We start from the raw sequence: 121,684 nt of genomic DNA, 5'->3' as shown, positions 1-121,684 counted from the left end.
TTGGGACTCACCTCCGGGAAGCAGAAGCAGTGGGAGCAGCGGGCTCCTTGCAAGGAAATACTCACACCAAAGGATGTTTTAGCCTCTTAACTTGTTGCTGTAACTTGTTGTTAGAGTTCTTTTTTATAATTCTTTTATTTTTTCCTCATGTGCAAAAGCTTGACGCGGTGCCTTGCAAGCGCCGAAAGTGCTGACTAGTTTGTATTGGGTGGTCTGGGGCTGTGCATCGATGGGCTGTATGAAACGCAGCGTCGTAATAACCTCTCGCCACATCTTCCTCGCAGATGGAGTGCATTTAAGAAAACAAGAGAATTAAATTAGATGTTGTCTCTTAGCGCTGGCATGTGGAAGGATCTCTCCTCCCACTGACGTGCTGGAAGGGCAAGCAATATTATACAACAAATACTTCTGGGGGAGTTAACGCTGTAGTAAGGGGGAAGGTGAGGAAGAGGACAGGCTTAAAAAACAAAAACACAACCACCCCTCTTTTTTAATTTCAGAGGGAAATTTAGGGATATTACTGTTGGAATCCCACCAGGACACCTGGCCTAGCACCCACCCCCTCTGGCTGCAAAAATAAACCGTGGGATTTCTACGGCCAAATGATCCGCCCCATCCTGTTAAGTTCGGTCTGGGATTTTGAGCTCGGAGAAATCGGAGTGGTAATTTGCCTGCCGATGACCGGCAATCTGAAGCGGTTTTTTTTGTGGCGGCAGCAGTGTAAGAGCCTGCACTAGGGTGCTGTGCTGCAAAAAAAGCCTTGGCTCTGCTGAATACCCTGGTCCCGAATCTCATCATATATCCTGGTCGCCTGCTTCACGGGGCAAGCCGTTAGATAATTTGGCAATGTGGGAAGGGTTGTGCTCTTCAGAATCCTCAGGGCCGTCCCTGAAGCGGTGGCTGGGGGAACTGCAATACGCCTTCCCAACCAGGGGGTTGCCTAAGTAAAGGAAAATCGGGCCATTTCATCTGCTCTTGCAATTACTGGCCCTGAAATACAAACTGGCAAAAGATAATTGCTAATGGCCAAGAGCACGGGAAAGTTTTGCACGTTTTTTTCCCCCAAAAGTTGTGTGTGTGTCTGTTCTTTGTGGGGGGAGAGATGGCTGCAAGGGCAAAACATGTTGAGAAAACATTTTTAGCATACTCTAGTGCTTTTTTTTTTTTTTTTGGGGGGGGGGGCATAGCTTGGGATTCTCCCCTGTCAATAGTAAATGCTGGAAGGGATTTCCATTTTAGCTCGTTCCACTTGGTGACTGCGTTTTTTCCCCCAGTGCAGACGAGTAAAGGTTATTAAATACTCACAGCAAGGACTGCGGAGTACTGATATGGATACTGGAAATTCAGACATGTGCCCACTCTTCAGAGCCCGGCAGCAAACCTTGGGCAACAGTGGGCCTGATGGTTCAGAAAAAAGTAAGTAAAAACTTAAGGGGAAAAAAAAAAACCAAAACAAAACAAAAAAAAACCCCAAACCAACCGCTCTAAACCCACAAAGCACCCTAAGCAGAAGTGAGATAAACGTGCCCACGCTGAGGACACCAGTTCCCGGGTGACGCAGAGCCCAAGGGCAGGACCGTGGGCTGAGCATCCCTGCTCCCTCCACAGAGGTTCCTTCACTAGCCCCGGTTTTGGTCTGTGTTTTCCTCTCTAGGCAGCTGCTTTAGCCTGTCCGGCTCCTCTCGCGCGGAGCGGGAGCACAGCGTAAATGCCTGTAACGCCGCTGCTCCTGCTCCCCGCATCACACCGCGGAACAAAGTCGGGGCATTTGGTGGCGGTGACGCTTCAACGGCGTTATGTTGCGTTTCAAAACACGCGGCAAAGCATCGCTTTGCTTAGAAAACACTGGGGGCTCCTGCGCTTGCTTTGGTCCCCCAAGTGCCTCAGGGCTGGGCGTGGGGAGAAATGGTTTCACTAATGTGGTTTTTTTCTGAAGTTTCTGCTTCTCTTCCCACCCCACCCCCCCAAACGCTCCCCTTGAAATTGTAAAACTTCAGCAGAACTGAAGGCTGCAGGCTCAGAGCTTGAGGTTTTCCTCAGTAAACAGATGCTGCTTTCAAAGCTGTTATTCTCCAGTATATTGAGGAAAATATTGCACAAGGGCAATATTGTACGAGTATGGGAGGGGAAGAGACAAGCGGGGATGTGCCCGAGCTGTTGACCGTACTGAGGTCTAAAAAAAGAGCTTACTGTGCGCCCGTAGCTTCCCTGCACCTCCTGTTCCCGCCTGCAAAAACCGGTACCTTAATTCATTGCGGCCTCAGAAGTGCTGTAAAGATGAATAATACGCATTGACGGGGAGCTACAGCAGTGACGCTGGCTGTGCTCCTGCAGAGTGTGGCATCATGGACGTGGGGCAGCATCTTCTCGAATAACGCTGCCTAAAACCCCAGGGGATCAGGTGCTACCCTCATCAGTTCTCGTTATTGCTGGACTATAATGGCATATTTCATTGCAAATGGCTTTTTCCAGCACAGATTTGACACCTCTCCTGGGCTGGTGGATGTCCAGCGCCGACCATCCAGAGCCAGGCTCGCCGATGGCTGCAGGGAGCCCACGGAGACAAGCCGAGCGGGAGGGTGGACATGGGCAGGTGAGCAAGTCGCTGCCTGTCTCAATATTGAATCACTGCGAAAAGAAAGTATTGCACCGTTTCTCTCGGGTGATGTGTGAGGACTTGTTTCCCTCTATGGTTCGTAAGCTTTCTTTCCCATGGAAAAAAGGTTGTCCTTATTATCATGGGAACAGCAAGCCGTGGGAAACGTCTTTGACCTGACGCCAGGTTTAGGTGGAGATGACATTAGCTTCAGCTTTTAGTTTTGCTCATGGAATAGGAACGGAAATAAATTGGTCTCTGTTAGGGCTGTGAATGAGACGCGAGACAAGCAAAGGGGAGCGTGTTATAGGGCTGGCTGTCCTCGCCTTCCAGGGCCGCGCAGAGCCGCAGCTGAGCGAGGACTGTTGCACGCTGCCAGCTCGATGCCCCGTTTTTGCTAAAACCGGGACTAGGGGGGTCCAAGATGATGGCCCATACTCTGTGTTCTCCCCCTTTGGTGCCAGAGGGGGGAATCCCAAAGGAAGCACCATCATCCCTTGCACTCGCAGATCCGGCCTCCACTACGCATGATCCCACCAGTGGGGACAGTCAGGTCCGGAAAGGGCAGTGGCATCCAGGGTGGAGGTTTTGGGGGCTCATGGTGACTTCTGTAGGCTCGCGTTGACTCTAGGGCAGTCACGTATGTGCATAAATGAAGGTGTCTTCAAATGTCTGTGGCTTCCTTTCTGGAGCAGAGCCACAGGAGTGGTGGGCTTTTTTTATTAAATATTAATTTCCTCCCTTTATAGACTGTTTACTCGTAAAGCACAATTTCCTGTCTGCTTTCCCTCGCCCTCCTGTTAGACTTGCTGTGTTTGTGGCTTTTCCCCCGAACTTCCTGGCTGAGGTTTGCCACCCGGTAGCCCCAAGTGCGAAACGTGTGGACGGGAAAGAATTCAGGTGGCACAAACTGGCTTGAGTGGGGCATCGGCTCGCTCTGGCTTTGCACCCGAAACACCAACACCTTGCCACTGAGCTAAGCGTGTCATTCCCACTTGTAATTCCCACACCCTCTGGGCCTGGGAGGGACCGGTGTGACTCAGCAGGGTGGGCGCTGGCGGCACCATCCCTCCACCTCCATCTCCAGCACACCCAGCTGGGTTGTTTCTTTTTTGTTGTTGTTCCTTTTTTTTTTCTTTTTTCTTTTTTCTTTTTTCTTTTTTTTTCTTTTTTTTTCTTTTTTTCTTTTTTTTTCTTTTTTCTTTTTTCTTTTTTTCTTTTTTCTTTTTTCTTTTTTCTTTTTTCTTTTTTCTTTTTTCTTTTTTCTTTTTTTCCTTTTTCCTTTTTCTTTCTCCCTTTTTTCCCCCTTTTTCCCCCTTTTTCCCCCTTTTTTCCCTTTTTTTTTTTTGCTGTCCCAGCCCAGCGGCATTGAATTACTTTTCCTCTCCCTTGCTACCTCCTGCTGATGCACTCGCTCAAGTGAAGGAGATGGGTTTGGAGGCAGCCGAAACCTGCCCGAGGGAAAAGTGAAGGAAAAGGCAGGGTTGTAAACAACCTGAGGGATCAGGGAGGGATGGGTGTTACCCTGCCTGGGCAGCAATAGCTGGAAGGAAAGGGAGGGTGGAAATCCTCTGAGGAGACAAGTGGCTCCCCTGGACGCTCCCGGAGTCGCAGGAGCATCAGCCGAGGCTCAGTCAGGTGGCATGGGATGCGTTTGCTTCTTCCTCCCTCCTCTGTCGCCTGGAGAGCGGGTTTAAAAAATTAATATGGCCCAAATGACCAGGCATTGATCAAGGTGAGACAAGGTCATGAAATTCAACCTGCGGTGGTAGAAGAGGGATAATTAATTCCTTGCTTTCAAAAACAGTGTTATTGTTCTCCTAATAATACTTCTGCAAGCAAATTGGTCTTCTATCCCCAGAAAGGTAACGTTTGTAAGACGTAGGCTGGATGCACTGCCCCTTCGGGGGACTCACGGTGGTCACCCAGCGTAGGGGAACGGAGATCCTATAGTAAAAACAGGGGTTACAAAATATTGTCGTTAACTGGGGAGTTTGGAGCCGCTGATCCGCTACCAGCGGTGCGAGGACGCTGACAGCCTCCTGCTGTGGGACGTGGTTGCCCCAGCCGCTCTCCCCATCTGCCGCCAAGGAGAGAGCCCATCAGGGGGTGCCTAAAGAAGGAAGATGAGCCTACAGCTCGGATGAGATTGTCGGTTTGTTGTTTTTTTAGAAGCTTGGCAGAAAAATATCTTGTAGCGCATGAAAATGTTGAGGTCATTCCCCCCCGGGGACCCCATGCAGGAGGAGATGATCTGAGCCTGGACTGCTCTTGCTTAGAGCTTTGCAATTCGTGCCTTCCAGAACCAGGCTCTCTTTAAAGCTATTTCTTTAGTTATACCCAGCAAACCTTTGTCTTCGAAAGAGGATGAGGATGGACAGACTGCCTGGGAGGCTCAGGTGCCTTCAGTTAGCCCTGGGAGTGAGGGTGCAGCAAACACAGCACTTGCCCTTCCCGTGACATGAGAGCAACCCCAAGAAAAATCTGTTTTCTTTTATGCTGATGAATTTTGTCACTCAGAGGCAAAAGAAATTGGATATTTATAGCTGGCACGCCGCGTGAGGAGCTGAAAGAAAGATTAGCCCAACTCGCTTTACGCTTCCCCGCTGTGAGCGTGGAGGCAGACTCCGGGCATCTCTTCCACGGTACCTCTAACTGGGAATAGCGTGGGCTTTTTATTCCTATTTCTTTCTTTTTTTCCTCTTTTTTTTTTTTTTTTTTTTTTAAAATACTTCTTTGCAAATTCAGAATTAGATTCTGGGAAGAGAGCATTGCTTTTGGGAGCCGCAGCCCCTGCCTTTCCGGGGCCGCGTGCTTTCGCGGAGCGGGCCCCTGGGTTTCGACTGAGCTTCGCGCGTCCCATCTCTTTGTGAGAAGCTGCTCTGGCTTCTCGCAGGGAGCTCAGCAGAAGTTACGGATGTGTCAGGAGCCAGCTGGTAAGCATTGCTAGAGCTTTATTTCTAGTGTCATCAAAGCAGGCTGAATCCAGTATAAACAAGTGGGTTATCTTTAGCTAACATTATTCAATATAAGCCTCATAATATAACCATGTATAAACAGAAAATCAAGGGGAAGCCAAAGATAAGCCCTGTTCACGTGAGCTGGCCCCCATTTCTCGATGGTTATGTTTTGCTAAGGCCCAGGGTTCAGCTGGAAGTCATGCCTAAGGTAGCAAGAAGTGGCCGGTGCTTCGTTCCTGAGAGCCTGGATGCTGGGAGGGCTCTGGGTTTAAACTCTGAAGGTTTGGATCCCAAGTTCAGCAAATGCACTGGAATAACCGCTCCCTTTGCTCCTCCCCCTCTTTCTAGCTCGCATCCCCTGGGATTTAGGCCTTGGAGGCTGCGGAAGCTGCTGCCGGGTCTGTTTTCTCACCCGGGACGTGCGATGCTGTAGCTCACAGCGTGAGGAAGTCCTGGTCATTCCCTGCCCTGCGGTATGCGGAGCCAGGTCCCCGCTCTGCCCCACTTCTCAAATGCATAGAAATCCCTCAACTAGACATTTACCAGCTGATGCATTCGCTCAAGTGGGTAATATTGTGCTTAACCACAACAAAGCAACAAACTGCAAAGACCTTTGCAAAGTGGGAAGTAAATATCTGTCCGCCCCCGCCCCCCCCCCCCCCCCAACCCAAGGTCAAAATAACTAAATGAAGGTGTAAATATTTCCTTCGCATCTCAGTCCCTGGAATTGCGTGATGCTTCAGCTTTCACTTTTTTTTTTTTTTTTTTTTTTTAAATGAAGTTTCTAGCCCCCTTGGTTGCGGAAAAATGCTCAGAAACCTACCTCATCTTTGCACTTAAAACCCAAAGAGCGAATAAAATAGAGCTTTAAAAACAAAAAAACCAAAGTGCTAAAAAAAGATTACAAAATGCCATCAGCATGATTCTCAGTCATAGCTTTGAGCAGAAGCTGGGCTGTGACTCATGTGGCTCCCGAACAAGAGGGTGAATCTAGCCCCAACCTGCCCTGGGCAGGGGCTGGCCCCGTCCCTTCTGGCTCCGGGGGAGCATCTCCTGCCACCGCCGCCTCTTTAGGAATAACAGCCAGGCTGGAAACTTTGCACTTGAGTGGTTTTAACCAAAACCCGCGCATGTCTGTACCCCTTACAGGCTCTTGGCATAAATCTGGAGCGCGTTGGGCTCTCTGTTCTGCAGCCGAGGCAGACGTGCCCTCTTCTGGCTGAGCTTCACAGAGGCCAGCAAGCCCGGGATGGCTAAGGAGAGAGGGACTTAGCAGGGATTGCACGGTCGCTTTTGCAGGATCGGAGCACTAAGCGTGCATCCCGCGTCATTTTGAGAGCTGACATAATCACAGAAGTCCTGGAGAGTTTCCTTCCTGGGGGAAAAAGATTTGCCTTTCACCCACATTTTTTTATTATTATTTTTTTTAAGCCAGTGCAATGACCTTGTGCAGGCTCTCCTTGAGCTCCTGGGAGGTATGTTTTGACAGCGGTTTTCATAGCTTGCAGTAGAGCAGATGGATTTTTAAAAAAAAAAAAAAAAAAGAAAAAAAGTAAAACAGGAGGGAAGCGAAAGCCTTGCCTTGTTACAAGCTGTTTACCTTAGCAATGGTGACATGGGTTGAGGGGGGGAGGAGGGAGACAAAAAATACCTTTTTGCATGGAAAATGAAGGCTTTGAGTAGCACCCCTGCGTGCAGCTTGGGAGAGCCGCTGTGACCTGGTGGAATACATAGCGCAATTCCAACATGGCTTTGATTTTCCATGTGCTCGAGTTGGTCCAAGTTTTCTTTCCTTTGGTGTTTTTTCATTTAACTCTTTTTACCACTTACATCTTGTATTTACCCACGGAAACGGGGCTGCTCCGCATTTCAATGGCAGGAAGGCAGGTGCTGCCAAGCCCCGTGTGGCATCGCTGTCTGTCGAAAGGTCAGACCTCCGCATCCGTCTTATTATTGTGCTGCTCGTGATGCTGGCGGTGGGATCCTGAGGTGCTTCCTTACATTTAAATAGGATGGAGGAGTAGTCGCTGCTGGGCTGCCTCCCCATCACCACCACCGCCACCCTCAGCCGCCAAACTGACGGAGGGCTCAGAAAAAGGGCATCCCTCGAGCTGAAGCACATCATGCCAAGCTTCTGCTCTGGGGCAAACCGACAGCTAGGAAATCTGTATGTTTGGGGGAGGAGGAAAAAAAAACAACCTCTAAAATCATCAGGGAAAAGCGAGGTTTTATTTTCTTGCTTTGACTCCGGGCAGAAGCAAAATCCCACCCTGTTTGAAGCACTGCTGGGATCTCGGGTCGTCCTGGGCAGATGCTGGTACAAGATGGCCTTTGCTCAGCGTTGGTGTTGATTTGTGCGTGAATAAAGCCCAGGTCCTGACCCCGGGGTGCTTTGAGCTGCCGAAACAGGCTGGGCCGGCACTAAGTGATGAGCTGGAGAGCTAGCGAGCGGGTGTGCTTAAATCTGCTCCCAAGCCAGGGCGATCAGGCTCGGAGGGACAGCACCACGGCTCTGGCAGAAGGAAGACCTCTTAGATGCAGGGGGTGGCACAAAAAAATGTCACTAAAATCTTCCTGTAGCAGCCGACGAAACAGAATGGATCCCATCCAGGGGTCACCGTGGCCGGGGCAGAAACTTCTGCTCTCTTTGGATCAGGTCCATAATTAACTCTCTCTACAAGTGCATTTCCATATGAGACTAATATCCAGGGACCTGTGGTGCAGGGAGCACCTTCCCTGTCCCCAGCTCCTTGCCCCACAGGAGGCGATGGGAGGAGAGACGTGGAGCCAGGACAGATCCGAACGCCAGCAGCCGTCTCCATCTGATGGCGGCTTGCAGGTGGGTGATGACCCCATCTACAGTATTAATTAGCCTGGTAAAGCAATTAGGAATTAGCTGTGGTCCTCACTGTCACAGCGCACGTGGGCTAAACGAGAAGGGCGCTGCTTTTAGCAAGACGCAGGCAAATGAATGAAAATCCTGCGTGCCTCGGATTGAAGCACAGGTTGCCAGTGTTTGGGGATCAGGTACCTGGCCTTAAGCCTGACTTAATTTACTGGAGCTGACAAGCTCTGCTTTAAGCCACCTCCGAGGGTTTCCTCGGTAGCGCTGCGTTGGCAAGCAAGGGTCGCGCTGCCTTTTTTTTTTTTTCTTCCCCCCTTGCGCGGACAGGGTGAAATCTCTTTTCCCCTCTGGTGCGGTGCTGGCGGTGCAGCGTCAGCGGTGGAGGGCAGAGGCGGGGGCTGGCCCCCGCCGGGGTTTTGCAGGAAAGTGAGGCACTCGGCAGTACAATGCATTATTTCCTGCAGGGAGGGACCCCGCAATACAGGAAAACATCAGCAGTTTTCTGCAGTCATCGCTTGGGCGCCGGGCTGGCCTCGAGCCGTCCCCACTCCCTGGTCACCTCGTCCCCCCAACACACGGTTGGGGCCGGGACCCCGTGGGGCTCCCCCCCACGGGCACCCAGGCACCCTCAGGGCAGGGCCATTGCTGTAACAATGCATACTGCAACTCTTTTTTTTTTTTTAAATAATAATAATTAAAACACAGTTAAGCAAGAGAAGATTTCTTTTTTTGCTTGAATTGAACAGCTCTTCATACTCGTAGCACAGCATCTTACATCCCTGCTGAGCTCAGACGTGGCTGCGCCCGACCCGAGCGTGCAAGTACACGGTGCGCCCAAGGCTGGCCTCGCCACACGTCGATGCTTGAAGGCGGCCTTGTTTATAATTATTAACCTCCGGGATAAGAACTTCATAAATAAGAGATGGGGACATGACGATTGTTCATAACGTGGGCTATAAAGATAAGAGCTGAAAAGGTTGTGCAAAGCCCGCCCAGACCATTCTCCGGACGGCCGGAGGACGTGTACCCTTTGTCCGGTGTCTGCGTTCCTCCCTCCTTATCGCCATGTGGCAGGAGCTGGGCGCTGGTGCCAGGGAATGTGCTGGCTGCCCGGGTTTAGGTGCCCGAGCTGAAACATGGCCTATTTGGCAACACCACCCCCACCCCCCAAATTACATAAAGTAAATAAAAAGTGAATAGCCCCTTGTCTGGTGCTGCTCTGCACCGGGGAGGGAGAAGCGCCGGGTGCGTCTCAGCTAGAGGAAAACCTCCCCTTGACTCTGGACCCGGCTCCGGTTGTGGTGGTTGTTGTTGTTGTTTGTTTTTTTACCCCCTGTGCTGAACTGCCAAAAGCAGGGAAGAAAGCGCTTACTCAGGATTTTAAAACAAAGGCACTTTATCTCTTTTATAGCACTATTTATTTGCGTCCCCATAGGCAGGCTCCTCCCCTGCGCTATGATAAACATGTGTCTTATAGGCATCCGCTGCTTGATTCGCTTACCGCGGGGACGGCTGATTAACGGAGCCGGGGGCTGAGGTCACTGGTATTTTGGGGCTTTGATGCAGCTATATCCTGAGACCGCTGGCACCAGGCGAAAAATGTAAACAGCGACAAGTAAGATGTATTGGGCTCCAGCCTCCATCTCCAGAGACGCCACGATGCCGTTATTGTATCCAAATCACTTGCTGATCTTCTCAGAAAGACTCAGATATTCACAGGACAGAGAGATATGTCCCATCTCGGTTTTGGGAAGGGGAAACCTATTGGCTGCTGCCAGCAGATCTGCAGGGATCGGGGCCGTAACCGGACCTTCTGGGGGCCGCATCCTGCTGACGGCGCCACGTGGAGGCGGGATGCTCCCCCTTTCTGAAGCTTAACGTTTTCCCATATTTCAATGATTCCTCAACAGGTCAAAGCTGCGTGCGCTGCAGCTGGTATGGGATTTCATCGCCCTCTGGTTCAATAATGGCCAACCTCACCTAATTCTCCTGTTTCTAATTTCATTGAAATGAATAAGAAAGCTTGTACCGGTTTCAGGCATGCCCTCTCCTGCAGTATTTCCCACGCTCTTTATCTTTCCCAGGAGCTAGGGTATCTGTAGGGGCTATCTGTGGATGCTTTCTGAGCATCCACATGGATTCCTGTGAAGGACGGCGGGTGGCGGTGGGAAGAGCCCCGCAGATAAGCATCTGGATCCTGCAATTGTTATCCAAAAAGGAGCAGCGAGAGGAGAAAGGTGGGGAGGAACAAGGGATAATCTGGGGGGCAGAGAGGAGCTGAGCGCAGGCTCAGGGAGGACGGGACGTGGCTGGGCTGGTGTGGGGGTGTTTGCAAACTGCTACAAGCCCTTGGGGGGTGCAAAAGGAAAAATCCCAGCCGTGCCTCATCCCTCCCGGACACCTGCAGGCCCTGGCCTGATCCAAACCCAGCTGGAGGCAAGTGTAGCCTTTCCACTGACCTCACTGGGGAAATATGCCCTCCCCCCCTGTTTTTGCAGGAAGGAAAGGATTGGGGAATGAGGGACTGCACACGCAGAAGGATTTAAGGAAAAATGCGTGCCCTCGGCTGCAGCAAAATTCAGTGAACCTGAGCCTAAAATCTTAGCCCATCCCCAAAGCCCTCTTGGAATTTCCCGACGAGCTGGGACTCCTTTTTCTTGCTGCTGAGATCCTACTGAAATCAGGGCTGCCTCCTGTAACCTTCGGCTACAGGAGTTCTAGGGGTCACCCCCACCCTTATACCCCCTTCCTGAATTAAAAAGCTTCAAATTCTTTTTTTCCCCTCTCCTAAGGCTGCCCTTTGGGACCAAGCAAAAGTGCTGTGCCGAGGCTGGGCTTCCCGTTAACTCCTCCCAGTGCAGCTGATTCATTGCTCTGTTAAACAGCTCATTCTGGGTGGTTTGGTGTGGTTTTCCGAAAATTATCGTGAAATGCTGGAAAAGCCTCGTCAGGCAGCTCTGCCTATCAATACTGCAACACACTGATAGGACAGCCAGAGCCGGGGGTTCCTTACAGCAAGCAGAAATAGTAACTCTTCTTTAGAAGAGTTATTCTTAGGTATTATTCTTAGGGAGGTGTGTTTGTGGTGGGGAAGCAGGTTACACCGCACGTGCGCTGTAAATCAGCCAATTCAGGAAAAAAAGGAGAATGTGACTCCCATCTTGCAAAGAAACAGAGGGCAAAGTTACTTTCCCAAATAGATGCTACGAGAGTTACGATATTACCGGCGTTACCGCAGCACTCGTGGGCGCGAGTCGGTGCTCCCCTTTCCCGTTGGTGCAGCGGAGCCCGCACCCGACGTGGGGCTGGGGCAGCTCACCCTCTCTGCCCCTCTGAACCGCTGTGGCTGTAGTGGGTGAGTCGCTATCGGCCGCGGAACACTTTTCTTTTAGTGGCGTTTTTGTATTGGCAGAACGTAAACCCAGCAACATCTACCCGACTCTTTAAAGGGCAGGGGTGGAACGGCAGCATCCTGTGGTTCAGCTCGTGGTCGTAGGAATTTGCAGCGCTGGCGCCATCCTCCTCCTCTTCCCTTGGAGCTCTTCCCTGCCCTATTTCTCAAGCTTGCTTTCTTTATTTATAATTTTTACTATTAACGGATGGCACCAGGAACAGCAAAGCCATGGTGTGATGGTGTAACAGTGCTCCTGGTGACATCCCACTTTACTCAAGTAGCAAAGTCAGTACCAGAGTCCCATCCAAACCACAAATTCCCTTCTAGGTGATGATAGATTTTTGCCTGCTGGAATTATGATACGATCTGCGTGTCTTCTGAGAAAGAGAGGGTTTTTAATGTAAGACAGTACTCCTTTATTTATCCTCAGCAAATTCCCATCTTGGCTCAACAGAGTAGATTCCTGCAGCTATCCCCCCTGGTTCATGTACAAAAGCCACAAATCACTCAATGCATCTTAGCACTGCAGAGCAGATTTCGGATATGATCTTGCTTGTTACGTGTGTCTTGAAGTTCGTAGCATTCAGGACTGACCTCCCTGTGTAACTTGGGCTATAAATTTCACTCAGCACTTTTGGCACTGAGCGAGAATAGTGTGTGTTTGAACTCTCACCTAGCTTTAAAAAGGCATTTGGTCTTGATTAAAACACTGTAAAGGTGGAGAATCCACCCCATCCCTGGACGATCTGTCTTGGGGTGAAACAGCCACGGCTCCAGTAAAGGGGGAGAAGAGGAATGAGTGTTTTATTCATGTGTGACCAATCTGCGCACATCGGTCCCATTGGTGTTCCAGCTGCAGCCGCTTACTGAACACATATTTGGGGGTAGCCAGCGCGACACAACAGCCTGAATTCTGCCCAAGCCTTTTGTTGCTGGCACGAAGCAAACTCCTGTTTTGCTGCACGGGCATACGGCTTCTTTCTTTGTGTAAATCATCCCATTTATCACAGCCGCAAACTTGGAAGGCAGGAACGCTGAAGCTTTGCTATTTGCAAATTTAAATCGCAAGTCATTCATGGCAATCTCTCTCATGCACGAGGTGTGTGCAGCTTCGGTTGTGTGGCCAGCCTGCAAGCTTGGGGTTTCAGAGAGCAGAAAGCTGTGCTGCTGCTGTGCCATCCCTGCGCCATTGCTTCTCCATCCTCCTAGCTCCGCTGCTTCATCTAGGGCTCTGCTGGGTCCTAACCCCATGAGCATCTTCCATGGAGACTAGGTGGAAAGCATCCTCAAAAGGTGGGGGTTTTTTCCCCTCTGTTTATGCCCTTGCGCTGGGTTGAGTTATCCCTCCCTTCCTTGCAGACTGGCTGTGACAGTCGTCGCTTATCTAGGACACTCAGGGCTTGTGCAACCCTCTCTGTGCCCTGTGGCTGAACTGGCTGTGCATGAAGCACAGGAACAACCTCCGTGGCTCTCGGTGCCAAAGGGGAGAGAGCAAACCCCCGCAGCCCCGTGAGAACAGGCTCTCTGGTATGAATCGGGAGCTGCTGAGATCACACCAGAAAAATACATGTTGTGGTCCTCGCTCTGTTGCCATGGCAATGAGCTCTTGGTTTACATCAGCAGAGCCGGATGGGGTCATCCGTGGTTTGCCTGCCTGCCCAAGGAACTCCCACCTCCTCCAGCCGAGCTGCCTCCGGCCCCAAACCCGATCAGGGCAGATCTGGTTTTGTTAATGAGATGACAAATAGAGCCGCACCACGTTAGGCTCTGATAAAAGCTGCTCTGCACAAAGAAGCTCCGAGACAAAGGCAGGCGGAGGCCCAAATTATGAGCTGGGAGGAAGGGACACTCTGTCGGGACCCTTCCAAGGCTGTCCTGGGGGAGCCCCACCGTCCAGGTGGGAAACCCATCAGGATGAGTTAATGGGAGCAGCTCTGCGGGCACCTCTGTGACCAGAGGGTTACTGGTGTGGGGTGCCTTGTGGCATGCAGGGGACGAGCATTTGGAGGACTTATGTGTTTACAGCCAAACGTGTGTTTGTCAAGTGGAAAGCATGCCTTTCGCACAAACCAGGAACAACCTGGACCACCCTGAGGGCTGGCAGCAAGGATGAGGGGCACCCCTTCTCTTCTTGCTGCATGTCTTACGGGAAGACTCCTCTTCTGCACCTTGTCGCAGGCTGGACTCTTCTGCACCTCCTCATGCTCTTTTCCCCCACCTCCACCTCTCTGTCGGCATCTGCTTCTTCTCTTGGCTTGCTGGCTGAAGACACCACCACAGAGCAGGCTGCAGGGTGTGCATTGCACTGGGAATTTGCAGATCAATCCTTGCAAGGGGGCCAGAGGCAAATGCACCCCTTCCTGGTGCGCACCCTTGCCTTTAGAGAGGTGAAAAGCTCCCCCAAAATTGTGCTCAGGATATTGATACCTTGGTGGGGAATTGGGAGCATCTTGATGTCTGCATGAAGATCTTCTAGCCTTAATAAAGACATTTTATTTATTATGAAATTTAATTTATTTAATTAAATATTAATCTTTATTAAAAAGCCAACCGTATTTTTTTTTTCTCCTTGTTGCTTACCCTCGTTAGCTCCAATCTAAGGAAAAGAGGGATTACGCTGCCCGCAGCAGCTCCCCAGAAACACAGGGAGGCTTACAGGCAGCAAGCGACGGGAGGCATCTGCTCCATTTTGGGCTGCTCTCATGGGCTCTTGCTATCCCTTTCACTGACACAAGATCCCAAGGTCACGCTGGAAAAATGAAATTATTTTTGGATATCTGTGAAAACAGCTTTAAACTGGCAAAGGGGATGGAAAAATCTTGAAATGAGGATGTGCTCCAGTATTCCTTTCAAGTATCCCAATCACCTCTGGGAGGAATGTCAGAGGAGCTGCACCGGCTTCTGATCTGTCGGTCCACCCCCTTTCTGCTCGCCCTGCTAGGTGGGTTTGCTGTGATGGCAGGGCAGGCTCGGAGCGGCCAGTGATGCTTTTCAGGAAAAGCTTTCCCGTCTTCAAGTAGCATGGAGGGGATTAGAGGGAGCAGCCTCTTTCCTTCGGGGAAACGGTGTGAACGTACAAACTCCAACTCTTGCGAAGGTTTCAAATCTGGGACAGCTTGGAAGGATTACAGAAAATCAGTGAACATGGGTCACCCCATGAGGGTGTCTGAGGCGGCGTGACTGCCTTGCTCTGTCACAGTGTGCGTGCTGCCTTCGTCATCCCAACCTGGCTGACTTTCAGCTTACTAAGGGATTAAACACGGCACTCGTAGTGCATGAGTCCATGTGTGTCACGGCTGGGAACCCCCTGGACAGTACCTCTTCTCTAGCGGAGCTGCTCCGGCAGGGGGGTGGATGTCTCAGCACGGACAAATACATCGGTTATGGCCGAGCACTGCCCACCAGCTCACGACAATCCAGCTGAGAGAATACTTCTGGGTGGGGAGCCTGTTTGGAGGGAGAGCAGATTTTGTGCTGATATCATGTTAGTCCCCAGGCACTTGTGTCTTGGCACCTCAACTGGGGCAAGTGGCGTGGTTCCCCTAAAAATGTGGCCCCGGCAACGCCTGGGGATGGGATGTGCCTGCAGCGCATGTAGGGTTGCAGCGAGGGCCCAACTGCTTTACCAGCGTCCGTGGAAACTCCACCCCAGCTAGCACAGTCCTGCCAAAATAAATAGGCAGGCTGCACACTGCTGCCCCGAGGCACAGAGGAAAAGGGATTTCCCAGGCCCGTCTTTGGAAGCGGCACGTTTGTGCTGCTGCTTGAGGGAAGAAGGGTCTTTGGGGAGGGATCTTGCTTGCATGACCCACCCCCGCAGCAGCCGGGGCTGAAACAGCAGCTCTGGCTGAGCGTGATGCTTTGGGTGGGATGCACCAGCTGAGGAAAGCACAGCCCCGGTGCACACCAGGAGTGTTTCAGGGGCGAGCAGTCGCTTGGCTCCTTCCAAGGGAGCTGCAGGTGCGAGGCCACAAGGGAGGCTTGCAGCAAGACGTGGAGATCTTCCAGCCTCTTGGTTTTATCTTTCTGGTTTGCATTTCCCAGCAAAATAACCTAAGAGACTTTTTCAGCCCCATTTTGTAAGCTCAGGGGAGGGGAGCAGAGCGTGCCAAGCCATCTTTCTGTGCTCCATCCCCGCCGGCGAGTTAGACACCCAGCTGCTTGACATTGTGGTGCAGGTGCTGCACCTTGTCCTTTAAATAAAGGGGTGAGGTTACTGCTTTGTTCCGTGCAGAAGCAAAGATGGGATGTTCCTTCCCATGCACTAACATTTTCCAGAGGAACAAAATTCCCACCCTCATCCTCACGGCTCAGCCCGCAGTGACGGGTATGGCGTGACTTCGTGCACCTTGTCCTGCTGCCGACGGGTCTCTCACGGGCTGGTGAGTACCGGAAAAAGGCAGGAAACATTTGCGCAGCCTGATGGTTGGCATTTACTGACGTGAGATTTCTGGGCTTATAAATGGCTGTTTGCTCAAATCTTGGTTCTAGGTGTGTGTCTTGAACTCCCAACCTCTTGCTCTGGAGAGGAAAGTGCTATTTGTGGAGCCACACTCACACAGAACCACTCATAAACTTTTCCATAACCTCTGCTGATGAGTGAGTGCACGGTTCCCTTGGGAAGTTTTAAATGTCACATTGTGCATCCGCCGCGTCTCCTGGCAGCACAAGGCGAGGAAAGGTCTGCTGTGTTCGGAGGCAGCCGGTCTGTTCCTCTGCCCTGGGCTGAGGAGTCCATCCAGGCAAGACAGACTTAAAACTTAAAGGCTGATGTTGAGGGAACTTTAAATGATTTGCCCAAGACCATAAAGTCTTTAACAGAGTAGGAAAAGCATCTGATGTGCTCCAAGTCCAGCACCTCTGCTCCCAGAGCACCTCCACCCTGTGTGCGTTTGGGTGATGTGTGCCACCATGTTGACAATTTCCAGCGAGGAACCAGGTGATGCAGGCAGAATATTTTGTTCCATAAGGAAGCTGATGTATAATCATTGATGGCAGTAAGCAGGTAAAGTCTAAATACAGTCAGTCCTCCGGGGCTGTGAGCACAGAAAGAATCCGGGGGAACAGTCATTTCTGGTGGCTTTCCATGGCCTCTGGTTTTGCTCTACTTTACTCTGCCACAAGCACATGCTGAGGAAGAACTCGTCTTCTCAGCCTTTCCACATGCTGTGGCAAGCTGTGCCCTTGGAGGTCTCTGGCTGAGCTGCAATAACGCATGAGATTTGCTTAAAAAGCAGTCTTGGATCTTTTTCACTTCCTTTTGGCCTTCCTTCTGGCTTTTCACTTCCTTCTGAGCCTTGCTAAGGCATTTAGGTCTCTGTCAGATTTTTCTCTGACACTTTAAGGACATAGCCTGTTTTCTTTTCTTCTTTTTTTTTTTTTTTTTTTTTTAAAAGGATGGCTTTCTCATGTCTTCATGCATCTGAGAGGTAGGGCTTAAAAATACAGACCTATCTTGTTTTGGGACACTCACCCAAAGCAAGGTGGGTCTGGCTGGTGAGCCCAGCCTGGCTTTGGCTCGGGTGACCCCGAGCAGTCCCACCTCAAGTAGCACAGCTCTCTGGCATCCCGACTGCAGCCAAACCAGCACCATCCCCATGCTCACAAACGCTGCATGGGGACGGCTGAGCTGTGGCAGCGGAGATTTTGGCTAGTCATGAGCGCCAAGGAGACACATTCATTTACCACTGACGTGCTCGGAAAAGCAGGGAGTGGGGTCAGTGCAACAAGTCGTGCTTCCACTTGCGGCATAAGCCTGGGGGTGGGGGGCAGGTTGCATAGGTCTCCCGAGGAGAGAGAGGAAACACGGGACGTTCAGGACAGCCTTTGATGAGGAAAGCATCCTGTGCGGGAGTGGGGACGTAGCCGGACCTGCCCGGGGTGGTGCAGGAAAGCTGGCACACATGGCCAGCACACCCTGCCCTTCCTCCCACCCCGGCTGTCTCACACAACGCCCTCGCCCTGCTGCTTCCTCGCTGGCATCCCCCAAAACTGGAGGCAGACCGCTGACCTTGGAGCTGAGCCCCTGGTAAAACAGCAGTGAGCATTGGAAAGGGAAAGCAGAATCGCTGGCTCCTCTGTAACAAAGCGCTGTTAATTGTTTCCTCTGCTTTCCACCAGTAGCGATCTTGAGAGGTCCACTGCAGGCTGTCCGGGAATGGTAAAATACCAGAAAAGAGGCTCTGACCACATAGAGCAGTGGAGCTGTGGCTTGCAGTGCTTCCCTGCGCCATCAGGAGAGGCTGCGGTGGGGATTGCTTGCTCCCGCTGGGCTTCCACCTGCAGGAACCCACATCTTCTCCTGGGAAGCCCACAGCAGCCTAGTGAGACCACACCAAGGCTCGAGCCAAGGCGCTCTCCTTCATCAGAGCTGAAAATTGCCCCATAGCAACAGCGAGTTTGGAAACCTTGCGTTCACTGGCTTATCTTCAAGTGAAACATCTTTGGGGTCACCAGCATTAGTCAGCCACACAGTGGGTGGAGAGGAGACAGCCTCACAACTGAGCAGCAGTCCAGCGGGACTCCTGTCACCTCCCTTATCTTCTGGTAGCACACAAGTCATCTGGGATCCATCTTTGAAATGATACGACTCTGTGTAATGTGTTACTGCAAGTGGCGACAGCTTGTAATTGCTCCAGAGATGCAGAAAGCCCTTGTCATGCTGCAGCGCTTTTGCAGCTCAGCTGCTGGCGGGGGAAGATGACTGAAGTTGCTTCCTCTCCTTCCTCGCCCTCGTGGTTCAGAAAGGCTCGTCCCCCTTGGCTGTGCAGTGCTGGTGCTCACCGTGGCTTGGGATGGGGGGTGCATGCCCAGGGGCAGCTCTCCTTGGCTGAACTCTCCATGGGCTGAAAGAGCGATTTTGGGATGCCCTGCTGGCATAAACAGTGCTTCGTAAATCCGTCGTCAGGCTCTCCATGTAAGAGCAGTTGGGATGCTCTGGCACATCCATAATAAATATAATTACACTAGAAGTAGGCACCTGGCTCTGATGAGTGCTTCACAAGCATGACCTAATTAATCTTCATTATATTTCAGTGTGATAGGTGAAAGTTTTCTTCCTCTACATGAACACATGCTGCTTAACGCACTTGCAGAGCCTCCTGGAATAAGCGCAGCACAGCTCCAGGAGAGATTCATCATTCATGGAGGCCATGGTAGTCTCTGGCATGTCTCCATTTCCATCTCGACCTGCCACTGAGATGGCAGGTACACGGGGCCGGGTCTCCAGCCGCTGGAAATCCTCCTGACCCCATGCCTTTGTCTGAAGCTGAGTGCTATGACAATTTCTGAGCTGCAAAAATAGACACACAGAATGTCACCTGCCTTTTTTTGTCACCTTTCAGACACCGGTGGGGACCCAGTCTCTCTGCCAGTGTGATCCCTTTCCAAACAAAGAAAGTTTTGCTGTAAAGAGATGTCCTTGGTTAGGCCTGCGTTGTTCTACAAGCCAGTATAAAACATCTTTTCCCCCTCCAGCGGTTTCATTGTGTTATCCAGCTTCTACAGGAGCTGGTAATTCAAACTGATTTATACAGATTCTTCATGTAATTTTTACAGCTTTCAAGCAGTGAGATAACAGTACTCTCTAGGACCGTGCAGCAATTAAAAACGCATTTTTATAAAGTGACACAACTGCTTGCAGAGCCTACCATTAATGTCAGAACACTCTATTGCTGATGTGGCTAAAGCATGTGGATGGAAAGGAGCATTAGAAAGATGACACATGCCTAGTTGTATTTAATCAAAAGCTCCTGCGCTTGCCCCATTTCTGAGGGCACTTGGAAATAAATCAAATCATATCAAGCTGAGGTTGTGCATGCGTTTGGTGGGGCTGGTTTGGGTGGCGTGGTATGGCATGGGGGGCTGCAGCTCCTTATAATCCTGGAGCATGTTCTGTTTGCTGCAGAGTTCATATAAACCGTGTGTTTGGCTGAGCAACGGGGGTGACCGAAGAAGGGGGACGGATTGGCCTGGCCCAGGATGATGAATGCGAGCTCTGGCCTTTGCTTCATTTCAGAGCTTCTGGCAGGGAGTTTTAGTTTTATTATTTTGAGAGCAATAATAGAGAAAATGAAGCAAACCACAGCTCTGAGGTGCAATGCACTTTCTCAAAATAAAACCAGAACAGAAACCTCAGCGCGATACAAGCCAGTATTGCTCACTGCTGTGATTTAACTGCGTTTTTTTCAGCTAGTGAAAAGGCAGGAGTTTCCAAGCCGTGACTGCAGGAGGGCTGGGGTGTGTTTAAGCCAGCGTGATGACTTCGAAGCGTTGCTGTTCTGTGTGGCCGCGTGTTTTCAGCGCAAAGTGAATTCCCCTCCCTGCAGGTGGGAGGTGAAGGGGGTCAGACATAACAATACCCCAGACCACTCCAGCCACGCGGGGTGTAATGGTTCATTTTCCAATTAAGCGAAGCAGACGAGTAAAGCAATAGATGTTAGGTACAGGACAGGGAGCTGCCTAGTCGTGGCCACGATTTCTGCAATCGCTCAGTGGTCCTTCCTTCCCAGCCTGCCTGGGCTCAGCCCCTCTTCTCACTGGGTTTCCCTTACAAATCACATCAGGAGCATCCAGCCAACTGCGCCTAAAGGTCCTCGTCGTGGAGGCATTCAAGTAAAACTGTTGCAGTATGCATTTCAACATTTTCCCTGCGAAACACTGTGCCTGCAGTGCCGCCTCCTGCGCGTTGCAGCGTTGCTCGCACCCTTGTCTGACATTGTCTCCCCTCGGTTTGTTTACAGTCTCCAGCCAGCGCAATCTAAGGACTGACTGAATTTACATCTTTTTGTATTGATATGTGCGATTAAGAAAGCAAGCCACGCCAGCAGTGCCGCTGCCAGTTGCTCAGCAAGTCTACGCACACAAAACAAGGTTGCTTTGCTTATATTCGTGCTCAGAGAAATTGCTTTTTCGCTACAAGTGCACTTTATCTGGGGTGAGGGAGGTGGAATGATGGTGCTCAGTGCAGGAGAGGTCACGTCCGTACCTTTAGGCACTAGAGTTTGTTTTGCCTGTGCCTATCCCGGTAAACTCGGCCTCCCTCAAAGCCTCCTCCGGCGCCGTGCCCAGCTGCCTGGGCTGGTGTGCATCCCCACTGCCAGGCTCTCCCTTGCAAAGCACAGCGCGTGCGAGCTGCCTGAAGTTCCTGCTCAACCTAAGGCTTTCCCAACTGCTTCGGTAAGGCACATCTTTGGACAAATCCTGACCTCGGTCAGATGGGCTCAGCCGCACTTGAAACCAGAGAAAGCCAAGCTGTGACACACATACACGGCACAATTTCTCCTTCAGGTACAAAAGGTTTAGGCTTGCATTAAAGTTCCTGCAAGAACACTTTTGGAGCAACATTGTTTTCTTATTTCTCTGCAATACTAAAGAGTAATGACATAAGAATGCAAAAGCCCATCAGTGCCCAATATTCTGGGAGTTTAATTAAGGTGAAGTAAAACTTTGCAAACTCAAACTCTGCCTGAAGGAATATTTTTACTTTCTCCACTCTGGCATTTCTACAGCTCTTGAATTTGTGCATTGCTGGCGCTCTGCAACCATTAAATATCCTGAAGTAAGAGCAGATGCTTTTAACAAAGAGCTCATGGCCTGAACAAAAGTCACCATCGCTATACCAAAGGGTGTATGGCCTCTTACTAGCCCTATTGCTATTTAGGAATATTAATTATTTTTTTTTTAATGGTAGTTGGGAAAACATTCTTTTAAAAAGCAGATATTTGTCTGCAAACACTTCTGTATATTTATTTTGTGTATTTGAGAGCAAGGTGGCCATCGTTCTGCAGTGGAGAGCAGCAGGTCAAAGCCGAGCTTACGCTTGGTCCTGCTTACAGCAATGAAAACTGACCCTGCAATTTAGTACCATGTCATTATTTGAAATAAGCACAAAGCTAGTAAATTATTGTGACTTTGGTGAAAAACTCTGCAACCCTTCTCCTCTCCCTTCAGCTGGAGTTAATAAAGCCCCTCGCCTTAGACACGGATTAATTTTGACTTCGGCGATTTACAAAGCAAGCCATACCTTGACCAAAACAGATGTAAAAAACAGTTTTCCGTTCAAGCTCTCATTCTGCCTGTTTGTCCATTAACTCCGGCACAGAGCACACTGTATTTCGCTGACCCATTGTCACTTTCCTTAGACAGATCAGTCCTCCTTTTTATTAATTATTCATGTGCTCAGGCGGTGTGGCCCCATGGATGGGATGGCGAGCAGGGGTAACGCGGAGCAAGCCCTTGGTGCGAGGCAAGTGCAGTTTGCTGACCTGGAAGATAAGCAGTTCTATAGCCAAGGATACGAACTGTAAAAACAACAGGAAAAGAGGTAAAGGGAAAGCAGTGCTCCGAGCCAAACAGCCAGAGGCCCCCTCGCCAACCCGCTCGTTTAACCCCGCCGCTGGCATAACCCTGAGCTACAAATGGGGTACTGTGCCCGCAAAAGGCTGATGGAAATGCCCGTTGCCATCTTCCCGCTTGCAGCGTCAGAGCCTGAAGATTCCCAGGCCGTGCCTGTACTAAGCAATTTAATCATCATCAAGACCTGTTCTGGAACCAAGGTAGGAGCAGCCTGTATCCATGTCACTAAACTCTCCATCTCTCACTTTCGGCACGCCCAAGCCTCCTCCCCTAGTTGTTTGTGGGGTTTTTTTTTAAGCTTTTCTTGCAATTCAGGAAAGATGGTAATCTCTGTATTGCTCCAGTTTTTATCATAATTATCTGCAAAAGCAAATGGTACGATCTACATTGAGAGCTCCCCCAGAAGTGAGATGTCCCTGCAGCTCCACCATGGCTGCAGCGAGGGACCGAATCTGCCTATTCCTACCCTCCCAGGAGAGCTAGACCCACATTCTCATCAAGCAGAACAACGTTCTCATTTATTTCCTTTACTCCTTTTTGCTGTTATTCTCTGAGTGAAATAATTAATTATTTCCCATCCAAACATGGAGCCTTGGGGACTGGAGAGGGCAAGGAGGGCTTAGGGGAAAAGCAAAACTCTCTGGGAGGAGTCCAAAAACAACCAATTTGTTAGCTTCCAGCACGAAACTTCCCTCCTCCTTTTCTGTGTTTAATGACTGTGCTGGGAACAAATATTGATGGTTAAAAGGGGATTAATTGTGTTTTTAATGAGCTTGAACATCCCACTCTCACAGAAACTGAGAGACTGTGCAAAGATCACGATGTTCCATCAGCATTTTCTGTTAGTGGTGACAAGGATAGATCTCAGCATGGCCCTGCTCCAGGCAGGACAGTTGAAAGGAGCATACAAAGATGGAATAAAAGATGAAGGCAGACGAGAAAACTGAATTGGGCTGATTCCGCATCCAGGAAACCTGAGTCAGGTTTTCACACTAGTGAAATATTGCAGGTAGCCTAAATGCGTCATACGCATTAATATAAAGCCAATATTATTTAAGTTGTCTAAATAAGTTTTCATGTCTCTCTTCTGTTTGATATCTGGCAGATAATTATGGCCAGTGCTGTAGCGAGAGCTCTTGGTGTAGTATCAGAGGAGATACTGCAAATTACAAAACTTCTGGAGTTCAGCTCGACAAGTAATTTGATAAATTGTTGAAAACAAAAACAGAGGCTAGAAAGGTATCACTGTTCATTATCTACGTGAATCACATATTTAAAAGGCAGGCTTCATTCCCAATCCAGCGCTGGTAAACATGATGCGCTTCACGAGCAGCCACTGCGTGAAACAGCAATTTGTTGCCAAGAGTTCCCGTTGCCGCCTTTGCAGTGCCGCTGTAATTTGCCGCAAAATTGTCTCTCTGAAGCAAGAAGCAATGTGAGAACCCATTTATCTGCAGGTTTACGAGCAGGAAGAGCATTCTCCAAGTCTGACAGCAAATGCTTCTCATCTCCAGTTGCAGCTGTGAGATGACAGATCTGATTCAAAGATATGTCACGTCAATAAAAATTGGAGCTTTCAGGCTACATCTTACCGGCGTGTGGCTGGGTGCAGTTTTCCCGAGGCAGTGAATGCAGAGGTGATAATGGTATATAAACACAGAGTGTATTCCCTGAACCAAGTCCAGCCCCTACTCAAGCAGGGTCACCCAGAGCTGGTTTCCAGGACCATGTCTGGATGGTTTTTGAATATCTCTAAGGATGGAGACTGCACTGCTTCTCTGGGCAGGCTGCTCCAGCATTTGACTATCCTCACAATAAAAAAAGGAGTTTTTTCTCAGACCACCTCCATTACAAAGTGGCTGGAGATCAGTAGCCAGCAGCAGGGCTCCCAGAGCCAGAGGAAGATGTGGATCACTCCTGAAGTTTTTAACAGGGCAGCTTTCCTTCCAGTGTATTGGCTGGAACAGCTTGCCCTCAGTTTCTCCCTCTCTTTCTCTGCTATAGCATCTCCTTCTCCTGGTGTGTCTCCTCTGTGTTCACTTCTTTCCGTATCTGCGGTGTGCTTGTTTGTTTATTTGTTTTTCAAAGTAATACCTATCAGGTTTCTTGGATAAAATCTCAGAGCTCCACAGATGGCTACTTGCGTTAACTTTAACCCAGATTTCCGGCTAAAGGAAGAATGTGGTGCTGCAAGACCTGGTGCTTATGTCCAGGGATTGTCCACCGCATGGTAATGAATGCTTCCCATCCAGCATTTTGGATGCCCACCACAGAAGGGCCGCCACCTGCTTTGGAGGGAGCTGCTCGAAACCCAGAGCAACCCTCAGATGACATTTCAGGTGCATTCGGCAGCTAAAGCTCATACCTGCCATGCCTTGGCAAGTCCTCGAGCACATGCTTTGTTTTCAGACTGCGAGATGCCCTGCAGATGTACTTGCCTATTTTCAGGTAGCTGTTCCTTCGAGTCCATCCTCACCTTCTCACAGGGATTCAACAGTTGGGCAGTTCACACGCCTGTAAATTCATGCAAATGTGCTCTGACCAATGGAGTCAGTCCATCAGCTTTAATTGAGATGTTTCTTGTTCTTTGTTCCCCAAAGCTGCTACCAACAGCATCCATGCTGGAAACCCAAGGCTACGTTAATGTATAAAACCCATTGACTACAGATGCAGCCTCCAGGAACGCTCCTTGTGACCCAAGTTGCGCAGCTGGCGTATGACCTTCACGAACACACAGACAATGACTAATTGCAAAGTTTCCAAAAATATTTTCCCAGGTGTTTATTTCTGCAGGCTGCCGCCTTTTGCATGTTTACTCATGGCCGGCAAGGACTCCACACCCAATCTGGTGATAAAAAGGGGATTTTCTCATCACAGTCAGGGAAGAAGCAATAGTTGCTGGAGGTACGAATACGCCCGTGGCAAAAAGTTCAGAGCCAGATCATAGCTCCCTGAAGACGCTTGGGTCCAGGACATCGGTTCCACCCCTCCAGAGAGAGCAACCAGATGCAAATCTGAAGTCTCTTTTCTTTTTTTTTTCCCCCAAATAATTTGGATTCTCAGATCATGATGAGGTCCCATCACTAAGGAAAATAATCACTACAGAAAAAAAAATTATTACCGCGAAGACAGGAGATGTTTACATAAAAACAAAAAGGCATAGGCTAATCCAGGTGTCTAAAAGCCAAGGGGCTTCTCTAAGATATGGAGGGAGCAGATCCTTCCTGGGGTTGAGTCTGTTCTTTTGGACATGTTCCCATCTACCAAACGTGAAGCATCGTGGGCTTGCTCACACCAGGGCTCAGATGGGTATGAGAACGTGAGTTCTTGGCTAAATTAATGGCCACGCTACCGTTACAATGCCGAATTAAGGTCAGACACAAGGAAAGAGGCACGGTTGGGTTTTTACCTTATAGTAGAAAAAGCTTGGTTGAGGAAGAACCGCAGGAAGGTACTTATAAGTCTTGGCTTGCCCCGCAATTGCCTGGCCCCAGGCAGTAGCCAAGCTTTCAGTGACATAGGCTGGAGCACAGCAGGGAGATGTAGCCCACCAGCACCAGTGATGCTTTGCTGCTTGACTGGGCTTCACAGGGAGAGTTTTTGCACTGATTTTAGCAAGTTCAGCATCTTGCAAGGCAATGCTGCTTTCAGGGAATCAGGGGAAAATACAGTTAGTCGTTGCAAGTCTAGCGATACTCCAATGTATTTGGACTGACTTCTTTTCTTTAAAATTCTTGTCAGTTGACAGCTGGGATCAGGTGGAGTTTGTCTGGCATCATCTTCATCAAATCAGCAGCTATTTGAATAGACATCTTGGTCAAAATAAAGGATGATAACTTTAGCAAAGGCTGGGACCATAAATCTGGCAAGAAATTGCTATTTTCTTGCCATTAAGAATAACTTTGGGTTTTTTGCGTTATTTCTTTTGGCTGGGAGCAAGGTGCTAATATTAATTTATTCACTGTGATCCCCTGCAATCCATTTGGCCTTATGTAGGAGAGGAGAAAAAATATGTGTTTTTTTCCCTCTGCTGATTGCCTATCTTTTTTTATATTTAAGTGCCTGTAACTAAACAGGAGGCAGTTTATTTCCAAGAGGAGAAAGCACTAGCATCCTGCAGATATCAGCAGCGTCTGCTTGCCAGAGACTAAACATCATCCACCTGCTTTCTAGATTCTTGACAGAGAAACAAGATCTTTATAAACTTTCATAAACCCACAGACTTAGTAAACTATGTGAATATGGGCTTGACTGGAAATGTGAAGAGTTACAGAGTTATAAAAAAGTTTGCGTACAGAGGGAAAGCTTGTCAGAGCTCTCCAGAGTTGCACCAGACCTTCAGTATTTCCTGGGACATGATAGAAAATCATACGCTTCCAAAGGCAATTGCTGGTTCTGATGCCTATAGTTTACCGCAGGTTAAAATATTTTTCTTCTCTGGAAGGACAGGGAGAAACAGAAGTTTACAATGTCCCAACAGTTTAAATATGTGTAATAAACAAGGGCACATACCAAATGAGCTGTGCAGGGGATTTATTTGGTAACAAAGGGAAACCATCCGCTGATGCATCTCTTACGTTTGGTTTTCCATCAACCTAACAGGCCACTTGTCAAGATGATGGTGTCAGGATCGTAGTGAATTAACTCAAAAGCAGTTGCCCCCGAAACTGTGGGAATATATCCTATCACAAATGCCTAAAAGCTGGAATGAGCTACAAAGAAAAATTAGATGGGAAAAGTGCTGCTCTGGATAAGGAATTCACAGGCGAGAGCCAAAATCACAAATGCCCTAATGCCAACCAGGTGATGCTGACCTGGCTCCAAGTTCATTTCTGAGAGATATTCGCAAATAAGGGTCTTGCCCAGAGCCCTTGGCCTTGGTGAGAGCCCTTCCAGTGACTTTTATAGGCTTTGGATGTGTCCCTACATCGGTAACATGAAGTTAATATCAAAACTGTTGGCTCAGTAGCACAAGGGAACAAGAAGTGGTGAAAAGAGCTTTTTCCAACGCTCCAGCACACCAGACCTCTCGTCACAACCCCTGCACAAAACAGGGATCATTTGGCAGGCTTTTTTTCTTCCTATGCAGCAGCACCCCAAATTATTTATTGCATTGGTTAAAGTAAGCCCCATAGCATGAACATACACTTGACTACCTATATCAGAAAAGTGACAAACACTACTGTGTTTTCCAAGTGATGACTTAGCGAATAATTATTTATCATCTTGGTACCAGACAAAGGCAGACATTAAGGCTTTGTGAAGTCCCACGTTCTCATGGCGGAGCCAAGCCTCAGGCAGGAATGTATCATGATTTTAATGACCCAGCTGAACCAACTTACCTAGCAAAGGCTTGGAGAACATCATAGATATTGCACAAGCTACATAATTTATACATTCATAGATTTTTAAAGACAGGAGGGGGCTGTTAGTCCATCTAGTCTGATTAACCACCAACCATACAATGTCATGCAGTTACTGAATACAGTTGTGGCTATCTAAGGCTTTCCCTCTGGAAGGGCACTTGAAATAATCTGGAGATGACGAAGCCACCATTTCCTTTTGATTTGCTCCACTACCCAATTTCTCTCCAGGGAAACAAACTGCACCTTTGCAGAGAATTAATTTTTGCTTCTCTTTAGTATCGTAGTATCTCCTTTTTAAGAAAACAAAATAATGCATAAGAACTTTTATAAATTCGTATTTTTTTCAAGTGACACCAAGATCTCAGAATTTTTTGCCAGAATATATATAACTCCTGCTTCTTGAGACTTAATATATAAGCAGCACAAGGGGGAGTATATATGGTATGTTTGATTTGTAGCAACATGATATGCCAAAATGTATCATGCAGAATAGCATTAGAGGCTAACCAGTGCACACCACCGACTGACATATAGACCAAGAGCCTGCTGTTTGTTTTTCATTAGGATTTTGTCTGGAATTTGCATTTTTAGACTATGCTGAAAGCTCTGTCTCTGTTTGGGGGACAACACTAAGGTTTGCTGAGTGGTGGCCTGGCTCCTGTTCAGGAGAGCTTCAGCTTCATCAGCTCCAAACTTGGGAAAAACACATTTTGAAGCCCTCTCCTCCTCAAAGGCTCTGCAGACATGTGGTCAGATTCCTCCTGATGTAACGGTCAGTTGAACAGCATGGGGGATGAATTTGTCCACCAAGGGAAACTATGTAAATTGGCCTTTTTCTGTTCTTCCCAGAATATTTTCGCTCCAGGCTCCTCAACTATTTAACCCATCTTTTTCCTTCCCCCTGGCAAAGGGGCAGCCCAGCACAGACTGCGCTCCTGCCGCAAGGCTGTCCCACAAGGACACTTTTCACAGATCTGCTCCATCCCCTCTCCCTAGATGAGGGGTCTGGCAGGCACTCCCTGCCTGCCTGCCTGCAAAGCTGGAATGCTACCAGTGCGCTGGAATGCTGCTGTGCTGCTGGTGGGACCAAGCCCACAAGCTGGTGGGGAATGGCCAGCAGTACCTGGTGGTGATCCCGAGCAAAGCTGCAGGGTTATTTTCTCTGATTTTGCAGGCGCATTAAAGTCGTTTCATCTTGCACGCAAGAAGGACCAGGTTATGTCAGCGAGCGACTGGCTGTAGATCTCTGGATCCTGGAAAGGATGATCAGGGCTGCAGTCTGGGCTGCTCTTTCCAAAGTCTGCAGCATCCTCTGGCGGAGCCACAAGGAAAGGATGGCCGTCCAGGGGAGAGGAGGGATGAGGTTTCGTCTTGCATTGCCAGGGCAGGGTTTAGGGCCTCTAAAAATGTACACCAACCTCATTCATCTGCAACGTGACCAGGAAGAGACAAAATCGCAAATGTCCTAATGTTGACCAGGTGATGCTGGTATGGGGAGCTACACCCAGTGCTCCAGAGAGGAAGAGCCAGGCCAGCAATCAGCCTGGGATTTGGGGACTACACTTCCATTCTTTGCTTTGCTGCAAATATCCCGGCTGACCTTAGGGAATTGTCTGCAAATTTCTGACAGTTCAGTGACGCAGGAGCAGAACTTGTATTTGCAATAGAGTGACCTGGCTGGCAGAAATGCTCTCCAGCTTCTCCCCTTCTCCTGGTCTTACTCACCATGATCAAAGCCCAATGCCTTCACTCCCAGGCAAAGGAAGTTCTCAGATAAAATCTGGGTTCCCAGGCTGCAGTTCTTTCCTGGACTTTGCTGGTTTTTGGCTTAAAGGGCAAAACGGGTTGTTGCATCCTGTTTTATTACAACAGCCATGCGCCTGGAGCACTTGCCCCACGCACAGGGCACCCAGGTTCAGCGTCTTCCTCAGCCCGAGGGGATTCAGACACCTCTCTGCCGTGTCCCAACCGTTTCATCCCTCCTGTTGCAACTGTGCAGAAAAGAATTAATGATTCAGAGAGAGTGAATAAGACACCATTTCCTCCCTCTCCCCAGCAATCAGGACACTCATCAGGGATGAGGGAGACAGGGTTCATTCAATCTTCTGCTCTAGGAAGCCACAGGGTAGCATTCACCCCTGAAGTGCATCTAAGCACCCAGGACGTTTGGAGAATCGAGTTCATCTCCGATGGCCTGAGAAATGAGGCTGGCGGCAGAGGGTAGTGTGAAATCCAGTCGCTGGCATGCGGGAGGAGCACTGGGAGAATCCCTCCTGGGCAGCCCCGCAAAGATTGACACGCCGATTCAACCCAGTGCAACAGCGCTGCCAACTTCTGCAGCAATTCACTCAATCCTTATGAAAGCAAGACTAAATTGGACAGGAGCCTGCACTTCATCTTCTCTCCCAACTCCTCTGGGTGAGAACTGTTGAGCAGACCAGGTTTCCGATAAAGTAAAAGCAAACACCATTCCCTTGTGCTAAGATACAGGAATATTATCCTGACATTTTAGCGTGGATCACTCATATTGCTGCTCATACTCTCCACTCCTAGAGCTGTGTCTTGACAATAGAAACATTCCCCGAATACAAACAAAATAATCAGGGTTGAAAACCAAATTCATGGTGGAAGCACGCACTCCTCAGCGGGAGCTATCTGTCAGGATAGATTTGCCTCTCAGCCTGTATGAGTCTAAGCAAGTTGAATTTGCACTAGTTATTTTTATTCTAAATATTTTCTTTCTGTCCTTCCTACAGTAGTCTTGTTTCCACAAAACTGTAGGAACATTTTCTAATATCTGGTAGCCAGCAGCCTGATAATTATAGGATCCAGTTTCAAATCTGTGTGACAGAAGTACAGAAAAGAAAGGTAAATGGCGTAATAACTTTCAGTGATGTCTGCCTCTTCCTGTTTATTTTAATGGAGGGATTTATTTTACATACCTCAAGGAATTACAACCATCATCCAACATTTTTACAAGCCGTTAAAATTTGAAGATTAAAACCTGCACTTAAGTAAAAAACGCTTCCAAGGAGGAATTTATCTGTCATTTGTCTTGGAAACAAGATTTGTGTGCTTAAGTACTTGGCAGCCTACAGAGTGATTCTCCCATCTGTCGGCTGTTTAAAATCATTTGATGTGATAAATGACAGCAATACGGGGTCACTGGTGAGAAACAGCAGCTTGTCCTCCAGGAACAGCGGTTCTGGGAGATGTGAGACCCCGTCTGTGCTTCTCCTAAGCCCAGATTTACGCCACCAAAGTGCCAACTTTTAAGTTTGTTCCTGTAACCTTTCTCTTAACACTGGAAATAATCCATCAGTATCCATGCTGGGAGATGGTGGGGAGCTGATCTAGCTGGCAGAGCAAACTGGGCTGTAAGATAAAAGACATCTAATGTGCCCGAGGAACAAACCCATCGTAGACAGCCAGTGGCAACAGGAGCAATTTAACCTGATTAAAACACCGAAACACCACGCTCTGCACATGGGAAAACAAGTTGTTTTGACTTGATTGGATTTTATTTTTTTTTTTCAGTTTTGTGGAAACAGCTAAGCACAAGCTACGAAAATTCATGGATTTATTTCAATCAGCTCTTCCTAATGAAGATGGGGATGGATCATTGGAAAAACAAAGTCTCCACAGAAATTGTTAATTATGCTGTAGTCTGGCCTGGAGACATACACAGATAGTACTGTACTACACCTGAGCTAACCTAGCCCTGGCAGCCAGCGTGAATCAGTTTTCAGGTCTGGGGCCTTGAAACCTCATCTGCTCTGAGTCTGGAGCCAGGCTGGCTCACCTTCCCACAGAAACAAAAAAAAAAAAAAAAAAAAAACTTGTACAGACATCCGTGATTTTCTTCCGCCTATGGCGGGTACCCTCCTCAAAATAAATCTACGGGCTGGTCTATGTATATAGGCAAAAGCAAGGCCTGGCACCACCCTGTGATATTCCTGACCAACGGGGGAGTTGCTGTAGTCTCTTGAGAGAAAATAATTAAAAGTGAACCCTCGAGTTACGGGGTAAAACCAGCCCCCCCCCCCCCCGCCTGCAATTTTGAGGGATTTTGAGGGCTTCGCCAGGAGGCCGCGCCCAGCAGCGTCTCCCCTCAGAGAGCGCGGGAACCCGTTGCCCGCGCCCAAGATGGCTGCCCGCTCCCGCCCCGCCGCCTCCCTCACTCAAGATGGCTGCAAAACGACAAGAAGCCGATGTAGCGAAGCCTAGGCGGCCATGTTGCTTTCGGGCAGCAGGGCGCTGCCGGCAGGGCCTTCCCCGCGCCGTACCATTCCGCTAAGGCGGGGGAAGAGGGGGTAGCGGTGGTTTCGCCCGGGCGGGAGGAGCGCGGCGGGCGCGGCTGAGGCGGGAGCGAGGCAGGGTAAGGCCGGGCGGCGGCCCTGAGGGGGCGGCGGGGCAGTACCCCCGGGGCCGCCGGGAAGCACCGTCTCCGCTGCCGGCAGCACCGCCCTGCCCGGCGGGAGGGCGACCACCGCCGCCCTCGGGGCGCAGGCCGGGCCTCGACGCCTCAGGAGCAGGCATGGCGGCGGCGAGGCCTCACCCGGGAGCACAGGGAGAAATGTTTTTGGTTTCTGATTTCTTGGTAGGGCTTAGGCGGGACCTGTGCGCGCTGCAGGCCATTAAGCATGCAGAAATCTGTTGGCTGCACGAAGTAAATGGTAAAAACCAGGAAACGGTTGCAGCTTTGTTTTTTCAGTGGTGTGAGGAATGACATCTATTAGATAGGGCTGCGAGTGTCAGTGCTGGAAAGTGGGGTTAGCCTTGGTTTTCTCATGTGAAGATTGTTTCCAGTTGTGTCTCGAGGTAACGCGCTTTGTTTTTTAGCAAGGCAGAAACCAAAGTTCTGTATGTTTAAAAATAAAGAACCAAACAACTTTAGATGACTCTTGGAGGATTTGTCCAGCAGTGTGCTGGAGGATAAACTGGGATGCTCTGGATGAGAATTCCTCAACTTTATGTATCAGTGCACAAACAGACCACAAACTGTGGCGGGAGAGGTGCAGTTGTTACTATTCGCTCGGTGTCCTGACGTATCTAACTTTATGTACCTGCATCATGTGGAAACTTAAGTGAATTGAGCTTAATTTTCTGGATGATTAATACAGTTGAGTAACTCCAGCTGTTATTTATGCCCTTGCAATGCACACTTTCATCAATGTTAACTTATTGTCTTACTATCATTTATGTATTTTATCATCACAAGATGGGCAAATGTTACAGGAAAAAAAAATGAAAAAATCTGAAGCGTCAGGTGTGGCTTATTTGAGGACTGAAGCTAGGTCTTGTGCATCTCTGGCAGTAAGTCTTACTGCCCTCTCCTTGGCGCAGTTTGTGTGCTCTTACATATTCAGCCTCTTGTACTGCAGCTCTGGTTGTTTAACCTGATCTCTTGAGCAGTTCATTTAATCAGTCAGGAGCTGGGGTGTTGCACTGCTGTTAAGATCTACCCATGTTGGGCTTATTTTGCCAAATGGTAGCCCAGGCATCAAGAGGAGCAATTAATTACATTTAATTACATGCTCTTAGGCCATACCAGTGCTTCAGAGAGATACTTAGGCAGTTTTTGCAGAGATTGAAAATGATCAAGGAAGAACATACCAGGTCTCCTTCCACCCCCCCCAAAGTCATTGATATTTCAAGGGCTCTTGCTTTGGTCATTGTCAGGACCCTGTGTTGCACACATACATCCAGCTGTTGAGAGTTTAAGGGAACCCTTCCTGGGAAAATAAGTTAAGGAATAGTTTCCTCCTCAGTTTCTCCGAAGGGAAATTTAAGATCTAATTGAAAAGATTTGGGGCAAATCAAGCAACCAAAGATTTTTCTATACTTTGTGAAAAGCAGGGCACGTTTATGTGAAATAACAGAGTTTTTGAGAGGTACACAATTCAATTTCTTTGACCTATTGGGTTTTTCTACCCTAGATAGTTGGGTGTATAAATCGGTGTACTTTCCCTGTCTTCGCTTCAAAAGACCTCACCAGTTAACGCTCTGGCCCACAGAAATTGCAAAGTAGATGTGAACAGTGAAAGCCTAAGAACAAACGATGTTTTAGAAATATTTACTGTCCTTCCTACAAATGTCTTCATTTACTGTGCTAATCATCCTGAATTAGGTAGCTGCCATTGACTAGGTTGTCACGTTATAAAGAAGAGCGCTATAGCAAATATAAATCCTTTCCTAGAGATCGGAAGCCACTGTTAGGCTTTATTTTTGAAAACAGCTGTACTTATTCCAGTGGCCTTATTAGGAACTGTAATTGAATTGAAATATGTTTTGGCTTTTGCAGTGGTTCTGTTAGATTAATTGCATTTTCTGTAAATCTTGTATACATACAAATTCTTTAAAGTATTTATTCCCTTATTACCAGGCAAAAAGCTGAAAGAAGTTACAAACCAACCTGAAAAATGTTTTCATGGAAATCTTCCCACTGCAGTCAGCGTGTTGGAAGCTAGCAGCTTGTTGCTTTCAGAAGTAGCTTCAGGGTACAGCAATTATGTTTATTAGGGCTGTTAACCAGCTCCCTTTTGCGTGCTGGTTTTGTAGGTGGTAATGGGTTCATGATGACCCACAGTGATCAGTGGTATCTTTCTCGCAGTGGGGTGCGAACCTGGCCACCTCAGAGAGGGTTTCCGAGGGTGTGAGAAAATAGCAGAGGGGTTGTGGAGCAGCAGAGCACGTTTGTTCCTCCTGCTCCATTGCACTTTTTCAGCCTTCATGACCATCCCGCGTCCCACCCAGGAACTTGTTCTGCCGGGTTAGGGTGGTGCGTTTGCAGTAGAGCAGAAGTACTGATCCTTTTGGGCTTTGGGCTGACTAGAGTGAAAGAGATGGGGTGCAGCTCTAGGAATGCTTGATTTATGGATGCAGTTGAGAGTGAAAGTTAGAATTACGAAGACCAGGTCGCCTTCTGTTCATAAATGGAGGGATAGAATTAAACATGTTAATGATGTTACCATTATTTTTCCTATTTGATTACTGGTGGTTATTTCAAGCCAACATGAACCTGCAATTAGAACAAAATATTTCATTCTCTTTGATTCAATAACTGGATGATTTACTGCAACATTTGTCATCTGCATTGCCATTGCTCTGGATGGTAATTCCTCAAGAATCTTCTCTTGTCGTTAAGTGTTAATGAAGTGCAAAAAGTAAGGAGAAAATAACTTTACCGACCTATTAGGTATAAGAAGCTACTTCCTTCCCCCCAAAATGAAAGCAAAATACTTGGAAATCTATCACCTTAACTTTTTTTTTGGCAAAAAAAATAATAATCTTACATACTGTTTTATACCCCTGAAACATTGTGTTCTACTCCTAACTTCATGAAACTCTACAACATGAAAACACTCTGTGTTCAACACCACTTTAGAGAACTAAAGATCTGTTTCCTCTCTAAATGGTAACAAAAAGTACAGTCTCATTTTTTTTTCTGAAAAAAGGTAGCTGTGAGAATTGATTAATTTGTGGTGTTTTTCATTGTAAAGACATTTCAGTAAACCATTTCTGGGCTGATTTAATCTAGAACCAGCTGAACTACAGAGATGATGTTGGAACGTACCTCTCCATTTGGCGTAGTATCAGATATTAGTATTAGTAGAGCTCACATGGGAACACGTATTGAGAATTTATCGCAGATGGGGATCTTAAAAAGGAGCAGGAGGAAATTAGGACAAGCTCTGCTCATTGATTTCTTTAAGCGCCACTGATCGGTGAGCTTTGTAACCCTGTGGTCAGTTCTGCACAGAAATGAAGCAGGATATCCTGTTGGAAAACGTTAAGAAGGGCGAGCCAGGGAACAGATTAAGTGGAAGCTTTTGTGAATTTGTGGGCTGAATTTGGTATTAACCTCTGGATCCAAGTTTAATTCAGCCTTCACGTGCACTGTAGGAGCTGTTAGGGTTGTGTCTCCATGTAGCTGGTAATCACTGGTACGGAATAATTGGCAGATGTTGAGTTGGGAGTGTTTTAAAGATGCCTGGTGTCCAGAATTCATAAGACAGAGACTGATAATTATTGAACGTTTGCAGGAGTCTGGGTGTGAGCAGTCCTTTTCCGATAGAATTTGGACAATGCTATTTTGCACATCCCCTCCAAGATTTCTAGCTTCTATGGGGTGTTTCAACATGTGTTAGGTCTTTTTCTTCTAGTTACCTTTCCGAAGTATTTTTCCTGTAGGAATATTTTTGTTTTATTTCCTCTGAGTAAACATCTTTGAACTTGCTAGCAGCGAGGAGGTTCTGCACCGGCTAGGTGAGAAGGCTGAGATCCCAAGCAGTCTCATTGATTGGAGTGGGACTTCTTGCAGGAACTCATCAAGTACTCAGCATCAAACCCACAATTAAGTACCAATGTTTGAGGTTCTCCATAACTCAAATTTACAGATATTTTATATCTAGTGGAAATCTTCTCCATTTCCTACAAATATAGCTGTAAACGTTCCAGTGGCACTTAATGGGGTCATTAGAAAAATCAGTTTAAATCTTTAAATGCAGTTTTTAAAACATTATTTGGGATGTCACAAGTATTGGATGACTTGTGCCTTGCAGACTGGAAGATGATTATCCTCTGCAGTGCTTGCTGCGGTAGCTTGTAATAGGAAGAGTGTTCTCAAAGCTATCTCTTGAGCTTGCTATTCAAACCTATTCACTCTAGGCTATGTATTGTATTTGACTTCCGAGTACTTTATGTTGAAGACACGTTTGTCTTAATCAGACAGTTTATATCTGCCAGGAATGTATTTAATATAATGTCAAACATAATTTAGATGAGAAGTGAAAGTACAGTTTGGTGTCATTTTCTGCCAACCATTATTACTGTGAGAGGAAAGCATAGCAAGCCAAGTTTAAACGCAGCCTTTAAGCAATAACAAGCTGGTTTGTCTGTTTGTTTTGGCCTAATGTTCTTCCCTTGGTTACAAAGCTGTTGTAAGCATGTGCTAAATAACAGACACTTTAAAACTATACTAGATTGGGAATATCATTTTAGAGGATCAGATCAGAGCATCTAAAGGCCTCAGTAAAGTTGGCAGCATTGTTGTAGTACTTTATCGGCAAGGGTAGATGTTCCTGTTCCAGCAGTATAGGTGTCATATGCAGGTTGAGACAGGAAAGCCACAGAGTTCTCAGGCATGGGATTTACTGTAATAATAGCTACTGTCTGTCTCTAGAGCTGGTGGGGAAATACAAATTCTTCTTTCTGAAAATGTCAAAATGCAAAAAAAATCTGACCCTCTGTTGATTCAGAAGGAGCGTTTTTGAAATATTTTTCAAATAAAACACTATTACCTCCTCAAAGAATTTGTAGCTATTTCTAGATATGTAGTTTGTTCCTGTATGTTATTTAAGTGGCCAAATACATCAGAACCTTACTAACTATCATTATTAACCCCTAGGTCTGATTGTTTATGTGGAGGGAGAAGAGGAAAAAAAAAAAAAGAAAAAAAAAAAAAACAGAAACAAAATTGAACAAGATCCAAAGATTTATTCCCCTGCTTTGGCACAAGGAGCTGCCTGGCGCAGTGTGTGGAGCTTGGTGTGACTCTGAAGACATAGGCTCTGTTTCAACACCAGCCTGGAAGCGATCGGAAGTGACTTGCTATGCTTCAGTTCCCCCTTTGTACAAGAGTGGGGAAAGATGCTTGTCTCTACTATAAATTGTTGTGACCTTTACTGTTGAAAAGTGCTTCTATGAAGAATGTTTTATTATTAAGCTGGGCTAAGCACGTTAATCGTATTTCATTACTGTTACCATCTGTGCTAAAGAATATTCACTCTGAAGGGTTATCCTGGAGTGTAAATCTAAATCTGTGACTGCAGTAAACCAAGTGTGTTTGCATTGACAGAAGTAACCTTGAGATTTTTGCAACGTCTTGTAAATTAGGAATTAGGACATGGATCTCCACTGAGCTTTTTGTGTGATTGATGTTGTGTATGAATGAAAAGATATCTCACAGAAGAGGGAGTGCAAGCACTCAAATGTTTGTCTGTTTTTCTGGCAGGATGGAGAAAAAGAAAATTCTAATGAAATCCAAGGTTGCTGCTCCTAACCTCCTGAGGGCACTGCATTCTCTGTACCAGTTTGGTCACCTCTGTGATGTGACAGTTCACACAGAACATCTCGGAATTCAGGAGGAGTTTCTGGTTCACAAAGCTGTCTTGGCAGCTTCTAGCAATTATTTCAAGGGGCTCTTCCTGCATGATGAGATGCTGGACACCAAGAATTGCACAGTGACTCTGCAAGACATTTACACCGAAGAGTTCAACTCCTTCCTGGAGTTTGTTTACACTGCAGAAGTGGAGATTGAAGCGGAAAAACTGCAACGGATGAAAGAAATAGCCGAAAGACTTGAATGCAAGGATTTGCTTGACATTTGTGAAGAAGTGAAAGCAGAGGGCAGGAAGGGTTTAGATTTGAGCCTCCATCTGAAAGGTCAGCTGTGTGAAAATGGTGGGCCACAGTGGACTTGCATGCAGCAAGAAGAGAACCACAAAGTGAGTAACTCTTCCCAAGTTGTGGCAATACCCGTGCAGAGGAAACTTTGGGATAGGCAAAAACATAAAAAGTTACTGGCTGGCTATGAACTCATTGAAGGCCAACCAGCAAGCCTGCAGCAAGCGGATTCTGCTTTTCCAGAACCAAAATCAAGGACAGCAAAGCTACCAAAATATAACAAGACAGATACCAGCAGCAGACTCAGCATGGATGTCGTCAGTCTGGAAAACGAGAATAGTCATTCTCTTCTAAGTCAGGCTGAGTCAAAGGAAGCCTCTGTAGTAATTAGGAACACTCTGCCTGAGCAGTGGGAAGGTGAAAACAGTTTAATTTCCAAATTTGACAGTAAAACGGAACATAGGAAATCACCGCGGCATGTGGCAAAAGCCTTGACACAGATTGTATGCGAGAAGTGCAATGAATCATTCTGTTTTACTGAGCAGTACCAGTCGCACATGGAGCTCAAGCATGACATTACTCTGGCTGTCAAGTACAGCTGTAATACGTGTGAGCAGCTCTTCTCCACTCACCAGAACCTCCGGCAGCATCGCCTTGCCGTTCATAGTGATGAGCAGGGCTTCTCCTGCATGTTTTGCGACAAGAAGTTTAAGCGCCAGAAGGACAGAAATTACCATATCCGCAGGGTGCATGAGAAGAAGCGGTATCACCAGGCGTGCCCGTACTGTGACAAGGTCATCAGTTCCAAGTGCGGCCTGACAGTCCACATACGAACGCACACGGGGGAGAAACCTTATAAATGCGAACACTGCCCCGCCAGCTTTGCTCAGAGGTCTGCTTACAATACCCATGTAAGGTATAGCATTCTCTGTGTGTGTCCATGCATGCACGGGAAAACGTGTTTTCTCTCTGGGCACCAGGTTAAAGGTGTTCGTGAAGTCCTCACTGCTTTAATTCCAGAATTCCTTGGATCTGATCAGGAGTGCATTGAAATCAGCACAGATTTTTTCCGTTGACCTCATCAAGCTCTCAGTCTGGATTACTGGATTGAGGTCTCCCAGACCGGGAATTTAGGCGAACGTTTCCCATTGAATCAAAGAGGACTTGTGCAACTGGATCTGTTAGGTGATTTTGGAAGCCTCAGATCTGGGGTTTTTAATAGGAGCCTGAAAGGAGTTGGCATCTGTTTAAAATGCCCAGGAAAATGCCCATTTCATAAACATCAGGGCATTGTGGTGCTCTTTAGTATGGTTTTTATGGGCCAAATATCCTGCGTGCTATTTTTCTGGGTAGCGTGAGCTTCATAGGCTTATTAGGCACTGCCTGACTGAAAACAAGGTGTTTAAATTGCACAGTAGTTTGCAGAACTACAAAAGCCACTGTACCTGTCAAACATGTCCATATCCTGCCTGTGCAGTACAGCAGATAGGTGGTTTTCTACTGCATCCCTGCTTACCTTGTAAAAAATGTCAAAATTTGTTTATAGTTTAGTCCAGTAGCAGAAAAAACATTCCACATGTGTCACGAGTGTAGTGACATAGCTTGTTCCACGCACTGAGTAGTGATGAGTTAATTGCTGCAACTGATGGCTTACAAGGGAATCTGTTTTGCTTTTCCATATAGGCATTTAATCTATATTTCCCTTGGTTTAACTCCATAATTTTTTACCTTGTCCACCATGGCCTTGGAGGAAAATTTACAGCCCATCCTGTTACTAGTTAGATGATGAATATGTATACCTGAGAGGCACCATCCTTGATGAACTGAGACCTTTTAATTTTCTTCAATTAACTGGTCCGACTACATAAAATTTCCCTGTTCCCAGCTCTCCAAACATGCTGTTAATTTGTGTGAAGAAAAATTAGAAGGAAATGACTCTTCCTCCGAGGCAAACATGTCTGAATTGAAACAATTAAGTCTATTGAAGTTGTGCTTTGTTGTTTGTTTGTTTTAACAGAAAAATCCATGAGTCTGGCCAAGAGAGGAAACTTATGCCTGTCTATTGGATGGTAGTTCCACCTGCACATAGACCAAACACAACAAGCTGTGACAAACATCCTGACAGAGAGATGTGGGATGGGACATCGGAGGCTGAACAACGGAAGTGTGCGAGGCATGAAGAGACCACAAATTGTGAGGAAGAACTCGGGGGTTCTTCTGCTACAGCAGCAGACTGTAGCAATGAGGAAGAAGAACAGAAGCAGAAGTACAAGGAAGCTGAAGCAAGAAGTGAAAAAATGAGTGAAGAAGGGAATGAAGATGAAGGTGAAACGAGTGTGAAGGGCGAGGAGGAGGTAGATTATGAAGCAGGGTATTCAGAAGTTGAAGACAGCAGAGAGAATGAGGAGGTCTGTACTGAGGAGGATGATGAGGATGATGAATACTCTAATGAGAAGGACGTGGAAGAACGTGAATCAGATGAAGAGTTTAAAATAAAGAAGGTAAATAAAAGTGGGGTGAATAAGAAATCTGCCTATGTAATAACGTGCGACAAGTGTAATGAGCAGTTTGTCTCCCGGAAAAAGTATGTGGATCACTGCAGAGATATCCATCAGTGCCTGCCCGGTAAAGTCTATCAGTGTGACATCTGCAGCAAGACGTTTGCTAGTTACAACAGCTGGAAAGAGCACCGAGCGTGTGTCCACACTGAAGAAAGGCAGTTTGCCTGCACCCTTTGCAATGCTACTTTTAAAAGAAAGAGAGATGTGAGGACACATTATATGCGGAAGCACGAAGGCAGAGTCAAACGCCCTCTCTGCTCTGTCTGTGGGAAGATCCTCAGCTCCCGAACAGCATTAGTGTTTCATATGCGGACACATACAGGAGAAAAACCTTACGAATGTGGCATTTGTCATTCAAAATTTGCTCAGCCATCACAACTTAAGATCCATACCAGGTCAGCCTACAGTACTGCTTCTCCCATTACCACTCCCTGCATGCACAGCGTACTTCAGCACTTCTTTTTCTTCTTCTGCCTTCCCCGTTCTGAGTCATTCTCCTTGCACGTCCTTATAACAGGAACACTGGGATATAATTTGTTCTGTAGTATCTGTGATTAATTCTTTTACGTAAAGGCTTTGTCTGCATCTGCTTGTTGCATCAGTTTTGGTCGGGATTTTGAAACATGCTTTATCTGAACTTGTGAGCAAAAGCCAGTCATTTGAGACAGTGTTCAAAATAAGATGATGGCCTTCACTGATGAAAAGTAGCACAAGCTGAAGAATTAGTCAAGGACCTCAGAGACCCAGATGTTGAGCCCTGCTCGCTCTTTATCACTCTGAGCAAGTCATTTAGCGTGGGATTTCATTTCTTGTATGCAATACAAAAGCTGTACTTTTCATCTGGGCTCCCTCTAGTCATTGGAGCTAGACTGGATGAATTGCTCTCTGGTGGTGTCTGTGTTAAGTGTGTCCTCTCCCAAGAGAGGGTGAATCATCCTATCGAATTTCCCGTCTTTCTCCTAAAAGGGAACCTAGCAGATAGCATATAAGGGGAGTTTAACTGTTGGCGAGCTAAATGAGGTGAGAGAAATCCTATTACTAGAGATTCTGGACCCATAAAATGGGGACAGTAGCTTTCTTCTGTCTCCTAAATGTTCTTACAGTGATTTAAAATACGGTGAGGTATACTGATTCAGGACGAGCAAAACATCTGAAATGTCAAGATAATCTGTGTCAGTTGAAATGCAGCAGAGCTGTGCTGCATGTAAAAGGTGCAGTATGACTGCAACAAAACATTGACTCATGGGGTTTGTGTTGGGTAACTGGCTGTCTCATATGCATAGCATTTTGCCTGGCAACTCAAAAGTTATCCATGTTTTTGCACATCATACTACTTGGGTTGGAATAAGGGAAGTCATCACAGTGTTAAGACCAAACGTTAGGCTCAGACTTTCTCTGATTTGAGCTAATTCAAAATCATGTTCAGAAACACTGCTTGCCTGACTTTCCTTAGCGACTTTTGTCTTAAAAATGGGAATATCCTGCAGTTAAAGTTTGCAGGCCAGAGGACATGAGACGGAGGGGTTATGGAAGTCGAGAATGTGTCCTGCATTTCCCAAGAGATCTGCTGCTGGGGTTGTGCTGGGGACAGTCTGGATGCACTTTCAGTCTCTAGCACAGCAGCAGCTTGTCCTCGTTCCTGCTTTCTTACTTCCAGTGCTGGTACCATAACCTATAACTTGTGAAAGAAAGGTGGATTTTGTGGGGCCTGAGAGAGAGGAAAAGGTAAACCTTAAATGGGAATTTTAGTGCTTTAGCATAGCACCTATACTGGCAAACGCTCTATTTCCTGACTGAGCAGAACGTACTTTTTTCCACTTAATTTAAAAAATGAAGTATGCTGCCTGTAGTGTGCAGAATGTAATTTCAAGTACAGTATTTTTAAGAATGCGCTACAGGAGTTAATTTATTAATACTTATTTCTGGTTTGCTCCATTTAGATCCCATACGGGGGAAAAGCCATATATTTGTGAGGACTGTGGGGCTTGCTTTGCTGATAAAGGCAAACTCACTGGCCACAAAAGGACCCACACAGGTAGGCATTAAATACTTCCGTTCCTTCCATCTGGTTCTTCCCTTTATACTGCTGGAAATTGCTAATTGGGATTTGAAGAAGATGCACACTTGTTTTTGTAACTTGCAGAAGAGACTTCAAGTACCAGAAAGGAACTAATAGGGATAGAAAGACATCTGAAAACCAACTTTGAAGTACAAAATTCTGCTGAAAGAATTCAGAATGTCTTTTTCTCTTTACTCAGGAGAGCGCCTTTTTAAATGTGATGTGTGTGGAAAACATTTTGCCACCAATGAATACTTAAAATGCCATAAACGATGCCACATGGGTGCTAAGCCCTACAAGTGCGAGGTTTGTGGGAAGACATTTGGACTGAGAGCCTCGCTAGCCCAGCACAGTAACGTCCATGCAGGTAACAAAACAAACTCATTTGGGCTGGGAAGATAAGCAACAGTGGAAGCTTGGATCTGAACTACTTTGCAGTTCAGACGGTGACGTTTTATTCCAGACCACTTTTATAAGCTCCTTGAATTAGGTGATGAGGAGAAACGGGACTTATACTGATCCTGGCTTGTTAAACACAGCATGATATTGTCTTTTGTCGTTTCTGATGACGCTTGCCCACAAGACTGAGGACTTTTGTGCTGAAGGATGTCGGAGCAGAGAGTGGCTGTGGTTGCTGCTGTTGCCCTTGCGAGATCAGAGAGCTTTTCTTAGGCTTTCCTTTGCAGCCAAGAAACATTTACCGCATAAGCTTAAAAACCAGGGCCTTGAGCATATACTTCCTACATACACCACTTTATCAATATGGATCTTCTAAAAATTCTTTATGCTTTCTGTCTGATGAAATTAAAGCCAAAAGAACCTGCCTTCTAACTCTCTGCTTCCTGTGTTCTTTTTTGTGTGTTAGAGACCCGACCGTACTTCTGTGAGCAGTGTGGGAAAACGTTCACTCAACAGGGCGCTCTGCGGCGCCACCAGCGCATTCACACCGGGGAAAAGCCGTACAAGTGCAGAGCTTGCGAGAGAACCTTCACGGACATGTCCACCTTGCGCAGACACGTGTTGGTACGCTGCCCCTCAGGTGTCGTTGTGGCAGGCAGACTGGGGGTGACGTTTAACTACTGAGAGAAGTTTCTTCCCTCAATGAGGGTGCTCATTGGTCATGAATATTAGGGCTGGGGGATCGATCTGCCGTCTGTACGCACCTTTTAAAAATACGTTCCTGAAGTGTGCACAATTTTCCTCCAGCAGCACAGCAGCTCCCACTACTGGCTCTCCAGCCGGTCATCTCCCAAGTACTCGTGTTCCCTTCAAAATGAAAATCTAATCTTATAAAAGTGTACGAGGAAGGACTAGTTGTTTAAAATGCTTATTACTGATGGAATCCTTTTTTTGAAAAAAAAGGGGTGGTACCACATTTTAGATTACCACAGTCTCTGCAGTCTTTTAAGCCCTTTACACAGAGGCCATAACGTGATGGCTTATAACGTCTTCATGTAGCAGATGAATATGACTTTACATGTTTCCAGCGTTGTGATATGCTGAAAAATGTATTGCTCAGTTCAGCTGTTTTCAGAGACCTTTGGGTCCTTGAAGCAATTTTTTCTAATTGCAAGTTAAGTTAATGTTTGCCCGCATATTAAAACTCTAGCTTCTTTTGAAAGTGTTCCCTGACAGTGGAGCCGGAAAATCAGTGCAGAATTGGCAAAACAGGCTTGTTCTTGTGTTTCAGAGTTCAGCTTTTGCATTTGAGCCCAGTATCACAGAGTTAACCCCAATACCATTTAATTCTTGCGCTGGATTAAATCTCCAGTTAATAAAATTATTAGAAAAAATTCAGATCTAATTATTTTCCCCCTTTTTTTCTAGATTCATGACCGGAATGCTCACTGGAGAAGTTTCTTAATAGATCTTACAACCAAAAAAGACCACAATTGGTCCAAAATAGAAACATTCTCGGAAGCTTGTATGGGTGAAGACCCTGCGCCGGAAATTTGGTCGGTTGACCAAGGTAAACTTTATAAACCAGAAAGCGTTAGTCTGAAAAAAGTGGAAGATGCGCCATCTAGCGTTAGCAACGCGGAAGACACCGATCGCTCACTTTTATACTTATAACGTCAGTTATCGCCACGAAACGGTGTTGTCGTAGGCACAGTTGTCTCCCGTGGTGAAAGCATTGTGAGGTCACGCCGGCCTGGTGCGGACGCAGACGCGGGGCGCCCCGCTGTCGCTGTCAATTTTTTTTTAATTATTTTTTTTTTTATTTTTTTTTTGTAATAAAGATGCGCTGATCCACGTAAGCGGCCACGCATTCCGTAACTGATTTATTTGCGTAGATCTGACCGCAGATAAGTTGTTAACTGGGTAAGAATAAGAACGTGGATGGTTCCCCGCCGCGGCCGGAGGATCGTTCCCCGCCGCGTTGCGTAGCAACACCGGTCGCTTCGTCGGGCGTCACTTCCTGCGCGCTGCGGCCGCGCCTGCGCCGTTCTATGCCACCAGCCGTTGTCAGGGCGGGGGGGCGGGGCTAGGCTCGACAGCGCTTCCGGCCGCCGCCCGGAGGCCGTGGGGTGAGGAGCGGCGCGGCAGGGCCCGGCCCGGCCCGCTCCGCCGGCGGGGCTGCGCGGTGAGTGCGGGGGCGACCCTTTCTCCTAGGCGGAACCGCCGTGGTGCCTCTGTCCCCCGGCGGCCTCGGCCAGGGGGAGGTGTGCGTGTGGGCTGCAGCCCGTCCCCAGGCCCCTCGTCTTCGGGCCGCTGTGGCGAGCAGGGGAGGCCGAGGAAGAAGCCTGTCGAGGACTGAGGAGGAGGAGGGTGACTGGCCTTGCTCGTGTGGCAGTGTCCCATCCTCCTTCCTCGCAGGAGTGTCCGGGCCTGGGCCGGGGTCAGCGCTCATCTCTGGGTGCCCCTGTGCTCTCAACAGGCGCCGCCGGGTCTTGCTGGGGTGCTCTTGCCTGTCATCTCAAACTCGGGCTGGCTGTGGGCTGCGGCGTGCTGTCTTTTGGTTCACAGGTTTAACTTCCGCCTCAGCCCTGCGGACTGTGCCGGTTGTTGCGGTGCTATTATTGTAGCTTTAGTCCTAAATGAAGCAGGTTGGTGCTAGCAGTAACGTCTCTTATTAGGCCATGTGTAATTGTTGGTGCAGAAGAACAGACAAGCTGGTGGGTTCACAATCTGTTAAATTTAGCTGGCGCTTTTTATCTCTTTCAGCTAGTTCTGCCTCTGGAAGGGGATGCGTTCATGGTGTACAATGGCTGACGGTATGCAAGAGTTGGTTTTATTTGAATCTCAGTTTTACAGGCTAGTCCTAGTGGGCAGGTTCAGTTTGCAGATTTTTCAGGCCTTGTCTTTATTAAGATGAATATATCATACTTGTGTTGAAGATGTTGTGCAACCCAGCACTCAGCAGCTCAGTGTACTTGCCTTCACAATGAAAAGCCTTCACAACACACCACGTTTTACCATACATGTAGGATTATTGCTCTTCCTCTGAACAAATTCCAAATCAGTAGAAGGCTAGTGATGAGAGTGAGCGATGCGTTTTCACAGTGGCTTTTGATTCTGCAAACACTGTGGTGGGAAGAACAGGACGTTTACATTTTGCAGCCTTAAGAAAAAAGGAATTGGCACAATGTGTCTGTTAACACACGCATCTGTGGTCAGCTCCTGAAATGAGCAGCTGAGTACGGTTATGAGCTCATTCACCCCGCTGGGAGAAGTTTGTGGTTTGGGTTCTTGTTTCATGCCGGGGATTGCTGTTGTCTACATGTGACCACAGCTTTTGCTGTGTTCTCAAATGGAAAATAGGTGGATAGTTGTGAAATAACGTACGTAGTTAAAAAAATAATGACATTGGGAGAAAAAAGTCGCATTTTTATATCACTGATTACTTCAGATAAAGCATTCAGCGAGTCTTTGCTTAATTCGTCCTCAAATACTTGGAGTGCCAGTGTGTCATGAAGAAAAGTCAGAGAGTGACTGTGGAGAAAAGGAAGCTATGTTTAAACATCATCTTTTGTGCTTATTTATGAGTTGGCCTTTCAGTCAGGGGTCGAATCATGTTATTCTCATTCATATAAAATTTCTATCAAAACTAAAGTGTAGCATTGGGGCTTGCTTATAAGAGTGGACAGTGTTTTGAGGTGCTTGTTGAGCGCTGAGCTGGCACAGGCGATTCTTTGTCCCCTTACTGGGCCTTTCATTTTAGATGCGGTAAGCGTAACTTGGTAACAGTGTTTTTTCAGGTATTTAGTAGAATAACGTTAATGGAACTATTTAAATCTTAATATTAAAAGTTTGCTGAGCTGAAGATGCACGGATTAGGAAATAGGAAATGTTTGGAGCTGAGGATAATCTTTTTCTGTAGCATCTAAGGTAGATGCTTGGGTGCCCATGGTTGATCGTGTTCCCTGTTGTCCCACTTGCTTATTGCGTGAGGTTGGGGAAACAATTCTGCTTCCCTCTGGTCTCATCTGCCTTATTTGTAAACTCCTTAGGGTAGGGGCTCCCTGTGGCTTTTTACCTGGTATAGCATCAAGTCCATGAAGGATTCATTTTTACACGGCTACTAATAGCCTCCATGAAACTGTGTTTTGTAGTTTTCCATTTTACAGTTTCTTAGAAATATTTTACCAAAACTGTTTTAACAGAAAATTGTATTGGGATGTGAGTCTTAACTTTTGGTTTGTTGAAATGAGTGTGGACTAAAATTGGAGTTTATATCTCTATGTGAGGAGAAAGAGTATCTTGTTTTGATGCTATGAATATTATTCTCGTGTCTCTCATGCTTAATATGGCTTCCTTACTGTTAAGTTAATAAAAATTCTATTCCATTCATATGCTGTATTTTTGATTTATCTTTCTGAGCAACATTTCTAATGTGCTGTGTAAAAAAGGCTGCAAGTCTACTGTACCTGAGCAAGTACAGAGAAAAACAAACCTTAGCTAGCTTTTATTGTGGAAATAAATTCTTCAGATTCAAAATACATACATACATAGTTGCTTGGAAGACAGTAAAACTCAATAGATTGCAAGGGAGGGTGTTGCTCAGAGCATCCTCAAAGTTCATAGAAACGGTGTTTGTTCTGGGATGAAACTTTTTTTTTTTTTTAAATCAGTTCTTTTGAGAACCTTGGAGCAGCTTAAAACATTGCTGGGAAACACAGCATAACCTAATCGGTCGTGGAAATAGTGAAGCCATTTGTAAGGCTGCAAATGGGCATTCCAAATTTAGAGGCTGTAAGTCCATTTTGAGTGATGAATTTTTTGCAAAAGAAGACACTTTGAGGAAGTCTTATGATTTCTTAGGTTTACAGTTTAAGAATATGATTATGCAGTCTCCTGTACATTGGTCAATTAAGCATTTGGAATGTTATCCGAGTCTTGTTTAAAAGTCTTATCTCGAAAGCCTGTTTAAGGAAGTGTTTATTTAGGATTGCAGTTAACTTTTACTTAATCTTACCTTTCTCATATTGCCTGATTAGGAGGGAGAATAATTTCTTAATTCCACATGCCTTAATGAGAACATTTCTTTTGATCTTTCTCTGTTTGCTTTGTCCCTATTACAGTTTCTAATAATCTCTAGTGTTTCAGGTAAGATTACAGTTGAGACTTAAACTCAAATTAATTTAAGAGAAATCTCTGTGTATGACTGGCGGCATGGTTTTAGATATGGCCCCTTAGGGTGACACTTTTGGAAATCTGCACTTCTAGCCAGACTTTTCACAGTGCTCCTTTGAAAGTCTGATCACTTAAGCTCAAGCATCTTAATGCTTAAATCTGAAGTGAAGCACTCTAGACATTCTGGATTTGACTTTTGGCCGCTGAAATCTTTGAGTTCTGTTAGCTTCCGTGCAAATAGTTAACGTGCTGTGTTGTTAACAGCTTTTTGCAGTGAGAAGAAAGATGGAAAGTAATGCAGTTTTACTGGAATCCAAGTCCTCTCCTATCAACCTTCTGAATGAAATGCATCAGCTGCGTCTCCTGGGCCACCTCTGCGACGTGACTGTCAGTGTGGAGTATCAAGGTGTTAGGGCAGAGTTTGTTGCTCACAAGGCTGTATTGGCAGCAACAAGCAAATTTTTCAAGGAGGTTTTCCTTAATGAGAAGGGCATGGATGGCCCAAGGACCAACGTGTTCTTGAATGAGGTCCAGGTTGCTGATTTTGCGTCATTTCTTGAGTTTGTCTACACTGCTAAGGTAGAAGTGGAAGAAGACAGAGTGCAGCGCATGCTAGAAATAGCCGAAAAGCTGAAGTGCTTGGACCTCTCGGAAACCTGCTTTCAGTTAAAGAAGCAGATGCTTGAATCAGTGCTGTTGGAGTTGCAAAACTTCTCTGAATCCCAGAACTCCGAGGAAGAGAGCTCTACCCAGCCAAGCATTTTGCTTGAGTCCAATGCAGCTGCTGTGGCAGAGGCTGACCAGGCAGACTGTCCTCTGGATCCTCCAGATTCCCCAGCAGACAGGCCCAGCAATAGGGTGTCTCCTGAGATGCCGGCTACCAAACCAAAAGAGAAAACGGACAAAAAGAAGGAAATGATGAAGCCTCCTTATACCAAAATCAGAAGGGCAAGTGGGAGACTGGCTGGAAGGAAAGTATTTGTGGAAATCCCAAAGAAGAAATACACGAGGCGGCTGAGAGAGCAGCAGAAGAATGAAGAGGTTGCTGTTGAAGAAAACAGATATCCTCAAGACCAGGATACGTGTGATATGGAGAGGGAGGAGGAGCAAGCAGAGAATGACATCAAACCGGAAAGCGAAGAATGCGATGGCAACTTTGAATCAGAAGAAAACCTGAAAAAATCCGAAGAGGATAAAAAGAAACGAGGCAGTAACTTCAAGTGCAGCACATGCGAGAAGGAATTCCTGTATGAGAAAAGTTTTCTCAAGCACATAAAGCACAGCCATGGCATTGCAGCCGAAATCGTTTATCGGTGTGAAACCTGCAGTCAGACCTTTGCCAACCGGTGCAACCTAAAAAGCCATCAGCGCCATGTCCACAGCAGCGAGCGCCACTTCCCTTGTGAGCTCTGCGGTAAGAAGTTCAAGAGGAAGAAGGACGTCAAGAGGCACATTCTCCAGGTTCATGAGGGTGGTGGGGAGCGTCATCAGTGCCAACAGTGTGGAAAGGGGTTGAGCTCCAAAACTGCCTTGAGGCTCCATGAAAGGACGCATACAGGCGACAAGCCTTATGGGTGCACAGAGTGTGAGGCTAAATTTTCTCAGCCTTCTGCACTTAAAACACACATGAGGTATGAACAGACTTAAGTGGCCTTGTTAGATTCTGGGGGGAGATGCAGAATCGCCTGGAACACACCTTGAGCCTTCAAGTGAAGTGGGGATGTAAAACATGGCTGACTGGAAAGGGTCCATATTTCCTTTTTTCATAGCTTTTTGGGGTTTTCCTGCTTTTCAGGTTAAGGGAGTTGCTATAATTTTCTTTAAGCCAAAGTACAGGTGCATGGGACAAAACCTGCTGCTGCTGAAGGGCTCAGTTAACTTTTCTCATGGGAGTAGACCCAGTAAGAGTCAATGGGACATTTCGCATGAGAAAAGCAACTCCCATGCTGAATTATTTCTAGGATTGGGGCTAATTTGATGCCTCTTTGTAGTCAATAGAATAATGTTATGCAATAAGTATGAAAATATTCTAAAAAGATTAGAATAATTATTAGAATAATTTCAATTTAATACATTGGCCATGTATTAAATAGAAGAACACCAGATTTGGGTGCTAAGCGTAGAAAACAACTGGTATGTGACTAGAAGCAGGCTGACACATCACTGGAGGTGAGTGAAGCACGGAAGGCACCCACGCAGAGCTGATGAAATCAGTTGTAGCACTTATATTGTGGTGAGACTCAAAGGTGGAGGTGCAGACGCGTGATCTTGAAAGTTCACACAAGAGTCGTTTTTTATCAAGGTAAAAATACTAGCTAGTAAGGGCTTTAGCCTGCTTTTATCAGTCTAAAAAGCAGTCATCTGCAACCAAAGTTCAGATTATAGCCAGCAAGTAAGCGTGGAGAGGGAGGTATAAAAGAAATATCCTGAAGAACTAATACTTGGATCCAAAAAGAGAATGCAGGTAGTGTCAGTGTATGCTTAGGTGGCATTTCCTGCAAGGCAGAAGGGTTCGTTAACCACTGCTTTCTTTTACTGCCACGTTTGAAGTCAGTGGGTTTATTCCCAGTGGTAAAAAACGCATTGGGAAGCAAACTTCTTCAGGAGTGCTGCTATGATGTTACTGCTGATGCATCTGTACGGCATCTCTCTTTCATCATGTGTCCTTTCCTAACCGCAAGTACTACTTGCTTTGTGCTGTTTAAAAATTATTTTTTGGCATAAGTGGAGTTTCTTCTCCATTTTGTATCTCTATGACTATTCAGTAAGCTTGTTGAGTGCTGGAAACTCAATGCTGTCCTAACTTGTGTATTGTTGACAGTCTGTGGTGAGAATTTCTCATCTCTTTTATATATATTTTTACAGCTGTGCTTCTCCTGTTGGTGTATTGCCATGAAAACTGGCCTGTGTTGGCTGTGTTCCTGTAGCACTATTTAAAAGAGCCCTGATGTATGCATGGGCTGAAAATTTAAGCTAGAGGAAACTGGAATACTGGTACAGGCGACAATTCTGTATATTGCCCTTCATGTACACACAGCCTTCCCCAGGAGGTCACACTGAAGGCTTGAGGTGACATCAAGAAAACTGACTGTATAAAAGTGGCGTCTTTTCATTCTGTTTCATGGGTGCCACTCGTTACAGAGTAGTCAGTGACTCTGCTTGATGGCCCTGCAAGAGCAGCGTGCCAGGGAACGTGTCACTCATAGTCTGTGTGGAGTATTTTATTGGTAGCGTCAGCAATATAAAGTATACCTGCTTTGCTTCAGATCCCAAGATGGTTACATTTTTCTTTCAGTCTGTCTATCTGGATACAAGTTTTCTAAACTTTACTCGGTTTTTAACTTTAAAATTTTTGTTTTACCCTAAAGAAGTTTCTGGATCTGGGCCTTTATCATGCAGCACAGGCATGATCAATAAAAGCAGCACTGCAGAAACCATAATGCAGAATTTGGCCCAGCTGAAGGTGTTTTTAAAAGACACTAAGTCTTGTGCAGGCGTACAGTCAGAGAGCAGCCGCAAAGTGAAGGTGACTTGCATTGTGCTGTAAAGGAAAAGAGGCATACCTCGGTGCTTTAATGTTTCTTTCTCATTTCAGAATCCATACTGGTGAAAAACCTTTTGTCTGTGATGAATGTGGTGCCAGGTTCACTCAGAATCACATGCTTATATATCACAAACGATGTCACACAGGTAAGGCTTTCTTTTGCAACATACTACGTATAGGAGGAGGCCTGCTGTGAAACCAGGAGATGTTACTTTTATTCAGAAAGTGCTTTTTTGTTGTTGCTTTTTATATAAAATCAGATATTCTCATCTCTAGGTACAGTTTTACTGGGAAAGGTTCCTGTAGATGGATAGGCAGACAGTGGAGAGAGTAAAAGGAGCTGATGAAAGAGAAAAAAAAGAGTTCCCATCTGGCTGGGATCCAAGACTTTGGATAGTCTTCAATATTCTAAGATCTGTCATCAGTAAAATGTGTAGTTAAATTCTTAAGAGAAGAATGATTTCTCCGTAAGTCTGGAACAGTTAGCCCAAGGAATATAAAACAGCTGTCTTGGCTTATCCTGATCTGCAAAGAAATCTTTTTAAAAGCACATGCCTTTCTCCCAGGTATCTTTTGGGGTATAAATTGGTGTTTTGAATTGGCCCTTTGTACCACCTGTGAGTTGTGTGTGGTACTTTTGCATCTCTTAATTGACCTGTCTTAAAACGCTCTGCCTCCTGCTGGTAGCCTGTAACTAAATGTGGATAGCAGAAAACATTAAATTACAATGAAATATAATTCCAAGAATGTTTTTCAAGACGCATATAACCAAAATTGGCTGCTTACGGGTGGAAGCCTTTCATCAGAGGCATGCGGCATTGTGTTTGTGATGGGAATAAACCAGAACACTCCAAAGATGCTGAGAAGAATGCTAGCTGCACGTCTCCCTGGGCTTTTCATGTGCTACGTAAAGCTATCAGTGTACTGTTGGATAGGCGTGGTTGCCCTTGCGCTTGGAGGATTTTGTGCAGATTTCTCGCAGGAAAGCTCTGTGCCTTGTGCAGAGATCACTGCTGTCGCTTGGCCTGTTCAGATCCTTTTGTGAGGCTGGCACGTGTTTCATTTGTATCTAATAGCATTCCGTTTTTGCGTGTGACGTTTAATAGCATTCTCAAACACAATGTTGGTTTAATTCTCCTTTTCACTCTTGCCGTAGGGGAAAGGCCTTTTATGTGTGAAACGTGCGGGAAGAGCTTTGCCTCTAAGGAGTACTTGAAACACCATAACAGAATCCATACTGGATCCAAACCGTTCAAATGCGAAGTTTGCTTCAGAACGTTTGCACAGAGGAACTCGCTCTACCAGCATATAAAAGTTCACACAGGTAGGAAGGAGGTGCTCTTTTTGTGTGAAACAAACCGCCACAATTTTTCTGAAGGTTCCTTCCGAGCCTTACCATTCTATGATTCTGTGATTTAAAGATGTAGGCCTCACAGTTGCATATTCAGACAAGGAATTTTTCAACTAGGATTTCCCGTTACTGTAATTCCTGCCCTGCGAGCGCATTTGAATTCTTGAGGCAGTGTTCTCTTTCATCCTCTTCCCTTCTCCTAGTACTCCCTGTGCTTCTCACTGAGTTACGTCAATTCTCTGAAATACTTCCAAGAGCTATGCAGATATTGTTAATAATGCTGCTGCGTTAGTAGTAAGACGATTATTAGTGACCAAAGAACTATGTCCATTTTAACTCTGAGGAATGCACTGCACAGAGCTGATGTCGTTCTTGTCCGGTTGCCCAGCTTTCACGAAGTCCACATTATTCAGCAAAAGCAGTAGGTTGCAAATACTCACGTTACTTTCGTCATGTAATAAATGGCTTGCTTACCCAGGGCCACCCCGTAGGAAGTGTCCTTGCCAATGTTCTCGGTGTTAATGAAATTCTTGTTGCCATGCCTTCCTCTTTCTTTACTTCCTATATCTGTATGTCTAGTGTGTAGCAGGGGGAGCAGGGCACATCAGCATGGCAGTGCTGATGTTAATAGGTTTTTTTCCTGTTCTGGAATGTCATCTCTTTTTGTGACTCCACTTGCGTCTGTTAAAAAGTTTTTTGGTATCCCTTTTTCTGCCTTAGCACAGGAGTAAACATGTGGCTGTTTCAAAAAGTGCTTAATAGAGTGACTGTAGCAAGACAGTTTGTGATGTATTTGGAGGTAGCCTAGTGGGTACGAGCAGCTCTGGTATTCATGCTCACAGAAAGTACCGTGTAAATAAGAGAGCTTGTATTCTGGGACAGGACTTTAGTTGCTAATGGAAAATACATGTCAAAAATGGGGAGGCTTCAGAAGTCGCAGATTTATGCAGGCTGTGGGTCTAGCTCTTATTGTGTAAGTATCTGCTTACTTCAGATATGTCAAAATTTACCCAACTGTGAGAATTCTGAAAACATCTTGGTTTGGTTTGTTTGGGTTTTTTTCTGAAGATGCTTGTGCATGCCTTGTTGTTTCATGAAGTACAGGGGTTACTTGAGTTCCCCAGTGAGTAACGCACGTAATGCAACTACATCACCCCTTTAATGCTGTGCTCTGCTTTGAGGTGAACGACCCTATTGCTGTGACCAGTGTGGTAAGCAGTTCACGCAGCTGAACGCGCTGCAGCGGCACCATCGAATACACACCGGGGAGAAGCCGTTCATGTGCAACGCCTGTGGGCGAACTTTCACCGACAAGTCCACCCTCCGACGGCACACTTCGGTAAGAACCTGTCATCCCACTACCTTGTAGCCCTCGAGCCTTATTCCGTGGCCACGTACTGAGCTGTCAACTTCGTCAGGCCTGGAGGGGACTTCTGCCCAGTTTTTGTTGGGTTTAGCACATCGCCCGCCCTCTGACATGGCATTACAATACTCAAATGGTTTGCGTTTAGTCTTGAGTCTGCAGTGAAGCCATTCTTAATCCATTGTGGCATAGCCCATACAGGTCGTGTCTGAGGCCTGTTCAGTCACAGATTTGTTCTGTGACCTCTGAGCGTGTTCCCCGTGCAACTCACAGGTGACAGAATTCACTTTCTGGGCCAGGCTCTCTGCTGGACTGGTTAGATGCTTTATGAAAACAGGAAGCTCACCAGGGGCACAGATTAGTGCATGGCTGTATACTTGACCTAGTTTTGGAATAGCTATGTGAGATGAAAAGAGAGACCTTTTCTACCAGCAGCAGGTACGGAGCTGGATCCAAGCTTTTGCCTCCCGGACAGTCATCATGTGTTCAACCTTCTGGTTTTGGGTGGGTTTTTTTTCAGATACATGATAAAAACACACCCTGGAAGTCCTTCCTTGTCATTGTTGAAGGAGCATCTAAGAACGACGAAGGTCACAAAACAGAGCTCCCTGATGAAGAATATGATGTCTCACCTAAAATACCAGAGAAGCTGCTGTCTTTCTCTGAAAATGGCCACTATCAAAACTTGACTGCTGTCCCGGGGAGTGTGACTGCACTGCATGACAACGGTTCTGCCACGGGAACAGACTGTAAGTCAGATGGGACTCCGGGACCCCAGGAAGCCCTTATAGCTACCACTTTAAGTGAGCTGACAGTGCTGCACACACAGACAGACTCTATTCAGCCACAGCTTCACGCTTTGGTGAATATGGAATAATTGGGTATTTACAAGTCCGGTTTAAGCTGCACCCTTTGTATAGTTATTTGACTTTGCCAATAACCTGCTGAGGGAATTAGGAGAAGCTATAACAAGGAAGCAGGGCTAGATATTAAAGACGTGCACTGGATTTCCAGAATTTCCTCGAAAAATTTGTATCCACCTCCAATGTGTACAGCTCCATCTCCTGATGGTAGGGCAGAGTAACACCACAACAGGGTGGTAGAGGAGGCAGAAGTCCTAGTAAGTTTATTCCCTGCGAATAAAAGGGTGTAGTTCAGCCTGTTTGCTCTGGCTGGCCTGCAGTGAAAGTAAGTACCTACATTCAGATAGGTTATAAAGAAGGTGCGAGTTTGATTTGCAGTTGATTTGGTGACACACTGTACAATCAAGAGAAATGATGTTGTGTTTCTCGGCCTAGTAGCTTAGTGAAACTAATTGCGTTTTCCCTAGTGGAAATTCATACACTAAAAAAATATTACTAACTTGCTTTTCAGGAAATGTTGGTTTCTCTCTGCTTTTGCCAAAGATCCAAGCAGTGAGCCACCTCACTCCTTGGGAATATAAGTGGGAGCAAGCTTTGGAAAGATCAGGAGTTTCATTCCAGGAGTTTTCACGGAATTTTTCAGAGTTGGAAGGGACCTCTAGAGATCATCTAGTCCAACTCCCCTGCTAAAGCAGGATTGCCCAGAGCACATTACTCGGGACTGCATCCAGGCGGGTCTTGAAAGTCTCCAGAGAAGGGGACTCCACAACCTCCCTGGGCAGCCTGTTCCAGTGCTCCGTCACCCTCACTGTAAAGAAGTTTTTTCTCATATTTGATCGGAACTTCCTGTGTTCCAGCTTGTGCCCATTACGCCTCGTCCTGTTACTGGGAACCACTGAAAAGAGTCTGGCTCCATCCTCCTTTAGATACTTGTAAACATTAATAAGGTCCCCCCTCAGCCTTCTCTTCTCCAGACTAAAGAGTCCCAGCTCTCTCAGCCTTTCCTCATGAGGGAGATGCTCCAGTCCCTCAATCATCTTTGTGTCCCTGCGCTGGACTCTCTCCAGTAGTCCCCTGTCTCTCTCGAACTGGGGAGCCCAGAACTGGACGCAGTATTCCAGTTGTGGCCTCACCAGTGCAGAGCAGAGGGGGAGGATGACCTCCCTCGACCTGCTGGCCACACTCTTCTTGATGCAGCCCAGGATGCCATTGGCCTTCTTGGCAACAAGGGCACACTGCTGGCTCATGGATAATTTACTATCTACCGAGACCCCCAGATCCTTTTCTTCAGAGCTGCTTTCCAGCAGGTCCGCCCCTAACCTCTACTGGTGCCTGACATTCTTCCTCCCCAGGTGCAGGACCCTACACTTGTCCTTGCTGAACCTCATTAGGTTCTTCTCTGCCCAGCTCTCCAGCCTGTCCAGGTCATGCTGGATGGCAGCACGGCCCTCTGGGGTGTCAGCCACCCCCCCCAGTTTGGTATCATCAGCGAACTTGCTGAGGATACACTCTGTCCCCTCGTCCAGGTCACCGATGAATACGTTAAACAATACTGGTCCAAGTATTGACCCCTGGGGGACACCACTGGTTACAGGCCTCCAACTCGACCCTGCTCCATTAATCACAACCCTCTGAGTCCTGTTGCGAAAGGGGCAAGATTCTGTAGTTGCAGAAGGGGCAAGTAGGAGCCAAGAGCTCTGTCCGTACAGGTAGTGGTGTTATTTTTTACATTTCAGCAAAACCTGGTGGAGTTTGACACTCGTATTCAGTCTTCATCTTCTAGCTGCTCCAGCTTAACGTAGAGCTTGGCAATTAAGAGACCAAAACCTCTCTTGGACAAATGTCTATGAAAAGTAGTACTTCAGCTATGCTGGAAAAGCTAGCGTAGAAAGACAGCTTATTGCCATTTTCCTGTTAACTTCTATCTATCTAAGCTGTTTTCTGCTGGTCCATGTAGGTCAGCGATGCTCTTTTCTCCACCGTAACTCAAACACCGCTGTTGCTCCGAACTGCGCGCTTACTTTTAAATTAAATAATACTCTGGTGGGAAAAGTTAATTACTGCTTTGCTGTCAAGTTGCTCCAGCTAATTCCACCAGTAGCGCGAGAGTCTCTGCAGGTAAATTCAGTTACAAACAGGAGGCAGTCAGTCATTATGGCTAATGGCATAAAAAGATGCGAATAAGTGAAAAATGTACTGGACTATTCAAGGGATTTAGGCCTTTAGGTGAATATTTTGTAAGACTGTGTTGGAATCTGCATGGCAGTTTTAGGCTGGTGTCTGTTTAACTTTCCTCAGTGAGGTGTTAAGTGGCAGGCCTTAAGAACACAAGTGATGAATAAACTTACAGTTCAAAGGTTTTTTTCCGATTAGCATCTGCTGCTAAATTTTGGGGGAATAACCCTGGCAATGCGCTTTTTTTTTGTTTGCTTTAAATAAGGAAATGTGACAAAGTGAGCAGAGGGACTAAGGGGCCCAAGTATGACTTGCTGTTCAGCCCACGCTCCAAAACTGCAACTTCGCACATCCCAGCACCACCAGTCGCTATGAGAATCACGCCTCTGGTTGGGCTTTTCTTACCAAGACGGACAGAGCTTTCCTTCATCTCTCCTGCCCTTCCCCAGGGAGTACATCCCCTCCTCATTCTCCCCCCTCACATCTAGTTGCTGGGAAAGCTGTTGCACAGGGACGCCTGCGTTTCTGTCCGGGGGAAGCATTTTCTGTGTTTCCTGAAGCTCTGGCACCTTTGCTAACAGGGAAGCTGAGCTGGAAGGAGAAAGTTACTTTGGTTGCCTCCAGATTAACCTCACTGGAGCACTTGGGAGGGTTTAGCCTATTTTCCCTGCGCAGGGAAGGAACCTTTGAAATAGCTGGCACTGAGGAAGAAACACCTGACGGGGTGACTTGTGGTTTTGGGGGCAGCTGTGAATCAACAGCAACTTGCTGGTAATGGTTAACTCTTCAAACTCAGGACCAGATTCACAGTGCCACTCCGTAAAAACCTGGAGCTCTTCTGATGAATTCTTCTGGTTTGCTTTTCTGTTTCTCTTTATTTTACTATTAATGTAGTATTTCAACAGAAACTTTCTCAGCTGAAGCTGTGAGAAAAACTTTCTGAAAGATTGCATTAGCGTAAAGGTAAGCACAATCAAGCCTTGTTAAGGCCCGTTCTAAGGCTTAGTGGTTGGCAAAGCAATAAAGATACCCAAACTGTGGCACAGAGCTATTTTTGAACCTTAAAGCGATGTCCGACGTGTTACCGTGGAATCATAACTTAATCTATAGAAAGGGAATTTTTTTTTTTAAAAGAGAACATTTCCAAGACATTATATTTGAAATATTTATTCACGCACGACGTTCCTGTTGAAGCTCAGTATTCCCAATGACCAATGTAAAGAGTTTGTAGATATATTTAAAGTCTAAGCATTAGTACCTGTAGCCAGGGAAAACTTTTGTACTCCATGAATGTACGGAAGTGAGTTACTCGTATGAACTGTTCTTATTAAAATATTGAAGTCTTAAGACTGACCCTTCCAGTGACTTGGTTATCGTAATCAGATGTTGTTTCTGTACCCTCCGCGTACTGCTGTGAATGCACGAAGACTGGGTTAAGTCCTAACTCATCTGTGCCGCAGGCCTGGAGCTTCTTCCTCAGGCCCTGCGAGAGATGCCCTGCTGCCCCAGAGTGACAATCCAGCACTCCGACAGCCTGGGCTACGCCTCATCTTTCCACGAGTTGGGAACGGTTTCTTTAGCTAGGCACGAAGAAACGCTCCTCAAAAACTAGGGAGTGTGACACTTCAGCACATTCCCATGTCCTACAGGTGATCCAGCGTACAACAAGCAGTGAAGCGGCGTGGCAGTCACTGTGAAATGCTCAGCTGGTGCTTTCCTGTGTGAGTATTCACCTCAACAGGTCACCGGAGCGACTGAAAGGCAGCACTGTGCATGCCGCCTTTTATCATCACACCCTGCGGCTTTACATCAGGCACTAGCTTTTTGCCTGCCTTTTTGCCTTTCCCGGGAAAGAACACTTATCACGACTTAACATTCATGATTTTCACTTTATTAATGTACGGATTCACACAAAACATTATATTCTTGCTAAGGCCATTTCATTAATAAGTTTTCATAGTACAGAGTTGTGTACTGGAGGGGGGGGGAAATACAGCGGAGTGGCAGATTGTCATTTCAAAACGGTCACAATTTACCACTGATACACGGGAGGACATGCTGTAGCCTACTTAGAAAGAATTAATATTTGTATTTTAATGATATTAATCCAGAGCGTAGTAACAGACCACACAACCCCATGGGTACGGTCTTCTGGTCCACCAGCTCCATATGCATCTTATCACAACTGTGCATAATACCGACGACTGGAAAAGTGAACAAAAAAAAGGCATAAAATACTCGCCTCGGTTCTGTGTGACGCTAGGAAAAGTAAACCTCACAGGCCTGTGCTTCCCCTGCCCGAGGCTCAAAGGCGTTGGCTATAAATCAAGACAAAAACTCGCAATACGATGGGTCTTTGCTCACTAACGAAACAGGTGAGTTAAAATCTGTTCCAACCCCATCCTTTTAGCACAGGTAAGTTCGGCAGCAGTTACATCTTTGGGCCCTCTCATCCAAACGGAGAGCACGCCCGCAGCTAATCCAGCTTTGGCAATAAGATTACCTACCTGCCGCGCTAGCTGCTTCCCAGACCCGGTATTTTCTCTGCCTAGTGGAGGTGGCACAAGCACGTGAAGGACGCTGGTACGGGAACAGGACACCCTCAGAAAGCGTCAGTTGGTCCTTGTGCCTGATGAGCTGAGGTGTGCACCCATCCCTCAGAGCCTCTCGGGTGGACCCAGGCCAGGACCACAACCTAAATGGAATTTAAAGCATCTCTTTGCTAGGTTTGTGGAAAGATGTATGCGATACGTGGTGGTCTAAGGTAAAGCGATGGGTTTGTTGCGGACAGAGGTTGATCATGAGCAGTAGCTTTAAAAACACATCCGAGAAGTGAAGACACTGAAGTCGCCTGGAAGAACAAGCAACATCCATCCAGGCTTTTTTAATGCGCTCGCCTTGCCAGTTCTGCACAGCTTTTCTTTCAAGTTACAAGGCAGAGACTAGTCGATGGAAAATAAGTGACCAGTCCGAGCAGTTAGAGGAGAAAAAAAAAAAAAAAGTTGGCATGGAGCAGGAGCCTATTTTGCTTTTCTTTTTCATAAGCCAGTGGTAGAGCTAAAGTACCACTTTAACGGAACTAAACCCCTTACACCAATAAGCCAAGCCGTGTTTGCCATTTGCCTCAACTATCTCGATTTAAAGCAAACTGAAGAGAAGCGCAAAAGCCGGCGTTTTGGTTGCCAGAGACAGTCGTTTCACCACGAGAAACAAGGGCCCGAGCCCACGCTTGGCAGCAGTGCCCACCCAAGCTGCCTGCCGGGGGCTACTGCGCTATTCCTGCGCTGGCTATGGAAAAAAGGACCCGCTTAAACAGCGGTCGTGCCAAATAAAGCAATTACTTAATTAATTTTCCGTTCTTTACGTGTCAGTAGCGCAGCTGAAAATCGCTTCGTTAACAGAGAAATACTGACAACTGGCAAATTGCATAGGATTCCCCAGTCCTTCTTAATGTATAGACGTGGACTAGCAGGTAGGTGGCTTAATCGCCTCCGGTTAAACAGAGCATTGCACGGAAGAGCCCTGGGGACAGACGTTTTAAAACACATTTCTAAAATTACCGCAGGAGGTTTTTAAACGTGTCTACGCCTTTTCAAAGCAAGCGCCATTCATCTGTCACCCAGACGACTAAAACAAGTTTTCTGTACAACATCAAGGCTCGGGCGACGCCTTCGTACGTCACAAGAACGAGACGGCGTTGCCAACAGTGGAGAGGGCAGAAACTAAGGGGTACCGCCCGGCACGCACAGAAGACCTCCAGAAGAGACGGCAGCAGGAATTCGCGTAAATGAAAAGTTAGAAAAATAGATTATTACTCGGGTCACGTCATCTTGAGGGGTAGGAGGGATGGGATGCACCACAAAATAAAGTTAAGTGGAAAAATAGATCCAAGAAAATATAGAAGAACCTTACATTTTATATTTAAGATCTGAAATACAAAATACACCATTAACTGTGTCTACTAGCGACGACTTTGGGGGGCTGACACCAATCCAAGCGGTCCTATCCCCTAACGCGTGATGCTTTCAGCACTAGGTCGTGAAGTATTCTGTATCTACACGTGCGCACGTGTAGCTGCGTAGGATGTATGCACACACATGCGCGCTGTCTATGAGAGTCACAAAGCCTTTCACTAGCACCATTGGAAAAGCTCAACCCTTTTTTCAAAAAAAAAAAAAAAAAAAAAAAAAACAACAAAAACCAACAAACCAAGAAGGTCCAAGCGCATCTGACAGAGGTCCATTTAGAAACAGAAAATGGTAACAACACAGCAACAGCTCAGAAGCAATTATTTGTCCTGCACTGGTGCGGACAAAATATTCACATGCTGGAATCAATGGTACTGAGCCTTAAGACACAACAGCGGGGAAAAAATAGTGGCGGCCAGTGCGGACTTTAGGTTCACAGCTAACAAAACCAAGAAAGGGCTTCTGCCAGAAGGGCTTCTTTCGCCTCCGAAAGATCTGCCAGTGATACCCAGAGCATCGCCTCTCATCTACCCACGTTGTCACGACAAAGAGCAGGATACTAAAGAAACAACACAAGTCATTGGATTTGTAAGCAACAGAATCAAGCTAGGTATTTTATCACGTATCCCACAGTGGTCCTTGGCTGTTAACACAAGAACAGATTGCTTAGGCTGCATGCCACAAATACCACGAATGATTCACTTCAGGTCCCCGTCTCCTTCTCCTTGGATCGACTTTTTGATGCGAAGCAACATGGTTGTAAGCCACTGATCCAACCGCGATATTGAATCGAATTCTTTAACCTATTAGGAAAAAAAAAAAAACGGTTCGAGATATTAGGAAGCAAATGAGACTGCTGCAAAAGAAGCGTTCTGCAGCACTTGAAGTACCGTCTTTTAAAATTTCCGGTCTTCCCAGAAGAAAAAGACGTAAAGTAAAATAAAATAAAAATGTTATCTATCCAAAAATCACACAGAGCGCTTTAAGCGCACTGTTAAAACACAGAAGGGAGCTGGAGCAAAACCAGGCAGGACCTTTACTTGACTCTCAATGATAAACTAATCATTTTAAAGTATTGAGTTTGGGACTTGCTAGAGCACGGGCTGGAAGCAACTCTGCTAAACGCCCCTCTCTCCTGCGGGTCGTTTCACGGCAGGACGGTTCAGCCGTGAAGCACCCGGTGTTTCACCCCAGCAGACTCAGCGGCAGCATGTGGAGCTCGGGCAACCAGTTACCCAGCATTTAACAGCACGCGCACCCCAAAAAGATTAAAAAAAAAAAAAAAAAAAGGAACAACCAGCCATCCGTGAGCACGCCTTAGCGAATTTGTGACTACTTACTGCCTCAGTGTACGCCTCGCAGTTTTGCTCCTCATGGGCTTCCAGCAGTTTCTAGGAAAACACCACGAAAAATTTGAAAAGAACCTGTTATCGCATGTTCCTGACGCGCGGGCATCTCATCCCTCCCCAGGAGAGAGGGGACCTCTGCAGCCACACAGCGGGGCACCCACGTGTCCAGCAGCGGCACCTTTGACAACCTAGTCAAACCACCCGCCATGAACACAGAAATAGGTTTGGGTTTTTTTTTAAGTTAGCCAGAATAATCATCGTTCTGCCGCTGCTACTTCCATAGGTGCGGTACAAACCCACCGCAAAGTGAAGCCTGATGCCTCTAAAACATTTGACTAAATGACCGCATCTACAGCGAGGGGAAAAAGCACAAAGGAAGGGGCAGTACGCGTTTTCAAGCATGACTATTGTTTTAATACTGGCGTTACTCACTTTCAATAGCTTGCACTCCCGGGAATCTGTGAACGCTGGGAACATTTCTTCGTATTTCTCAAGTGCAAGCTGAAAGAGAGAAGGTAACCCTTACATTTCGTTTCACGCCAAACCGCTTGGCTTTTTATTTCAGTTTTTGCCTTCGAGTCCTAAAACCGCACAGAGAGCTTGGGAAAGTATTCACAGTGAATCCAATTCGACGCTCTGGCACCTCTAGCTTCAGTCCGTGCAGACGCCGGACAAATCCCTGCGCACGCAAGAACGGGTCTCAGATGGCAAAAGGCTGACGAAGAGGGATGCAGAAAGTTTGGGATAACCGCCCTGAGCCCACTGACCTTTGCGTTCAGCTCATCCACGATGAAGTGGCACAGAGCGGCTTTGAAGAAATACTCTTTGGCGCTATACTTCAGCAAAGGATTATCCATCGTGTTTGTTCCGACCTAGGCATAAAAAGCTATCGTTAGAGTCAGGCAAGAAAACCACATCATTAAGAACCGAATTAAAAACAGGACAGCTGATTAAAATGACACACAGCGCCACAATGCAAATAAAGACCACGCGGAAAAAAAAAAAAAAAGCCGGCATCCGTACAAAAAGCTTTTGGGAAGCCAGGCAGATTTTAAAGGAATCCCAGGTGAGGTCAGAAACCTGCAGGCAGCTGCGAGAGCGCATCCACCCAGCCCGTCCTCCCAGGGCGCCACCGCACCAGCCCGGGGTACCACGCTGGTCCCTCACTGCGTTCTGTCTGACGCAGGAAAGGGAAAGCGAGTCGACTCGGTGAAAACCCGCTCCAATATTCACCCTCCGGAAGCAGAAAAGCGGAACTGCAAGTATTCCCAGGTAAACACCTGGTACAAAAGGCAGAGCGATCGAGTTCAAAAAACTGGGAGGAAACTTCCCGCCAAACAGATTTGTGAATATGATCAAAAGCGTAATTATAGATTTCCTTCCCCCTGCTTTCCCCAGCCTTTCTCTAGAAACCAGAGAATTCAGGGGGAAAATCGCCTTTAGTAAGTTAAAGCAACTCTTGAAAGCGAAGGAGGAAACCATGCCTCGTCATCAGCCCCAAAATAAACAAGAGTAGGAGCTTCTCGGCCATGGCAATTTTGGGAGACCGACACACTGACCCACTTTCAAGAAATTTTCGCCCCATCAGACGAAGCACGCGTCCTCACCTGCTCGTAGATTTCTATCGCCTTCTGGTACTGCTCCAGCTGCGCGGCGTAAGCAGCCACCTTCAGCAGACACTTGTTGGCTGAGCTACAATCAATTACCAACGTTAAAATAAGTAATTGCGTCCCGGGGAAACACAAACCCATGCCCTGGTACCTCCAAGCGCTACCTGTACTGCTTAGCGTATATAAAAGTGGGACCCAGAAGCTGCAAATTAAGGGAATTTGCTTTCCAACAGCCAAAATGAAAACACGCGGAAAGGCACGAAGCCCTTCAACTCGGCACAGAGTGTTCAATTGCTCCGTGCTTTGTCTGCACCCCGAACGGGCATCCCCAACCAGACCAGCCTGCACGCAGGACGAGAACCTTAAACAGAAACCTATCGAAGTAGGACTTGGGCATCCCACCAAAGGACATTTTAGAAGAAGCCGGCAGGTGAAATGTGGGACACCTAGAACAAATCCCCGTCTCCGGACCTTCCCTGTTGGGGACTCTTTTACAAAGACCACTTGCCTGTTAGACTCCTCTCCTTTGTAATAGTCTGCGGCCTGCTCGTAGTGTGCGATCGCCTAGGGACAGAAACATCGCGCTTTCAGTGCCACTTCTGAAGTACAATTTTTGGTCAGAGCAGCGTACAGCGACCGCCTTCACAGCGGCTTTTCCATTCCACCCACACAGGGAGCAGGGCCGCAGCGCGCTGCGGGGTTTCCGGCGGAGCGAGGAGCTGCCCTTGGAAATTTTGACCGTGAACTTGTTAAGTGGCCCAAACTCCAGTGCAGCTTTAACACAGGTGACGCTAATTTTGAGGTAATGACGACGAATGCTTATAATCGCGGTGCGACAAGGCTTCTGCCAGGTTACCCACAATGGAATAACGGCATAACGGAACAGCCCTGGCATAGCAGCGCTTGATTTACGTGGGGCTGCAAGCGGAGAGGCAACACTGAAGTCGTTAACAGAGATAGATGGGATCCGATGAAGTGGAGCTGAGGAAGTAAATGATTGTCTAGAAAAACAATATCTAGAAACCATACGGTTTTGTTCTGCAAACTTCAAGCAGAAGAGTTGCAGCCAGTTGAGCTGCTGCACGATTCCTGCTCGGGGCCCTTGGTTATGGGAACGAGAGAGGGCCAGCGCTCAAGCGTGAACTAAAAGTAACAGCGGCTTCCTTTGGGCGCCTCAGAAAATAGCTATAAAACTGCCCCATAACTTCCCAAAGTGCTTTTCAGATGGGAAAAACCACCACTTCAGTCGAGAACGTTTCTCACCTGGGCGTTTTGCCAGCCCCGCCATGCTGCTGCTCAGCAGAGTGGCACACCAAAGAGTCGGGGCTGCCCCGTGAGACACCCGCGCTGGGAAAAATCATCGGTCACCCTGTTAACGCTAACTTCAAGTTACGGGTGACTTGCACCTACGTAAAGAACTGGAGTGCTGTGTCCAGCGCTGGAGCCCTCAGCACAAGAAGGACATGGACCTGTTGGAGCGGGTCCAGAGGAGGGCCACGAAGATGATGCGAGGGCTGGAGCACCTCTGCTACGAGGACAGGCTGAGAGAGTTGGGGTTGTTCAGCCTGGAGAAGAGAAGGCTCCGGGGAGACCTTGTAGTGGTCTTCAAGTACCTGAGGGGGGCTACAAGAAAGCTGGGGAGGGGCTGTTTGCAAGGGCATGTAGCGATAGGACGAGGGGCAATGGCTTTAAACTAGAGCAGGGCAGGTTTAGATTAGACATTTGGAAGAAGTTCTTTACAGTGAGGGTGGTGAGGCACTGGAACAGGTTGCCCAGAGAGGTGGTGGAGGCCCCATCCCTGGAGACATTCAAGGCCAGACTTGATGAGGCTCTGAGCAACCTGATCTAGTTGAAGTGAAGATGTCCCTGCTTACTGCCGGGGGGTTGGACTAGATGACCTTCAAAGGTCCCTTCCAACCCAACACGTTCTGTGAGTCTAGAGAAGCCTGGTGCTGGATGGGAGATGGGTTTGATCGGCCGCGCTGAGCTCAGCGCTGCTCTGGCCAGGGAAGGGAATGCAGTCACCGCTGCAGCACCTGCAAAGCAGTACCAGCAGCGCCCGGCATCCTCACCTTTTCAATGTCTACCAGCTCGGCCTCGTAGATCTCCGCAATGGTGATGTGGTGCTTGGCAGCAATAGTGAATCGTCCCTAGAGAAGGCAGAGGTTGCAGGTGAGATGGGGGCTCCCCCTCCGCCCAGCACACACAGCATTTACCGAGCTGCATCTCTTACAAGCACATCGGTCCACGAGCTGCCAGTGCAGCTTCTTACCATGTCGGTGTAGATATCGATAGCTGCATTTAAGCAGTTGATGGCCTCTGCAGCATGAGTGTTCAGGAAAAACAACAAAGTCAGCCAGCACGTCAGACTTCCCAGCCCAAGATCTTCCCCTCCCCCTCCAAAAATCAGATCCTGGTAACATTTCTCTTCATCAGATCGCAAACCAGCTTCTTCAATAAACACCCGCCCGCACGTGTATGTGTGTACGTACCTCTGGAACAACCCAATGTGGCATTTTCAACCCCTAAGACCTACAGATGTCGCATCCCCCGCATTTTTTGCACCTGCACGTCTAATTCTGATTCGCCCACCCCAAACAACCCGCACCCCACCGCCAGCCCTGCCGATTCACCCGGGCAAGAACTCTGGCGCTGAAAGGTAACAGTCAAAAATTAGGACGGGCAAAATATAAATGACTCATACCCCAAGTTTGTCGGGCTGCATCCTCAGAGCAAAATTCAAAATACCGATCTCATAAACACGCAGAGACTGACATTTTTCTAGGAAATCTGAGGGTCTGACAATTATAAAACTGTTACCTGCCCTGAGATAGTGCCCTCAGCCCCCCAGCACCGGAAAGCACGGTCAAGACTGGCGGGTTGGTTGGCGTGCTTCCAAACGCCCAGCTAGGGTAATGGGAATCAGAGGCCTTCCACACAACCGCAACCCTGCTCTTTACGACCAGGTTTAAAGAATCCAGACCCTTTATCCTCATCCCATCGAAAGTCAGCCTGTTTTCTTCCCTGGGAGGATGCTGGAGCTGAGGGCAGGGATCCCACTGCGATCCAGATCTGAGACCTGCCTTCAGTACTCCTTCAGAAGTGAGTACGTCTCCAAAAGTCAAGCTAAAGCAGGACGGAAGCTGCCTAGGGGCAGCGCTGCACAACCAATGCGCTGCAGCCTACCAAAGCTCAGCGAAGGCTTTGGTACAGCCAAAGCACCGGAGACCGCCTCGAGATAACACCCCTGCGCGTGCCAGTCCACGCGGCAGACCAAGATGATGCTGACTATCTTGCATCATCTGAAGGACTGTTTTGGCGCAGCAGAAGTGCAGGAGGTATCATGGCTTTCGAAGAACGTGCACAGAGGATCCACAGCCCCGCGGAGCTGGCGACTACCGAAAGCCTCAGCACGCCACCTCCTCCGCTGCTAGGCAGCTTTGCAAGAAACGATCCCAGCTTTCGCTCCCCTTACCTTGCGGGTCCGCTTTTTTGTAGGCATTCCCAGCGTCCACGAAGCTGGTGGCCGAGTCGTGTTTGCTCTGCAGCTGCATGTGCAGCTTGGCCGCCTGACAAAACGCGTTTCCTGCAGCTGGAAGAGAAGTGCACGCTGACCCCACGTACCCCTCCGACCTAGCAATGAGCGGGATCGATGCAAAACAGCAAAGCTGTCGTTCCCAGGACCCAGAGAGGTCGAGAGATGCAACAACCCCAAACTGCGTCCAGGAGCTGCTCATCTGCCAGCGGTTGAGCCCGTCCCCACAGGGCGCAGTGGACCTGCAGGCTCACACGCTGCCAAGGATGTTCATCCTCACTGGGTGCGCCCTGCATCTACTGCATCAGCAAGGGGGATCCCTTGGATCTCAAAATCCATCCGATTTGATGTCCCACCCCGAGGTATTTCCTTGCTGATGAGCAAACCCAGGCCAGCACCCCTTCAGCAGGCTTCCCTGCAGAATTACAAGCTTTCGTTTTAAAACGGTCGACTGCACCCAGGCTAATTTAACATCAGGAACACGCAGGGCACCCTCCTTTGCCCACTCTCCCAATACTTAAATCATCGCAGGGCCAGGCAAAGCAGAGGAATTGCATCACCACAGGGACCATCCCCATGGAAACAGCCTGGGATGGAAAACTCCGCTGTGATAATTCGCAGAGGAAGATGCTCGGGCGCTCGTGGGTCACCCCGGCATCAGCCACCCTCCGCCCAGCCCCTTCAACAGCGGGGGCTGTACTCACCGCTCCAGTTTTTGGCGATCTTGAACATGTTGGCAGCCCTGGTGTACATTTCGCAGGCTTCCTCCACCCTGGTGTTGCCCCTGAAATGCAGTGAGAGAGCCCCTGACACCGCGCTGGTACAAAACGCTGCCCCTGAAATGGGGGCTGAAAGCTGAACTAGAGCTTGGGGTGTTGCACGGCCCCTCTGGGCTTGATGAGGCCGATCACCCTCATTTTAAAATGCAGGGTGAGCATCACGCTGCCTGGGGAGGGGACATCTGGATTTGGGGGACCGGCACCCCCCCCCCCCAACTCTCACCAGAGCCTCTCCGGAGGGGTACCAGCTCATTACCAACACACTGTGGAGGTGGGGAAAAATTTGGTTAGTGCCTAACAGAATCCGCCCCCCCAAGCCCCCCCGGCAAACAGGGAGCAGGTGGAGGAGGCAGGCGTCGAATAACTGAGGCCTGGCTAGAAGGGGGAGGCAGAGTTTTTCATTGCGTAATGCAGGGAGAGGAAAGCAAGCAAAACCCACTCCTGAAACGGCAGCTTCGGGTTTTGCCAAGTTCCTGAAGAGTTTGGAGAGCCTGAGGCAAGCCCCCATCCGCTCTTTGACTTGAGTCCCTCCTTTTTGGGTAGGAGCAGACGGCTCCTAAAAGTCTCACGAGACGCTCAGCAAAAATACCCGCAAAAAACCAAACTCCAGTAGGCGACAAACTACTGCATCATTTAGTGAACATAAAGCGAAAACAAAGAGACGCCAGGCAACTTGCTGCTTGTGTAACACGCACACAGGCGCACACTCGTCAGGTCCCAACAAATAAACCTCAGAGACCAAGCCCCAACTCACCGGTGGGTTTTCACCTCTACATCTCCTGGTACGGAAGACAAAGCAAGAGAACAGCTCAACCCAAGCCTTAACTGATGGGGTTTAGTAGCATAACTCGGCTCCCCAAACCGGATGATTAACGATTAACTTATTTTGAGAGAGGAGTTAAATATTTTAGCTAATTAAACGCAGATTTCTTCAGGGACTTATTGCTACAAGCTCATTACTGCCCTCCGTAGCACACAGTCCTGCTGGCCCCGGAAAGGGCTGGAGCACAGGAGGTCACAACGTTTATTATCGCCTTTTTTTTTTTCTTCCCCCCCCCGCCCTTCCTTCTTCTGGCAGCTGACCACATTTCATTTCTAAGCACAGGCGGGTTTTTTTTTTTTTGGACCGCTCGTTCTTGCTCTTGAAAGCTGCCTTTTGCGTGAACTAAAGCCAAAGGAGGCAGCGCGAGGTAACGCTACGCCTTGCCAGGCGTCCAAAACCAGGTGGTTTTCAGCCTTTTTAATCTCGATTAAAAAATAGAGAAAGAAAAAAAAAAAAAAGCACTTGTGTGCAAGCTAATGGAGCTCTTCAGGAAAAAGCCCGGCTGTCGATAACGCTTTTGGCTGGGCACTCAGCGGCCTGGGCACCCCCTTTCACCAGGAGGATGCCGAGAGCAAAGTCACCCACCATTCCATTTTAAAAGCGATTTTTCTTGCATCTATTTTTAGCCCAAGAAAATGAGAAATTTGCCTCTCGAAATCTCTGCCGGTTCACTCCAAGGATTTTCAGCAATTTTGCCGGCCGGATTACGCCCCTGGAGCACGCCCTTCCCGATTAATCTGCCGGAGGCTGGGCAGGAATTTATTTTTAAAACTTCTGCTTTTAGGGCCGCAGTCACTAGATTTTTCCAGGCTGTTGTTTAGAAACATCAAGGCCTCCATGGGAGCATCACTCCATAAATGCTCTTTCCTTAAAAATAAAAATAAGAAAAAAAAAAAAAGCCGAGATTTAAGTGACTGAAACTGCTAGTTTTCCAAAACCCTTCTGGGGATGGCTCTCGTACCCCCAGGAATATCTACTTTTAAAAAAAGAAAAAAAAAAAAGACCTAGTATAAAGGAAGCTTTACCGTTTTCTAGGGGTATTGCCCCTTCGAGCAAGCCCATCCCCTCCGGAGGGTCTCTGTGCAGAGAGCCAAAGGCTCGGTCCCATGAGGGGACCGTGTCTCTGCTGGGCAGAAAATCATCTGTAAGACCCCGAGCTTGGCCCAACCGCCCCCCCGGAGCTGCAAAAAAAGCCTCAAGGGGGGGGGGGGGGGGGGGGGGCTTCAAGCCTTGCCCTGGCACCGCTCGCAGCAGCCCGAGCAGAGCCCGTGGGAGAGGATGCTCCCCGGGATAAAGGGAGAGGCCAGCCCTTGCCAGGGCGAACCCCGGTGATGCCGCGGCCCCGAGAGGATTACCAGCGGTGAGTCCCCACCGGGATAAATCCGGGATGAGCGCAGCTGCCATGAAGCCGGACCTGGGGATGCCCCCCCCACACACACACACACAGAGCAGGTTGAACGCAGGGAGGGGGGCACAGGCAGGCGCCCCGAGCTGCAGAGGCCGAGCGGGCTCATCACACCGCTGTGCCCGTGCGAGCTGCAGGGGAGGCAGCACCCAGGGGGGGCTGCTGGAGCGCCACCGGCCGCGCTCACCCCTGCTACCCTCCGGGGGGGGGGGGGGGGGGGCTGTGTTTCCCTCCACCCCACCCGCCCCCCTCAATGCCCTGACACAGCCCACCCGCTGCGGAGGCCAAGGGAGACCCTCACCTACGCCGGGGGCGGAGCCAGGCGGCGGGGACGGGAGCTGCGGGTTCTCACGCACAGGGCTCGGCTCCCTCCCGCACCCCCGCGGCCGCCCCCCCCCCCCCGGCCCCTTCCGCGCCCCACGGCGAGCCCCGCATTTTGCGCGCCGTGCTCCCCACACGCCCCCGCTTTTGCAACCCCTCCCTCCGCGCGCACCCCGCTTTGTAATCCGGGCGTCCCCCGCGGCGGCTCCCTCCCGCCCCGCTCACCCGAAGAGCCCCCGCAGGAAGGAGTGAGAGCCCTTCACCCGCTTCTCGGCCTCCGCCATCAGCTGCACGGCCTCCCGCTCCTTGCCCGTGTTGTCCATCGCGGCGGGGCCTCCTCCTTCTTCTTCCTCCTCCCTCCCTCCTTCCTCCTCCGCTGCACCGGCGGCCGCGGGCACGGGGAGGGCGGCGGCGGCGGCGGGCGCGTGCACGGGGGCGGGGCGTGTGGCATCACGCGGGGCGCGGGAGGCACGTGGCAGCCCGCGCGTGGCGCATCGCGCCCTGCGGGCCGCGAGATCGCGGGTTGGCGGTTGCGCGATGCGTAACGCGTGCGCGGCGCGTGCCGCGGGGCGCGTGCCGCCCGTCACGCGGCGCGCGCTGCACGACGCCGCGGGGCGCCAGGCGGGATGGCGGCGGGAGGCGGGGAGCGCATCCGCCGCCGCAGCGCGGGGATTAAGGGGCTGGAAGCGCCAGGACTAAGCCCTGTAGACAGCTGGGCCTTAGATTAGGCAGATTACTGTCCCAGGGCGGCCTCCGCCCGCCCTCAGCCGCGGCCTCAGGCTGGAACGGCCCGGGACCGGGCCGTTCCAGCCTGAGGCCGCGGCTGAGGGCGGGCGGAGGCCGCGGGCTCGCGCTCCCTCACGGCCCGCCGGACTACAACTCCCGGCGTGCCTCGCGGCCCGGCGCCCCGCACTGTCGTCACCAGCCTGCGACCGGCCGCCCTCCACCGTCTCCATGGCGACGCCTCTCTCCCCCCCCCCCCCCCCCCCCCCAGCTCAGGGCCCTGCAGGCCTCCAGCCACCCCCGCCGGGGGAGCACCCCCGGGGCTGAGGCGGTCCCCGGGCCCCCGGTAACGTCCCTGGCCGCGGAACAGCAGGAGAGAGGCCCGCGGGGTCCCAGCCGGCAGCCCCACGCTGCTCCCCCCCCCCCCGGACCCCACACAGGCCGGCAGCGGGCGCTTTGCCTTCCACCCTGTCCCCAACAGGAACCGAGTTATGGTAATGAAGGTGTAATTAATCACACACACCCCCCCTCCCGCCTAGCCGTGGGTTTGCATCCCTGCCCAGGAGCTGTTTGCATGGGCGCAGGCACCCCCTCTCCCCCCCGCCAACAGCCGGGTGCTACGAGGTAACATCACCGTCACCATCACAGCCCGCGACCCCGTCCACAGCGCTTGTCCGCAGGACCGGGTAAGGAAATACCTGGGCTCGTTTAAGGATGGGAGATGCCTGGATGTAAACTCGGGACACTGTGGGATGGGACTGGGGTATCCCTGAGACACGGCCGGGCCTTGGAGCCCCGCAAAGCCAGGCTGCGCAGCCCAGGGCTCAACCCCAGGAAAGCCGGGACAAAAGCCCACTGCTGGGGCAGAAGCCAGGTTGCTGACCTGGTTGCAGGGCTGGGAGGAACTAAACCCGGCAGCATTTCCAAATGCTACTGCCATCCAAAAGCTGCCATCCAAATCCAAGCCCGCTGTTAAAACTGGTAGCAGTTACACATTGCACAGGATCCCAAATAATACCAGGTTGTTTTCCTTTTCCAGGCAGGACGCAATGGAGCCTTTGTATCTCCATGACATTGGGCTCCTAACAGAAAACAAAGCCATTCAAAGGATCCTCTGCCCCATGGCTGCGCAGCTCTGCCATCTAATCCTCGCCCTGGAATGGGAAGATGGGATCTGTCAGGCCTTTCCCAATTTAGGGGAGAATGCAGAAATATTAGCCAAAGCCACAGAAGAACTCGCTTCTGTTGCAACAAGGTGAGTTTGCTGGGTGGCTGCTCCCAGGCACATTTAGGGGCTGGGAAGGAGGAGGAAGGGATGGCAAAGAAACTGGTGGGGAGCCTGCCCCTCCTGGCTGGTGCTCCCTGCCTGCACCCCGCTGGAGATGTAGGAACATGAAGAGGAAGGGATGGGGAACATCAGAGGGGGAACAGGATTAGGAAGGGAAAAGGAGAGATGAGAGAAAGCAGGGATATGTGCTTGGAAGGGATATGGCGAAGTAAGCAAAACCTCAACAAGCAATGTTTAAGCTAAACACATCCTAAAATAATAGTTGGACGATTGACCGAATGCTCCAGTGAATTTATTGAATGCTTCTGTAAACTGGAGCCCAAACCCACAAATTAGTCACTGGCCACCGGCTTATTTTTCTGTTACAGCTAGGGCCTGGTAAATAGCAGACACCCTGTCTTAAAGTGACTTGCAGCCATTGTGAAAGGTTCTTAAATAGTTTGCAAATACGGCTAAAATCAATTCAAGGCCAGTTAAGGTCTGGTGTGGCTAATCATTGTGATAAAGCCCAAGACTGGCACTTGCTACCCACTGAGGCTGGTACTCACGGGACGGTGAAGAACTTAGCCCAGCGGCTTCTGTTCCAGGTTGGCTGAGGAATCCAGCGATGAGGTGTTCAAGGAGGAGACACACCCTGCAGTTGAGTCCCTTGTCCAGGCAGGGAGGTGCATTCTGCTAGCAGCCCGCAAGCTCCAGGTACAGCCGGACAAACCTGGCCACAGAGAGGAGCTGGCTGCATCGGCAAAGAGAGTCTTCACAGAGACAGCAAAGGTAATGGCGGAGGGGGACAGTGCTGCCATGAGCAGGGAAAGAGGTCAAGCTGGGATGCAGCGGTGGGTTAAGAGTGCAGCTGTAGAAGGGACAAGAGCTACCCCCCAGCAGGACATGAGATGGGGCTTGGGGGAAGCTCTAGATGGAGCAATGGTTGTTTCTTCACCGGGCACTCAACTAGGGCAGGTCTGCTGGGCAAAACACACCTCTGCTCTTCCCTACAAGGGCTGGGGTGTCAGCTTGGCTGCTCAACGGAAGAAACAGCGAACAGGGATTCTTCAGCCTTAGCCACTCTGACCTATTTTTCTGTTTGTTTTTTTTTTTTTCCTGGTTAGATCCTTCAGATTGAAGATGCTGCTGGGGCAAGGAGGATAATTCAGGCTGCCAGCTGGCTTTTGGAGTGCCTGGCTGTGCTGCGGGATGCAGGGGACATGCCAGGACTGCTGTCTGCTTTCCAGGCCTTTTCGGAGGCCTTGCTTCTGCTGAGCCATCTGACAGCAAAGCGCCTCAAGGAACTTGGAGATTGTTTTCAACAGAAGAGCTCGGCCCAAACTTTGCAGCTCCTTCAGAAGTGCATTCCCTTGCTCCATGCAGCCAAGCACAGCGATCTTAAACGCTCCCGGGACCAGCAAGTCAACCTCTCCAAAGACTATGCTTTCCAGCTGACAGAGAGGACCATCAAAGAGCTCATTGACAATACAGGCAGCAAGAAGCCGTGGGACAGAAATGGGACCTTCTCCCAGCATGTGAGCAGGCTGCTGGCTCTCCTCTCTTGCACAGACTCAGTGCAACTCCCCAACAGTGAGTTCAGTGCTCACGTGGAAGCAGTTGTTTTCTACTGCATGCTTCTAGCAGACTCGTCCAGGTCAGATCTGAAGCTGGACCTGGTAAAACATTGCTGGGTTCTGCTACAGCTGAGGAAGAGCATCTGCAGCCATGTAAGGCAGCAGGAGGGAGGGCCAGGGCAAAGCTGGGGAGAAAGCAGCCTGGAGAAGGAATGTCACACCATGAGAGAGGAGGTAGAGACTCTCAACCAGGCAGTGCTCAGGGCTACTCTGTGCCAAATCCTTGATACCTTCTTTGAGGGTAAGGAACCCCTGAGGCAGTTAGTTGAAGATGCCCTTAGCCTTGCCGGTACAGGGTGTTTTCCAGCAGGACAAGGAGAATTTTTCAAGAAACTTCAGCCCCTCACTGCCACCTTCTTCACACACGCCCAGCAGATGCTTAGAGCGGCAGACTTTGTTCTGGCCGGGTGCACCAAAACCCAAACTGCTAGAGAAATTGGAGAGTGGGTAGAATACTTGAAGAGACTCCTTGCCAGTCTCCCTCCACTGCTGACAGAAATGAGCAGAAACACAGCCCAGATGAGAGCTGCTGAGCAACTGCAGTCTTTCCAGCACATGTGGGCTGGAACAACAGAAAGCCTCTTGCGGTGTTTTGAGGAGACAGTCAGCATGCATGAATTCCTTAAGCTGTCGATCCAGGAAATGGCCAAACACAGGGAATGGTGTGAAAAAGCCCTGGAAAGTCAGGACCCCAAGAGGCTCTCTTGGCATGCAACTCGCCTCATCAGTTGGGCTCGGTGGGTGGTTGAAGCTACCACCAGGTACGTGGACAGAGCCACAGACCCCATTTTCAGGAACGGCTTGCTGGTTTGGGTTGAGCAACTGGCCAACTCCATCCTTGAGCTGAAAGCGTTCACAGCACTTTGTCCAGAGAGACTCTCCTGCCTCCAAACTAGAGATGTCTTTTCAAAGGCAGCAAGCTTCCTGATGGCTACTGCTCACCATGTCCGAGACGGGCTGGACGGGTCCAACCACCCGCATATCCTCAGCTCTCTCCGACAACAAGTGCGAAGCACTGATGTTGCAAAGGCGTTTGAACTCAGCCCATCATGTGCTGGGCTAAAAACCATTACGGATGAGGCTGCATCGCAAGAAGACATCTTAAGTCATCCATCTCCACGAGCAGGAAACTTACACCCAGGTGTCGCTCCAAGGAAAGGAGATCTACACCCTGTCATTATGGCTCTGCTTGCAGCAACAAGAGCCCACGATATGGCAGCCATCAACGCTGCTTGCTCCGCCTTGCTTGAACTCTCTAACGGCTGTATCGATGCAGCAAAGGAAGCGCTGCCCGTTGCTGAGTCTCCCCAGATGGAGACGCTGGGGCAGTACCAGAAGATTGTGTTACTGACATCATGTGTTATTAGCCTGGCCAGGGAAACAGCCTCGAGGCAGCTTCGTTGTCCAGGCAGGCTTCTCCAAATGGCACTCACACTCTCCGAAAGGATCTGTGAGACGAAAGAGTGCCTGGCAGCTGTGGCAGGCTCTTGGTATAGTCTGTCTCAGCAAGTATTTAGCTTTGTCTTGTCTGATGACTTCCTGAGCGGCAAACAGGCTTTGGACGAGACCGTGATGAGTTTAACAGGAACGGTTCAGTTAGCAGGAGACATTGCAAGCATGGCCTGTAGTAAGGGAAATCCCATTTCCCTCAGTGTCTGGGAGAGCTTTCTGCAGGTCCAAGCGAAGTTTTCATGTGCTCAGATGAACACCAAAGTGTTACTTGAGAAAGCAGCATCTTTGGAAGGCTCCTGCAGGGTGGGAAAGGCCATCCTGGAGCTGCGCTGTGTCCAGTGGGCCATCAGCATGCACATCCTGCTGGGTGCTGTGGATCAGTTCATAGGCAGGGACGTCCTGTTCCTGAGGGAGCTGAGGAGCGCCGTGAAGAACAAGCTTTGCTCACAGAGCCTCTTGGCTGCTGTGTCTGAGAACTCCCTGAGGCTGCAGGAGGCTGCCCGGCTTTCTTATTTGTCCTGCCCTGAAGACTGTGGTCGCAGTGAAATCCTAGCACTCAGGGAGGAGATAAAGGTGCTAGTGGAAGCACTGCTGGATGCCTCCAATACCCTCTTGGTCTCCCCACTGTCTACTACCAGCTTGTACATTCGCTTTGAGCTTCTACAGAGAGACTTGGCCCTCAGGGCCAAGGCATTATTGCTCCACCTGGAGAAGGTCAATACCGAACACCTGCAGGTCATCCGTGATGTTGTTGGACCAGCCCTGTCCCCCCTCTCTCAAGAGGACAGGGAGAGGAGAAAAGAGGCCTTTGAAGAGAAGGCAAGTCAGCTAATGGCCAGTGTTCAGGGGGTCAAAACCACGCTCCAAGACGTTCTAGAGGCCAGTGCCCAACTGCATTCGCAGGCAAACCTGCTCTCCATCGCAGACCACCTCCTGGTTCTCACGTCTGATGCAGTGGGCAGTGCCAGACAGCTCTTGGAGAGCCACCACGTCAAAGGAAATCTCCACCTAGACAGTATTGTCTGGTACTGGTCAGCAAAGGCGCACTACCTCGTCACGCAGCTGCAGGCTGTCCAAGGCATCAATGAACACAACCTGCAGCTCATGAGACGACACCTGCAGAACGCGCGGGACCAGTGCTCTCCAAGACAACACAAAAGCACAGCCAAGCTCTTCCCAGCCCAAGAGCTTGATGGTCTGAGCCACGCCAAGTCAGCAGAAACTTGCCCGAGCAGGAGCAGGCGAGGAAGTGGAGCTGCCAGGGAGGCACATGAAATGGTACAGTAGCTTTTTTCTCCATCAACTCTTACTGCAGGGTGATGGTCAGGGCTGTCAGTCAGTCCTGTTACTCACACCATGGAGTATTACAATAAGCGATGTTGGCAGGGACCTCTGGAGGTCAATAGTCCAACCCCCTGGCCACCTTCGAAGTTAGATCAGGTTGCTGGCTGCCTTGTTCAGCTGAGTTCTGGATATCTGATCTGACGGGCACTCTTGCAACAAACCCATCTCCGAAACGCTGTTTCTGAGAAGCAGAGGGCTGTACTACTTTCCCTCCCCTGAAACATCATCCGTCTCTGCTCAGCTCCTCACCTCCTCATGAGCACCCTTTGGGAGTACCAGCAGCTCCACTCCCACAACTGCTGCTGGTTGTCAGGAGCTGGCAAAGGCTTCAGTACATGATCCAGACCACTCAGCAGAGTCATTTACAGCACTTAATTGTACTTCTCAAGGGCGGGCACTGTCAGCTCACATGACAGCTACCACTCATTTGGAGATAGCTCCAGGAGATGACCTCACAGGGAATTAGGATTTGATAGTCCCACTGTGCAGGGGACAGAGTAGAGAAGGGCTGGTTGGGAAGGGAGAGCAGACCCCGCGAGGTGGCAGGCAGCTCTCCCATCTCCTTTACTCACCAAGAACTGCTTCAGAAACACACAGGCGGAGACGTCTCAGCATCAGTGCGTCTGCACACCCCAGGCATAAAATCTGTTCAGTTATTGTCTCCACAGCACCAGAACAGTCCTCCCAGAATCGCCCTTGCCAGCAGCCCTGCAAAGCATGAGACAGAAAACAGTGACACAGGGCAGGGTGACCCCAGCAAGATGTCCCAGGTCACCAAGGACATGGCAACAAGGATGCTTCACATGACTCAGTTCCTGAGGAAGAAGGGCCCCATCACGGTATGGAGTGTTTCATCCCCTCCACCTCAGCACTTTAATAAGCGTAAGTGACAGGGTTGCCCAGCACCTGCTGAAACCCCTGCATTTACTCTGCTCTCGTAAGAGGGCACCAGCTGCATTTATGCAAAGCAATAGAAATCACTTCCTCCTTATTAGATGTGAACCTGGTGCCCAGTCCTTTCCTTGTTTCGGAATATATCTGGGCTTCCTGGATGCTCCTGACCTGCAGGAAAAGTGGTCTTTTGAATCCTTCCCTTCCCAAACACATAGAATCATAGAATCGCTGAGGTTGGAAGGGACCTTTAAGATCATCAAGTCCAACCTTTAACCTACCCTGACAAAAGCCACTTCTAAACCATGTCCCTAAGTGCCCCATCTACCCTTTTTTTAAACACCTCCAGGGATGGTGAATCCACCACCTCCCTGGGCAGCCTATTCCAATGTTTAATAACCCTTTCAGTGAAAAAATGTTTCCTAATATCCAATCTAAACCTCCCCTGACGTAACTTGAACCCGTTTCCTCTCATCCTATCACTTGTCACCAGGGAGAAGAGGTAAGCCCCCATCTCTCTACAACCTCCTTTCAGGGAGTTGTAGAGGGTGATAAGGTCTCCCCTCAGCCTCCTCTTGTCCAGGCTAAACAACCCCAGCTCCCTCAGTCGTTCTTCATAAGGTTTGTCCTCCAGACCCCTCACCAGCCTGGTAGCTCTCCTCTGGACACGCTCCAACACCTCAATGTCCCTCTTGTAGCGAGGGGCCCAAAACTGAACACAGTACTCGAGGTGGAGCCTCACCAGTGCCGAGTACAGGGGGATGATCACTTCCCTAGACCGGCTCACCACACTATTCCTGATACAGGCTAGGATGCTGTTGGCCTTCTTGGCCACCTGGGCACACTGCTGGCTCATATTCAGCCGGCTGTCCACCAACACCCCCAGGTCCTTTTCTGTCAAGCTGCTTTCGAGCCACTCTGCCCCCATCCTGTAGCGCTGCATGGGGTTGTTGTGTCCCAAGTGCAGGACCCGGCACTTGGCCTTGTTGAACCTCATACCATTGGTCTCAGCCCATCGGTCCAGCCTGTCCAGATCCCTCTGCAGAGCCAACCTACCCTCAAGCAGATCAACACGCCCGCCCAGTTTAGTGTCATCTGCGAACTTACTGAGGGTGCATTCGATCCCTTCATCCAGATCATTGATAAAGATATTAAAGAGAACCAGCCCCAGCACCGAGCCCTGGGGGACACCACTTGTGACATGTATTTCTATTTTGTTTTAGAGCAAGGACCAGCTTGTCGCCTGTGCAAGGCAAATGGCTTCCGATGGGCAGGTGTTTGTTAAATTTGGACGCATCGTTGCGAAGCACTGCCTCGATAAGAGATGCTCCACAGAGCTGCTGTGTGCTGCAGAGCAGACCCACACCATCAGCAGCCAGCTCAGCATTGTGGCCAGGTGAGTTGACGGGGTCAAGGACAATCTCTCCCAAGGCTGGTGGCACCCTTTCAAAGAGCTGTCCACAGTGGTCTCCAGATGTCCTTGCTGGATCAGCTTGTAGCCCCATTCAGTTACAATTCAGGGGTCTCCTTCTCTTCCTGTTGCTGTAAACAGCCCTCTCCTCCCCTGGTTTGCCTGCATCTGTGGAAAACTGCTCTGGTAGTGCAGGGGACAATCTTCTGGGTCTGGAGTAACTGACAGAGTTCTGGTCACACAGGGGAGGCACACTCTCTGATGCTCTTCCAGTAAAATCCTTCAAAATGTCTTTTAAGGGTAAAAGCAGTCACTGCAGAAAGCAAGTCCTCTTCTGAGCTGCTTGTGAGCAACGCGCAGAACCTAATCCAAGCAGTTTGGCATGTTCTGAAGGCAGCTGAGGCAGCATGTATCAAAGTAAGTTAATGCTGATGGCATCAAATAGATTTTGCAAGGTGAGTCCACGCTGTGGGGAGCTCCTACAGCCAAGCCTGGTTATGGGAGGTGACCGCCAGCTGCCGTGGGACCTCTGACTCCAGCTGAAGGTAAAGATTCTTACTGCGATGTTTTTATTTTATGCCTTTCCGTCTTGTTTCCGAAGCCCACTATGCATCTTCCAGGCACTGAGTCTTCTCTGTCAGTGCAACCAACTCTGAAGTCATCTTTAGTTGGTCCGTTTCCCATTTCATTTTTGGATAGGAGAGCAGCAGCATCTCCTTGGAGGCCTTTATTTGGAAATAGTCCATGTCAGTCTTAGTCTTTATGTTGTCTCGAGATGAGCTTTGATCAAAACTCCCAAGAGCTTCCCTTGCAGCTGCCAACTGATGATTGATCCAACTGTAAATAGTTTGTGAAAGCAGACTTCATGCGAAAGCACTCAGAAAACTGGTGCAAATACAACCAGATTCTCCGCTGATGCAGTTTTTCATTGTGTGCCTTAGCTTCCTATATAATCCTACAACTGTTGCTGAGCTCCAGCACATCTTTTTGAAAGAGACACGGCTTTGATTAGAATCCTATTTGATGAACGATCAGCCACAAGGGCGGAAAAGCTCCTCCTGTGGTTAATTGCCCGTACTGTTAAAAACATACTATATACGTCCATTTTTCACTTTGCTGATGTCAACCTGAAGTAATCAGCCATTCTTTTATCTTCATTGTCTAGATTACAAAACGTCCTTTATGACCTGGCTTACTCCCTTTGGAAATTTCCCTGCTTATCAAAAAACTAACTATACTGCATTCCTTTTATCTCTCTGTGACCAGGTTTTTAAGTACTTTTAAGCATTTTAAGCATTTTTTTAAGCATTAACAGGTAGAGATGCCACATTGGCCACATTGATATATTTGGGCTTTTATTATCATTTAAGGTATTTTAAACGAGTTAATGTACACCAATATATTAAAGCGTGCAAATATTTTGTCTAACAGGGTTTGCAAAAGCCCCCACCTGACTCTGAAGAAGAAGTTGTAGCTGCTTTTTGCACGCATTGGAGAAAAACCCTGTTGTGGCATAGAGCCAAGGAATCTTTAAACTCAGACAGGGATGAATTAGGGCTCCGCAAGACTCAGACAAGGGCTGAACCCACCCTGACAGCTATGGTGCAAGAACAATCACCTCAGACCAAGTACACCCCCAAGCATCCAAAACCTACCAAAGGACATACAACTATGGATAGCTGCCTGTAAAAACAGGAAGGGGTTTCTGCTGGAGGGGAACTGCATCGCTACCTGGCCTGAGCAGAAAGATCGCGGCCCGTGCTGCACTCCCCCCAACTCACATCTCTTCTGCTCGAGCCGCTCTTGCAGGAGGACTGAGAGTGCAAGGCCTGAAAAGGCTTTTGTGTGCTGGCCGCTCCTCCTGTGGCGAACTCCGCTCTGCAGAGACACTGCTTCCTTTTGGCAACTGAACAGAGAGGAATAAAATGATGCCACACACTAGCGTATTTCCTAAGAGGCCTCTTGTCCAGATGGCGTTTGAAGTTGAGTAATAAGATGTGCTACCAAGCCACAGAGGACGCAGGAGTTGGTGAAGAGCTTTAAGACCCAGTCAAAGGGAAAACAGAGTTTCCTGTTCGGGAAAATATCATTCACCGATCTTCGTTACCTGGCACGGGAGTCACTCTGAAACCATTATTCTTGAATCAATGGCCACCAAGCAGGTCTACAATTCTTTATATTCGTATAACGCATGCTCCCGTCCAGCTGTGAGCCAGCTCTGACTCTTATATAGTCAGTCAGGCTTTTTTTTTCTTTTCTTTAGCAAACATTGCTATAGGGAAGACGGCATTTGATGAGGTACCTTCATTACGTTTCTTTCACTAATTGCCAGTCCTTCTGTGTTCTTCAGCACCCAAGATGTGAACAGAAGGATGTAAGAACGCATTCGTAGCAGCACCAGCAAATCTGGCTGGAAGTGAGGATCAGGGGGTTCTGTAAATGAATGAATTGCTCATCTCCTGCACAAGAAAGCTGGGGGGGTCTTTTTCAGGCCCTGATCTTTAGCAGACTATCAAACTTTTGTTCGACCATCACCTTTTTTTCTTCTAAGGGTAGCAATCCTAAATGCTGCACAGGAAGGGCAGCCAGAGACTGATAATCCTGCAGAAGAGGCAGCGTACAGGGTGCAGTTTGTACGCAAAATATGAACTCAAAGGGTAACATGAAAAAGGCACTACAAAAGCTGGAGGAAAGAAGAACTGAATGAGAAGGGAGACTAAGGGGTAGGATCACTGACTTTTGAAATGCAAAACAGGAGTGTAATTAAGTATTCTCAACTTAGCAAGAAAGAATGAATTGATTTACTTTGCAATATGAAGGATTCATGTTAGAGTATTTTCATCATGGTAGAAAAATATTAAAACAGACCACCTAGGGAGGCTAGAAATCTCCCTATGAGTATTTTTATCATGGGGCAACAAACACCAGGTGGTGATCTAGCAACGCTCCGTCTTTCTGAAACACAGACAGCAGACAAAATCACAGACAAACATTTTACTCTCCCACATCACCAGGACTGGAAAGAGTGGGAAGCATTTTGTCTCACTTGCTGCCCCTGACTCAGCAGATCCTGCAGCTTGTAGAGAAAAGAGACTTTTCTCCCAAAATCCCTCTCAGCCTCAGGGCTCTCTTTTACCCAGAGTAAAACATTCAATGCTGATGATCACCCACCTCACAGCTACATGCTTCCAGAGTATCCAGGATGAGTGACAGCAGCTGCTCCTGTTATTTACCGCTCTCCGCAGCCGTGCTTCGCAGCCTCAGGGGCATGAATTGCAAAGTGCCTGAGGGAAACTTGCAGAAGAGATGGAAACCAACCTCCCCTGTGAAAGACACAATCAATACGCACAGCAGATCGGACTTGACTTGCTTGGTGGCTGCAGCCCATTCCAGCCCACTTCGGTGTGGCAAGACTGTCCCCACACACACCTTCCTGCCCCCTCGGACACCCCAGTACCTTTCCCGTAGCAGGCAGTTTAGTACTTGCACTGTAGCAATGAATTTCCTCCACATTTCGAGACAGCACAGTAGCAGCGGGCACACCACAGCAAGCGCAGACTCAGGGAAGAAATCTGCAACGAATAAACCAGCAAGCACAGGTGGATGGAGGAGCCGAGCAGCAGCCCACAGACCCTCACGCCGTAGCTGGGGGGGCCCACAGGGACCTGCTGCCTGGGCACAGCTGGATCTGGGAAGAAGGAAGGAGCTGGTTACACATGGAGACAACAGGCTGCAAGGACCAGCTGGCCCCTTCCAAATTACATTTCTTCCTTACTTTGTACCCCTTCTTTTCCAAAATGAAGACCTGTATTGTATTAAAGATACTGAGACGACAGTGGGTCTCCAAGGTTAGATGCCAGCATTCTGCATCCCCCTACCAGAACAAACCCTGCAACTCCAAAATTGTTCCGTAACCGGACCGATGGCAAACCACCTGAGATCCTTCGATTATCTCAATTGTAAGGCATGTCATTTTGCTCTTGGTATCAAAGCTTTTCCTTTGACTCAAATTTTTTTCCAGTAGTTTCAGAAAAACACAGAGAATCCAATTCAGTGATGATGTTATCACCACCCTACAAGTTGTAACCTCAGGTTAGTGTTACAAGTACCTGCCACATCTAAATGTGAAACCACGCATTTGGCTTCAATACTGTCACTTTTTCTCTTTGTTCCCTTATTAATCCTTGTGCTATTTCCAAACTATTTCTATTTTCCACTGCTGTCCAATACTGCTGGCTTGGTTTTTTGATGAGTTCTTAATCAGCCAAACTTGTCACCAGATGAAGAAATAAGTAATTACGTAGGACTAATAGATTACTCCAAAACGTCAACCAAGCTTCACATCTGTTATCTAGTTTTCAATTATTTTCAGTGAGCACAATTCAAAACATCATAAAAGTAATACCATTTATACTCTGGGAAATTAGGAAGGCAAACTGAAACCATTATCGCCTTCAGCACTGTCTCCTCTGCCACGTTCTGCACACATAGAAATCAGCAGCTTCCCTCAGTTCATCCAAGCTCTGCTCATCAACGCAAGACACTTGTATTCTTGCCTGTTTGTCTCACAGGCACAAGAAACCAAAACATCGGAATCTGTGATAAACACTATACTTTACCAGTCACAAGCATTACTTGGGCCAACAAAGAGAAACAAAGAGGAAAAGGTCCACCAAGGAAGAGACTTAATGCAAAGAAACATTCCAAGTGGGCGGGAACCAGATGGCAATTGAGCAGACGGCAAATTTTTATTGTAAACGTAACTAGCTAGGTATGACTACATTTCCTCTATATAAAAAGCAACCCAAAAGGCAAAACAAGAGAGGCTTTGAGGACAGTTGTGCTCTTGGCATGCAACATCTTCGGAAATTAAAGAACATGCATGACATTTCTCATAGTGATGCCGGTAACTGTAGTAAGAGAACAATGATGACTCTCTCCAAATCAGCAGTCTGATCTTGGAACCACGCAGCAAGCTAACTCCATTGGATTCAGTACAAGGTTAGTTTAAAAACCCGCTACCATCTGACCGTAAAGCGGCGAAGCGACTGCACCAAACCCAACAGTTTTAGTCACCTTCATCCTTCAGGCACCCCCACTGTTCTTTCCCCAACATTGAACTAGCTGCCAACATGTCAACATCACAGTCATTACCAGACTTTAACTGTACCCTTTTTAATTTTTTTGTTAAAAATGTCATAAAGACACCATGAATACAAGTACTGCAGTTACATCAATACAAAAAAAGCAATACAAATTAAGCAGCTGAATACAAAAATACATTGAAATACATGAACACCACAATGTAACTTATAGCACTAATCAGAATTGTGTATGCGTGAAAAAATTAAATAAAAACCTTTTTTTTGTATTAGACAACTTAGGTATTCTCCACTTTTAACAGTAACTTTCTTCTAGTTATGTACTTCACAATTTCTTCTATATACAGCATAGAATAAAATACTTTTAAAAGATATGACATTTTTAATCCTCAATATGCGATATAGGTCTCTTTTACACTAAGAATATTGACTGCATGAATAAAAACTGTCAATGTCTTACATCACTGATCTGAAAAGGAGGATCAACGTTTTCCTTTTAAATCATTTACGTAGGTTTTAAATCAGTTAGTAGGTTTGGCTTGATGCGTCAGACAATCCTTGTTAAACAGTGTCTCTCACAGTAATGTACATAATATTGCTTGTATCTATACAATCATACAAATGTGGCAATCATATCTAAATGTTGTTTATGAAAGAGACAGCTCACACATATACAGGTCTTCGGACTTTCTTAATGACTTATTTACAATGAAAGTGCTTTTATCAGCTCTAACACAATACATGGGGGTTTTTTCTACATGTCAATTATTAGTCTCCCTGAAATTGGAAAAGTATTATATAGAAAATACCACAGCTTTGCAAACACTATAGCATACTGTATAACTGCATGTGGTTCTGAGATTAGCAGCTGAAAAGTGTTGATAATTATAATTTAAAAATAAATAAAGCAAAGAGGTAAACCAGTTACAAAACAGCAGAAAACTGCAATATTCACAACAGTAAAAAGACTTAAAATCAATTGCTAACAAAACGGTGAAGCAGTTGGATCAAAAGTCTTGAAAACATCTTTTAATGACTTATCATCTGATTCCCCATTTGGATCATTATCCTGTGTTTGAGTTACCTGTCCAGGCTGTCTAACCTGCCTTGGGTCGCTGTACTGCGGTCTGATTAATCCCGATAAAGCTTGGATAGGAAGATTATGCACCGCAGGTGCAGTGCTGGAGTGTTTAGCCTGAGATTTACTGGTGCTATTTGCTTTATCTGAAGTAGCTTCTCCTGATCCTTCTGTATTTTTTTCCACGTTTGAGGCAGCCTTCTGCAGCGATGTATCTTCTGAGAGACTGGGTTCACTTTTACCAGAATTTTTCAAAATACTTTTTTTCTGGTTCTCTCCGTTCTCTCCTGAACTAGCTGGAGCTGCATCCAATGATGAGCTGTGATCTCTTGGATCATACAAACTAATACCGCTCAGTATCGAGCCCGGAGTTCCCAGCCTAACACCGCTCGAGGATAATTTGGGTGCGTATGGAGGGAGAGCATCTGGGTCAGGCTTAGCAGTCGCAGCTTCCGATGGCTGCGATGAGCCAGCAGCAGATCTGGCGAGGCGGGGGTCAAACTTCGGAGAGTGTGAATCCTTTGCGACTCCATGATGCGTATCTGCACTCGACAGTCTGTGGAGTCTGGGATCAACGTTTTTTTGTAAGCGAGGATCTCCTAATTTGCTTGAGCTACTGGCATGCGAATCCGCAGATGGATCCAAATAGCTGCTCCTGCCTGTTAAGTTGTTTTTCGCCTTTGCAGCTAGTCGCGGGTCAGCTGGCATTGCATTTGGATGGGGATCATTTTTCAAATTCCGCAGTTTATTAAGTCTCTGGTCAGCAATGAGTGGAGGAAGAGGTAAATTGATTGAAGAGACGGGGTCAGGTTTAGGCAAAGGTATTGGGAGCAAGTCCTCAGGTGCCCATACAATATGCTTAGCAAAGTTTGGTTTCATCAGGGTAACATCCATTTTAATGTGGCTGAACTGCCTAAGCTGAGATCGGGGATCCCTTAACGTTACACCAGGCAAAGGTTCCAACGGTATCAGAAAAGCACGTTCTCTCAGTTCTCTTTCTGAGTCCTCTTCATCATCATCAATCCCTTTTTGCTTGACTTTAACTCCAGTGTGCGGGTGGTGCAAATCTAGCTTTGCTCCCCCAAGGGACGAGCTGGCGTGACCACCCTCACTGACCTTGTGCATCCTGGGATCTCGTACAAGCCGTGGGTCCAAGGACGCAGATTCCGAAGGCTTTCTGGGGTTGGACCTCGGGGAGGCCCGAAGTCTCGGGTCAGCAGCCTGAGGCCCTGTGCCTTTTTCTTTTGCCAGTCTCGGATCAGTAGGAATACCAAGCATGTGCTGCTCTGCGGAATGTTGTTGCCGATTCCTAAAGTTTTCGCTCTGTTTCTTTAGGGTTTTTAGTATTGATTTAACACTGCTCCCCTCTTCCTCTTCACTACTGGAATACCAGTTGACATTGTCATCTAAAAAAAAAAAAAATTATTATTCAAGCAAATGATCATGAGGGAATACAAGACATTTACTTGTATCAAGGGTAACTTCTCAGTAAAATCAAACCGAGAAGACCTGAGATGAAGTCATCACTCCCTGTATGAAAAAAACATAATCTAAAAATCACAAAAATCAATTTAAACGAAGAACTGACTTAACAAAAACCTGTAGCTAGTTGAGATACTCCCAAACTCTGCCACATTCTCTCCACATATCTCTCTGTCAATATATTAATCTGGGAAAATAACCTACTCTCAAACAATTATTTCTACCAGTGCTAATAAAAAAAAAACATTTAAAATATGAGTCTTGGTGAAAATCACCTTCATTGTGGGATGGCAGAACAAAAAGTACAACGGCACCTTACAGCAGTGTTAAAAACAGATAAATTACAAATGTGGAATTTTGCTGCTTCATTACAATCCAGTTCACAAGGTTTTGGGGAGAGGTCAAGATGCAGGACAGGAAGAAATAAGAATATTTAATTTTAAAGGAAAAATTCTTAACTACTTTCTCCAATTTACTGGAAAGCCTTATCAACACAGCTGTGTGCTCTGTTCCACATCCTAAACTGGCCTACTCACCGAAGGAGACTAGTAGTCTACTCTGGATCAGGAAAGTGAGAAATGGAAACGAAGCCCACCATCATCCCCGGTATCTAATGCACAAAAATGCATGTTTCCTCAATGCTTCTTGCGTCACACAAATACTCAACATTAGGGAGTGACACGTTGTTGGAGGCAGCTAATAGGAACGTTCTTCCATTATACTGCTTTTTGATAGCCCTCTAAATGGGAGGACCAGTCACTCTACAGCACTGGTGAGAAGCCTTCACTTCACAGGAGATTAGTCTAGGTTGCTCTGGTGTTGGATGTAGCCCGAAGAGCTGCATCTCCAGTCAACTTCTCATCATTTGATCAGAATTATATTGGCAATGTCCTCAAAAACATTTCATACAGCAACTGCCTTTTGGTCACATAGAAGATGCATTTCTGGTCACAAAACCTAGCAGCCCCAGAAAAGGGTGCAGCAGGGAGCAGGCCAAGGGACAAACATACTCTGCGTGGCTCAATTTCATCTGCAGGCTTACTGCTCTCCATTGTCCAGGTCACAGAAGAGACACTCAGATTAAACAGTGCAAACTTCAGATATCACAGAGGAAAAAATACTCCTCTAGCGAAACGGAATATGCAGAAAAGATCAAGAAGCACAACTGAATAAACAGAATGCAAGATGCACTTGCAGTACTGACAGAAACAATAACCTTTCTCTTTCAATCAGGGATTTTAAGAAGTAATTGAGTTATCAACAACAGAACCTTTTAAAAGTACAAATTATATCCAAAAATTATCCACAGATCTTTCTACTTGGAACTGGAATGCAACAACTAAGCCTATATTAAAATCCTAGAGCAAGGCAGGAAGGAAAGCAAGTATATTCAGATGAAAACATTATTTGAGTTGGTACTTGCAAATTCACGATAATTGGGAATGGTAACGCGATGAAAATATAAGTCAACAGATTTGTTCCAGGCTAATGCATGGTCAATAAGCATGTTTAGAACTCTAACAAAATTATCTTTACCTTCATCTTTGCTCATTGCCCTCTGACCCTGGCTGCTGACAGAGTCTCCATCTCTTTGATGCTTTTGACTAAGTCTTACATAAAGGGCTTTCTGCATTGCCGGAAGAAAATCTGGTACGTTAATTGCTGGTTTATGGCCCATATGGCTACTCATGCAGTCCGACTCACTTCCACCTTGATGCGACTCTTGAGCCATGAGGTGACCCTGGTGATCTGTAAATTCTCCATGCCATGTCCCATCTGCAGTACAAAAAAAACCACGGTTAGCAGGTATCCTATACAAGCTTTTGCAGCAGAGGAGATAAAACATAATCAAGCAAAACTAATGTGGCTTATATTACACGACTGGAAAGCATCAGCTGAAAAAGCCTATACACCGAAGACATTCCAGGACGTCTGGCTTTCTATCCAGAGTTCTTTCAGCTGTTCAGCTTTGGCGCCATGATGTTTTAATATTGCACAACTGCAAAGTGCCTTATCAAGGAACAATTATTTTCAAATGTCCTTACCACCAGAGTTATTAGCTGGCTGGAAGTTATGTACAGCTTGATGAGAATAGTAATTGTCATAGAAATCAGCTGGGTTCTGAATAGGCTCGTAATTCATATTCGGCTGCCGTTCACCAGGAATCTGCTGGTATTGTGGCCCCGGAGGACAATGATTCTCTCTTGGCATATTCACCATATGTCCTTGAACTCCTGGGGCATTGTAAGATCCACCAAGACCCGGTGGTGTGAGAGGTGGACCACCTTGCTGTCCTTGCATAGGCATACCGGTCTGGTTCTGCGGTCCAAGAAAGCCTGGTGGAACACCCTGCATAGGAGGACTCTGCGGCATTCCTGGGCCTTGAGGCCCCGTGCATGGATGATGTCCAGGAGAACCTGGGTGCATTGGTGGCCCATTATGTCCCTGTGACATGCCCGGTCCTGGCCCTGGACTTGAACCTGGATTATACATATGCTGCGAATGTGGGTCGTTTCCCTGAAACGGTGGTCTTGGTGGTGATGCACTGTTATAGAAGGTTGGTGGCCTGTAGGCGAAAGAGAATTAGTGAATCAAATTTTGCACGTACAAAGATCAACAGCCTATTAGCTATCTCCACCCCCTCCTCACTCTTACAGATATCTGTTCATACTTATTTGATCTTAAGTTGGAAAGCCTTAAAGTCTGAAAGAAGGAAAATGATTTTTCAAAGAGAGTAACTATATACATTACACATGACAGAGCTTGTCTGGAAGTAGAACATTTTTTCACTATTAGGACATGCAGAACCGGACATTTGCTACAACTAAGAGTTTTAAACATCCCAAGGCCAAAAGTCTCCATCAGGAGTGTCTATTGGCTTCGGTCAAGAAAAAGCTAACTATAAAAAGAGTTTAGAAGAAAATTAACTTTGCTCAACCTGCAAATGGAGACAAGCAAGGCAGGTACAGAGCCGAAACAAGAGCCAATGGAGTGACCTTCTGGAAGGTCAAGGCTCAGTAAGATCTCTTCTATGGAAAGCATTAAATAAGTAAACAATTATGACAGCAAATATTTGTCAGATCATTAACTTAGCAATATACTCAGAAGAATATACTCCTGACAGAAGCAAAGAGAATTGTTTAAATACTTAGGTAACCATGTTGTAAGGAGAACACTACACAAAATACTAAAACGTACTTTTTTCCAATTTTGTGTGCTAAATCCACAGTAGGCTTCACAACAATTTCAAAGAGAGATGGAATTTTCTTATATTCTCCTGAAGGATCTTGATAATTTTCTATATCGGACTCAGAAAACGCATATTGCTCTGGCGGGGTTGGCAGAAGTCCAACACCTGGTGGTGGCTTAGGGAGAGGAACTATGCCACGCTTTCTGAGTTCCTCCAGCTCTTTCTCATCTTCATTTTGTGGCTCCTCCTCAGTATTCAAAACCTAGAAGAAAGCAACGTAGCAAACACTTCATTAATTTTGCAGTACGTGCAACTGAATTTAGTCTTGCACTTTCCATTTAAATATAATTACCTGCTACAATACTACTGTGCATTGACATCAAAACTCAGACGAATTATAAATCTGTTATTACTTGTTCCGCAGGACACCAATTCACAGCCAGGAAGAAAACTATTTCTGTGGTCAGGAAAGGACAATTTCACACAAGTCCACGTCCTTCAAACAGTAATTTTAAGTGACAGAAACTGAAGGACTTACTCTAAGATTCATAATGTTTCTAGTGTTAAACTCAGGCCACTTTTCTGTCGAGGCCTGTTGTAGAGTAACTGGAGAGATGATACACAAATACCCTACTTAACACAAAGGTCAAGATTTCATGAATCATTCAGAGGAGGCACCTCATTTCTTTCCCCATCCTGAGTGCAGAAGTAAGTCAGATGATATCTAACTTCTAGGCAGGTAGACAACATAAAACCCACACTTCTCATTAGAGAGTACATGAAGATTTCCACAGAACGAGATGCAAAAGGAAGTTCATGGGCAGAAACTTGAGTTGTGAAAATAAATGAGTCTGACATGGCTAAAAAATAACTGAATAACTGATGGCAAGGGGAATTCCTACCACAGACTTACTGTGCTGAAGAGCAACAGGGAAGCTTAACGTCGTTAGTGTTTAGCACCACACTCCCTAAGAATCCCACAGAAATTTTTAGCAACCTCCCCCCTATTCTTTCTAGCCACAAACCTCGTGTTTACAGACTACGAATCGCTCACCTTATCCAACAGCTCTTTTGTTTCTGCAGTCAGGGGAGCGTGAGAAAATTTGCACTTATCTCCTTGATAACATTTTGCTCCTGTATGGTAGAACTTGCAAGGGAATTCATGTAAGCAATGTATTAAGGATTCCTAACAAAGGCTGATTTCTCGTTTGCACTGTTCAGCAAGTTTATAAAATTCATCTGCCAACTATCCTTCAATTCTTCACCAGTACTTAATCCTTTCCAAAACAGTATCTTAAGAATTTTGAAAGCTAATAACCAACTTACCTCCTAGTTCCATTTAACATTCTACTAATAATTACATTACTGTGGCTTTAATTTTACTTTTGACTCGATTCTAAAATTGTTATTAAAAAGACAAAGGTCTCAATTCCAGAATTGAACACAAGTCCTTTAAAACAAACAAGAACAGATCAGGGGTTTAAAAGTATCTAACATGAAGTTTAAAACATTAAAAGCAAAAAGAAACCAGTAATTTTATACATATTTTCTCCTAACTATTTAAGAAAAAAAAATTAATCTTGTAGCAAGTCTACATAGTCTTTGACATGTAGTCTCTTAAGAAAAGAAACAGCTACCCCTAAAAATCACTTATATCAATTAAGAGTAAATATAAACTTTTAGTTTAATTCAAGTTGTTGTTTTTCAAAGGATATTGTGCAAATAAATGCAGTTCTCTCCTTTGGTGCAGTAACCCTGTATGTAAAACTTGCAGATTTCCTTCTTCTTTTCAATCTCTGCATCATGATCAAATTTACACTGCTCTCCCTATGAATCAGAAAACAAGAAAAAAAACATTATCGATCTGAAGTGTTGAGTAATTCCATTTCATATGTAAATGAAAAATCCTCCTTAGCTGAATTTAAACTAAAAAGTTTAAGATGTTTACTAACACAAAACTGCATTATAAACATGACCTAAAAACCCTGTAAATAGGGGGGCCTGGACACAGAGAAACAACTCCTGAATCGGGATACAAGATACATAGGCAGTAGTCACAGTAAACAAGCTGGTCTTACAATACCAGTTCTCTCCTCTGTCTCCACCTAGCAATTAGCATTAAAAAGGCATTTAAACAAATACTTTACTAAAATTATTTTCCATATAAACAATTATGCACTTGATCAGAAAACCTGGTTCCGTTTTAAGGGTGCGTGGGAGAACTTAAGAAAGTCCAACAAGCAAAATATTAAGAATCTTCCATGTACAAAAACCAGAATCCAAACAATATCAAGTTTATATCAACCGTATCATGTTATACACTAGGATTACTTTGCTGGAGAGGTTTTTTGCATTTTTTTTTTATTTATTTTCATGCAAAATACACAAAGTGCTCTTTCAGCCACTTGTTTTAAAACTGAAGGTGGCAGCAAACACTCATCTTCCTGAGTATAGCATGCCAAAAAATACAAAGGCAGCAACAAATCCATCGTCTTCAATTCCCCCCTAGTTTGGGAAAAAAAGCATACTAAATTTCAACTTTACTTTGACCATTTGAAAAAGAAGCAGAAAATGTTCTATCTCTAAATACACACAGGAACCAAATATAAATGACACGCTCAGTTATTTGAGAAGCATGCGGTTTTTCTTAAGTGTGTTTTACAACTGCCTGAACTAGTCTGACATCAGAGGATTCAACTCCACAGCAGCATAAGCTTCAAAATGAAACAATAGCAATTTTTTTTTATGTCGTGAGAGACCGTCTTGCTAGGGCTTTTGCTCGACAGTTGACTGCTCTGAATAGCATTCTCTTCTTTCTGCTGCCTCCCCCTTGCTGGCTGAAGGAAGATGATTCTTTGGTAGGGAATTCTTCTATACTATTACTACAAACCCACTTTTTAGTTTAGAGAGAAATAATTTCGCATAATTAAGCAATTCCTTCAATATTTCAAAATTAGCAGTAGCACATAAAAGAGAAATAGTCTCATACATTCAGAAATTATTGCCTATTTACAGATTCCATCCTTGTAAGATTTGTATATTTACATTTGATACATTGCCACTGTAAGTTTATGATACTACCACAGATGTTTTTACCGTATATACTAATAAGCAAATACAGTAATTTTTAGTAGAATTTATTATAATTCAAAATGTATAACAGAAGGGGTTGTTTTTCCACAAGTACTTCTGTTGGCTTTTATCTATAAATACGCGAAACATTAGAAATCAAAACACAGAGTTTCAACACACAGGTTTTCTTTGCATCAACTGAAGTAAAAGAGCACAGTGCACCTTCTCCCCTTCCTCACACCAAAGAAGCAGACCGACACACACAGTACATAATTACCTTAATACACCTCCCTTCGAGGAAATATTTACAAATTTGTTTGCCTTTGTGTTCCACTGTATGCTGATTTATGAACTCCTGACTCATATTAACCCATTTCTTCACTGGTTTGCCGTCCTGTAAGAAACACGAATATCCTGCGTATGTTTACTTATTAAGCACAGTTGCAAAAATATTAGAGCATACTTGGTGCACTAGTTACCCCAAAACGTGATTAACTACACCATGTTTTAAGTTCTTAAAATTATTATACCCACAGCTCAAAGCAAAGGTAAATACACATACTTTTTTCTTAGCTGCTTTAATACAGTCTTTTTTACAAGTGCAACCAAATCAGAAACTTCTTACAACAGACACAAATAATTTCACTGAACGGACAGAGTATCTCACACTTCATTTGACAATGCACCCATTAAGTCAGTGCCAACCACCCCCAATTAAGGGCACCTCTGCAGGCAGCCAAGAGTTGAGTAATCACCCAGGCTTCCAGACCACCATCTTAGCCACAAGGCTATACTTTGCCAGTCCTTCCCCTTTACGTGCTTCTCACGCAATTGTTACCTCCAGATTATCTTTTTTTTTTCTCTCCCTGTTCTCTTTTAATAGGAGAAAAGTAACCTGTTTGCTTATATCATGACGCAAAGCAGAGACGCACAATTCAATCATGACCTAACACGTCAGAATTATTATGTACCTGGTGAGTGAAATAATTGTTCCCTCTTATGATTTGATTCCCGTAGGCATCTGCACTTGAGATAAACTAAAGAAACTGCGGTAAACTCATCTAACTAGAGAGTCCTGGACAGATGTTGAGGAGGCCTGGCAGAGCTAGTGAAGTCATGGAAGTAGATGGCCTTTAATGAACTGCTGAGTGTGACACTGCAACAGAGGGTAGAAACAAATGCTGTCTTTGCAGTGCTAGGTGATTGCCTACTGATGCGATGATAGAGGGAAATGGGCTTTTCTGATTTCCCATTTTCACAAAAATGAGCTGGGATCTGCCTGCTGAGTAGCAGCTTCTGAAACGGAGTGGATGTGGTTCTCCACAGTCATCACACTGCATCGTGAGCACACATGAGCATCAGCACATCAAGTATCCTGTCTCATTTTGCTCGACAGATTAAGCAATGTCACAAAACATTAACATGAAAAATGATTAGCAGATTTTGTTGACATCGAGAAGCAGAAATCTTTGAGCTAGAAACGCCACCCCAGGATCAGTCAAGATCCATTTTCTACTCTGAACACATTAAATCCAGAGAAATTTCAGCTACTTCAGACAAAGCAGCTTTGAATCTAATAACTGATCCTCCTCAAGGTTAACGCAAATATCACATAAACACGATGCTCCAAGTCTCTCTGGAAGCACTGCAAATCAGTGACTGTCCCACACCACAAATCACTTGAAACAATGGCCCGAGGAAGGTTGAAATGCTCCCAACATGTCCCCGAGAATCGCAGGGATGTCGCTGTACGGCTCGGGAGTCTCAGTGGTTGCCCCACTACACCGCGCAGCTCAGCATCTGCATCACAGAATTCATTATTTCGCTGTAACCATAAGCCCAGCTTTTTGTTTTCTGCCTCCCAGCCCTGCCGGGACCTGCCTGCAGCTGCCTCCTCGCCTCCACCCTTCCCACGGCTTGGGAGACGGAACTGGAGGACAAGGCATGCTCTGCAGCAACAGAAGGAGTCATCCTATAAACAAGGCACTGTCCTAATAGATCAAATGGCTGCCCTTTTCCCTACCACATGCAGAGCGGGGAAAGGAGCATCTAATTGGGACCACTCAGGAGCCCCAGAGAGTTAGGCCAGCTGGAGAACACGGGGAAAAATTAGCATGGATGAATTACACATCACCGCATTAGTGAGAAGCCACCCGTGTGTACTCTGGAGTGCAGGAGGGAGGAGAACCACAGACATTTTAGTTGCAGTATACAGACCTAAATATGATTTGGCTTAAATAATATTTTTTAGCCATGGACGGATTTGATCCATTAATCACCAATTTTATATTGCTTTTCATTTAAAGAAGATTGGAGTGAGAAATTTACAAATACCGTGGCAATACTGAATGCTATGTTTTCTCTAATTCCTGTGCAAAGAATTACTAAATGAAAACCAAGGTAATGTATATTTCCATTTCCACGGTCACAGCTATGGAAAGAGAAGGATGCAGATGAAAACTGGAAAAGCTGTGAAGGCGTCCATTTTCTTTGATGAAAAATCTGAGGTGAAATGGTAGCAGTAAAACAACTTATTTCAGATACATTTAACATTGAAGTTCATGCACCATTCAAAACCAAAGCTCATAAACCACTTCATGCTGTTTTTTTGTATTTCCAAGAAAAACAAGAAAATTGTGTATTAGCTTAAGTTATCGATTATACTTCGTATACCAAGTGTTGGAAAATTCTAGTCATTTTCTAGACAAAAAAAAGTTTAAAGGTATGTATTTTTAAATACTCTTACATTAAAGCAAAGCAGTCATTTGAAACAATTACAATTGTTTCAAATTCAGCTTTAATTCCACATACCTCATGAAAGCCATCAGATCCTTTATTGCCCCCTCTTCCCCTTCCACGATCTTTACGCTTCAATTTCTTTTGCATTCCACGCCCTCGACCAACATTGTAATTATTACCTCTTTGAGAAATACCTGAAAAACAGCAATGACCTCTTTACATGACCTCAGAAAGTAAAGAAAAAGTATTATCTAGTGACACTGAATACAGACAAATCTAACAAGTTAAATATCTGCCTTTTCGCAGGCTGAATTCCTAAATATTATCTCGAATCACAAGTTAGCAAGTACAACTACACCAGCCAATTTTAATTCTGTGCAACTGCCTGCTCTTTGAAAAGCTCTTCAAATCAATAGCAGACTGACAAAATATTAATCTTGTTCAAAGCAGCGTCTCACAATTAGAAGTGCAGGCATGTTATTTCTAACCAGCCCAAATACTTGAAATATTTTGTGCTGTTTGGTCACTTTCTGAACGCAGAACTAACCAGTACAACTGGCACCCAGATGTGCGTGCATGTTTCATTGTCACAATATGCAAGATAACCTAAGAAATATGACAGAACAGTTTTGAATATAAAAAAGTTTAAAGGTAACTGTTTGGAAGCCTCAAGAGAGTAATTATCCAGCCAGGCGTCATGGTCTCAACTAAAACCCCTGAGACAGTTATCTGCTTGCTCATCAATTTTAAACCAAAGAAAAGCACTGAGAAAGCTCTGCAGACATCACATCAGCTTCAGGTGGCAGCTACCCTGCTACAGCCAGGCTGATTCCAGTGAAAATGCCTTGACATCATCTCAGATGACTTGCAGACAGAGATTTAGACACAGTATTATCGTGCAGCACATGAAAAGCCATTTTTGTCTCAGCTACAAAGATTCTGCCAACCTTTTGCCAATTTATTTTACTGTGAACCAAAACAGAATACAATAAAACTTCACCGTAGTCAATGAAAGCCAGCTTACTACCTTTGTATAACCCACAATATCTTCTGGAGAACTAGTAAGGTATTCATACTGTCATACAAAACCCTGCTCAAATTTTGCCTGGGAGGCAAACTTTTAACCATAATTAAAGGGAGAAAATTTTGCAAACTGAATCAACAGTTTCTGAAATGAGAACTTGATCGCATAGAAAAAGGGATGAGAACAAGTTAAGTATTTCTAGATGGTAGATGAGGCTATTTCTGGTACATATCGCCTCCATTGCCTAACCTTCCACACACCCTATGGCAATATGCAGTAATACAAGACGACCGGGGAGTCAGAAGTCCCTTCATAACACAGAGGCCAGAGATGTTAAGCTGGCTCAACGAATTGCATTACAATGTCAGGCAAACAATCAGACAGCAAATGAAAGGTGCAAACAAGAATGCTTGCATAACTTGGTTTATAGAAGTAAGGCATGAAATAAGGGCAGCAGGACTCTTCCAGGAATATGTTGCTTAAGAGGAATACTTTCTCACCGGCATTTGTATTGGCCCAGCTTTGAATGCAAGAGAAGTTGTGAAAACAAAAATAATAGGATACTAGCACACTTGTGGGGTATACCAATAAAAGTATTCAGGCACCTATCAAAATTTCTAGGTACTTAATTATATTTTGGGGGGGGGGGGGAGCACACTACATTAGATTTTGGAATTGACATATTTACATGCCTTCCCCCAAACAAGTCCCATTTCAGACTTTCCTGAACTACCACCAGAAAGTCACTTTACAGCCCTATGATTTCTTACTCAAGCAGTTATACAACAAAATTGGCTTTTTAATAGGGTGTTGTTTCTTTATTACTATGTACATATTACCCAACACTTGGTTTTTTTCTTCAATATATACATCAGTGTGACAATATGATATTATTCCTTCACGATGAAGAGCATTATCACTTACTGATGGGAGACTGCAAGCTCATAAGGAAAGTCACCACTGGCAGCTTTCTTCATTCGGCTCTCAAGACAACCATCCAGAAATGATGCGTGATACAACTGCTGCCATCATCCATTACTACAGTCAATGATTCAAATTATCTTACCTTTCTGGATCCCTTTCATCCCCTGTTTTTTCACTGGTTCTTTCGGGAATGGAGGTCCTAAGTCAGTACTGGAGGTCTCTTTAGCTTGCCTGTATTGTTTAAGCTGATCAGCAAAATCTTCATCCTTTTCTTCCTCATTATAATTACCAAAGTTTTCGTCACTGTAATGACTATAGTCATCATACTCCTTACTTTTTATATTTTTTTTATGTTGCATTTTCTGTGAACTCATGTAATTTCCTGATACATGCCCATGCTGTAATGAAAGGGATTACGCTGTTTAGAAGCAGCTCAGTATTTCAAAAAGCACCCCTCCAAACTCCTCTACAAAACCAATTGCTTTTACGTTGTTTTATTGCCACGCTGCCTACCAGGTTTGCACAAACAAGCATCGATAACGCACAGTGAAAACTAGTTATTCACTAAAAATTACTACTTTTGATTCTGAAGGTATCAAAATTGGAAAAAAGATAAAAAAGAACAGCATCAGCACCTATACTCCAGAAAAATGTTCAGTGGTGTTGACAAAACATTTTAACATATGCATTTCTAAGTGTTCTAAATGCTACTTAGATGAACTATGATTAAAATAAATTTTTTCCCTTCATGATCTCAAATCCTGACAATCTCGGGCACAGATGATGCAATCTGTCCTGTCTCTGTCAGTCAAGATGAAATATTGCTTACGGCCACTCCTATGGCAGCACCGTCCCTTCACCCATTTCTGCAGACAGGATCTTCAGATTGTTAATAAATTTGTCTGGCTTAGAGGTTTCTGGAACGGTTTCAGGCTAAAAGGAAGAGTCTCCTCTCCTCTGAAGTACCAGAGTTTCATGAAGCCTCTAGCTGCTCTATTGCAGCTTTAGAGAATGCATTCTATTTCACCCAGTGGTCTCAGGAGGGCTATCGAGCTGCACAGACTGAGAAAAGCCTCAAGGACAAACTGAACTAGCAGAGAGCAGAATCAACTCTTAGGTATTTAAAGGTGCTTTTTCATGAGGTGTTTCTTAGTACAGTCTACAGGCAGTAATAAAGATCTCTTAACTGTTGCCTGATGGAGGAAAAAATAGTATCAGGCTTGTTTACACCACCTACGTTCATGCCACAGATAATGCTTTACATTTGGAGATCTACCCAAGGAGATGAGAACTAGATGTTGCTTCCTGAAATCTGCGAGAATGCGCACGAGTGATCAAGTCAGTCTTCAAAAACGGCATCATTTACATTTGTGTTTTTTAAATTACACCCAAACAAAGACATGAGAAATCAGTTTAAAAAAATACTACCTGACTGAATGAAGAATCATAATCTCTGTATGAAGAGCTGCTACTCTTTTTATGTGGCCTTTCTGTACGCTCAATATCAGAGTCATGGCTGTAGTCTGAACTGTCATCACTGGAAGGGGAGTTATGCTGAAAAAGAAGAAGAAAATAACTCTCAGACACTGTTACATAATTCTCTGTGTAACTGGTCTGCTGTATATGTACTTAAAGGAAGCATTAGACCAACAAATGAATATTTTCTTAATTCGCAGAAACCTCTGCTCCTGGGGGAAGCTAAAGAAAGCATGCTCTTTGACGACCCACTCTTATCAGAGAGAGAGATGTGATCTGATGAGGCTTCACAATGTAAACACTGAGGGCTATGTGGTTTCTCTGGGTTATACCAGCTTCCTACGGGTCTCTCTGAGCTCTGCTTCTTTGCGACATAGCAGGGATGGTGCTGGAAGGCCAACAAATCCGGGAGATGGCTAAAAACTTGCACATGAACATAAAAATTATTAGCATCCTGTCATTTTCTGCTGGGAGAAAACTCAGCATTACTGCACTACAAGGGCTTTATTTACATGTATGGTTTGCAGAAAATTTAGAGGGGAAACCATACGAGAATACTGTATTTCTGTAATTTTTAGAGAATTACCATTGGGTTTAATTTTCTATGTTAAAATTTTGTGAGTCTCTTGCATTTATTTGATTAAAATATACATTAGAAACATCTTAATTAACTTTACTGAAGAATTCATTTAACTAGATTGAAATATTTTCCTCCCGTAAATATGGTAATTAGCACAAAAAGCAAAATTGTAAATTTACGTTTTGCCTCTTATCCTCAAAAACTCTCATTCTCTATGATTCAGCTACCATTACCTTTGTCAGTGGCCAGTGCTGAACTTACACTGCTGCTTAAGATTTAAACAATTCAAGAAGTGGTTTAACACTTCAGCCTTCAGTGTCAGAACCACCACAACCATTCACAATGATAAAGAGCAAAATGCTCATAAATGTCAATATTTTGTAAACTGCTATTAAATACTGAAATAAATACACATCCAGTGAAGATGTATATCACAAATAATAGTCACACTCACGGTCTGATTTTGTATTTCTTTTAAATATAAACCAAGTTTATGAAAATCGCCATCCCTGGAGGTATTTAAAAGACTGGTAGATGTGGTGCTTAGGTACATGGTTTAGTTGTGGTTTTGGCAGTGCTCAGTTGATGGTTGGACTCGATGATCTTAAAGGTCCCTTCCAACCTAGACAATTCTATGATTCTATAAAATGCATTTAGGCAAAGCTAACGAGCAAGTTCACAAACCATCATTTGAAATGTGCTACAGCTGGATTATTTAATGATATATTGTCTCTTACTGCACATAAACTGTCACTGAATCCATGAATATGCACTTCCATGTGTCAAAAGTCTATTTAAACAAATTCTTTAATATTGAAATGCATTGGTAAGATAGGAATCTCAAAAACTCCACTCCAAAGACTGCCTAAATAGCAACAAAATCATTTAAGATTTCTTCTCTAATTCCCTGGATCCTTGTCTAAACCTGGAAATCTGTCATTAAAATAAGCACCTCCAGTATTTTGGTTTGTATTTCCTAACCTTATGCTTATCCCGTCTTCTCCTTTTTGATTTTTTCTTTTCTTTTTCTTTTTTGCGTTTCTTCCGTGATTTTCTGTGTCCTTTTTCATTTTTCTGTTTATCATCACCTTTTGTACCATGTTCTTTCACATCTTCATATGCTGCATCATCTATTTCACCATCTTCGAGCTCTCCATCTTCTCTGTAGGAGGAAAAACATCAATACAATAAAATTACATGTTGTTATCCATCTCATCCACCCAACAGCACAATAAAAAAAACCACACCCAGTATTTCTTTCCATCAGTTACATTTTTATACGTGTGCATACACTTTCCAATACAACTAACACCACAATAACTATAAGGATTTTAGAACTTTCTTTTAAAGCTAAACAAAAATGGAATGCAAGCCGTTAAATGCCCTTGAATTGTACTGCAAAATTGAAGTTTTAGAACTTCTTAAACTTGTATTTTTTTTTACTACTCAGAACAAAAATCTTCTCTGCTTACATCGTTTTCTCTAACCTAGATTAAAAAAAACCTGCTTCAATATATAGCACTCTGTGGTCCTTAAACACATTTCAAACTGAAGAGGTAGTTTAATCATTTCTAGAAATAAAATACTTCTGCTACAATGCTATTACATTCCTTTATGCTGCTGTATTTGCACAACTGATATGGTCAAAATTAAAGACAACTAAAGCTCTCAGAAAACCATACAGGTAAACAGTAGCAATAATGAAAACACGCAGTTGGGCACTGCAGGAAAAACAATGCATTGTAATACCGACACGTTTCCTTCAACACACCAGCTCCTAGAAGTAAAGATGGGTCTGTAGTATCTAGGATGTAATGGCCAAAATCACGAGCAATTCGAAAAAGGAGGATTAATTTGGTGGTTAAGCAGATTCTTCAAAAGGAGTTAGTAGTAGTAGCTGACAAGAAAGAAGTAGTGAACATTTGAATTTCCTTCACTAGAATCTAATAACTGACAGAAACAAGATATCTGATGATGCTACTTTCATAAGCTACCCAGGGTAATTCTTTTCTTTTTAAAATTTGTAACATTGACATTTGTAGGGAGTTGTTTCATACACCAATAAATACTGTAAATGGAACAATATGCATGTGAATGTAACTCCTGCATATGAGTGCAACTCTCAAGTCTTCAATTTGGAATAAACACCAAAGGATGATTTAAAAACAAAAAAAAAAAACAACACAAAATATAACTGCTGTTAAGTGCTTGTACTCTAAGCAACAGAAACGCTCCTGCTTATCTCTGTCACTAGGGGGGAAAAAGTGTCTATGATTACATAAGACTTTATTTAAAGTTCTGTCTACTGACCCAAAAAATAACAACCCTGAAAATATTTTGCCAAGAAAGAAACATTTCCACAAGACACCAGCTAACCTATTTCTCATCCCTATTTCAGACATACTGCTGAAGCAACCTCAACTAGCCTTCTACTATTTGGTATTTGCCAGGGTTTGGTTGCGGAAGAATTAACTGCTTTAAACATTCGTAATTGGCTCTATATAATTATTGCTACATTACCACTGCTTCGGGAATTCAGCCTCTGCAGGCATCGTGGAACCTTACAGAAACTCAGTCCTGAATTTTTACATGGAGATTGCTTGCAAATGCCATCAGTCCTATGGTGTCTGAAACCCTCACCCTATGAATGCACCAGATTCAGCAGATGGTGGGGGCTGCAAGGGGAGAAGCCTGTAAATACTAGAAAACCGTATTAAAACAAAACAAAACAAAAAAAACACAAAAAAAACCCCCAAAAACCAAACCTAAAACAAGACCAAAGTAGTGCTGGGGGCAGTAGAACGTATTAGGACAGAAGGAGCAATTAGGCTATACTAAATTGCCTTACAATTAGTCCACCTCAATCCTGTATTCACAATGCATTAGCTAACCTGATAACCAACTCTGTCTGCTTCAAGGGAACGTGAACAGTCGGGATGGGGGAAGAACTCATCAGGAAGTGAAAGACCTGAGTCCCCACAGTAAAAAAGCAGCGGTTAAGAAGTCAGAAGCAACCCAAAGTTCTGACTTTTTTTAAGAGGAGTAAATGGATATGCCAGGGAGAAGAAAAGGGGAGGTGACATAACTGCTGTATTGTCACCTGGTAGGTACCGGAACTTCTCAAAACTAAATACAACTAAGCATTTAGCAACTAAATGTAACTAAAGTTGCAACTAAATGCAACTTAGCATTTAGCAACTGGAAACAACAACAAAAAAAAACCCATAACACAAAAAAACAAAAACACAACCACCACCAAGATATGACACCAAGATATGATTACAGATCACTAACCAGCCACAGGCAAAAAATGCAAAGAAAAAATAAAACCACACGCAGATTACTGAATCGCATAAAGGCTTTGCAGAAAAAAATAAGCAAATACATCAATTTCAAGGTACCACCTCTTCACCTTTAATTGTCAACTACTGGTGGGATCCTACAGCATATCTACGGCAACTGTGAAACTTTCCTATCATCTCATGGAAGCCCACTGCAACCACGTAAAGACAAGTTATATATATCCCAGCCTCATGAAGATGCTTTGCTGCATTACATGATTGAGAAGTGGACTCGAAGAGATTTTCTAAGCAATGCATAAGAGCAGCTAGTCTACCTAGTGACTGAAAAAAACACTATGGAATATGGGAGAAAGTAATTGTCCAGACAAGTACTGAAGAGAGTTTTGTTTTGCTAAGTAGCACGAAGTAGGAGGACTGAAAAGAAGGAAAACCCAATACGTAATGAAAAAGTTGGCATAAAAAGACAGATCTAATTCGATTAGAAGATTCTGCTGTGGAAGGTGTCATTTAAAGACCAGCATTCACATTGATGGTCAGTAAAAGAAAGTTCACGGCAGGTAGTGAGCGAACTTTTAGGACTTCTAGGACTGCCACAAGCAGCTGTTGAAGCAGACAGCAGCAGCCACAGAAAAGGATGGGATAAACTCACAGAAAGCAAGCCCATTAAAGGCACGGCTGTTCCCTCCAACACATCCAATATAACTGCAGGTGCTAGGAAAAGAAAAATGAACTTAGAAAGAAGGTAAGAAAAACTACCCAACTCCTACGTCTTAAGTTTAGCTACACCGCAAATGCAATCATCGCTGATTTTGCTTATGGCCTTAAACATTTACTTTGACACATTTTGAAAAGGACGTTATTTTTTAGTGCAAATATAGAACAACAGGAAGCTATGAAGTCAAAGTTTGCTTTTGAACAAGTAACAGAAATAAATAATAACAAAGGTATGCCCACTACCAAGTGGGTACCAAACGTGAAGTACAGAGACTGTTTCAGATTCCATTTTTATGTGATTTTTACAAGGTGCTCACCGAGATCTGCTCACAGACAATCCTTAAACTATCTCGCGAAGGACAATATAATACCAAGATACTCCCATACTTAAAAAGAGAGAAAAGATCTGCAGAATATGTACCCCAATCATGAAATAAATCCTGTCTTCAAACACCACAGCGACCATTATCTCCAGCATTCCCTGACAAATTCTGAAGTACACCATACAATATCCCAAGAAAGCATTTGTCACATCTTTCCAGAAGACACTTGATTAATAGTGTGCCTTATGAAACTAAAATGCAAACATTTATGAAATACCTGCAGCTATTAAAAAAACAATATTTCATCTTTTGACAACGTGAGCTAAACTCACTCTCTCAAGGATGTCTACTCAATTAAAATAAGCTCTTAAGTAAAATGCCTACTGAAAATGCTCTTTGGGAAATAAGGTTTTTACTAGTTACTAGTTCCTTTGGGAACTGCTGTCATATATTTACACTTCTGGGATGCATCCAGGAGACTTGAATAACTTTCTAGGTAAAACAATTGGGCAGAATCTCAGTAATACTATCCTCTGGATTGCATTTCAAAGGTAAAATTACAAAAGTCCTCTAATCCCCAAATACCTAAATCCCACAACATCCTAGAACTTTCCAAGCATTGAACTTCAAGAAGGTGTTTAAAAAAAAAAAAAAAAACACACTGGATAAATATGATTTGAAAATACAATGGTAAAAAAATGTACAATTTCTTGGAAATAATTTAATTATACTTCAAAGAAACTTTAAAGGCAGTGATAGGGCAGAAATTACCTTCCATTTTAAAGGCTTTTTTTTCCTTCATTTAAAATCCAAACTGGAGCTGTACGCTAGAAAGCAAGCGCAGAACCTACCACTTTTAGAAGTTCAATTCCTAAATTTATTTGACAGAGTTGGCTATAGCAAGCAGCTTTGGGAAGGGCTTTCAGCAAAATGAACCAAGACTACCTCCTTTTCCACTATGAGTAATAAAAGTCAACAAACAGATGTGGTCTGGAAAAAAACACAGCCAGCGGATGATTTTCTAGGAAATGGGTCCGAGTCTTAGGTTGCATTCCCATTGGCAGTATCTACAACAAACGGATGAGAACACTGATCTAAAAAGAGAGAATATGAACTTCTGTTTTGCACAGTGCATCTTCTTGCTTACAGAATATCTTAGTACACTTCTATTATTGCTAGAAATGCCTGACACACAAACCCCAACATTTTCTTGATCTAGAAAAGCAAGGAAGTAGAATTTCGTTGTCTTTTTCAAGACTCACTTCTCTTTCAACTACCCTGCCCCATGAAACAACACACCACAAAAACAACCTTCACTGAAACAATGCCAACAAGCTGTGGGGGGAACAGTTTACGATGCCTACACAATGCATACCTTGGGAGTCAAAAAGACAACCTCTGTGCTGACGGAACACTAGCAATTTATAACTTTTGGATTCTGTATTTGTTTGCAAAGGCTGAACTAAATCTGATGCATCTTCAGATTAACAGAAGTTAATCCTTGACCTATTACAGTGCAGACCTGCAGTATAAAATTCTGGCACAGAAAACAGCAGAAGAGGTTAACTCACCTCTCACCAGAGATCTCAGCTGTTCCTAGTGCATTTAAAGTCCTTTTAGAAGAGAAACAAAAGTGTCTTCATTAAATACGCAGTTTAAATTGCTTAGAGGTGTTTGGCTACCACTGCCTGACCTACTGGAACCCCTTCATAAAGAGCCCTGGATGACTTGAATGATTAAAACAAGTTGCCATATGGTACTACTATTTCCTCATAACCCATGGGACAGCAAATGCAATCTTGCCATCCAGAAGACAGGAGATGCAAAATTAAGTACAGATCACCTAGACTCTACGAGCTAAACAAATCCTAACTAAACAAATGGCAGCACACTGGCCGTGATCTTTCCTATCAGCCCCTGTACTAGGACTAGCTACACACAAAAAACCTTTGGTTCACCTAGAATGTGAGAGAAAGAACTAAAATTGGTGATGGATCACTCGCTTTTCCACAGTCTACAGATACTCAGAGCTTGATGGCTATGTGAAAACAAAACCATAAAGCACTTCCACTGTCCCAAGAGTACTTCTAGAGCATCTCCAAAATGCATTATAAAGGCACAGAAGCCAAACTATTTTTCAGACAGAATCAGTTTGGTGAAATCACTGAAACAGCAATTTTGCAAGTATTTGGTTAGGTAAAATAGAAATCCACACTTAAAGTAACTCACCATTACTCTAGGGTTTACTGTTTAATTTATGACATTCAAACTCGGCTTTAACTTACCTTTCTTGCCCTTAGTCTGAGTCATTTTTAAAAATAGCATTCCTTATGTTCAAAGAAGATTTACAATTCAAGCTCCTTAAGTCCAAGATACAAAACGAGACGCATTTTCTCAGTACACTGATAACTGTAGCTATGAAATATTTTAAGAAAATTAAAAGGGTTTTGCCTGTGGGACTTTTTTACCAATCTTCCTAACAGAAGTACCTAGCATACTTGTAGATACAGCAGGTGCTACACAAGAATCATACTTCTGTACATTTTAAGAACTTACATGAACAAAATCGTACAACCAAAATGTGAATCGCTATCATTAAACACTATTTTCTGCTAAGCCCATTTTTGGTAGGTTTGCTTCACAGGTGAGAAAGGGTGCCATTTAAAAATAATTACATTTTGTTTTACAATATGATGCTTTTGACTTTATTTATTAGAATAAGCCTTAAAAAGAATATAAATAGCTAAGAGCTTCTGAAAGCATTACCAAGAATAGAAAATGTATGTAGTAGATAAAAATTAAAGGCTGCAAACACCCCCCTTCTACTTCTTGTACACAGAGATTTGCTGTAGAGAAAGGACACAGTAACAAGAATGCAAACTTTATAAATGGGTAGAACTCTTAACACATTAAGCAATTCTTTTTAAGAAGCTACTACTTTCTGGTGATAACTGAATATTACTATCCAAAAATAATATAAAATCTACCATGAGTGCATGGTTAAACCTTAACCTCTTTGTTCTGTGATTAGTTCTAGAAGAGATAGGTTATCAGAAGACATCCAGGATGTCCCAAACCTCATCTTCTCATATAGAAGCAATACGTTAACAGCCCTTAATTTACAGGGGCTGATAACAGCACCATACACCTGTTCTGCTGACCTCTGAGTACCTGTGATAAGGACATATAACGCAGCGGATAGAGTTTAAACTGATGGGAAACTACCTGAGTGTTTCTGACACCAGTCAAGACTCCTTTAGTGAAAAAGCCTTACACCCCCCCTGGATATTACTCCTTAATTTCTTTTGAGCATGTTTTCCTTAGTATCCCAAACTAGATTTCTCCCTCAACCCCTCTATTCTAGCTCCTCATACACTCCTGCTGCTTCAAATAACCCTCCTGCACATATTTTCCACATCCAATGCATCTAAAAAAACATGGTGCTATGCAGCACTTGTGACTGCACAGATGTACCCAGCTATCATTTCTCATCATTACATGCTTACTTTCTATCCTGTTCACTAGCACGAGATGAACCCACAATTTTGTTTTTATAAAATTATGAAGAGCATAGTAACTCAGACGCAGCTCAATGATGTGAAAATTACATGTCGAAAATAAGATCTTAGAGGGCTAAAATTCACTAAATGAATTTGTCCTAGCTCGCTGGTACAATACAGAATTTATTAACGAATAAGGAAAAGAAGTACAAAACTAGAAAGTGTTGTTGCAGTTAACACAACAAGCCAGTGTTAGTTGGCCACAACAAGTGTGTGCCAACTGGCACTGGCTTCTTCGACAATGTAATGCAGGTCACTTAAGAGTACTTTTCACCTGCCCATTAGTTTTGACCACTCTGCAAATGTAAAGTTCTTTTAATCTACAATACACCCAGGCAGTGAAACTGCACCATGAAAAGTTACAGACCAGACTGCCTGAGGGTTTTAACCTCTGTTTTGATTTTATCCGCAGGGCTGGCTTGAACAGATACTGCATTCCCATAAAATGGGGGAAGGAAGTGAGAAAGACAGCAGTGAAGCATGCCAAAAAACAGCTTCCTGTGGCGGTACTGGAGGCCACCAAGCAACTTTTGGAAAGCCCACTTTCTCACCCTGCCACCTAACCATCTCCAGTCTCTGGGGTTTAAGACTGTAGAAGAAATTAGAGAAATTCACACAGGCCACCTCCTCCTCCCCAGGAGGACGAGCAGCAACAGCTACATTATCCAGCTGCATTTTTGCCACTCCTGCAACGTTTGCTGGATGGCAAACAAGCCTTGTTTGCCCAGAGGGCATATTTGGGAGTGATCATCTCTTCACTTCCTAGTTTCCTAATGTCAAAGCAAGTTTTGAAATCATGCTCAAAAACAATAAAGCACTACAAGGCTGCATTCAGTGATCACAAACAACTTCGACTTAACATGAACACATTCTTTGTTGATTAACTAGTACTGAAAAAAAATAATCTCTAAAACCAGCTATAAGTAAACATTTTCAAAGCAAATTACACACACGTGGACAGAGGGCATCAAAGCACCAGACAGACGCATTTAAATAGTCAAGTTTAAAGATGGATGGAAGCCTTATGGCAAGGGAGACTGGGAAAGCAGGCGGGCTGGACAATAGCAGCTGTGGATTAGAGGAGATCTTTAGCCCTTCTGTTCCACAAATGCTTCCCTGATCTGTAATGCTATGGTGCTTCACGGAGCTGAGGAGCCACGCGGATCGAGACAATACACAGACAAATCCACTTGCAATATCACGTTGACTAAGCAGTAACGGAGAAAACGTACAACTTAGGTATATAATACAGATTTAAATTTGTTGTTACTCATCTTGGTTACAACCCACTACTTGCATTCTTCCATTTACTTGCCACCGGCTGTAATTTAGCAGAGCAGGTCTCCATTACAGCGAACCAGACAGACCTGTTAGAGCAGCAGAGTGTAAATCATGCTCGCCGAGGACAGGAGTGCAAAACTGGTACATGGAAAGGGAGCAGGCAATTTCTAAGACAGCTGGAAGAGGAAACTGGGAAAATAAAATAACAAAGGGGTGGCTGGGTGAAGTCTCTATTCACCTGGCTCATCTGGACATACACCGGGCACACACAGCTGGCAAAGGAGAAGCTTCGGAAGAGCAGCACCACAGATAGAAGTGGGCAGACTCACATAATCAAACATTTCACCTACACTTTGTGAAACTCAAATCAGTTGATCTTGAATAAGAAAGCGACTGTACCAGCTTCCTTCTAAAATGAAAAAATTGTATCCAATACATAATGAAAAAGTGTACACTGAGGATTAGCATGGTTCCCGGAAAAAGGAAGCTGAAACGCAACAGACAAGCCCAGCTTTGAAGTGGTGTTTCCCTCTGCAAAAATCAGGAGAATTTTCTAAAGAAAGTTCACGGGGCACTCAGATGCTTGTTGGAGAGCTCTCTCTAATGTAGAATTCCCTTTATTATGCGATGAGTACATAAAAAGCGGCCTGATACTTACACTTGCAATGTAACTCGTAAGACCATGCTGATTACAGAAACACTACTTGCACCTCCGTGATGTCTGAGTTACCATCTCGATGTTCAGACCTATCATTAGGTCACTGCTATTTTTACAGCAGATAATGGTATAAGAAATCTCCAAGTCTGGAGATTAAATGACAGTAAAGCAGAGAGCGCCAACAGAAAGTATCAGTAGCAACCTCATGTTTCTGATTTAAAACATAAATGAATTCCAAGTTATTTTCTAAAGTTCCTGACAATTGTAAATCTGGCACCAATATCAAATGCAGAACCAACTCTAGCAAACAAGTCCTTCTCATGCCTGTAACAGCTCAGTATTAGTCAGAAAATCAAAGTCCACAGAAGTCTGCATGAGGACCGACTTCTTTTATATTTGTGACAAGTGTTTAGTTCTTCTCTTAGGCACATACATTCATCTACAGCATGACATATAGGTGGGACAATGTCTACCAAATAGTTTAAGGGAAACATGAAGCACTCAGTCCTGCAGATGATGGTAACAGCAACCACAAACTATCGCAAGTAATCAGACCTTGCTGACCTCCAGAAGAGAGCGATAATTTGCACATACAGCCGTTTATATACTGGGGCTCCTTTCTGAGAGTTACACTTCTCTTTCCAACACAGTTTCTCCTTCCTGATGGCAAGGGGGAGCTATGTTTATGTATACTCCAAGAAGTGAATTTGCTTTTGCGTATGTATTTGCTGTAACTGAGTTTGCCTGCACCCTCCCTCAGACTTCTTTCTTACCCTATCAAAGATTACCTCCATAACAAGCAATCCTTAATAAAACCTAACCTTACAGGAAAAACTTTAAAGACACCTGTTACCTGTGTGTACAAAGTCCCAACTACTTCATCAAAGAGAATGTCTCCACAATGAGTTAACTGAAAATATTTAAAGAATGAAAAACCTTCCCCACTTAATCAGGTGCCCCATCTATAAACCAAGAAAACAAAGACTCTGGATTAAAACAATCTTCCAACTTAAAATATTCAAAGTATGGACAGACAAGGTTTTTTACTATTTTCTACTTTTCAAAATCACTAACCAACTTCTTTATAATTCTATAGATCTGTTCAAAGCCAAACTAACTAAATGTTAACAGAAATGCTATTAATTTATGCTGCACAAATTGATTTAATCTGTTAAATGTTTTCAGCAGCTTCCTATTATGGGAATTATTATTATTATTATTACTATTATTATTATTAGTCCTACTGAGCTACCAATGCAGTAAAAAATTCATTGCAAGATAAAACATATTGAAACTAGTCATGTTAATTTTAAAATACCAAACTAGTATTACAGTGAGACTCCAATTCAAGGTAACTCAGAATATGAGTGTACCAGGCACTTGCATCTTTTCTATAGAACTTAAATCTGGCTTTTCAACTGACTACAACGGAGACCGGACAAAACCAATTCAGTACTAAAAAATATTCACAGTTAAAGCTGTGCTGCCCCTCCCCTTGGCAAGTCAATCATGTTTTCTGTGGACAGAAAGATTTTAGGCCTTCCCAGTCACCAGCTGGCAGGGAAGCATTTATAAACTTCATAAAGTTAAAATATTACATTTTGACAGGATTACACTTGCACACCTAATATAATACAAAGACTTATATTTGGGGCTTTTTCTTTTTTAACAATGCTCTAGGTGTACTAAGAATATACTTTACTGTACATTACTGTCCTATCAGAGGGGAGCAGAAGTTCTGTAAGTCTTGTTTACAAAAAGTATTAACAGGTAAATGTGTTTATTGTTAGTCTTCTGCTCTTCTGAAAGTAAAACATTACAAAGCAATGTTTATAAATTAACCTGTATTAAAAGTACATTAGGCTATTAGATAGTACTTATTTATTCTATTTCATAATTTACCAGTGTAACAACAGGCGTACTGGTGAGAACAGCTGGTTAGGAACTCTACTTGTCAACATCGCATGACTAACTCCAAGTTAGAAAAACTATGCTTCCAGCAGAACAGTGGGTAACTTGGGCTTGTCCTCAAGGAGGACTTTAAAACACGAAGTATTTTCGATCCCTGAAACAGTAAAAAGTCACAGACTTACTAACTCCAGCAACTCTAAAACACTTCGCCTGCTACTGCTGCACACTTTTACTAAGCAGTTATGCCATATCTTCAGCAATCCCAGTGGGTTACTAGGTTCGCTTTTTACACAGCGCTCTTTTAGGAACATACAGCATGACACAACTTACACTATTTCACAATTAAAAGCTGGAAGGTGAAAACAAGAATCAGCAGCTCAGGGCTCTGCCCTGAACCTGTCACTAAATCACCGTACGATTTTTGGACCAGTCAGTTTGTGTGGCCCTCCACTTCCCAATTTGTAACACAGAATTAGTGACTGTTTCTCCACTGAGGGAACTTAACATTCGCTCACAAGCCCATTTTTCCCCAGTGTTTTTCAGTCCTCTGAAGCAAGTATGGTTTGTGGAGGTTTGTGGGGAGGACAGACTGAAGCCCAGCTGTCGAAAACCAGCATTTTTAACTCCTGCAGTTGTGTCACAAATGCTCTGAGTAGATGTAGACTGAAGGACTGGTAGCTGTCACCCTGGCATAGTATTTTTGGAACTAGTTAGGAAGGCCAGGGCTGCCTGGAGAAAGGATTTGAATTTCCAGCAGCTGCAGGAGAGAAAGGGAGGGAGGAACAGAGGTCCTTTCACCAGGAACAGGACTCTGGTTTTCTGCGCATGGGGACTGAGAGGTGGCAAAGATAACGTCAGTCAGACTTTAATCTGCATAAAAAAAAGATCCAGTTAAATGTGTAAGGTGTAATCTAGCAAGAAAATGACATTAAATATGGATCTAGTGAGAGATTCTTGTATAAACAAAAACAACCAAAAAGAAAAAAAACCAACTGAAAGCACCCTTTCCTACCTGACTAGCAGCGCCAGGGCAAGGGAGAAAAAGAACAATGGTGACATTCAACAGACACCCGCTGGAAAGTGCAATTTATGGAAAGAAATGGAAAACAGTCCCCCTTCCCAGCCAGAATAAATAAATGAAGATGTAAAACGCATGCATTCCAAAAAATAAAACCCTACTAATAATGCACTTCTAATTCAGTGACAGCCCCCCTCCCCTCCTTGCATTCCCCCACCACCACCCCAGTCCTCATCCCGGTCTTCCAGTTTGAAGGTGACCTGCCCCCACAAAAACATCGTTAACCCCCTAGGCACATTAACACACAGCATCATCATCATCATCATTATCAGCATCATCATCACCCCACTAGTATCACCATTATGAGAAGCGGAGAGAGAGAAGAATGTTACTCGACCTTTCGTCCCCTGCATGTTGCCTGTCAGAGTCGGGCATGTTTGGGTCAAGAACTGGGTTTGGGGGTTTGGAGAACAGGCTTTCAAAGGCCATTGTGCTGGCTGTGGTGTGGTGAGGAGGAGGGAGGTGGAGGAAGGCAGGACACTGCCGCTGCCCGTGGTGCGGAGGGAGGAGGAGGAGGTGGCGGCGGCGGCGGCGCGCACAGCCGCTCTGGGGGCGGCTCGGTGAGGAGGAGGGTCGGGTCCCTCAGTGAGGAGAGATGATGAAGGTTTCACTCACGGTTACTTAGTGAGACACTAACGGGCACTCAGTGCAGGGCGAGGCTGCACAGGCTGAGCCCGGCCGCCCCGCGCGGGCAGGAGGAGGAGGAGGCGGCAGCGGCGGCGGCTCGGAGGAGCAGGCCCGGGGCACAGGAGAACGAGAGGACACACACACGGGGGAAGGGAGGTGCTGGTGGCCGGAGATGGCTGCCCTAATTCTTCCTTACAAACATGGCGCCCGCTCGAGGCACTCTCACAAAATGGCGGCGGCGGCAGCGGCGGCGGAGGACGAGGAGAACGGCGGCAGCGGCGACCCCCGGCGCTGGCCCCCAGCTCGCTCAGCGGCCGCGGCCCGCACCCGCCGCCGCCGCCACCACCGCAGCGTCTTCCGCGCCCGTCGGGGCCGCGATGGCGTCGCCTCGCGCTGGCCGCCGCCGCCGCCGCCCGCCAACACGCTCCTCCTCAGCCGCCGCCGCCCCGCCCCGCGCGCGCCGCCGTTGGCTGGCGGATTCCTTCGTCACCGCGCCACCCAGGCCGCCCATTGGCGGCAGCGCGCCGCCCGTCACGCCAGCCGTGACGTCACGCGAGCGCGGCGGGCTCCCACCGCCCTGTCCGGGCGACGTGTGCGCGCGCCAGCGGGTTGCGGGGCGGGGGGGGGGGGGGCGGGGCTCCGCCTCGCCGCGTGCGGGCTGGCGTCACGTGCGCCGTCCGCCGGCCGTTATGGCGGCCGCTGATGGCGGTCGGCGCCCGTTATGGCGCTTCCGGGCCGCTCCTTCTCCCCCGCCCCGCTTCCGCCTCGCGAGAGCCGAGAGCCGAGCCCGGCCACCCCGTCAGCCGCCGTTTCCTCCCCCCCCCCGGCCTCTGGTGCTGCCGCCGCCTCTTCCCTCACCGCCCCTGGCAGAGGAGGCCTGGCCTCCCGCCCGCCCCAGGCCGCCCAGCCCGGCCCCCAGGCCATTATTTAGCTCCGAGATCGACATTTCTAATTAAACAAGCGTTTCCCTCCCCACTGTGGTTATAAGGCGTGTCGTCATGTCAAGGTAAACGTCGTCACCACACCCTTTCTCAGGTTGGGGGCTGTTTAAAGTGCGGGGCCTAGAAAAATCGGCACGTTAACTGAGATGGGTAACACAGTTGTTGCCTAGAGAAGGGGTTATGGGTCAGGGTGCGATAAAGCCAATATTAAAATGGTTGAGAGACAATAACCTATGCAAAAATGGTAAGCGATCAAGAGAAAATACACTTTTGTTAGCATCGCTTAATGCTGTATCACAATCACAAAATAACTATCATTTTATTAAAAGGGCAAAATTCAAAACTCGCTAAGAAATTCTTAATAGAACTATGGAGCAAAATACTGAAGAGCATTATTGAAGCCAATAATGAGAAAAAAAAAAAACAAAACCACAAAAACTCGTAATGTTTGTGTTGATAATTCTACGATAAGGAGTTTGTGCTGTAGCTGTTGGAGGCCTGACCTGCACCTTCAGCTGGATCCCAGCCCATCGCAGGCTGGTACGTCCCACGTTCTTGCTGCTCCGTAATCCGGTAACGCAGGCAGCAGCTCTCAGCATCCCTTTCTGTGCGTGGCGTTTTGCATTTTCAAGTGAGTTGCGTCCCCTTCCGCGGTACCACGTCTCCCCAGTTCAGTACCTTCACCTCAGGATGGGCTTGTCCAACTCAAATAAATAGCGTCAGCTGTAAATGTCACCTCATTGCTCATCCTTGCTTCCATAAACTTTATGTGTCTGTTTACAACAACACTGGCACCAAGATGGACATACACCACCTGCTAGACCTCCGCATGCTGAGAGCTGGCCTTTTATTCCCGCCCCAGTTCTGCTGACTCTCAGCAGTTCATAGTCCCCAGGAGAAGTTTGTTTGTTGTTCTCTAACCCTTATAACATTGTCTTTTGAGGGACTTTGTCAAAACTTTCTGGAAAAACCCCAAGCAAGTTACATCAGCTTATTTTCCTTTGCAGGCTAGCCTCCCTGGCTTACAGGGTTTTTCGGGACATATGACTCTCTTTTTCCAGTGCCAACAATCCTAGGGAAAAAAAAAATGAAATTTAAAAAAAAAAAAAAAAAAAAAAAGAGAGAACACCCACATCGATTCCCATTTGGGAGGGACGTTTTTCCCTTTACACATGGTAAAGGTAAAGCATGGCCTCACATCCATGAGGAAAGAACGCTCGCTCTCCATGTTCTCCCGCACCAGGCTAGTACCTAAGCAAGATGGACAGGAGGTCACGGCCATGCTCAACTAAGGGTCCAGATCATCACACAAGACCAAAATCAAGACAAGAAACCAACCCAAGCAGGAGACAAACACTCCCTGCAGCTCTGGGACTCAAATAGGGCTCCAGGGAGCATGGGAGGGGCGTGGGTGGTGGCCTCAGGTGGGGCTGGGAAGGGCCATTAGGGCTAATTAAGGCTAATTAGTCCCATCAGCATGTGAGCATCTTAGTGTGGTGTGCAGCCCGGGAGCTAATGCCCACAGGGCTCAGCACTGTCTCTCTAGGCAACAGGCAAAAAAAAAAAAAAAAAAAATTTCAAAATCTGGGCAAAAAAGCCCAGCTCCTACATTTCTTGCAGCCTGTGCAGGTGCAAAAATCCATTTTAAATAAACGTGCAGCTGTTTGTTTAAATACTCTTATGTGTGTTTGCGTTGTCAGGGAAAAAGGTATGCTTGCGAGAAACTCCTGAATGGCTCTTTTTTTTCCCAAAATATAACTAAATTTGGCAATAGTGGCTAAACAAATTCCCCAGTATGCACTCTCGGATATCACAAATATACTGGGATCTGCGGTATGGTGTGGAGAGCGTAGCAACGTCCCTAGCAACCATAACAAACAAAAATGTCGTGATTCAGCTCTTCATTAAAGCCCATAACAGGATTAATAAGTGTTCTGGCACGTGCGCTTGGGCTTTCGCTTCAGCAAGGATTCAAACCACGATACGAGTCTGTGGGGTGGGAGGAGACGCGGCAGCCCTGATGGACGTGCCGTGCGCCAGGCACGGGCTTCTCAGGGGAGCTACCTAGTTAATAAAATTCAAAGTTTAACCTGCAGTTGAAAATAGCCTGATGTCCTCTTGTGTGTTAAAGAGATAATTATCATTCTTCCGTTTGTAGGGATGTGTCTCAGTGGACTGAAGGTGAGGAGAAGCACAGGGATGCTCAGGACTTTGGATTCTCGGCAGGGAAAGGCCTATCAGGAATGCAGTTTGGAAGGAGGATGATGAGTAGGAGGAGGAAACAGGACGTAAAGCCATGGTCGCTTCCTCCCGCCCCTGCCCGGAGGCTGGGGCTTGTCTCCCTTCGTGGGATGAAGAGGAGAGGGAGTGCTTCCCCACACAGACCTTGGAAATTCAAAGGCACCATATTTCTCTCCTCGCATCTTGGCGGGCGCGGCGTAGCTTCCCTCCAAAGCCACCTCTGCGCGAGGTTTTTCAGCCTTTTCATCCTCACCCCCCCAGCCATTTTGGGGTGAGAGAATGTGGCTTTGGGGCTCGGGCAGGGCGGCCAACCTCCCAGGGCACTCGGAGCACGTCTGGAGTCAGCTGCGCCGGGGACTGCCTGCCTTCATCCTGCGGAAGGGGAGCAGAGGCAAACCAGCTATTTTTTGAGCTCCAAAATATTATTATCCTGAAGAGAAGTTGTATTTACCAGGGCCAGAAGAGCCTCTCTCTGCACATTCCAGGCTCGGGAAGTCTGCGAGATGCCGGAGTGGCCGCTCTGGGAGGGGAAAAAAATCTTCTTTAGTCAGCTCAAATGCTGGCCAGAGGTTTGCAGCCCAGTCCAGACACCGGAGAGACGACCTTAAATGTTTCTGGGGCTGAAAGGGAAATCTCTAGCCAGATAATGCTGGGAGAGATGGCTAAGCTTCCCAGCTCCGGTCCTGGCCCTCAAGGAGGGTGAGAAGCGGCTGGGAGGACGGGCACGGCTTGGCAAGCCCCAGCAGCGTGCCAGCCTGTCCTGGAGAGGGGAAACCAGTTCACCCTGTCCTTGGGAATTAGGAAAATGTCAGGCTCCGAGGAAAAGCCTCCAGTGCAAAGCTCCAAATGCCCATTTCCCGTCTCGTTAGCCAGTTAAAGCATCAGATGGAAACTATTCTGCCCTGTCAGAGACTTATCCTCTTACAGGCTCCCGATTTTTGGCTCCCAGAGCCCGGCAAGGTCGGGGGGTAAAGTGCTGTCAGTGCAAGGATGATCAAATGTATTGTTCACCCGTCAGAGGTACTGCAGCTGGGAACGGGTGACGGAGGCAGCAGAGGTAAGGCACGAGGAGCCGCTCCTGGCACATCATCTTCTGCATCTTGTGGAGAAGCACATTCCCATGCACAGGGATTTCTTTATCATCCCTAAAACACTGTAGTGTCCCGTTGCAGAAGCACATCCAACGAGGCTGGGCAACCACAGCAGGGCACACCATGCCTCTGGCAAACCACAGGCTCTGGGCTGCCAGCTCGGTAGCCTTCTTTCCCCTAACTTTGTTCTCCTTCCTCAGAGCTTTTCCTAAAAAATAAAAATAAAAAAGTATTCCTTCACATTTCAGCTCAGCTCCTTTCCTTCTCTGGCTTTTGTCTTCCAGCAGCGATTTTCGGTGGCATACAAGGATGCGGCCAGCTGCTTCCACAGCGCTGCTCTCTTATCTAGGGCACTAACTTAAAACACGCACCGGGCTGGGTTGATGAGGACAACTGCTCCCTTTCCTGGATGAAACATGGCTTGGCCGGGGTCCGGGTGGCTCTGAGGAAAACCTCGTCACCTGCTGCTCAGAACAACCCAGGATGCAGGCGCACAGCAGGGCGGTCCAGCGGCCCGGCAGCGTGTCCTGCCCATTCCCTGTCCCTCCTCTGACGATGCCCGTCACCATCCTCCGATCACAGCCCGGGCTGCACACTGAGCCGGGACCCCCAGGCTCCCAGTGGGGAAGGTAAGGGTGAATTTCCCCAGGCATACCCGCCCAGACCGAATTTTCTCCATGTGTTTTTCTTCTCTCCATATCCCGGGATCCTTTGGGTCACCTTAGGCGGAGTCCCGTACATCTGTGGGTGCATCTGTCTTTCCCTCTGCTCTTACGCCACAGAGCTTTAAAGGACATTTGCCCCTGGCAGGCTTCATCCGTCCCCGTGCGTGCTGAGAAAATAAAACCAGGCATGTCCGCTGCCGTCCATATTGGAACTCAAGTTCTCTTGCAGCGCAACCTCCTGTGCTCCCTTCCCGGGTGTCCTGGGTTGAGCGACACAGGACTAATTTCTCTTCTAATGCTGGGGAAAACTCCACTTTTGGAAGACCCTAGTGTCTGAATTTGGGAAAATATTTACTTTATAGCCAGCTAGGCTATGTGGGATTCAAGGTCTCAGTGTTTTTGAGCCTTGCCGGGTGCAGGGATGGGGAGGAGCAAGTCCTGGGCATTTGACCCAGGCTGGCCAAGAGGATTGTTTCATACCAGGAGTGTAACATTCTATATAAATTAGAAAGTTTGCCGCGTAGTTACTCTCTCCCTCGATGGCAGCAGTCCAGAGAACTTCTTGCCCCGGTGCCAGACCCCTGAGCCCTTCCCTGCCTCCCGAAGCCGTTGTGGTCGCAGTGTCTGACATTTGCTGTCCACTGCTGGGAGTGCACGGCTTCCTGCTGAGAGATGGCCTGAGTATAATTCTTATATATCGTATATTACTATCGGGATCAATACTGGTTCTTTATTATTATTGTGGATAAGGAACTGGATAGCTGGCTGCACTCAGAGGGCTGTGGTCAACAGCTCAACGTCCAGGTGGAAACCAGTAACGAGTGGCGTTCCTCAGGGGTCAGTACTGGGACCAGTGCTGTTTAACATCTTTGTCGGAGACATGGACAGTGGGATTGAGCGCACCCTCAGCAAGTTTGCCGATGACACCAAGCTGTGTGGCGCAGTCGGCACGCTGGAGGGAAGGGATGCCATCCAGAGGGACCTGGACAGGCTTGAGAGGTGGGCCTGTGTGAACCTCATGAAATTCAACCAGGCCAAGTGCAAGGTCCTGCACCTGGGTCATGGCAATCCCAGGCACAAATACAGGTTGGGCAGAGAACGGCTTGAGAGCAGCCCTGAGGAGAAGGGCTTGGGGGTGCTGGTGGGCGAGAACCTTAACATGAGCCAGCAACATGCGCTTGCAGCCCAGAAAGCCAACCGCATCCTGGGCTGCATCAAAAGAAGTATGGCCTGGCCAGCAGGTCCAGGGAGGTGATGCTGCCCCTCTACTGTGCTCTGGTGAGACCCCACCTGGAGTACTGCATGCAGCTCTGGAGCCCTCGGCACAAGAAGGACATGGACCTGCTGGAACGGGTCCAGCGGAAGGCCATGAAGATGATGCGAGGGCTGGAGCACCTCTGCTATGAGGACAGGCTGAGAGAGGTGGGCTTGTTCAGCCTGGAGAAGAGAAGGCTCTAGGGAGACCTTATAGTGGCCTTCCAGTATCTAAAGGGGGCCTACAGGAGAGATGGGGAGGGACTCTTTATCAGGGAGTGTAATGACAGGACACAGGTTAACCGTTTCAAACTGAAAGAGGGTCGATTTAGATTAGATATCAGGAAGAAATTCTTTCCTGTGAAGGTGGTGAGACACTGGAACAGGTTGCCCAGGGAAGTTGTGGCTGCCCCATCCCTGGAAGTGTTCAAGGCCAGGCTGGATGGGGCTTTGAGCAGCCTGGTCTAGTGGGAGGTGTCCCTGCCCGGGCCAGGGGGTTGGACTTGGTGATCTTTAGGTCCCTTCCAACCCAAACCATTCTGTGATTCCATGATTGTTAATTATTTAGTCTTATCCTATTAAATCTATTGGTATTTCAACTCTTGTGTTTCCTTGCTTTCCCCGATTCCCCGTTCCAGGTGGGGAGGGGTCATTGGGTGGTAGAATAATTGTCTAAACAAAAATAAATTGTTATGGGTTTTCTCAGACGGTAACACCAGGACCGGTCCAAAAAAGCCTTCTCCTTCCCCGTGCTGAGGCCAGCTGCATGGTGACACTTTCCCATGCCACCCCAGGAATAATGGGGTATCCTCAGTGGGACAGGGAGGTCCTCCTGCCTTGGGAGAGGATAGGACATCTCAGCCCCCTTTGAGGGAGGCAGCACTGTGCTGCCCCACCAACCGCTCCTTTCTCCTCTCCTGAGGGTCTCTGTCCTCCTGCAGCAGCGGGTCTTTCCCTGTGGATCTCCGTCACCCCCATCTAAAGGTGGGCAATCCCCAGGTCTGCCGCTCCGCAGGTACCTGCACCCCTGCTGGAGCTGGGCCACCACCTCTCTCCACCAGCCCCCGCTTTTGAAGGCAGCTACACTTTCAGAAAAGCATTTCATTTGAATTTTTTTTTTTTTTTTTTTTTTAAAGCACTCGGGGGGGGAGGAGGGAGCCTGTTGGGTTTTCATTTCCCGCCCCCAGCACAACCCTGGGATGCATTTCCCTGCCCAGCTCCACCGTCCAGCCAGAGCGCCCGCCAACCCAAACATCCTCCATCCGCCGTGCCCAGGCTCCAGCAGCCCCGTGCCGACAGCGGCGAGGAGCAGGCACTGAATGTCCCTCCTTGTTCTGCAGGGAGAGACCCTGCCCTCCTTCCGAGCTTCCGCGGAAAAGCTGAACCCCCCCTCCAAAAAAAAAACCCCGGGAGCTTGATTCCCCCAAAGAATGCAGCACAGA

General features: G+C 46.5%; 5 protein-coding genes across 15 annotated transcripts; 3 read left to right on the top strand and 2 right to left on the bottom strand.

The window, feature by feature from the left end:
• The first annotated feature begins 8,327 nt into the window (after positions 1-8,327).
• LOC128907688 (GDNF-inducible zinc finger protein 1-like) lies at positions 8,328-44,617 on the top strand. 4 transcript variants are annotated; one of them, XM_054196852.1, is made up of 7 exons: positions 8,328-8,395; positions 37,533-38,840; positions 39,942-40,880; positions 42,426-42,520; positions 42,744-42,911; positions 43,410-43,567; positions 44,372-44,617. In XM_054196852.1, exons 1-7 carry the CDS (start codon positions 8,382-8,384, stop codon positions 44,615-44,617), a joined length of 2,928 nt encoding a protein of 975 aa, XP_054052827.1. In that variant the 5' UTR covers positions 8,328-8,381. The 4 variants fall into 4 exon arrangements, with proteins under 4 accessions (XP_054052827.1, XP_054052828.1, XP_054052829.1 ...); XM_054196853.1 differs by lacking the exon at positions 8,328-8,395 and adding an exon at positions 31,833-31,895; XM_054196854.1 differs by lacking the exon at positions 8,328-8,395 and adding an exon at positions 35,259-37,158.
• Positions 44,618-45,199: 582 nt separating this feature from the next.
• On the top strand, positions 45,200-59,350 carry GZF1 (GDNF inducible zinc finger protein 1). 4 transcript variants are annotated; one of them, XM_054196855.1, is made up of 7 exons: positions 45,200-45,759; positions 48,383-49,749; positions 51,714-51,808; positions 52,819-52,986; positions 54,195-54,352; positions 54,897-55,125; positions 58,875-59,057. In XM_054196855.1, exons 1-7 carry the CDS (start codon positions 45,625-45,627, stop codon positions 59,024-59,026), a joined length of 2,304 nt encoding a protein of 767 aa, XP_054052830.1. In that variant the 5' UTR covers positions 45,200-45,624; the 3' UTR covers positions 59,027-59,057. The 4 variants fall into 4 exon arrangements, with proteins under 4 accessions (XP_054052830.1, XP_054052832.1, XP_054052833.1 ...); XM_054196857.1 differs by lacking the exon at positions 58,875-59,057 and adding an exon at positions 59,064-59,350 and having other exon boundaries at positions 45,204-45,759; XM_054196858.1 differs by lacking the exon at positions 58,875-59,057 and adding an exon at positions 55,751-58,843 and having other exon boundaries at positions 45,205-45,759.
• LOC128907690 (beta-soluble NSF attachment protein) lies at positions 59,319-84,557 on the bottom strand. 5 transcript variants are annotated; one of them, XM_054196860.1, is made up of 12 exons: positions 71,430-71,902; positions 68,581-68,660; positions 67,817-67,933; positions 66,614-66,660; positions 66,414-66,491; positions 64,850-64,905; positions 64,339-64,423; positions 63,499-63,603; positions 63,164-63,232; positions 62,723-62,773; positions 62,071-62,185; positions 59,319-60,109 (listed from the first exon to the last, which is right to left on the bottom strand). In XM_054196860.1, the coding sequence occupies exons 1-11, from the start codon at positions 71,525-71,527 to the stop codon at positions 62,081-62,083; spliced, it is 891 nt and encodes a 296-aa protein (XP_054052835.1). In that variant the 5' UTR covers positions 71,528-71,902; the 3' UTR covers positions 59,319-60,109; positions 62,071-62,080. The 5 variants fall into 5 exon arrangements, with proteins under 5 accessions (XP_054052835.1, XP_054052838.1, XP_054052839.1 ...); XM_054196863.1 differs by lacking the exons at positions 59,319-60,109; positions 71,430-71,902 and adding exons at positions 78,200-78,335; positions 83,101-84,557 and having other exon boundaries at positions 61,585-62,185; XM_054196864.1 differs by lacking the exon at positions 59,319-60,109 and adding an exon at positions 69,095-70,345 and having other exon boundaries at positions 61,585-62,185; positions 71,430-71,569.
• LOC128907691 (vinculin-like) lies at positions 78,335-82,011 on the top strand. Its single transcript, XM_054196865.1, has 4 exons — positions 78,335-78,466; positions 79,742-79,914; positions 80,229-80,346; positions 81,361-82,011. Exons 1-4 carry the CDS (start codon positions 78,389-78,391, stop codon positions 81,616-81,618), a joined length of 627 nt encoding a protein of 208 aa, XP_054052840.1. The 5' UTR covers positions 78,335-78,388; the 3' UTR covers positions 81,619-82,011.
• Positions 84,558-85,088: 531 nt separating the features above from the next.
• ZC3H6 (zinc finger CCCH-type containing 6) lies at positions 85,089-114,433 on the bottom strand. Its single transcript, XM_054196849.1, has 12 exons — positions 113,761-114,433; positions 101,578-101,758; positions 99,969-100,094; positions 98,683-98,938; positions 96,665-96,786; positions 94,131-94,247; positions 92,497-92,608; positions 91,836-91,945; positions 90,790-91,043; positions 89,637-90,157; positions 89,128-89,367; positions 85,089-87,515 (listed from the first exon to the last, which is right to left on the bottom strand). Exons 1-12 carry the CDS (start codon positions 113,850-113,852, stop codon positions 86,014-86,016), a joined length of 3,633 nt encoding a protein of 1,210 aa, XP_054052824.1. The 5' UTR covers positions 113,853-114,433; the 3' UTR covers positions 85,089-86,013.
• Positions 114,434-121,684: the final 7,251 nt, after the last annotated feature.

This window comes from Rissa tridactyla, chromosome 3, assembly GCF_028500815.1.
Source record: "Rissa tridactyla isolate bRisTri1 chromosome 3, bRisTri1.patW.cur.20221130, whole genome shotgun sequence".
Taxonomy (NCBI): domain Eukaryota; kingdom Metazoa; phylum Chordata; class Aves; order Charadriiformes; family Laridae; genus Rissa; species Rissa tridactyla.
This window is presented reverse-complemented; position numbering and strand designations above follow the sequence as displayed.

What these genes read in the sequence shown, in the direction of transcription:
- LOC128907688 (XM_054196850.1), top strand. Translation starts at nt 37,456, where the DNA reads ATGTTGTGTATGAATGAAAAGATATCTCACAGAAGAGGGAGTGCAAGC. An exon ending in CAACTTAAGATCCATACCAG is followed by an intron (nt 40,881 to 42,425) that starts GTCAGCCTACAG and finishes TGCTCCATTTAG; the next exon opens with ATCCCATACGGGGGAAAAGC. An exon ending in GCACAGTAACGTCCATGCAG is followed by an intron (nt 42,912 to 43,409) that starts GTAACAAAACAA and finishes TTTGTGTGTTAG; the next exon opens with AGACCCGACCGTACTTCTGT.
- GZF1 (XM_054196855.1), top strand. Translation starts at nt 45,625, where the DNA reads ATGTGTAATTGTTGGTGCAGAAGAACAGACAAGCTGGTGGGTTCACAA. An exon ending in TCACAAACGATGTCACACAG is followed by an intron (nt 51,809 to 52,818) that starts GTAAGGCTTTCT and finishes CTCTTGCCGTAG; the next exon opens with GGGAAAGGCCTTTTATGTGT. An exon ending in GCATATAAAAGTTCACACAG is followed by an intron (nt 52,987 to 54,194) that starts GTAGGAAGGAGG and finishes CTCTGCTTTGAG; the next exon opens with GTGAACGACCCTATTGCTGT.
- LOC128907690 (XM_054196860.1), bottom strand. Translation starts at nt 71,527, where the DNA reads ATGGACAACACGGGCAAGGAGCGGGAGGCCGTGCAGCTGATGGCGGAG. An exon ending in TCGATATCTACACCGACATG is followed by an intron (nt 66,492 to 66,613) that starts GTAAGAAGCTGC and finishes TGCCTTCTCTAG; the next exon opens with GGACGATTCACTATTGCTGC. An exon ending in GCGAGGCGTACACTGAGGCA is followed by an intron (nt 62,186 to 62,722) that starts GTAAGTAGTCAC and finishes TTTTCCTAATAG; the next exon opens with GTTAAAGAATTCGATTCAAT.
- LOC128907691 (XM_054196865.1), top strand. Translation starts at nt 78,389, where the DNA reads ATGTCCCAGGTCACCAAGGACATGGCAACAAGGATGCTTCACATGACT. An exon ending in GGAAGAAGGGCCCCATCACG is followed by an intron (nt 78,467 to 79,741) that starts GTATGGAGTGTT and finishes ATTTTGTTTTAG; the next exon opens with AGCAAGGACCAGCTTGTCGC. An exon ending in CTGAGGCAGCATGTATCAAA is followed by an intron (nt 80,347 to 81,360) that starts GTAAGTTAATGC and finishes TTTGTCTAACAG; the next exon opens with GGTTTGCAAAAGCCCCCACC.
- ZC3H6 (XM_054196849.1), bottom strand. Translation starts at nt 113,852, where the DNA reads ATGGCCTTTGAAAGCCTGTTCTCCAAACCCCCAAACCCAGTTCTTGAC. An exon ending in ATGATTCTTCATTCAGTCAG is followed by an intron (nt 98,939 to 99,968) that starts GTAGTATTTTTT and finishes CTTTCATTACAG; the next exon opens with CATGGGCATGTATCAGGAAA. An exon ending in GCCAGCTAATAACTCTGGTG is followed by an intron (nt 89,368 to 89,636) that starts GTAAGGACATTT and finishes TTTGTACTGCAG; the next exon opens with ATGGGACATGGCATGGAGAA.